At 39.1% G+C, this 144,179-nt stretch overlaps 1 protein-coding gene across 1 annotated transcript; it reads left to right on the top strand.

Moving 5' to 3' along the window:
- Positions 1–24,351: 24,351 nt before the first annotated feature.
- LOC149232385 (uncharacterized) lies at positions 24,352–112,210 on the top strand. Its single transcript, XM_089379398.1, has 5 exons — positions 24,352–25,141; positions 25,313–26,817; positions 26,926–27,122; positions 110,166–110,401; positions 110,532–112,210. The coding sequence occupies exons 1-5, from the start codon at positions 24,971–24,973 to the stop codon at positions 111,543–111,545; spliced, it is 3,123 nt and encodes a 1,040-aa protein (XP_089235524.1). The 5' UTR covers positions 24,352–24,970; the 3' UTR covers positions 111,546–112,210.
- The last annotated feature ends 31,969 nt before the right edge of the window (positions 112,211–144,179 follow it).

Raw genomic sequence — 144,179 nt, 5'->3', positions numbered from 1 at the left:
AACATCTCTATGAACTGTTTGTATGTGTATTCCTTTTGTTCCTTCATCACCAGAGTAGTCCCAAAGATGACTGACTTTTGGTTCCCTTCTACATCTAGCTTTTGTAAAGCAAGCTTGATGCTATCTCCCTGAAAATATAACAACATATATACTAACACAGAAGCATACTTGAACACCTCCTCAGTCTGGATTTTGATAAACTGCTCATGAATTGAATTTGCAAGAAATTGGCTAAAGTTAAATATGATGGAGGGCTTAGAATCAGCAGAGAAAATGGACAAAAATCCTATAATGGCCTCATCCTCCCTATAGAAGAGGGATAAGAGGATTTTTCTTTAGCAATGGGGCATCTTCTGTCAAGAAAAGTTCAAGGGTTTTGGCCCTCTTGGCAAAGTCCAATTTCTGGTACAATTCAACAAGTGCTTCATAGGAAAAGGGGGTGGCATTCTCTACTGTGGGGGCTTGCATCATCTAGTCTATGGCTTGAGGAGTGATAGTAAACAAAATTTCTCCAGTGGGGGCAATGATGGCTCTTTGGCTTGGCAAATAACATGCATGACACTTCCTAACAAATTTTGGGGTGTTGTGGGTACGGGGAAAAATATAGTGGGGTAAATTGGATTCCCATAGTTGAATTTCATCAGATTTGTCTATGTATTTTTCCTCGAGCCAGCAATACATCTCAAAAAGGTCAAATTCGCAGAGAGTTTCATGGATTTTATGGTCTCTGTCAGCCAAAGGGATGTGGTGAAAATAAATGGGAGGATAGATCAAAGGCTTGACAGATTCTTCTGGTCCCTTGTCCTTTGGAGGCATCTTCGGATAAGGCTAAGGACAGTAGTGAAAACTAGATTACAGGCTTTAATACACAGAGAGGACTTAGGATTTGTAGATAAGAACAGAGGTAATAGGCTGAAAACGAGTGAGCGGACAGTGTTGTTGGCGGGTGAAAATGTCGAAGTTTGGTCCAGCAAACCTGTAACAGAGCAATAACAATGGTACTGTATGAATTCAGTAACCGGTTAATGAGTGAAAGGGAGAATTATATAACAGTCTAGTTTTTTCTGTTTAAGGTGGCGCAGGTCCATTGGATTAACGACTAAACCAATTGATTTCTTAACGACTTAATTTTGGAGGGAGCGGATGTGATTGGTGGAATCAATGGGCAAATGACGTGGCAGAAGGTGAGCGGTGAGAGTGCAACGGGTAGAAGAGTGGTATTGGGAGGCGGAGAAATTGCTTTTTGGGGGGAGAGGCGGTTAATGGTTTTGCCCGAGGGGGTCTGAAATGCTATAGTGGCGGGCGCGGTTTCGAATACTGCCCATTTCGGACCCCCCCCCCGAAGGTAAAGTTCAGATGGTGAGGGGGGACTGAAATGCTGTGTGGACCATCAAACCTTGGGAGGTGGGCACAAATGAGGGGAAGGGTGGTGGAGTGTTAATGTGAGGTGACGGGTTGCTCGGTGGGGTCGGGAGAAAATAATTTAATGCATAGTGGGGAATATTTGGAGTATATGGTGGGGTAATAAACTTAGGAATAGGTGGGTGGACCAAAATATGAGCAGAGGGGCGACTTTGGGGTTTTAAAACTTAGGAATAGGGGATTAATACACCAAAATTATTTGATATATTACTCTTTAGAGTACAACTTCAATCCTTTGTCTTTTCTTCTGCACATGAAAATAATACTTGATATTTGACTTTAGGATAAAATCTTCATGTTTTTCCTCTAACCACCATAGTGCTTCTACCTACCCTTTTGCATTCCATTCTTTTTCTAAGCTAACATTTTCTCTTCTTGCTTTGCAGGGTGCACTTAAGCTAGCAGACCCAAATCATTTTTATTTTTATGTACATCTACCTTATCCTATCACTTATTTCGCCATTGACTCAGATTAAACTGTTGAGTCAATTTTATTTCTACCTAGCTACTGATTTACCAAGTTTAAATTATTTGGTAAACCTTCATTCACTAATCTATTTAACATAAATTTAAATGAGTTTAGTCATGATTAAACTGTATGACCTGAATAGACTTTCAATTATTGTGGAACTCAAGAACAATTTGAACACAATCCTTATTTGAAAATGGAATAAAAGATCTAACTTATTAGTAGTGGCACTTGGACTTGCAGCACTGTCAGTCTTATTTTCTATTTTTTCTTTTGTGGGGTTCATATATTTTGTTTTTTCTTATTTATTTTTTAACATACCCTCTTTTCATTTTCTATTTTCTATTTTTTTGGAAATCATTTGAATATTAAAATTTATATACAATGTGAAATCACAAATAAAGAATACTCAATCACCTTGAGATCGTATAATTTATAGGACCCTAACATGGACTACGAGTGCCACCCTAGGGAGGTAAGATTGTGTCAAATTGGTGGGGAGGGTGGAAGAGATCAGAGCTCATCGTACATCCTTTCTCTTAGCCAATGCATACTCCAGGAGGACGGAATAGAGGGTTACACATTGCCTACTTCAGCTATCTTCTGGGTGGTGTTTGCCGGGAGAATTTTTGCATAGAGGCTCCAGGGGAAGGACAAGATAATTGAGGAGTTTTGGGGTAGGAGATTGTTGTTTGGAGGTAGAATAAATTTGCTCATCCAGGTCCTGTGCAGTAGTCATCTTCTGGGCACACGTGGGAGATTGGGGAAAGGTGTTGGAGAGCTGCTTTTTCCGAGAGGATTGAGGAGAACTTTTGGGAGGTGAGACTCAACATTTTTGGAGTGATTGGAGGGTTTTTTAAAGGAAATTGCAGCGAGGTCATATTTTCCAACTAGTTGAGGAGGATGTGGTAATTGGGGAAATTTTTCAGAGGTAAGAATCAAACCAAACCCTTTTTTGGTTTTGGTGGGTTATTTGAGAGGAGCACGAGGCTAATATTGTAGAATTTTATAGCACCGGAGGTGGGCCTTTTAGCCGTTCCTTTCCAGCAGGTAGTGCAGTATTTTTGGGCAGCACAAGGCATCTTTGGAGCAACTCATTCTCTCATTTGGGCATTCTATTCTCTCACCTGGGTCTTGTCAAGCTTTCCTTTAAGGCAAGCCCAGGTGCATTCCTTCCATACCATTGTACTCTTGCTCCATATATTTAATAAAATGGCTTAGCTGGATGGAATTTTCGGAGTTTCCATGGGTGTTCACTGACTTTTTTGAATTTTGTGTTTGCATGTACTATTTTTCTTTTCATATCACTGTTTTTCCTAATTAGGAACATTACATAAACATTGTGTCCATTTTTATCCTATTGTTAAGGAATGGTAAATGAAACACATGCATTGATATATTAATGTGTCATGATGAATGGTAGTGTCATGAGATTTGTGGATTATGATATTTGTTGACATATGAGTATTGTTCTGTGTGTTCGAGCTAAGCATTAGATGTCTTGGTGTGTCTAAGATAATATGGATAACTTGCTTGACATGTCTGAGCCAATCATTAGATGGCTTGGTGTGTTGAAGCTAAGATGGATATATAGTTCACTTGGTGTGTCTGAGTCGACGAAGGATGTCTTGGTCTGTCTAAGATAAGAACCATATAACCCTAGTGAGCTAGTTGTGATGCATCCAAGCTGGGAGGTTTGGTTTATGTGATGAATAGGTAAGTGCAACTCAACTAAAACATTTGGATGTGTATGCTTGTGCTTGGGCACATAAGTCAAATTGGGCATTTTATCTTTCTTGAGCATGAGTGCAACACATACACATCCATATGGCATAGTTGAGAGTCCCTAAAATGACTACATGTTAGATTTCTCTTAAGGGGGAGATTGTTCACTCATACGAGGAATTGTTAACACTTGGAAAAGTGGACCATGTGTTGGCTAAATGCTTTATGGTTGGACCATATGTTAGTTGTGGACTAAGGGTGATGTTATGGAACCATTAAATTATATACATGATATTTTGTGTGTTTGAATAAGGTAAGGCTCAAGGGACAAGCTCGTCAACCAAGAGTGGATGCATTTGTTGCATTGGTTATGATCTAGGTGGCTCCAGGGACACACACAGGACAAAGAGGGCTTACGGAAGCTCAAAAATCAAAGTGATCAGAATTATTTTGAAATAGAACCAGAGCATAGATCTTGTCGTCCTAATCGCAACGGTGTGAACGGTTTGTCAATCCGAGATCGTATGAGGGAGAACGAGACGGTCAAATTTTTGGTCAAAGTTGGATTGTGGGCCAGGTTTAAGTGTCCTACAATTTGACCAACCCCGGGCATGAAACCTAGCTCCCGAAAGCGGGCGAAATTGTTGCCTCTTTAATTTGTCTAATAACCCTTATGTTAGACAAAATTGAAAAAATGATCCTATTTTAAATAAAAAAATATAAAATAAAATATAAATGAGGTAGCAGGCCACCACCCCCACCACCCCAAACTACATTTAAAAACAAAATTTTATTTAAAGGGTCGACAGGCCATGACCCCCGCCCGCCGGCTGCAACTATAAACCAAAAAAAAATCAATGTTAAGTGTGGCTCAGTGGCCATCACCCCGCCGAGCCCTCCAACCAACACCCATATTAAAACTTAATACGGGGTGGGTGCGGGCCACCTTCGGTGGACCCGGCCCACACCCCAACACCATGTGTTGAATTAAAGGAGGGTTCGATGGGAGTTGAACCCATGGCCGGCGGGAGGGCCGGCCCCACCCACGCAGCGGCCTCATATGTCACCACCCCATAATGGTACAACCCAAAACAACGTGCCACATTAATATATGCCCAATCAATGCTGCGGAGGATTATGGGGCAGGCCGCCCAATGTGGACCTGACCCCCCAAAATGAAATGCAGGTTTTGTAAAAACAAAAAAATGTTTTAACATGGAGGGGTCAGGGTTTGACCACCAGACCTCCTCCACCAAATTCAGAGCTTATACCAATCCACCTAAACAATTTCATTGTTTTATCCACCCAAAATTTCATATAAACCCAACATTTGCCTAGTGTGCCCAAGCATGGAGGAACCAGGAGCATGCAGAGAAATTGAGGCATGAATTTTTAATTAATTTTGCAGGTGTAACCATGATCCTGAAAAAGGGCCTGCGGAACCATGATTGAGCAAAATTCTTAGGAGGGTGAAATTTTTGCAGTGTCCAAATTGGACAAATTTTATGTCGTTCCTACACCTCTCAGCGACACAAACCTGATGGCGTAGTCAGTGTCCTGATTTGAGCAACAAATTTGCAGAGGACCCGGAGGAGGGAATCTTTGAGGAATCTAGGGGAATCTAAAAGATTCCTTAAGTCCTAGATTTTCAGTTTCTCAGAATTCAAAAATTTGATAGTCGATTTTGCACTATTCGACGCCACAAATCGGATGGTGCATTTGGATTTCCCATTTGATCATTTTGATTTTTGACCACTTTTCAAAGTGGAGTACAGGTGTCGGCATTCAACATGCGAGCAGTCCTTCCATGAGATTCAACACCACGAGATTGATGGTATGGCCAACTTTAGCAATTTGACATCCTTTTCTTCAGATGGCCTCAGGATGTGAGGTATATGCAGTGTGTTCATGTACTTCTTTTTTCTATGAGATGCATTGTGTTGTACAGATCCCTGTTTGATGTTTGATGTGAGATCTTGTTTTCTTACATGTTCATGATTCTAGCTTGATGTGACACAGACTCATCTATGTGAAGTACTTATTGTCATGATTCATCATGTTTTATTTGAGATCCCTTTGTCGTCATGTTCATGGGATACTCATGTTGTCACCATGTATGTTTGCATTGAGATCCCTTTTATGCCATGTTGGAGGGATGTTCATTATCATCATGCATGAGTTTGTGTCATACTGTTAGGAGTCCTTTTGATTGATAGTTCCTGTAGTGGAACATCTCTTGCAGCCACTCCTGCGTGAGGGCATTTTCCTTGTATGATAGCAACGTCACCTCTTATGTACATCATCACTATTGACAGCACTTAATGTAGCAACCTACACCATCTTGACACCGGGACCCGGAGACGTAGTCCCTCATGGACGAACTTCGTTATCAACGTCTTGTTATTTAATGCGCTGATGATTGTCATGTTCCTCTTATTTACAACATGCAGATGTATTCATTTATGTTATTTTAAAAATGCAATTTAACACACCAGGGATGTAAAAGGTCTTGGAAGGGTCCTTTGTCACACCCAGACCCAGATCAAGTGGTATCAGAGCGGTCTTTGCGTGGATGTGAATTGCAAGCGTGAATAATGGAACATGCAGTGACAGAGGATGAAAAAGCAATGTATGAGACCATGCTCAAAATTCCCAAAAGGGTGTAAATAATGTATGAAGCTCTACAGAAAGAGATAGAGGAAAAGGAGCGATTGTAGCTTTAGTTGCAAGCCACGGAAGAGGCCACAGAAGAACTGAAGCACAGCAACCAAAGTCTTCAAATAGAGAACACTGAATTAAAGATGCTTCTACATGAAGAGAAAGAGGAGAAACATAGTTTGCTATGACAGCTGCAAGCAAAGGACAAGGCCTTGGAAAAGTTGCAGCGTGACCCATGTGAGATAAAATGTAATTCTTTGAATTCATGTATGTGTCCTGATGATGATTTCGTTGTTTTTGAAAATCATACCACAGGAATTAGCTCCAAACTGTTGAAGAAAATGGGGTATGAAGGAAAAGGCTTGGGCATTAATGGCTAAGGCATTGTCAACCCCATCAAATTAGAAGAATTACCCCGTCAGGCAGGACTTGGGTATGTCAGAAAGGAAGTTGGGGAATGCATCACGACAGCTGGTGAACCACCAACAACAGATGATGAGAAGCCCTCATCAGTTCTTTCCAAATTGACAGAGGAGGTAAAATATGTTGATTTGCTTTCAATTTCGTCTTCACATAGTATGATTTCTATTGGAGATTTGGAGATCCCAATTACAGGGACAAACATGAAACTCCTTACCAAGACGAGGCACGACGAGGAAAAAGAACTTGGTGTTAATAACCAAGGCATAACTCAACCATTGGAGGTTGTGCAGAGACCTCAACTTGCAGGCTTGAGATACGCCAAGGGAGAATGCTCGAAGGTGTCAGATGCTTCCGAGACATTGTTGAAATCGCCAAGGAAAGAGAATGATGGGAACACATCCCCATCATCCCATGGCAGTGCCCATTACAGGGAGAGAACTGAGGCAAGCTCTTATCACCATACTTACACCAGAGACAGCAACGAAAGGTATAACCACTATTGACATTCTAATGTTCATTTCGATTATAATCATGTTGTTAATAATGGAGATAAATCAAGGCATCGAAAAACATGTACCTTTTGTGGATTACATAATCATACATTTTCTAAGTGTTGGAAAAGAATATCAACACACAAAAGGAGGAGGCATGAAATACCCTCTCAACATCAGGAAAAGAAACATGTTAAACAGATCTGGAGGAAGAAGACCTATTGTAGTCATTGCGACAGATGTGGCCATCAAAGAGCCACTTGTTGGAGGCTCCATCCAGAGCAACACCTTAAAGACAAAGTGTCGATGCATGAACTAGGTGAAACAATTGTTCGATAAGAAAAACCACCACAGGGGGATGACCCATTCACAAAGATAAGTGAAAAATGGTTTCTAGATATGTTAGCTTGTCATGGTCGTGCTTTCGTAAATCATTTGTTGCATTTTAAAATGTAAAAGTGATGATGTATTTTGCATCACTTGTTCAGCAACAATGATGTCTGGTCTTATTTTGAGTTGCATTTTACACTCTGAAAGTGATGTTGTGTTTCCATCACTTGTCAAAACAAAATAGTGTTTGGACTTATTGTTGTAAATCATGTGTTGCAGTGATGATGTGCTTTCCATCACTCGTTGAAGCAACAATGATATGTTGGCCTTGTCTTCGTAGCTAGGGTATTGTTTCCATCTTGATGTAAACTTGACCACCGAGTATGTGTCATAAACTCGTGGCAAGTATGGGTTGCTTGGGTTATTAGTTGGTCATGAAATTCAAGCATGTAATTTGCAAAACAATGTACTATAGGTTGCAGAGGTTGCAGGTGTCAACTCATCGCTTAAGGCTCCGAAGAACAAAGGTGAAGGAGATGGAAGTGAGACCTTTCAGGATGCTTGTGATGCAACCAAGGTACATAAAAGTTGCATATTGTTTTTCATGCTTTTGGAGGACCAAAAGCTGCTCAGTGGGGAGGATTGATCCAGGTGGCTCTAGGGACACACACATAACAAAGAGGGCTTACGGAAGCTCAAAAATCAAAGTGATCAGAATGGTTTCGAAACAGAACTAGAGCGTAGATCTCGTCGTCCTGATCGCAACAGTGCGAACGATTTGTCAATCCGAGCTCGTATGAGGGAGAGAATGAGCCAATCAAATTTTTGGTCAAAGTTGGACTGTCAGCCAGGTTTAAGTGTCCTACAGTTTGACCGACCCTGGGACATGAAACCTAGCTCCCGAAAGCAGGCGAAATTGTTGCCTCTTTAATTTTTCTAATAACCCTTATGTTAGACAAAATTGAAAAAATGATCCTATTAAATAATAATAATAATAAATTAATTATAAATGAGGTGGCGGGCCACCACCCTTGCCACCTCAAACTACATTACAAAACAAAAGTTTATTTAAAGCGCCGACAGGCCATGACCCCCACCGGCCGACCGCAACTATAAACAAAAAAAAAATCAATGTTAAGTGAGGCTCGGTGGCCATCACCCCGCCAAGCCCTCCAACCAACACCCATATTAAAACTTAATACGAGGTGGGCGCGAGCCACCTCCGATGGACTCGACCCACACCCCAACACCATGTGCCGAATTAAAGGAGGGGCTGGTGGGCTTTGAACCCACTACCGGCGGGAGGGCCAACCCCGCTCACGCATCAACCTCATATGTCACCACCCTATAACGGTACAACCCAAAATAACGCGCCACATTAATATATGCCCAATCAATGCTATGGAGGATTATGAGGCGGGCCGCCCAATGCGGACCCAACCCCCCAAAACAAAATGTGGGTTTTGAAAAAAAAATAAAAAAAATGTTTTAACATGGAGGGGTCGGGGTTTGACCACTCGACCTCCTCCACTAAATTCAAACCTTATACTAATCCACCTAAACGATTTCATTATTTTATCCGCCCAAAATTTCATATAAACCCAGCATTTGCCCAGTGCACCCAAGCATGGAGGAACCAGGAGTGCGCATGGAAATCGAGGCGTGAATTTTTAATTAATTTTGCAAGTGGAACCATGATCCTGAAAAAGGGCAGGTGGAACCATGATTGAGCAAAATTCTTAGGAGAGTGAAATTTTTACAGTGTCCAAATTGTACAAATTTTATGTCGTTCCTACACCTCTCAGCGACACGAAACCGATGGCACAATCAGTTTCCTGATTTGAGCAGCAGATTTGCAGAGGATCCGGAGGAGAGAATCTTTGAGGAATCTAGGGGAATCTAAAAGATTCCTTAAGACCCATATTTTCACTTTCTCGGAATTTAGAAATTTGACAGTCGATTTTGCACTATTCGACACCACAAATTTGATGGTGCATTCAGATTTCCATTTGATCATTTCGTTTTTCAGCCACTTTTCAATGTGGAGTGGAGATGTCAGCATTCAATGTGCGAACAGTCCTTCCATGAGATTCGACGCCACGAGATTGATGGTATGACTAGCTTCAGCAGTTTGACATCCTTTTCTTCAGATGGCCTCAAGATGTGAGGTATATGCATTGTGTTCATGTACTTCTTTTTTCTATGAGATGAATAGTGCTGTACAGATCCCTGTTTGATGTTTGATGTGGGATCTTGTTTTCTTACTTGTTCATGATTCCTGCTTGATGTGACGTAGACTCATCTGTGTGATGTACTTGTTGTCATGATTCGTCATGTTTTATTTGAAATCCCTGTGTCGTCATGTTGATGGGATACTCATGTTGTCGCCATGTATGCTTGCATTGAGATCCTTTTTATGCCATGTTGGCGAGATGTTCATTATCATCATGCATGAGTTTGTGTCACACTGATAGGAGTCCTTTTGACTGAGAGTTCCTGTAGCGGAACATCTCTTGGAGCCACTCCTGCATGAGGGCATTTTCCTTGTATGATAGCGACTTCACCTCTTATGTACATCATCACTATTGACAATGCTTAATGCAGCGGCTTACACCATCTTCACACCAGGGCCCGGAGATGTAGTCCCTCATGGATGAACTCCGTTATCAACGTCTTGTTATTTCATGTGCTGATGATTGTCATGTTCTTCTTCTTTACAACATGCAAATGTATTCATTTATGTTCTTTTAAAAATGCAATTTAACACATCAGGGAAATAAAAGGTATTGTAAGGGTCACTTGTCACACCCAGACCCAGATCAGGTTAGTTCTTGGAGTTGAAGATGGAATTAGTTTCACATTTAGGAGAAGTTCATTAAGAAGTTGAATGAATCATGTACCAGAAGGATGTCATACTAGACCAACAATTACAATAATTAGGTATCCATGTATTCTAGTGGATTTTTGTATCTTTATATGGACTTCTACAAATTGATGATTTATAGAAGATAAAATCCTTAGTTACACCAACAAGCAAACTTTTTTGGTAAGGAGCATCTTCAATTTTTAGGGGAGCACATGTTATATAGTATTAGAGGTCGATGAAGATTTGAATTGATAGAGACTGAGACAAGTACTCGTTAAGGGGGAGTGTTGGAATTAATAACTCGTACTTACCTTATCGGGTAATGCATGATGCTTAGTCATAAGAGAAAGTTATAGTTGCTATGGTATAGGTCATTGTGATGTAGAATTTGTCTCTATGTAAGTTGTTTGCTTCTGAATTTCAGGAGGGTGTAAGATCTAATTGGATATGAGAGATTCTTTTCATTTAGTTAGTTCACATAGTGGTGCATGGTTGGAATATTCTCCCCAATTAGTTGGTTCATATATTGGTGTATGGTTGAAATATTATCTTCATAGGATGCTATTGTGCCAAGATAATGTGACTATCTTAACATAAAGCTTGATTTATCAACATATAACTTTGTTTGATGTTTAATGAAACACCCAATATAGTTTTTTATGTGGAAACAATGTCTTGTCTCCCATTTCTCTACAAACACATTTCAAGCTTGATCTACCAATATGTAACTTTGTTTGATGTTTAATGAAACGCTAAATATAGTTTTTTATGTGTGGAAACAATGTCTTATCTCCCATTTCTCTACAAACACATTTCTTAATCGCAATAACTCAAAAAAATAAGTAATTCAACTAAGTGAAAGTACATACACTATAACATGGTGATTACTTCACCTTAATCACAATAACTCTAAAAGAAAAGCATAACAATTTAGTTGAGAGTGCATACACTATAACAAGGTGCAACTTAACTTTTGGTTTTTTAATTGGAATTTGGCCATACAATTTTTGGTAAGAATATGATTTTTCATTACTTAAAACTTGCTTTTCAATGCATAAATGGATTCAACTCCCTTAAATTGGAACACTAAGATTATGCAAATTACATAGCTCAAATTTGTGATTTCAATGTATTCATCATAAATTTCAAGCAAATTTGATCAAAAATATAACTCGAAAAAAGCCCAAACATAACAAAGATAAACTATTACTTGTAATAATGATATTTGGTAATATAACAAGGGCTACATAGGAGCTAGTACCTGCCACTTAGCTTAAATATAACTTAATTGAAGTAAAAAAACATTAAAAACAAAATATTTCATCTCAAAAATAAAACAATTAATAAAATATTGTATTGTTGAATCACCAAAAATTAAGAAATATGATAACTAATATTATTTCTATTAACATATATACACTTTAATTTTTTTTCCGAAGAAGAGAATTCGTAATTTCCATTAATTTCAGAAAATTACATGCTGTAGATGCTGAAACGCATATGCTGTAGTGTGGATAAACCACTTACAAAACAATACTTCAAGAGAAGTATGCAGAAAAGCCCTCAGGCAGGGAAGCAATAAGAATGGATCTGTTAACCCCAACAGGAGTAAACCCCTACCCATCTCAAGCTATAATAAACAGAAAAAAACAAAAGCTCCTGGGGAAAGTGCAGAAAATTCGGAATGGCCGCCAAGACAAAGAGGAGAGGCACGAAATGGAAAGGAGCAGCCAAGGTAGCCACACCCCTCACCCCCTCAACTCTCCATCTGTCGAACGAAGAAGCCAGAGGAAGATACCGCCCATATATCCAAAGAAGCCATAAAAACCAACCAGGAACAACCATTGAAGAGACGGCACGAATCGGTGCAGAGACAAACTCCACGCCACAGATCCCTCAACGCATCCAATAACTGCCGAGGAAAGCCAGCAAAAAACCAAAAAAAGAAAACCACACCTCAGCAAGGGAACCCATCAGGGCTCAACCAGAGCAGAGGCGTTTCGGGTCCGGGGGCAGAGGCGGCTAGGGCAGCCACCTTGCCCCCATGAGGCCTAATAAAGCCTCGGCCCACTCACCATGGCTCAACACTTAACAAGGAAGGACCGCCAAAACAGAGTATCCGGGAATGAGCCGAAGTCTGCCGAAAACCAGTGGAGAATGGACGCACTCCGCCGCCGCCCAAGACAGAGCACAATGCGACGAAACTCTGTCTATGAAATAAGCAGAGCATGCACACCAACCCGGGGACGACAGACGAAAGATGATGTATCAGAGCCGCGCAGAGGAGAGCACGTTGCAAGGGTAGAGAACCGCCAGAGAGAAGGGAGCAGAGGCCGAAGTCGAAACCGCTCCACCGACTACCGGAACCGAAAACAGCAAAACCCCACCAAAAGCAACAACTCCCGGCACAGAACTATGCCGCACGACGAAGAGATGAGGCACCAAGCGAAGGTGTTAGGAGGGCGGTCCGGAAGCCTCAGCCGCGGCAAGCCCTGCCGCCGCAGGCGTGAAAGCGGCAGACCAGAGCCGAATAAACCCTAGCAGCAGCGGCGGAGCTCAGTAGCGGTCCTTCCAACATATATACACTTTAATATATATGTTTATTTTTATTATATATATTTATGTGTTTTATGTTTTATTAATATATATAACTTTTTATAATTAAATTTATTAAAATCTGATTTAAATTGAAAATATGGAGACATAAGAATGGAAATAAGAGAAAAAGGGAAAAAAAATCCAAATAAAAAGGAAATAAAACAAAAAACAAAAAACTAGTAACTAATAGAAATGGAAGTTACTAAGAAACCCATAAGAAGACCTCAACCAATCACCTTACAAATAATACATAATCAAAGACAAAATTGAATGCATGCCTACGGACAAGTATACTAATGATAAGTAGCAATTGAATTTTTTTCCATGCTTATTTGAAATTAGTTAGCTTATTTGGATTTGAGAACATACAATTAAATAACAATCTTCAATGAAATGGGGTAATCTTTGAATAATATATCTTTTTGCTTTATGATTTTTTATTTTTGATATAATAATTATTTTGGTCTATATTTTTAGATATTTATTATTATTATTCTGATATAATCTTTTTTTTAATTTGTTTTAAAAAATTTAGATTTTTTTTTTTATTAAAAAAATATTATTGTTTTGTTATGTTTTTCCTTAAATCATTAAATATGTTTTTGATTTGTTATTATTGAAATTTTATAATGTAATTCTTGTAGGAATTATAATTTTGTATTAATAAAATTGTTTTTTAATATATATATATATATATATATATATATATATATATATAATAATTATTATTATTGTAGTTTATGGTTTTCGGAGATGGTGATTGTTACGTTCATGAAATATCTGTACCTAAAAGAATCACTTGTTACTTTTGAATTGAATTAATATTGTTTTTTTTTTTTTTACAGAAACGGATAGAGGATATATTAGATACTTGGCTTTAATGCCAAAAAGCAGATTACAAAAGGTGAGTCTAATTCCACAAGTCCCGCACAACCATGCAAGGCCATGGCGTTTATGCTTAGCTCACATCTCTTTTTGCCTGCTACTATGTAATCTATTTCAGAAATTTTCCCAACTTTATGGGTACATACAAACTGATTTAACAAAAGGTAGTAAAACATGAGAACTATCTAAATTAAGGAATTGGTTCCCATGATTCCTGTCCTCCTCTGAGTAAGGCTCCAGCTGTAAGGAGGGCTACTTTGTTGGCTTCGATGTCCGCCTCCTTATTATTAGCTCTCAACACATGATAGAAATTCAACTTCTGGAAAGAGTCTCTAAGATCTGTTACTCTGAAAATCAGCCTTGCCAACCTTAGATCCGTTGGCTTAGAATGAGTCGTCATAATGTTAATTATTACTTGGGAGTTCCCAATTACATTTGCCTCCTTGATGTTCAACATTTTCATAATCTTGAGTCCTTGGAAAAGAGCCAAAGCCTCAGCTTGAATGCTAGAAGCTATGCCCAGGCCCCAGGCGAAACTATGTATCCTTATGCCATCGGGATTCAAAATGACGCCTCCAGCACCAGCTCTTCTAGGATTGGCCTTTGCTGCCCCATCAAAAAAGAGGGAGAATCTCTGCTGATTTGTGGCCCAATCCTTGAAGTCATTTGCTGAAAGTCTTATTTGCCAATCTTTGGGGAGGGAGATACTATTTGCACTATTTTGGAACTGGAGTTCGAGAGAGGAGCCCCAATTTAAATCTTGCTGGCTGAGATTTAAGTCATCTTTAATATCTCTCAGACTCTCTTTAAGCTGGCTTTTAATCTTAACTGCCACAAGCTTGGCCTCCTGTTCGTAGCTTCTAAAAATCCTTTTATTTCTCTCAAGCCAAACCTGCCAACAGATTATTTTAGGGAGAGCAGTCTAAGTAGCTCTGATAATTTTGTTTTTTGGGGGAGACCCAGGATACCTTTGCAGCCATTTAGTAAAAATATCGGGGATGGAGGAAGGCAACACGATGCTGGAACTCAGGGTTCCCAACAATTCTGTCCAAATCTGCAGAGTAAAGGTGCATTCAAGCATCAGATGAATTACACTTTCCTGGTTTACCTTACAAAGGCTGCACCTTGAAGGACCGTGAAAACCACATTTCTGGAGATTCTCATCTGTTAAGATTTTGGAGTGACATAGCAGCCAGTTGAAGAAGTCGATTTTAGGCAAGGTGGGATAATGCCATATCCCTTTCCAAGGCTCAGGGTTTGTGGCCACATGGGGGCGCTCACACAGCTTGGCATAACCTTGAGCAACAGTGTATCCACTAGTCTGCGTGCCCCATCCTCTTGTGTCCCTTTTTCGAGCCAGCAATGGAGACAGGCCGTGGAGCTTGGAAATCAGAATCTCGCGCTCCATAGATAGTTCTGGGGGAGTTTGAAGATTCCAGCCAGCCCAGTGTGAGTTTTGCCAAGCTGAAATGTCCCACAGAGTTCGCATTCCAGCCTCATTCATCCATCTACGCAGCGTTTGGAGTGAACGACAGTCTCCCAGTGGCTCGTTATTCAAAATTTTATCTGTCCAGAGGTTGATCCTTTTTCCATTACCGGGAACCCAGAAGGCATGATCTTTGATGAGAGAGCAGGCTTTGCTGCAAAGCTTCAGAAAGGGCGAATTTGGATGCATCTTAGGGTGATCTAGGCAGCGAGAACGCTGGCCTTTGAAGTATTTTTTCCAAAGAGCTAATTGCACCCAGCCAGGTTTAGGGGCAATAATTCTCTAGATTAATTTAGCTCCCATTGCTACATTATGGTGGCCAAGATTCTCGAAATTCAAGCCTCCTTCCAACAACCGTTTGGATATACATTCCCAGTTGACCAGCAGAATCTTTTTCTCATTCTGCTTGCCCCCCTTCCAAAATAATTTTCGAATGGTCTCCTCCATTTTTCTGAGAATACCAGTGGGAGTGAGAAGGACAGAAAAATGAAACAAGGGAAGGCTGGAGAGAACAAATTTAATAATGATAGACTTACCAGCAATGTTAAGCCAGGAATAACCCCAGGCAAGCAACTTGTTCTTGAATTTCTCCAATTGGGGGAGCCAATCTCTATTGTAAGATTTTTTGAGAAAACTCGAGAGGTCCAAATACTTGAAGGAAGTCCAATTTGAGGATGCTGCAAAACCAAAGGTTCTGGAAATGGAGTTGAGCAAGATGGAAGTGGTGTTCCAGCAATAGATATGGCATCTTCCTTTGTTTACACTGCTTCCCGATACCAAACAAAACTCATCCAAAGGTCTTTTAAATCTGGAGGCAATAAGCCCAAAAGCTGCTCTCAATAGCAGTGAGTCATCCGCAAAAAGGGCATGGTTAATGGTTTTCACACCTCTTGCAATACAGAGCCTAGCAATATCCTGATCTACTCTTTTTTTGTCTAGGTAAAAACTGAGAACAGAGGCTTGAAGAACAAATAAAATAGGTGAGAGAGGGCACCCCTGCCTGAGCCCTCTCGTGGCTTTGAAAAAATCTGCAGCTCTGCCATTTATTAATGGGGCAATCCAAGGCTCCGAGATGCAAGCTCGAATCCAATTTATAAATTTCTCACCAAATCCAAGCTTATGTAAGACTTTCAGCAGAAAACTATGCTTAACCCTATCAAAAGCATTTGTTAAATCAAGTCTGACAACCATACCTTTTTCATTGCAACTCAGGCTTGAATGGATTGCCTCCTGGACCATAATGAAGTTGTCCACAATCTGTCTACCTTGAATGAAACCTCCTTGGCTTTCCGGAATGATTTTGGGGAGGATGGGCTTCAGTCTGTTAGCGATGACTTTGGTGATCAATTTGTAACCTATATTACAAAGTGAAATCGGACGAAACCTGTTGAAGGAGTTGGCTCCCTTCTCTTTGGGGATGAGAGCAAGAAAAGTAGAGTTCGTGCTTCCTCCGATTTTCTGGCAAACTTGGGATTTTAGAACCATTTTGTAAAGATCCTTTTCCACAATGGACCAACAAATTTGGAGGAATCTGGCTGAGAATCCATCCGGCCCAGGGGCTTTGTCTGGGTTCATGGCAAATAAGGCAGCCTTGACTTCATTCTTGGTGACTTTAGCTTCAAGGAGGTGATTCATTTCAGCAGAAATCAGGGAGGGGATCTCGTCCATCATCTCTGAGTTTTGGTCCAGATTTATATCTTCGCTATACAGACTTTTAAAATGAAGAGAAGCTACTTTTTTGATGTTTGCATTATCCTTGTGAATGATGGTACCATCTTTGATTTCGGAAATGGAATTGGTACATTTCCTTGCCTGAGCTTGTTTGTGAAAGAAGGAAGAGTTCCTGTCCCCTGCTTTAAGCCAAAGACTGCGAGACTTAAGTCTCCAGTATTCTTCCTCAGCTAGACATGCCTTATGATAGTTTTGCTGAAACAGGGCTTCTTTATCTAGAATCTCTTTTGTTATGTCAGCTGTTTCGGCTTGGAGCTGATGGACTTCCAGCATGTGTTGGATTTTTTTCCTTTCATTGGCTGGATTTGGCAGAGATTTGGCCCAGCTTTTCAAAGCCCTTTTCACTCTTCTGAGCTTTTCTTCCCAGACGAAAAAGGGGGAGCCTTTGACCGGCTGCAACCAAGTGTCCTTAACTAATTGCATGAAGTCTGATTCCTTAGCCCAGAGCGGGCTAAATCTAAAAGGTATAGGTCCAAGGTCAAGCTGAAACACGAGTTCCAGCTTGATGGGTTTATGATCTGAAGTGCTGCATGGGAGAATATGCACTCTAGCCTCTAATCCAAGCAGAAGAAAAGAGCTTTGAATTAAGAATCTATCCAATCTAGCAGCAATGTGGCCAGGACCAATTCTTTTATTAGTCCAAGTGTACTTACCAGAGATTGGCTTGATGTCCAGCAGGTCCCAGTCCTGCATAAGGTCCTCTGCCCATTCCCTTGCTAGATCTCGAACAATGCTGCCTCCTCTCTTGTCTGCTGATAAGAGAGTGAGATTGAGATCTCCTGCTATGATGATATTCTCAAGATTAACTAGATCTGCTTGGGTTCTTATGGAGTCCCAGCAGGCCTTTTTTTCCACAGCGTTCATGGGGGTGTACACGTTGAAGAGACTGATTATCTCTTTTGAATCTATGTGCTGCAATTTTAAGAGCAGCCAGTGAGTATTGAGGGTTTCAGAGACGAATGTGAATTTGCTAGCATTCCAAAGAGTGCCCAACCCTCCGGAAGCCCCTCGGGCTGAGATTGCTTTCGCCTCACATTTGTTCCAGATTTTCTTACTTGCCTGAAGGAAGACAGAGTCTTCCAGTTTGGTCTCCTGGATGAGAAGTATGTCAGGAGTTTCTGTTCTTGTTAAACTTCTGATGGCTTCTTCTTTGATTCTGCTCCCCATACCTCTACAGTTCCAGGAGACTATCTTCATCATTTGTATTTTTGGTTGGCTCCTTTGGAGCCTTGGGACTGGTTTCTCGCCATCTTTGCTTTTGATGCTAGTAGCTTCTCAAGGCTTGTCTGGCTACCTTGAAGCTTATCCTTGAAAGTCTCCTGCTCTCTTTTTTCCTGATCTGATTTGCGGCCTCTTGTGGATCTCCTTATCGAAGCTTGGGATTCTCTTATTTCCCCTTCTTCCTCCGAGCACTCTGATTCATGCTCATCTTCCTCTACTTCGACAGTGTTTCCTTTGGAGCTCTCAACCATTGCCATATCTATTGCTGGAACACCACTTCCAGCTTGCTCAACTCCATTTCCAGGACCTTTGGGGATACCTTTAGAGGGAGGGGTTGATTTTTGATTTTCTGGTTCCTGAGATTCCTCTATTTGCGAGCTTAGAGGGGCGAATTTATTTTCTTGATCCATTCTGGGAGGGGGTTGCTAAGGGGGGGCCTGAGGACCTCTTCCATTTGGACCAACCTGCTTTTGGATTTTCCTAGTGCGCTTGACCTGGTTCCAACCTTCTTCTTTACCCTTATCTGGTTCCACATTGGTTGGGCATCCTCTGGCAAAGTGGCCGTAGACATGACATTTTCGGCATTTGAAAGGCAACTGCTCGTAATCCAGCTTCTGCAAATGGGTCCAGTTTCCTACTTTGATTTTGATGGCTTCTGGGAGACCCACCTCTAGGTCTACTTCTACGCAGATATGAGCACAGTCATATTGATCTTTGTTGTTTGCCCTATCTATGAATTTCCCAAGGGCATTTCCGATGTGTTTCAGCGAGTCCCAGTTCTAGCAATGGACTGGGAGATTAGGGAGTCTGACCCATACCGGGACAGCCAAGGGGACATCGACTGCAGGGTCGAAATCCGACGTCCATCTGTTGAGGTACAATCCCTGGGGGCCCATGAAATAGGGACCATTCTGAAAGATCAGATCCTTGTCTTCCTTTGAGGTGAATTCGAAGAGAAAAAAACCTTCATCCTAATAAGTAAGAGGTGATGCTGCACTTGATCAGAGGAGCCCAGTTCATGTTTACCAAGGACTCTGTGGTCTTAGGAGAAGGCCAAAGACCTATGAACTAGCCCACGAGAGCTTGCTCAGCTAAGGAAAGGGCGACTTGAATCAGGGTCTCTGGCAGCAAGGAGATTTCAGGAATGTCTTCCAGCCTCTTGTCAAACTTGGCTGCTTCACTCTTCTTCTTCTGCGGCAAGCCGACCAAGAGCCGAGACAAAGCTTCGGCAGATAAAGGCGGGCCTGCCTGGGGCAAGCTTGGAGCCTCCATGAGGGCGAGCCCGGCTTAATCGTCCCTCCCAGCAGAAGATGTGCGCTCTGAATCCGCAGAAAATCAAAAGGAACGCAGAGGAGGAGGGCAGAGGGTCCAAAGCCATGGGCTGCAGAGCAGCAAGGGCGCGAAGGTGCCGAGACGTAGCTAGGGTTCCATGGCTACTCCAGAGATCAATCACGATTTTAGGTAAATTTTAAATTTCCAGAGTTATCCTCGGAGACACAGAATTGGAGTGTTTGTTTGTATAGTGCGATCCTATGTGTCTGTATAGGAAGTCAGCTTTCCCCATGAATTGAATTAATATTGTTATTATCAATAAGGTGGATAATATTATTAGCAAATAAGGTGGATACTATTAATCTACAATATAAACAATTTTGTTGATTTAAAATAATTCTTATAAAATTTTAAGTAAGAAATGTTAGGTTTATTTTTGTGTTGTTTTAAATAATTGAAGATAAATAAAATTTCAAATTTATATTTTATTTTGGAATTTGGTTTTTAGAATTTTAATTTAATTATCAATATTATTAGGTGGATGATAGGTGTTTTAACCTCCACATAATATTCTATAATATTTTTATTAGTAGTCATTGATCAAAGGTTAATATTTATTTCAAATGTAGTTACATCATTTTTGAGCTTTTAATTAAATTGATTAATTAAAAAAATGTCATATGTACATGATATTGTTTTGTGGTCATGTGATATTAGTAAGTCATGGTATTGTAATAATACCCTATTTACAGATCAAAAATATCATTGGTAAAGTGGGAGTGAATCTTCATGGTTAAAAATCTTGTTACATGTTTTCTTAAATGGATATTTGTTTAACTCATATTATATATATCATAAAGAAAATTTTATATTTATATGCAATTCTGCATTTACATTATAGTAAATAAACCAGGTAGTACATAACTATATCTTCAGAAAATAATCTTGATCCATCTTTATCCAACAAAACTACAATTTTTTCCAGAGCGACTCCAAACTAGACAATAAACATGCAGTTTTGTAGGTATATACCTTACAAAACTGACGCACTAAAAAGCAAAATTTGCATATCATACTATAACTGATTAATAATGCAATCCTTCATAATTGTGCAATGTCAATCCATTTAGCTCTAAGGAATAGGAGAAGGCCTGATTTGGCCATTGATTTTTAAATCTCCCAATCTTAATTTACACCCTTCATTAGCACATAAGTCCGCATCTTTATTAAGATCATGGAGAACATGGAAATATGCTATTGAAGAGAACCCTTCCGCTACTTTCCTAATTATTTTCATAAGATTTTCTGATGTTTTTTCTCTGGGAGAGGATCCCTTCACCAAATGCTGAATAAATAGGGAGTCTCCCAAAACAATAAAAGAAAATATCTGACTTTCTTTGGATAACTGAATTCCCTAGTTAAAGGCATAAGCTTCAACTTGATTGTTTTTCATGCATCCTAAGCCCCATGAATACTTTGCAAGTTTAACTTTCTCGGGGCCATAGAGCACTCTTCCCCATCTTGCCACCCTAATAATTGCATGGAGAGACACATTCTACAATCCAATATGAAGGAGATGTATGATCTGTCTGTGCTTAACCTCAAATTGATACATGTCCCTCTTAAAACAAAAATAGAGGGCATAAGCTTCAACTTGGTCGTTTTTCATGCATCCTAAGTCCCATGAATACTTTGCAACTTAACTTTCTTTGGGCCATAGAGCACCCCTCCCCCTCTTGCCACCCCTAATAATTGCATGGAGAGGTGCATTTTATAACCCAATAGGAATGAGATGTATGATTCGGTCCATGTTCAACCCTTAGTTGATAGGTGCCCTCTTAAAATAAAAATAAAATATGCTTTAATTAAAAAACAACCCCCACTATAATAAAAACATAAATAAATATATATATTTTGTTAATTTTAATTAAAAGCATTATAAAACATGAAAATTTCCACATTCATTATGCCCTCTGGGTTGGTTGTTAATATTACACATCAACATGAAAGTGATGTGCTAAAAATATTTCACTCACTCTAAGTGCTATAAATAAAATATTTCTATTCCTACGTTAAGTATTATAATTTTATATGAACTTTAGAAAGATAAAATAATTAAAAGAAGTAATTAGAAATAAAATAATTTAAGAGTGAGATGTGTAATTCGTTCAATTCTTAATATAAAATTGATATGTAACATTTAAAAAATATTAACAATAATAAGAATATTCAATATGGGTCACAAATAAAATATTTCATTATGCAAGGTAAAGTAATATTTATGTGTGTTACTACTACTATCAAAGTAAATGCTATCTGACCAGATCATCATAGAAACAAAAAACATTACTTTTATCTAATCTACTTTCAGTCATCTTATGGTTCAATAGGAGTGGACTCCTTAGCACTCGACCTGGGCCCTTCATTCTGCAACAAGCTTTGAATTTGTTTCTCCATTCGGCCAAAACGAACATTTTGATGATATTGTTGCACCTGCACAACCTGAATGTCCCTTTGAATGTCCTTTAAGATTGACCCCTCTTGTCGTGTTTGCAGTAATTCTTCCAGGTCCCTGTTTGTTGTCATGGCCCTGGAAAGCAGGTTCTTCATCACCTAGTAAAGATGCACTGTCTGTCTAAACATCGTTTGCCGACCTTGAGCGTGTCCTGAGTCTATGAGCAAGGGATCCCATTTCTCCGTTGGAAGTGGTTCTACCACTGCCTTGGCGTTAAGCTTTGCCTCCCATGTTGAAATTATGGTCTTAACCTGTGCTGGTGTTCCTCCATGGTATGCATGCATGAGGTTCTCCATGTTTTCCTCTCTAGTTTTCCTGCCCCTCTTCCATTGGATCTTTTTGGTCGAGGCCACCGACGCTTTCTTTTTCTTGTCTGTCTGTTTGCAAGCATGGCGATCCCCTTTTCTTCCTGGCCCCGCTTCCACCTTCACCATTTTGCTTTCCCTTCTGAATTTCTCCCAGCCACCACCCCTCTCTAATTCTTTCATGCTCTCGGTGTAGGAGTGCCAGAGTTAGAAGGGGAGGAAAATTAAATAAACCTGTAAGAGTAGCATAATCATAAACATTATAACCAAACCATATTTCAATATTGGCCTTTAGCCATTCCATGCGAAGCAGCCTTATAGAATCTCAAATTCGGGTTTGAGGGAGACGACCCAAGTTCCCCCTAGTCCCTTCCCATCTTTTCTTCGTCCTCATTGTTCGCAACGGTAAGTGATACTCTACCCTCAACCACTTAATTCCCCCCTTGGCGCAGCCGACCCATTGGGTTCTAGGCATAGGCCCAACGACACCTAGGTTGACAGACAAGCAGGGTTTGGGGAATTCAAGAAAAGAAACGCGAGAGGTTTACTCTGTTCTAATTAAAATTGTAAGCTGGCCGAGGTTTGGATTCCCTGGTTCCTCCCTCCTACCCCTATGGTCATTGAAGCTACCCTGCGACTTGACTTTAACTGGATTGACAAAGAGAATGGTGAAGAACATACCCAGGACCCCCCTCGGTCAGTCATACAACCCTCTACCCTGCCATATCTCCAGTTCCAAAGGGGTTGCACTCGTAATGGCGGAATTACTAGCTGCACCGGGGTTCAAGTCACCCAATACCCAATTATTGCCCCTCTGCTCCACATGATTACTAGGAAGCCAAGCTCGGGCCGGTTGGTCGAGCTTTTCGAATTTGTGGTGCCCCAACACCCCTTTCCTAACTCCCTAGGTCTGGAGGTCTCCCAAGAACCAAACTAAGCCAAACTAGACAGACATGTATTCATTGCGAATCCCATACCCCCCTCTTACATTGTTGTATATTTAAAAATATATTAATTTATCAATTACAAAGAGGGATTAATTTTCTTGTCTTGCAAACATTTTTTTTAGGTTTTGCATTCTAAAAGAGATTTCCATATTAAGAAATTTGATCCTTCTCGTTTCATATAAAGAGATTTGGTCCTTCTGGTTTCATATAAAGAGATTTGGTCCTTCTCAGAGCTTGATAGATTCATGGTAAAAATAAATTTATACAAGTAATAATAATTAAGAAGATATGTGTGATCTATTTCGAAATTAGACTTCCAAAATTTCCATTTTTTAAAATATAAAAAATTATAAATGACTTAGATATTTTATTTATATATGCAATTCATCCCATGATATCAAGTGTTTTTAAGTTTGGAATCTCCACTTCTTAAAAATTTTTAGAGTTACAAAAGACACTTAAAACACCTTTATTGCTATCCATATTTATTAATAATTTAATTTATTAACATTTTTATTGTTATTTATCTTTATCTACCATTATAATTTTTTAAATAATATAAAATATATCATAAAATGAATATGTTCATACTTATGGTATTACCTGATTATCCCTAAACCTAATGTAAGCCCTTCCATATATTTTTTGGTCAAAGATACAGTAGTACTTACATTTCGCTTCAATCATCAAAATAGTATGATAGATAAAATATAAATTAAATAAATATATTCATACTTATCCATATTATATTTGTGAGTGGAGTTATATAAATTAAATATATGAGTGTAGTCTTATATTATATTATATTATAAAATAAAATAAATTATATATATATATATATATATTTTGAAAATATCAAATTAAAACCCAAATTCCCCAAGTCCATTTTCCATTATGACGATTTGACCGAAGTACTGACATGTATATACAGATTTGGGTCCTCTTCAGGATTTCAACTCTGAAAACCCCGTCCACCAATCATTTGTTCGTCAAGTGCCCATTCCTCCTCTTATTTCTGTCAGCGATGGGAGCATTTGTTCGTCAAGTGCCTATTCCTCCTCTTATTTCCGTCAGCGTTCCCATCGGCCAATGTCCCTAGGCGTTTCCATGCCCCGTTTCGTGATATGCCAGTTACATTTATGCGAAGTAGGTAGTACGTGCAGATTGGGTTTCCACTCGTTCGACACATCTAGCAGAAGTACCGAATTCCTGTCAACAGACAGACTTTTCAACCAAAATTACCCGTCCAAATCGGGAGGTCAAATTCCTATTGGGTCCGGTTGTTTGCTTTCCGGCAATAGATTCCAACGCGAAAGGTACACAACACTACTTCGTTCATGGTTCAACCGCATCATAATTTCATCATGCTTCGCCTCCGAATCGAGTCCGATCATCAAAAATTAAAGATTCACGCTGGATCGATCAAGAGCATGATATATTTTTGCTGGAGTCTGGCAAGGGTGTTCTTTTTTTGTGTTTGCTGGATTCCGGCGAGGTCTGCCAAGAAAGGGTTGTTTTGCAAACAAAGAGTTTCAGTTCTGGATTCGGTGCAGAACCTTTTATTGATTCTCGCAGCATTTCGATTTATTTATGGTGAATTGACATTTCATTAGGGCATCACAGGGAATGGATGTCCACAGGCTTAACGTAGGATTTCTGCGGTTCCTACTGCCTTTTTCTCTTTTGCTAATCTCAGCTTCATCGGACGCTAAAGAATTCATAGGTTCGGTATCCGAAGACAACTCATGGGATGAAAGTAGTGCCCAATTCGGAAATCAGAAGAGAATAATTGATCAGGTGAGTACCCTGCCTTTTGCATATTTGTGTCAATTTCACGTTTTTATTTCGAATTGTAACGAGTAGCTAATTCGGGGATTCGGATTTGGGTTAGTGTTTGGATTGTGTTTTATGATTTATTATTTGCCTAGAAGCTCCTGGTATTGAATATGCGACCATTTGTTGACACAGAGAATTGTCGAGGCTTCCAGCCCATCATCATCATTGACAACAGTTTTGCCTTCAGACCAATGTTCATCCATTGTTTCACATATTTCCGATTCGCCTCCTCTTGAACAATTAGGCAAGAAAAGTGACAAATCTAACGCAGTTGTTACAGCTGTCATTATTACTGCAATATCCACTCTTGCACTCGCTGGAGTGTTTTCTAACTTGTACAAAAAGTTTGCTACTGGTAGGCATAGGTCGAATGAGCAAGACGTTGATAGGCATCTTCTAACTTCAAGCATAGACAGCGCATCAGTTAATCATTCTTGTAGTGAATTGAATGTGCCAAAATACACTGGAAACTCACATAAAGTATCTTCTTCGGAAACAGGGAGAGCAGAAGGTATGCAATTGCCTTCCTTGAATCGGGGGAAGCATCGAACTTTATCGCTTCCTTCAGACCTTAGGAAATGTGTAGAGATTCTTGATATTCAACGTCTTACTTCTTTACCCAAAACGCAGCCTTCTCCTGTTGAGTTGTCTGACAGGATCTCTTTCAACTCACGTAGCTGCAGCCCCACATCTTTACGCACCATTCAAAATCTGTATACATCTGCATCCAAAAGAGACATCTCTTTGACGCAACCAACCCAGGAGATTTTGCAAATACCTTCAACATTTGCAGATTCTCCATTGTCACTTCCTGCATCACAGAATACTTCATCGCAATCGATAATACCGGCTGATTATTCCCATCATTGTTTTCAGTCTATTCCTTCTCAACTCTCTCCATCGTGTGAACCACCACTGTCATCGCCACCGATAAATAAATCCCTACCTCCTCTTACACCACCACCACCACCACCAATAAAAAAATCCCTACCGTCTCCTCCACCATCACTGTCACCTCCACCAATTAATAAAAATGCAACTCCTCCTCCTCCACCACCACCAACACCACCAATAAAAAAATCCCCACCTTCTCCTCCACAATCACCAACACCGCCAATAAAAAAATCCTCACCTCCTCCTCCTCCACCTCCATCACCACCACCACCACCACCAATAAAAAACTCCCTACCTCCTCCACCACCACCACCACCACCACTAAAAGTATCCCCACCTTGTCCTCCACCACGACCACCACCACCACCCATAATAAAATCCCTACCTCCTCCTCCACCACCACCACCAATAAAAAATTCCCCACCTCCTCCACCACCACCAATTAAAAAATCTCCACCTCCTCCACCACCGACATACATATCCTCACCAACTATACCACTCACATCTGCCAATGGCAAGTCTATTGTACCGATGCCACCTCCTACACCATATTCAAAGGCAGGCCAAACAACTCGATCTGTTGCCCAGAGTTCTAATGGGACTGGAGTTTCTGCAGGGCAATTGAATGCAGTAGGGAAAGATGGAAATCTGTGGCCCAAGCTGAAGCCTTTTCACTGGGAGAAAGTTAAGGTGAAAGATGATCATTCTATGGTTTGGGAGAAGTTAAGAGAAGGATCCTTTGAGTAAGATTTTTTTGCTGTATCGTTAAGCGTTTTTTTGCTAAATAAAGTATATTAATTTGCAAAGAGAGCTGATGTTCATTGTTAATTCTAGTAAATTGGCATGGGCAGATTGAATGAAGAAATGATTAGGACTCTCTTTGGTGAAAATTCCACAAATACAGCGAAATCTGGAGTTGCTAAACAGTCAGTTATTCCTCCTAGCCGGAACCTGCACCTTTTGGACCCCAAAAAATCTCAAAACTTGGCCATACTTTTGCGGGCATTGAATGTCACCAAAGAGGAAGCCTTTGACGCACTATTGGAAGGTAAGCTACTTCGCTGCATAATTATGAATTACGTTTTCTTGATTTTAGTGATTGTCGTAATTTCTTTATACTAAATGAATCATACCCTATTAGGAGAGGAGTGAAAGAGTAAATTATGTATTTCTAGTTTTGATCAATGTTTAGTGATTAGCATCTGTCAAGCCAACATATGGTATGTATTTCTAGGATCGCCACTCTTTAACGATTCACATCTACCAACAGATGGTCTAGAACTCAAGCCTCATGGATTCTTCACTTGCATGGAAAGCTTGTCTCGTCAAGTCTTTGTTGCTTGGTTGAAGTAGGGAAACAATAGAAGTACATACTGTAGTCTGTAATCTCAATAGGTTAAGATGGAAATTGAATTTATTTCAGAACATCTACAAAGAGAGATAAGTTTCTATTTGCACTGAGAGAAGTGAGGTGTAGTGGCAGGCCAAGGCAGGAGAGATATTCATGTATTTAGATATGTCGGTAACGGTAACAAAACAAAATGGAATAAGTTTTATGTCTAATGTCTAATGTTGAGTCACTAAGTTACAATTTTGACATTGTCAAGTAAGTCAGAGTCACAGAGACATTGTCTGAGCTATAGTTGATGGGCTGATTGAAGAGGTGGCCAACACATGACATGTGCTGAATGACACTGACTGTTGTCAATGATTATTGACTAATGGCGACTAACATCTATCACAGACTCCAACAAAAGGGAGTGCAAAGATAGACTCCCAAAGTGGATATTCTGGGGTGTAGGTGCTGTACAATTGCCAATGGAGATCATTTATTGTATCTATTTCCATTGTTTGGGCTTATAATGAAATTATTTCAAGGGCACATCATTGCACTCTGAAAATTCTGTCTCTCTATCTTTATGTGCTACTCAATTGCTTATGTTTAACTGTTAACAACACATTGTTAATGTAACTTTAGACTCCTAGAAAAGGGAGCGCAATGATAGATTCCCAGTGCAGATTTTTGTTGGTGCAAATGTTCTACAGTTGCAGTAATGCACGTTGTTGACAATGGAATCATTTACGATTATTACCTCCATTATTTGCAGTGTTCCATAGAGTTGCGCCCCCCAGGGTGGAGGCTGCACCCCCCCACATTTCCCATGCTCCTGGGATGGGGGGAGTGCATGGGGAAATGCAGGGGAAAACATTTCCCTAGTGTGAGGGATGCTCGCTTTTAGGCATTCCCCCTATCAAAAGGGGTGCTTCTAGGAAGCCCGAGAAACTCAGCAAAGTGAGGAGAAATTGGATATTTGGGAATATTGGTGTGGTCCACTGCTTATAGCAAGGAAATGACCTATTGTATTTGTGGGTGGATTTCTGTTGGATATGCTTGCGAAGGTTGCACATTTTGTGGATGTTAATGCTGGCTGTAGAGAACAATGTGGTTGAATGCTTTAAAGGGAGAATTTTGGTATTTGCAATTGGGAATTGTGGTTAGTCATAGCAAAAGGGATTGTACAGCTCTTATTGACTAGAAGCAGAAGGATGAGAAAGCCATATCTATATTAGATCTTGAACATGGATGATGTTGTTTTGCCTCTATAACATCAAGATGGAAAAGGAGGTTTGGGGGCCTCTTATGCTAATAGATGAAAGGAAAAACCTGGCAAGTCAATGATCCTCGTGACACTAACAGATGGAATGCTGGTGATGGCTTAGATGATGATATGAAGGAGGCTGAACCTATAGTTTTAAAAACCGGAACCAGGTTTTGAACCAACCACCTATCTAACCAGGATTTGAATCAGAACTAGATCAAATAGGATCGAACCGGAGTCAATAAACCAAAATTGAAAAAAATACATAAAACAATTAATTTTTAATGAAAAAATATTTTAAAGATTCCAAACCATTAGAGACAAAATATGCAAACTCTGCTCTTCTATGTACCATGTAAGGGTGCATATATAAAAATGGCACCACATATCATCAACAAAATACATAAGCAATGAGGCTCTAAATGGCTTGTAGAGTCCAAAAACAATGCTACAACTCAAGCTACTAGGCCACTAGCCTACTACAAATCACTGATCAACATGATCACTCATCAAACTCAGGCTTTCACTTTAACTTGATTGCTTGATAATAACTCATCAAGTTTCCCTATAATTAGTGAGTGCTACACAACTAGCAAGACTTGGTGAGGATGGTCAATTTAACCAGCACTAGGTTAAGCCAAGTTGACTTGCCAAGTTCTAGCAAGTGTTGGTGAGTTTTCTAACTATGAGACATATTTATTCGAACTTACATAGACACATCAAACATAAATAGTATAGCTGGTAGATTGTAATGGTTCAAGCTGAAAGAATAAGAACTAAATAACAGAATAATTCCTAGAGTTTGGTACAACTTATTCGTCTTGTGGAGTATGAATAATGGGGGTAAAGGTCAAACTATTGCCATAATTAATGTTTCCCCTTCTATAGACACAAGTTACCTATTTGTCTGTAAATAATTCAATAATTGCATCAATATTGTTGGAAATGTAAGTAGTTTTGGTCTTTATAATTGTTGTTGTACTCATTTCAATATGCATATCGTATGTAACAAACAAAATATGAAAGAAAAGTTATTATTTTAAAGCATGGGTTTCATGCTTCTTATTGATGGTCTTCTACGTAAAATCATGTTCTTCATGCTTCTAGGGTTTGCTAGGTCATAAGATTTATTGTCACGAGTCAAGAGAGTCAACATCATGTTTATAAGACCCTTCTGGGCAATATGTAACTTGTAAAATAATTTATTTTGAGTCTAGAAGGTCCTGGAAACCTCCAAAGTACAAGTCGGCCTTGGCAGCTTCAAGTAGGCCTAAAGGAGGGAATTCGATCCCTTGGAAAAGCTATAAATACAGGCAACGTCGACCTCATTTGACACACTCACTCATACTAGTTCGATCTCTCAAGAAGAATGTTATGAATAAAAAATATATAAAATAATACAAATAATAAATAATGATTAATTAACTAGTAATTAAGTAAGAGGTATGCCCCTAAGGACATGACCTTTGGTGAAAAGGTATCTGCCTAGGTATATAAGCATGCCTTCACCCTCATTGTAATCATCTCATCAATTCTTTATATAATATTCAATATACAATTACTTGTCCTACAATGGATGTTCTTGTCTTCAAAGTATTATGAAGATTATTGCTGCAGATACGAACTTTGTTCGTTACAAAGAAGTTTGATATGAAGCTAGAAGAGGCAAGAAAGGAAGAGCGAAGGTCTAGAAGGCAAGGAGAATCCAAGAAGAAGGAAGAAAGTCCATTTTTGGGCTCTTTCTCTCTCACATGTGTGAAATCTAGGGTTTCTGTAGCTTCCAGGAAGGCTAGACAAATAAAGTTTACTAGCAATTTCTTTGGTTAAGGAAAATTTGAATTAATAGCTGCCATACTGCATTTTCCAACATGGTATCAGAGCTAAGGTGAACAAGAGAAGGCAGTTGAGAAGATTATCTTATGGACACAAAGAAGGATTTACCAACGGAAATCTCTTGCAGAAGGATCAAGACTACATCAAATTCTCATAAAAAAAATATTGCAAGAAGATTGTTGGTCTCTCTTAAAGGAGATCTATTTAAAGGCTTATCGGAAGACATCTTTGAAGGAAACATCAAGGAATCTTGGTATCATTCATCACTCTTTGAAGCTATTGCTGAAGGTATCCTAGAAGACATCTTTCTAAGACATCATTGAAGTCTCTTTGAAGATCTTGAAAGCCTCAAGATAGTTGGAGACATCATCAGAGAAGGGAAGACTCTTGATTGACAAGTAACATATTGTTACTCTATGTCTGAATCTCATTGACTCAAAAAATTTCCTAGCATGGAAGAAAAGGATTGCTGTGGCACTTACTGAACATGATTAATGGAATATGTTCTCGGTGAAATTATTGAACCTAGCAAAGACAAGACTCAAGAACTAGCAAAATACAAGAAAGGAGAAGTAAGGGCACAAAGGATAATTGTTGAATCCATTAAGGATCATCTTGTTCCATTTGTTGCTAATTTGAAGACTTTTAAGTCTATGTATGACAAGCTAGTAAATTTGTACTCTATAAGTTCATCAGAACAAAAGATGTCTTTGAGAAATAAACTATATAAAATGAAGAAATCGAAGGATGAGGACATGGCATCCTTTTTGATGAAGATTTCTCAAATAAGAGATCAGTTGCAAGGGCTTGGGGAGATAATTTCTGATTCTGAAATGACCATTTGTGTACTAAGTGAATTGCCACTAGAATGGAGCAGTTTTGCAACTAGCATTTACTCTAAGAAATGTTAATTTGTGGCAGCTAGGGAGAAATTCCCTAGACTCACTTGACTTAGAAATATTATTATTAAAGTGAATTTAAAGTCAACTTAAATCATTTGGAGGGAAAAGTGTTGATCGAAATTTAAATTTTAAATCCTAACTCATGGTTAGCTTCAAACTTATGTCGACTCCTTCCAAGGGTTGGCATTGACTATAAATACCCTGTTGGGTTAATTCAAATGGCAACTTTTTTTCGTGTGGAAAATTATCTGAGAACTTCGCATGGCATTTTAGAACATAACTTCGCATAACACTGAGAGTTATTTTCTCATAACATTGGTATCTCTTTCTCCCATGGCATTCACAAGGCACATTGTGACATTACAATACCTCTATTCTTCGCATGGCTGGGGTATCACGATTATGGTTCATGCTCTCGCTCTTGTGATTACTCTCCTCGACAGCTCTGTATATGGCAATGGCATCATTGTGGCATCACTGTTTTATGTATGGTCTCTTGGTTATATTATGACACCTTTGTATATGGCAATGGCATCGTTGTGGCATCGCTGGTAGTCTCTTAGTTATATGACACCTTTGTATATGGCAATGGCATCGTTGTGGTATGGCATCTCTGTAATGGCTATAGTCTCTTGTAGTATTAGCATCACATCCACTAACATAACTCTGTTGGCATCGCACTTTCTTCACAATCCTGGTATCGCATTCTCTACAGTCCTGCCATCACAGTCTTGGCATTGCATTGCAGTCTTGGCATGGCATTGTAATACAATCTTGGGATCACAGTATATATATATATATATATATATATATATATATATATATATATATGATATGACAATGACATCACACATTGTTTCACGGTACGACACTCTCACGGTATGGCACTCACATCACTCTCACTGTACATGCATCGCATAGCCTCATGGCATCGCACAATCTCATGGTATGGTCTCTCTATACATGGCATCACACTATCTCATGGTATGGTCTCTTTGTACATGGCATCACACAGTCTCATATGTTATGGTTTCTTTGTATATGGCATCGCACAGTCTCATATGATATGGTCACGTTGTCTCATATGGTATGGTCTCTCTATATATGGCACCATAACTAGCATCACATCACCATCACATATATGTCATCCCAATGTTACAACACACATGGAATCACAGTTACAGTAGTTTGGCATTACACATCATTGGTATCACAATTTTATGTATGTGGTAGCGTTGCATTTCATGATGAAGTTATAGATGTATTATCGATACAACTTGTTCACAAACGAAGTTGTGAACAAGCCTTATGATATTTGTACCTTGTACCTCTCTATTGAACTTTCGATGACAATCTAATAGAAGAAGAAGAACTTGGATGGGTTTTCCCCTTTGTGGGGTTTTGCCCTGGTCTCTGACCAAAATCTTGGTGTCCCTTGTGCATGATTTTCTTCTTGTGTTCCTTTATTCTGCTGCAATGTTGAAGTTATTGTTCTTTCTATATAATTGCTAATAATGTTTAATGTTATGGGGTGAATTCAATGGTGAATAATGATGTAAATGCAATTATCAAAGCAAAGAACAATGAAGCCCTTAGAAAATTAACAAGAAAGACAACTCCTTTTGATGAGTTTTGGGCTTAATGCATTTTGGAAGAAACTAGGATCAAGGCAAAAGATGACATCGAATCAAATGAACAATTTCAAGTCTTTATTGCAAGGACCAAGAAGTTGAAGAAGGGAAAGTTTGGAAAGTCCAAGAAGAAGCCTGATATGTAAAGGTTTCAATGCTTTGGATGCAATGAATATGGACACTTTAAGAGGGATTGTCCAAACAAACAGAACAATAAAAGAAAGGAAAGAAGCGAAACTCACATAGCTGAAGAAATGGGAGAACTTGAGAAGAAGTCGAAGAAAGAAGATATCAAATATCTTTACTATTGAAGAAGGCATCCTCTCTGTCAGGTTCTTTGTGAAGTTGATCTTTCCTTTAGGATAGCATGCATTGTTGTTTACTCTAGAAGAGTTTTGATTTTGTATGGCATCATAGATAGAAGCATGTGATAGTAGCATATTTAGAGTCTACTTGATTGAGTTGCTTTGTAGGAATCATCTAGTCTTTAAAATTGGACCATTTTGCATATTATTGTTCATCCAGGCATTCTCTAATATTATGTTAGAGGTAGTCATTTTGCTAAGGTGGATCATCATGATCCTGTAAGAACCATCATTTTGGAAGGTTCTTGGAAAAAGTATTATGACAAGGTTAGTATACATTCCATATAGTATGGAAACAATACTCTTAAAGGATGAAGGAATGCAATTGGTCAAGTTGCAAGCTCATTTTAAGATATATAGCTAGATGATTGAATGAAAGCGTAAAAATGCATATTTGAGGTAACTCTTGGGTGGGATTCATGCGTACAAAATCCTGTAAAAGAAGTTGGTCATAAAATATGCTTCCATAAAGTTATATTCATTTTAAGATATATAGCTAGATGATTGAATGAAAGCATAAAAATGCATATTTGAAGTAACTCTTGGGTAGGATTCATCCGTACAAAATCCTGTAAAAGAAGTTGGTCATAACTATGCTTCCATAAGGTTATATGATGCTTAAAAGAAGAATTTGACTTACTCTAGAATGAATAAAGGATCAAGACTTTCTCTCTAGATTATATAGAATAGTGATCAACATTTAGTATAGCCTCTGGAAGAAAATTGTAACTTGGTAATCAAGTTCGGTCCTTGGGCACTTTGATGCATGAAGGAAGGTTCGTGTGGAGATTGACCATGAGGATGTTGATGTTTTGATGAGAAAGCCATCATGATGAGGCAAGTCTAATATTTTTGCTATTGGTTATCTGGTTAACATATTGTTTTGCTACCTGAAAAGATATTGTAGAAATATATGAAGAATGTTGAGGTAGCTCAATCTATGATACTTGGCAATTATGAATTCAAGGAATGTTCATCTTGAAAGGTAGCAGTAGATAACCTGAAGGTCAAGCTCGTACAAAAGAGATCACTTTCATAAGGAAGCTATGAATAGCTTGAACTTTGGTAAGGATCAATATGATGCCTTCATTGTTGATGACAAGATGAAAGTGATGACTTGGACCCCATCATTGAAGGAAACAGATGGCTCCATGATACTCGGGAAGAAAGAAAGCTCGATATAATGAAATGAGAAGGAAAGAGGGAGCCATGCAACTATACTCTTATGGAAACAAAGATATAGAGCTTGAGGTTATGATTTCCCAATTGAAAGGAATTCATGCATCTCCTCTAGATTTGAGAGGGAGTAAAGGAGTCTTCTTGAATAGGAGCAAGGATCTATAATCTGATCAAAAGGAGAATAGGGATGTTCTCTCTGGTTGAGAGGGAGTGATGATGGAGATCACATGTGCAAACTCTTCTTCATGTGTCATGCACTTGACCAAGAATAACAGTCGTAAGTCGAAGTGAAGGCCATGGATAGAGAATGGTGGAGGATTGGATAAACATTATGGTTTCCTTGAGGATAGATCATCCAAGAAAGGTGTTAATTTTTGGGTTAATATGTTTTTTGCTTAGGTTAGTTGCTTCATTAATCCATTAGCCCATTATTAATTCCATTAATCCATTAGCAATCACATTAAACATTATCATATGATAGTAATTGATGAAAGAACATCAAACATAAATGCAGAAGACAAGCCAAGACAAGAGGACACCATGATTTAGGCTTAAAGCCAGGGCAAAACCCCACAAGGGGGAAAACCCACAGATCTTTTCTTCTTGATAATATCAAATGTTAGAGAGAAATCCGTAAGTACAATGATACATTAGTCAAAGTCAATAGATTGACTTGCCATAGATGATCCCAATCCACTGTCCAAAAGTCAAAGTCACATTTGCAGAAGTCAACAACAGTCAAAGCTGGTCTAACCAGTCAACGGTTAACAACCCAGTCAAATCAACCCAATCTATTTGGTCAAAGGAGAGAAATTTGCTCTCTCTAGGCAGCGAAAATGCAGTCAATGCAACCTTCAAAAGTCTGGTCAAAACTCGGTCAACAGTCTGCAGTTAAACCTGCGGTCAACACAGGTCAAACACCTCTGTTTGCTTCGGTTCCTGTGCCAACAAGTGCAGCCTATCTAGCATAGTAATAATCCATCAAAATTGCAGTCAAACAGTTGGTCAAAGTCCCTGGTCAATGTTGCTCTGTTTATTGGAAAAGTCAACTGTAGAAATTGCAGAAAAATCACAGAAATCACAAGAAATTCGTCTTCCAAAAATTCGCACGTGCAGGAGGGAGGGAGATAGCTGCCCAAAGAAAGTCGAATCCATCATGAGAGGAAAGAGAAAATTGTTAAAATTTGGGTACCAGAGGACAAGTGGTTCCCTAAGACTTTGATCTTTGGCCTAGGGAAAAGTGTCCAAATTTATTTTTTACTTTTCTCTTAAAGTGACTTTATAAGTGGTAAAGTCAATTTAATTTAAAAGTGACTTTATAAGTGGTAAAGTTACATTCTAATTTAGAAGTGATTTTATAAATGGTAAAGTTACATTCTAATTTAAAGGTGACTTTATTAAAGACAATGAAGAATTAGAAAGTGAAAAAGTGACTATGGAAATAAAAGGCTAAGTGGGTTTTTATTTAAGTGGGTGAGTTAAAAAATAGAAAGTGAGAATTAAATGCACATTTATTCTCATCCCTAGATCTAAATGAATCTCAACCATTAGATCTTAGGGTAACCCAAAAGGTCATTTAGAGAATAAAAGGAGAAGAGAAGAGGAAAAGATCAATTCATTCTTTCATGAGCATTTGAGAGAAAGAGAAGAGAGAGCAAGGAGAAAATTTCTTAGCAGTGAGGAAGTGAAGGAGAGCAGCAAGAAGATATTTCAGCAAATTTGGGCAACAACATTTATTGGCACACATCCCAAAGAAAAATCGTACAACAAGAGAAAGACACAAATATCGAGGAAGAGGGTCAGCACAAAAATTGAGGAAGAGGGACAATAGCAAGGGCACGAGTTTTGAGGCAGATTTGGGCATGAATTTTGAAGTAGTCGTACTGCTGAAATCCGTATGGTCTGTACAACAAGTTCTGGGCACATTTTTCGAGGTAGACAATACAACATTTAATGTTGTTTTATTGCTGGAAAAATTTCTGTTTTGGCTGTTTGCTGATTGGCACGATTTTTGAGGCGGAGTTCAAGCATGAAAATCGAGATAAGTTGTACTTTGCGGTTGCTGGAATTTTTACTGTGTATTTCAGTTTCTCTGTAAAAGCATTTTTAGAAATAAAGAAAAGCTCTCAAACTAGTCTTCCCCAAGAGTTGTAGGGGGTTTTTCCAGGGTCACATTGACCAAAAATCATTGTGTTATTTTCTGTGTGTGGCTGTCATAATTTTGTTGTGTTTTATTTCTGCAATTTCAGCAGTTGTGAAAGCTCTAAATTTGTGTTTTTAGAAAAATATTGTCATTTCCAGATTTTAGAATTTTTATCTTGCTTGGATTTAAAACTAAATGCATTGGAGTGATAAGGAAAACTGATAACCAGGGTGGGGGTTGAAGTTTCTTCATGGTATCAGAGCTTGGTTGGCTAAAAAGCGCAGTTTGGGACAACAAAGTGAAAATTAAAGCAAACTGATTTTTACACAGAAAATAGAAACCTTTACCATAGATTTGAAAATTCAGTTTGGTAGGACAGTGAAACATGTCTTTGGATTTGAGAGTTGAAGATAGGTTGGATGGGCAGAACAACTACAATGCATGGAAGGAGAGAATCCAGAGCATTTTTGAGGAAGCAAAAGTCTAGGGCATTATGGTAAATACCACACAGAACCCAGTAGTAGTACTTGCTGACCCTGTACAATTGGCAGAGTTTAACAAAAAGAATGTTAAGGCAAAAAGATTGATTTTGGAAGGAATCAAAGACCATGTCATTCCTCATGTGAGAGGAAAGACTTATGCACATGAGATGTGGACAACCTTGACCAGTGTTTACCAAAGCTCAAATGAAAACAGAAAAATGGTCCTAAAGGAGAAACTGAAGGCCATTAAAATGGCTAAGACTGACAGTGCTACAACATACCTCACAAAGATCACTTCAGTGAGAGATGAGTTGGCAGCCGTAGGTGAGATCATTGCACCCACTGAGTTGGTGAGAATTGCTTTGAATGGTCTTCCCAAGACTTGGGAGAATTTTGTGGATGGCATTGTTGCACGGGAAAACCTTCCTGATTGGGAGAGGTTGTGGGATGATTGCATTCAGAATGAGATCAGAAAGAACCATCTTGGGGCAACCAAATAGGTGGAGGAGGATGACAATGTGGCATTGTTAGCAAGAGGCAAGAAGGGCAGAGCAAAGAAGCAAGCTTCCAACAGTGGAGGCAAAGGCAAAGGTAAAGGCAAGCAACAAAACAAGGAGAAGGACTATTCCAAAGTCAAATGTTGGAATTGTCAAAAGTTGGGACACTATGCTGTTGTGTGTCCGGAGAAGAAGAACAAGAAAGGGAAAGACAAACCCATGGCAGCTTCTGCAGAGATAGAGAGCTTCTCAAAGAACTTTGATCAAGAGTTTGGGTTCATAGCTTGTGAGGCCACTAATGCAGGATCACCTGCCATACAAGTTCAAAGGGAGTGTGCATTCCCCGCTACTAGCAGAGCATCTTCTAGCATTTGGTATGTGGACAGTGGCGCTTTGCGCCACATGACAGGAGTCAGAGAGTACTTCTTAGAGCTTTCAGAGGATGATACTGATATAGAGGTAGTACTTGGTGATGATATCATTGTTAGAGCAGTCGGTGTGGGGACATTGACATTTGATAGGGGAACCAAACCTCCCTTGAAAGTGTCAGATGTTCTATATTTGCCTGGAATGAAGAAGAACCTGATATCCGTCTCAGCACTTGAGGACAGAGGGTATGATGTGTTGTTCAGGAGAAGGCAGGTGGTTATATATCCTAGGGGAACTCCAAATTCTTCAACTAGAGAGATTGGTGTGCGCCATGCCAGGGTGTACAAGTTCTCATTCCAGCCCCTGATGACATTGAGTAGCAACACCCGAGACAGGACTGACAACAGATCTAACAGTTCATTGTTGTGTGAGATTTGGCATTGTAGGATGAGGCACATGTATCATGGGGCCTTGAGTACATTGTGGGAGATCACCATTGGTGTGCCAGATTTCAGTTCTGATCACCTTGATGTCTGCAGAGGATGTGCTATGGGGAAGTTTGCCAGATTCCCTTTTCCCAGCAGTGACAACAGAGCGACCGAGATCTTTGACTTGATTCATACCGATGTGAGTGGTCGGATGTCTCATGTATCCTTGAGTGGCTATGAGTACTATGTTTTATTCATTGATGGCCACTTTAGGAAGACCTGGATTTATTTCTTGAAGACCAAGAGTGAGGTCTTCAAGTTGTTTCAAGAGTTCAAAGCTCTTGTGGAGACCCAGACAGGTAGGAAGATCAAGGTCCTTAGGTCGGAAAATGGAGGGGAGTATACCCTTGGTGAGTTTGTTGATTTTTGTGCTGAGGCAGGTATTAGGAGGGAGTTGACAGTTCCTTACTACCCCCAGTAGAATGGGGTTGCAGAGAGGAAGAACATATCCATTGCAGGGGCTGCCAAAGCCATGCTTCATGATCAGGGGTTACCTTTATTTTTGTGGGCAAAGGCTCGCAACATTGTTGTGTACTTGCAGAACAGGAGTCCACATCATGCCTTGGGGAATGTGACTCTAGAGGAGGATTTTTCTGGGAAGAAGCCTGATGTTGGGCACTTTCGTATCTTTGGGTGCCTTACATATTCCTATGTCAACAAGGAGAACAGGACCAAGCTAGAGCCCACTACAGACAAGGGCATCTTTGTGGGTTATAGCGAGACCTCGAAAGCTTATCGGATTTATATTCCTGCACAGAGGAAAGTGGTTGTCAGGCGGGATGTGAAGTTCGAGGAGGAGAGAGCTTTCAGGAGGTCATGGGAGTTAGAGTATCCAGAGTCACCAGACCCACAGGAGTAGTTGAGTCAGTCACAGGGATCCAGTGGTCAGAGATTAGGAGGTACATCGATTACAGTGTCAGGTCCATCAGTGAATAGTGGCTCTCAGAGTTAGGTGGGTCGTTCTTCGGGCAACATGCAGGGTAGTCCGCAGAGCAGTTCATAGGGTAGTCCACTAATGGACAGTTCGCACGGTACTTCAACATCTACAGGCATAGATTCAGGCACGAGGGCAGTTGGCAGGCCTTCAGGAGTTCATGCTTCTGATGATGATGAGGATTCTTTCACTTCGGTTGGAGAAGTATGCTCAGGGAAGAGGAAGCCCAAGTGGCTTCAAGTTACCTTACGTGAGGCCACATCAGTTGCTGGGCAAAAGAGACAGGTTAGAGAGAGTAAACTACCTAAGCGGTTATGTAGTTACATGGCATTGGTAACAAGCATTGTTGACTCAGAGCTTTCTAGTTATGAGGAGGCAGCCTGCCAGCAGGTCTGGAGAGAGGCTGGAGGAGTATTCTTCTATTATGAAGAACGATGTTTGGAAGGTAGTGCCGAGGCCTGAAGGTAAATCACTTGTTACTTCCAGATGGCTCTAAAAGATAAAGCATGCTGTAGATGGAAGCATCAAGAAGTTCAGGGCTCGATTTGTGGCGAGAGGGTTCTCACAGGTAGAGGGAGTTGACTATGAGGAGACCTTTGCTCCCGTAGCTTGGTATACATCTATTTGCTCCATTATATCGATTGCAGCAAAGATGGGTTGGAAGATCGACCAGATGGATTTGAAGACTGCATTTCTCAATGGCTTCATTCAGGAGGAGGTTTATATTGAGTAGCTGCAGGGCTCTGAGGTGCATGGGAAGGAGTCCCATGTATGCAGATTGAAAAAGGTACTCTGTGGCCTGAAGCAAGCTCCTAGAGCTTGGTACTCGAGGATTGATACATACTTGCAGCAGTTGGGTTTCACAAAGAATGAGGCTAATTCGAACCTATACTTAATTGTGGTGGGTGAGGAGCCTCTCATTCTGGTGTTGTATGTTGATGACTTAATCATCACTGTTGCAGAGAGACTCATTGAGCGTTGTAAGAGAGATCTTGCTTCAGAGTTTGAGATGAACGATATTGGCTTGATGCATTATTTTTTGGGATTGGAGGTGTGTCAGGAGGAGGGGCATTTCTTCCTTGGACAAGGGAAGTACATTGTGGATATTCTTAGCAGATTTCACAGGGAGGAGTACAAACCCATGTCTACACCTATGATCACTAATTGGAAGAAGCTTCACGCTTTTGATTCCGAGTTGGTGGATCCTACTCTATACAGACAACTGATTGGTTGTTTGATGTATTTGGTCAACACTCGACCAGATATATGTTTTGCAGTTAACACTATGAGTCAGTTCATGTGTGAGCCCAGGAGAGTGCACTGTGTGGCTGCAAAACACATTCTTCGTTACTTGCAAGGGAGTATGGATTTTGGTTTGGATTATAGACATGGTGATGGAGTGAGACTGCCAGAGTACACAGATTCAGATTGGGCAGGTTGTGCTTCAGATAGGAAGAGTACTTCCGGGCGCTGTTTTGGGTTGGGTTCGACAGTTGTGTTGTGGATCAGTCGGAAACAACAATCAGTTGCATTGAGCTCAGCTGAGGTAGAGTATATGGCTGCTAGTTTGGCTAGTTGTGAACCCTGTTTTAAGAAACGGCCGTTTCGAAACCGAAACGGCCGGCTTGATCCGAGTCGAAAGGTGGCAGAGTGACCCGGCCTAGGAAACGGTCCGGTTGGCCGAGTCACCCATGACTCGGCCGAGTCATGGGTGACTCGGCCAACCCGGCCGTTTCCGATATGACTCGGCCGAGTCACAAAGGGACGACCCTCCACACGTAAACAACAATAAAAAAATGATTTTTTTGGGATTTTTAAAATGTTTAATGTTTGTTTTGGATGTCAAACTGTTATACCAATATGCTAAATGATTTTTGGGGTCCATTTCCCCCTCCCAAACCCTATTTAACACACCCAAGTGCTCTCATTCACTCACAACAGTCTTATGCATTTGAGTGAGAGTCTTCTTTGAGAGTTAGTGAGCAGTTCTTGAGCTTGTTTTGGAGCAGCAGTGAGGAGTCTTGGAGGAGCATTGTAGCTGGAGTGAGGAGCTTCTTGGGCAGCCATTTGGAGCAGCATTGAGGAGCTGATTCTTGGAGCAAGCTTGAGGAGGCAGTTTGTGCCTGGAGGTATTTTTTTCCACCTCTATAAATCTGTTTTTGCTTAGTAAATTTTAGGTGCATATCTAGAAAGCTTATAGAGTGCTTTTTGTCAAATAAATGAACATTGAATCAATGTTTTTTTTTTTTTTGTCATTTTCAGATTGTTTGCTTTCATTTCCTAGTCAAAAAATGGCACCTAGAGCAAGAGATCCTACTTGGGCATATGTTGAAATGGTTGATAGTCAAATGCAATGCAAATTTTGCCATAGGAAAATTAAGGAAGGTCCTGGGGGCATTAATAGGCTGAAACAACACTTGGCAGGGATTAGAGGCCAAATTACCCCATGTACCTCACCAGAAATTTGTGAGATTAGAAAGAATTTGTTGGCCAGCTTTGAGAAATTTAAAGAAGATAATGCTAGGCAAAAAGACATACAGGCTGAAATTGGGAGGAAGAGGGAGATACAAAAAATGATGGCTACCAACCCCCACTATGATTTTGAGGGTTCTTCCTCTATCCCTCAAACTGAGGCATCCAACCCTTTCCGATATGTTCCTCCCTCTTTTGCTTTTGTTCAAGATAAGGGAAAGGGTAGAATGGATTTGAAAAAGGGTGATGTGACTATCAAAAGTTATTTCACTCCCTCCTCTCCATCAAATGCACATGGTCCTGAAGTTAGTAAAACTCAAATGCAACCCACTTTAGATGACCATTGGAAGAAAGAATTGAGGGAGACTGCTTGTGATTACATAGCTAGATGGTGGTATGATGCTGATATCCCCTTTAATGCTGCTCGTTCACCATATTATGAGCCTATGTTTGATGCCATACATGCTGCTGGAAAAGGCTTCAAAGGCCCTACTATGCATGAGCTAAGGGGGTTTCGTTTGCAGAAAGAAATTCAATCCATTAATGAGTATTTGCAAGAGTTCAGGGACTCATGGGCAAGAACAGGGTGTACCATCATGTCAGATGGATGGACTGATCAAAGAAACCGTACCATCATAAACTTTTTGTCTTCTGCCCACAGGGAACCATGTTTTTAAAATCAGTTGATGCATCTAATAAGATAAAAGATGGCCACTTGTTGTTTCAGCTATTGGATCAGGTTGTTGAGGAGGTGGGGGTGGCTAATGTTGTTCAAATCATCACAGATAATGCCTCTAACTATGTTCTTGCTGGTAAACTGTTAGAGGAAAAACACAAGACCATATTTTGGACCCCATGCGCTGCACATTGCATAGACCTCATGCTTGAGGATATTGGAAAATTAGATTGGGTCAAAAACACTATAGATCATGCCAAAAGCATAACAAAATTTATCTACAATCATACATTGGTTTTGAGCCTCATGAGGAAACACACTGGGGGCAAGGATATTATTAGGCCTGCCATCACTAGATTTGCTACACATTTTTTGACATTGCAATCTATGCTTTCCCAACATAGAAACTTGCAAAAGATGTTTTCCAGTGATGAATGGAATCAAAGCAATTGGTCTAACAAACCAGAAGGCAAAGAATTGAAAAGGAAAGTCCATGAAGAAACTTTTTGGAGAAAGGCAGCAGAGATTGTGAAGCTTGCTGAGCCACTAGTTAAGGTGTTGCGGTTGGTGGATGGGGAAAGGTTGGCTATGGGCTTCATTTATGAGGCTATGGATCAAGCAAAGGAGCAAAGAAAGACGGTATACAAGGATAGAGTGGCAAAGTATGGGCCCATTTGGGCAATCATTGATGAAAGATGGAACAATCAACTCCATTGCCCTATACATGCAGCTGGGTATTTTTTGAACCCACGGTATCATTATAAAGCTAAGGAGTCAGGAGCTTTGACGGGGGAGGTCAGAGATGGACTGGTTGATTGCATTGAACGCATGATCCAATTGGAGTCTGATCAGCTGGAGATACACCGACAGGCCAATATCTTCAGCAATGCAGCAGGTACCTTTGGGAAGAACCTAGCAAAGATTGCAAGAGAAGCAGATGAGCCAGGTAAACAAAAATTTCAATTTTCAAATTCTTAATAGTTTTACTTTTTTTTAAAGTTTGTTAAATCGTTTATAATTTGAAAGTTAGATATAATTTGTAATTTTGTTGAGCTAACTCATTACACTCCTATGTTTTTTGCAGCACAATGGTGGGAGGCCTTTGGTGGCCATTGTCCTGAATTGCAAAGGTTTGCAATTCGTATTTTGAGTCAAACTTGCAGTGCATCTATGGTGTGAGCGCAATTGGGCTGTCTTTGAGAGGATTCACACAAAGAAGAGAAACCGTTTGGATCAAAAACGATCAAATGATCTAGTTTTTGTCCAATACAACCTCCGGCTCAGACGAAACCATTTGCTAAACAAAAGACCGGATTCAGATCCCATTGTGTTGGAAGACATTGATCCAACATCAGATTGGGTAGTGGAGAGTTGTCCAGCAGAGTTTGATCCTGATGAGGATCTTGATTTAGATTTAGATCTGGAGACATCAGTTGAACTTGAACATGCTGTTCAACTTCAACCTATTCAGTTGAATGCAGATCCCAATCCACCAGCCTCAGTCTCACAGCCAACAGGGACTCCAGTTGTAGGTGCTTCCTCTGCTCAGCCACGACAGAAGCGCAGCCGCATATCTACTCTATCTCAGCTTGCATTTGCTCCAGTTGCACAGCCTGCTAGTGGTACCACTTCTACAGTTGCAGTTGGGGATGATGATGATGAGGAGGAGCCATGGGGCCCCCTGTCTGACTCTGATGATGATGATCCAGAGATTGATTGACGTGATCTTGGCTCCTCTGACAGTAGCTACTAGCCAGTGGCCCAGTAGTACTGTAGTACTAGTACTGGAGTCTGGTCACCGTCACAGTTTACTTTTGTTGTAGAGGCCATTTCTAGCCTCCTTGGTTATGTGTTTTTTGTTTTGAGTCTTCGATCATGTATGACAGTTGACTATGTATTGCCATTGGGTACCATTTTGATATAATGGATTGGTTCATGAGCCTACTTTGATCATATGTTGTCTTCCATCTATATTATAATGCTGTGTGTTTGGAAACATGAATTAAAATCTTTAAAATTATGTTTAAAATCTTTAAAATTATGTTTTTTTATAAAAAAAATAAATATTTAATGTATTTTTTACAACGACCGAGTCATTGAAATCGAGTCGGCCGAGTCATTACCGTTTCGGAGTCGGAGTCGGAGTCTTAAAACATTGGTTGTGAAGCCAATGGCTTCGCAAGACGTTGTTTGGTCGATTTGGTCAAGCATTGAGGCCTTCAGTAATTTACTGTGATAATCAGAGTTGCATAAAACTCACGGAGAATCCAGTTTTTCATGACAGGTCAAATCATATTGAGATCAAGTATCACTTCATTAGAGACTATGTCCAAAAGGGAGCTGTCAAGCTTGAGTACATTTCCACAAATGAGCAGGTAGCAGACATTTTCACCAAAGCCTAACCACGGGGCTAGCATGTCTACTTCAGAGACAAGATGGGAGTGGTGAGGAGCACTTTCTTTAGTAAGAGGGAGTGTTAAAATTTGGGTACTAGAGGACAAGTGGTTCTCTAAGGCTTTGATCTTTGGCCTAGGGAAAAGTGTCTAAATTTATTTTTTACTTTTCTCGTAAAGTGAACTTATAAGTGGTAAAGTCAATTTAATTTAAAAGTGACTTTATAAGTGGTAAAGTTACATTTTAATTTAAAAGTGACTTTATAAGTGGTAAAGTTACATTCTAATTTAAAGGTGGCTTTATTAAAGTCAATGAAGAATTAAAAAGTGAAAAAGTGATTATGGAAATAAAAGGCTAAGTGGGTGAGTTAAAAAATAGAAAGTGAGAATTAAATGCACATTTATTCTTATCCCTAGATCTAAATGAATCTCAACCATTAGATCTTAGGGTAACCCAAGAGGTCATTTAGAGAATAAAAGGAGAAGAAAAGAGGAAAAGATCAATTCATTCTTTCATGAGCATTTGAGAGAAAGAGAAGAGAGAGCAAGGAGAAAATTTTTGAGCAGTGAGGAAGTGAAGGAGAGTAGCAAGAAGACATTTCAGCAAATCTGGGCAGCAACGTTTATTGGCACACATCCCAAGGCAAAATTGTACAGCAGGAGAGGCACATATATCGAGGAAGAGGGTTAGCACAGAAATCGAGGAAGAGGGACAATAGTAAGGGCATGAATTTCGAGGCAACTGTACTGCTGAAATTTGTACGGTCCGTACAAGAAGTTTTGGGCACATTTTTCGAGGCAGGCCGTACACCATTTAATGATGTTTTATTATTGGGGGAATTTTTGTTTTGGCTGTTTGCTGATTGGCACGATTTTTGAGGCAGAGTTCAAGCACGAAAATCGAGATAAGTTGTAATTTTTGGTTGTTGGAATTTTCACTGTGTATTTCAGTTTCTCTGTAAAAGTATTTTCAGAAATAAAGAAGAGCTCTCAAACTGGTTTTCCCTAAGAGTTGTAGGGGGTTTTTCTAGAGTCACATTGACTAAAAATCACTGTGTTATTTTTTGTGTGTGGCTGTCATAATTTTGCTGTGTTTTATTTCTGCGATTTCAGCAGTTGTGAAATCTCTAAATTTGTGTTTTCAGAAAAATATTGTCATTTCCAGATCTTAGAATTTTTATCATGCTTGGATTTAAAACTAAATGCATGGAGTGATAAGGAAAACTGATAACCGGAGTGGGGTTTGAAATTTCTTCAAAAATCACTTGTGATGATGCTAAAATGGAGTGAACTCATATTATATTTATACAAGTCAATGTGGGTCAAAGGTCATGTCTCTTGGGCTTCATGAGCCTACATGACTGTGGGGTCGACCTTGACCAAAACCAACATTGTGGGCTTGACTTCAAAAATACATTTCTGCTTGTCAGAATCCATCTTGCCTTAGGTCAAAATTGGTCCTCTTGAGAAGAGGAATCCAATGCCATCATCATCTCATACAAAGGAGTTGTCTATAGTGGAATTTGACCTTAGTTGACCATTTTTAACACTCCCTCTCAACTAAGGGGAATTCCACCTGCCAATACCCATCATGTTGCTGCCATCATAACCATCATGCTGCTATCATATCGTTGACATCATAATCATCATGTACTGTGATTGCATCTCATCTCATCTTTGCTGAAGATTTGATATCATAGATCAAGAAGAAAAGATCCTGGAAGGTGAGTCACAAGACCTTGCCACCTTTGGAAATGATAGAGGCAAATCCTCATGTCTAGGGGTAGAACCCCATCCAAGCTTGATCCTAGATCAAGACCATGTTGAACACCATGCATCCTAGTCATAGGGAGTACTACAGTATACGATGTGTCCATCGGTAGTGCTATGGTCCCTAATCACTTTTCCCAACTCATTGGCCAGATGAGTGGTACTTCCCATGTGTCCCAGACTACATGGGTAGGATGATGCTGGGGCAATAACAGGGAAGGAATAAATCACATCCTGCTCACAAATGTAGGGGAAGGAATCAAGGATAAACCAAATCCTATAGTCATATGTCACAACCATTGTAGGGCAAGGATAAACCACATCCTACGCGCATGCAAACCACTGAGAGTAGGGAAAGGATGAACCATGTCCTACATGCATGCCAACCAACAATCGTAGGATGGATCCTACATGCGGGGAAAGGAAGAGCCATGTTCCACTGACATGTCAATCATCAATTGTAGGGAATGACCATCCTACATGTGGGGAAAGGATGAACCACGTCCCACCGACATGTCCACATGTGACAACCGATACATGCCTATATGCATCTCTCATTGGGGTATTTGCAGGAGAAGGTGAACCACTAATCTTGTTCGTATGCCATAGGAGAAGGTGAACCACTCATCCTATGCATATATCATCAGCTATAGGGGAAGGCAAACTACTCACCCAATGCTCTCTTATATCATCATGGAGTATTAGAGTGGAAGGTGAACCACTCACCCTATACATAATGTACCTATAGGGGAAGGTGAACCACTTACCCTGTGGTCGTACATAGCTCCAAGAAGTACCCCAAGCCCCGAGGAGCTCCCAAAGCTCAATGTTCACCCCAAAGCCTCATAGTAGGGTATATCCATGACTCCCAACCTCTCTCTGAAGGAAGATAATCTAGACCTTACCAAGAGGCTATGCAAGGATGATAATAATTTACACATCCAAACTAGAAATGATAGAGCTTGATTGCTCTCCATTGTACCATATCCAAATAGAGAGGTACCCAATACTTGGAGCTGTCGTGGAACATGGATTCTCTAAAAAAATGAATCCCACTCAAGAATATCGCAATATACAATGGTGGTTACCAGCACGTGCTCAAATGGCTCACTGAAGAACTTCCTCAACCAACTGGATTTATAATAAGCCATACTTGCTGCTATATACATTCAACCTCAATAGTGCTTCCAGAGCAACCGAATCAAAAGATATAGCACTAGATGTGCTCTTTCCATCCATCACACTGCCAACCGAGCCAACATCAAAATATCCATGGAATCTTAGATTCTAGCAGTGTATCTCAGATTATAGATAATAGAATCATAGAGATATCTCAATAAGCAGTTATCCAATATATGAGGCTCATCCATAGATTGACTTTGAGTCTTCATAGCGAGGCATATGATTGATAGGGTGTTTATCAAGAACACCAAGGATCCCACAAGATATACATATGCAGACCAATAACTTCTCCATCTCATCAGACCTTTAAGTGCAGGGAATAGTGCATCAAGGCTAGGTCTTCCATCTTGACTTTAAAAGTCAACTCCCTCTTACATTGATAAACGAGAGGGTCATCAATCAGACATCATCAATAGCTGCATCTTTACAATCCAATCAACATGGCTTGTCCATAACTCCCTTTGAATATAGGGAAAGTGACCTTGGAAAAACATAATCATCGAGCCACCTGTAACCTGCCCCTTTTCCTTCTATATACCCTTAGGTCCATCTGCCAAAGTCATCAATCATAATCATGCAGTTTCCATGCAGCCTCTCAAGTAACAGGGATATATCAAGGCATCATCAAAGTCATCATAATCATAATCAGTTGCCATGACTTGCTTTCGTTAATAAACATCAGGTAAGAAGAGTCATTGGGTCATACCACTAAGGATTCTATAGCTCCCTTTGAAGCCTTGCTTCACGTGATCATCTAGCTTTCAATCATGAGCTTCTCATGCAAGGGATGAGACTTTCCACGAGGCAACTACAACAACAAACTTCTAGGAAGCTTGCTTTAGATTAGAGAGTAAACTCTGAATAATCAACATGGTCCTTCTTCAACGAGAGTGAAGAAATCTTCCCATGAGATTATCCCAAAACCACTGCATTATCCTTCATTGCTAGATGACTACAACAAACACATTAAATTACCTAATCCATGATGAGGAGGGGTCCTTCACATCCAAGCATCCATATTCATAAGACCGTCTTTCATAAGATCCTAGCTCAATGCATCAAAATGCCCAATGACCTAATCAAGATGTCAAAATCAAGGTCCTCACAGTTCCCTCTGCTCATCGTGCTTGCCAAGACATAGGATTTGCCATGCACATCCATCTTCCAATGCTTTCTTCACGAGGCACCTTGAGAAATACCATACCTTTGATTTTATGTTCATACGGGTTGCTATAGGAGTTTGCTCCAAAGTGCCTTGCACTTCTATTTGCCAGAATTTCAAGGGTACTATCACCCTTTATCCAAAAGTGCCAACAGAAAGGAGCTACATAATTTTCTTGGATGAACTTCCTTTGCTTCAGCTGCTAGACAAAAATAGGATCACATAGATGGCTGCCACTAAACCTTCTCAACAAAATCACATCATATGCTAGATAATGACATTATGGAGGGCTTTTACTATTCTTCAAAAATAATTTTCAAATTGATGTCTAAAGGGACCATTTATTAAAATTGGCAACTAGGGCCAAACTCCATGTGGGTCATCTTATTTATGGCAGCTGATATTTTTCTTGGATCCCTCTCACCGAGAGGTGTAGGATTGATCTAAAGATCATCCGATTCCGATAAGTATTCATGGAGTTATGAATTTATTTACGTTATAAGACAATTCGTCAAGGTCGACCAGCAACCAAATAATCCCCACATGTGCTCAACTTTTTAGTATAAATAGAGGTGGCCTTCAAGTCATTTCAACACACTTGGGATCTCTTCCTCTCTCTACTTGTCTTTGGGTTTTAGTAGGAGAAGAGATCCTAAGGAATAACGTTGCCTTGATCTAGAGGGCAAAAAGCCGGAACTGCCAGAAAACTCGGAAAAGTTGGAACTGTTGGAAAAGCTGGAAAAGCCGGAAATGCTGGAAAAGCCGAAACTGCCGGAAAAGCCGGAACTCCCGGGACTGCTGGAACTGCCGGGAACAACTGGAATTGCCAGGAACAGCCGGAACTGCCAGAACTGCCGGGAACTGCTGGAACTACTAGAACTGCTGGGAACTGCCTAAACAGCGAGAGCATCTGTCTCCGAAGGAGAGTAGCATGCAACGGACAACTAACTAACATTGGGACAATTGTATGGTACTTAGCAGCAAATGCACCAAGCATGCAATGTTACAGCTAGCATGCAAGGGACAACTAGCATGCAACAAGAAGCATGCTAAGGACAACAAGCATGCTAGGCACAACAAGCAAGCAAGGGACAACAAGCAAGCAAGGTGCAGCCAACACATAGGTTAGGATGGCAACATGGTGCAACAATGGCACATAATGCAATACAGTGATGGGTACAGTCATGATTAATGAAGCGTGATGAGATGCAGCATAGTGATGATGGGTGCAGCATGGTGCAGCGTGGTGAGGTGCAACATGATGACGAAATGCAGCACAACGATAGGTGAAGGAGTCACCTTGGAGAATTAGTTGAAGCAGCACGTCTTCAACTGATCTCATGTATCCTTTTCTTAGAGATGATCTATGCTCTTATCTAGATAAGTTAAAGTGTTGACTTTCGTTGTAAATGTACTATCTCTCTCTCTCTCTCTCTCTCTCTGTGCTGAACTATTGAAGAACATATAAGAAGAATTGATCAAGGGTTCCCCACATTGGGGTTTGTCCCTGGCTAGCGCCACATCTTGTGTCCTCTTGTCTTGGCTTGTCTTTTGCGATTTATGTTTATGTTCTATCTGCAGTTTACTTTAACGCTGATGTGATTGCTAATTTGGAAAAGATATGGAGCTAACTGTGAAAATTGAAATAAGTTGCTCTAAGCATAGAACATACCTAAAATTAACATGGTATTGGAGCTAAGGTGAAGACAATGCCCAAGCAAGAGTGAAAGAGCAATCACCGAAGATAGTTGGGAAAGGACAAAAGGATCAGTGGATACCTCATCCCTCATCAAATTCACCAAGGGTGAAGTCAAAGCAGAGAATATTATCAGAATGGTGCAGTGGAATATGGCCTACCTAAAGGTCACTTCATTGGAAGACTGGATCTCAGGGTGGAAGGAAAGGCAGATAACTAGTTCGCCCATTATGCGAAGGAGTGTCCGAATGGCAGGGACACATCACTTGATGATGATAACAATCATTCCAGGGACATCTTCAATGATCAAAGGAATGACAGGTAACGCAGGTCATCAAGGAAATGGCTGACTCTTCATAGAAAGCAAGGAACCCCATGTATGAAGAATCAAATGTTGTTTTTGATAAGATAAAGAAGCGTTATCTTGTATTGGCCCTCTCCTTCAGATTCTTTGGGAATCTGGCTTATAGATTGTAGTGCTTCAAGGCACTTCATCGGATAGATGGGTGCACTCTCTAATTTGGTAGAGATGGAAACAATCGTGGGATTATACTTGGAGCCGATGCCACCTATCTCGGAAAGGGTGTAGGGAATGTTAACTCTCAATTGAGTAAGGGTAACTCGATTCATTTACAGAATCTCTTTTATGTACTTGATTGCAAGAAGAACCTGGCGTCCATCTCGAAAATGGAAGTCAAAGGTTTCAGGGTGGCATTCATCGATGGAAAGGTACGTGTTAAAAATATAATTTTCAAAGATGCTTTTTCTCATGGGTTCAGGGTTGGCAATTTGTATCAAGTTGCAGGATGGTCCATTGGGGATCATGTCAATTGACATATCGCATCTATAACACTGGAGGTCTACCTATGGGGCCCTACTTGATGTGAGTCAAATGGTGATAGGGATGTCTGAATTCAAGTAGAGCATGAAGGTACATGTTTGAGATGTACCGAAGGAAAATCTTATAAGGGGACCATTCCCGTCATGCAGCAGGTCCACAGGTTTGGAACAACTCGAGGAGTTTGACATTCATAATTGGGAATCTCATGTATACAGGTGGAAGAAAGCCCTCTATGGCTTGAAGCAAAACACCCCGGGCATAGTATGAGAGGATTGTTAATTGTCTGATGAAGCTGAGATTCACTAGGAGTGAAACCGATCCAAACCATTACTTGAAGGTTGTGGATGAGAGACCTCTCATATCGGCACCTTGTGAGGATGACCTATTTCTGACAGGTGCAGACCCTCTCATTTGCAGAAGTAAGAGGGAGTTGGATTCCGGATGTGGAATGATAAACTTCAAACCTGTGACTACCTCGAGGATCTTAACTTTTAGAAGTTATATGGTGATGATGCCGGACCAGATTTGGGAAATGCCTCAGAGTTTCATAAACTCGTTCGTGTTGATGTTCTTGGTGAACTTCCGTCCGGACATATGTTTTGCAGTTAGCATGGTGAGCTCATATTTGGTTGAGCTTCACTAGATTGGTGCCAAGAATCTTCTGAGATATCTTTGGGGCACAATCTCTCATGGATTGAGATACATTGTTGAAAATATGAAACTGCATGATTATTCGAATGCTGACTGGGCAGGCAGTGTGGAGGATCACTAGAGCACTTCTCAATGCTGATTCTCTTTGGATTCTGCTTCGATATCATGGATGAGCAGGAAGCAGAAGTCAGTTGCTATAAGCATCGCCGAGACCGAATACATAGCTACGAGTATGATCTCGTGTGAAGCTGCATGGTTGTAGAAGCTCTTAAGTGAGCTGTTTGTACACATGATGAATACCATTGTGATTCTCTGTGACAACTAAAGGGGGGATTCGATTATTGAGGAATCCCGTATTTGATGATTGCTCCAGCAGATAGACATCAGATACTACCTTATCTGCGATATTGTAAGTCGATGAGTGAGGAGGCTCCATTGCATTGAGACTGATGTACAGGTCAAACATTTTGTCAAAGCCCCGGGGAAAGGTTAAATTTGTGACTTTCCCCAACGACTTGGAGTCGTTGAGAGACCTTCTTATAAGGGTCCTGCATGTTGCATGCATTGAGCTCTGGGGGGCTTGGGGTACTTACTGGAGCAACATATGACCACAGGGCGACTCACCCTCCCCTGGTGGTGCGCTATGAACAGGATGATTAGTTCTTTTGTGGGCCGGGATGATTAGTTCTCCCGTGGCAACTGTGGAACATGATGATTAGTTCTCCTGTGGGCCAGGATGATTTGTTCTCCGTGGCGACTATGGAACAGGATGATTAGTTCTCCTGTGGGCTAGGATGATTTGTTCTCCGTGGCGACTGTGGAACAAGATGATTAGTTCTCCTGTGGGCCAGGATGATTAGTTCTCCGTGGCATCCACTGACAAGATGATTCGTTCTCCTGTCGAGGCATCCTACCCATGCAGTCTGAGACTCATGGGAAGTACCTCTCATCTGATCAATGAGCAGGGAAATGAGGATAGGGACCATAGTAGTACTATTGATGGACGTATTGCTGTATCTACCGTAGTCCCTATGCTAGGATGACCTCCATTGATCTGGGATCAATGAAACTGGTCTGTGATCAGTATGAGTGGTTTGAGACACTCTCTTGTGACATTGATCTGGGATCAATGAAACTGATCTGGGATCAATGTGAGTGGTTTCAGATACTCTCTTGTGACATTGATCTGGGATCAATATGAGTGGTTTGCGACACTCTCTTGTGACATTGATCTGGGATCGGTATGAGTGGTTTGAGACACTCTCTTGTGATATTGATCTGGGATCAATAAAACTCACTTCGGGTCAGTAAGAGTGATGTGACGCACTCTCTTAAGATGAAACTGACTTCGGGTCAGTAGAGAATGGTATGAGACATTCTCGATCAATTCTTCTTCTTCATGGTTTAGTAGAGCAGAGCAAGGCCGAGCTTAGCAGAACAAAGCTCAGCAAATCAAAGCAGAGCAGAGCTCAGCAGATCAGAGCTCAGCAGAGCAGAGCTCAGCAGATCAGAGCAGAGCAGAGCAGTGCAGGGCATTGATGGCAGAGATAGTACAGTCGAACATATGGATCAACGGATGGAATTCTCCCTAGTTGAGAGGGAGTGTTAAAATTGGCAACTAGGGCCAAACTCCATGTGGGTCATCTTATTTATGGCAACTGATATTTTTCTTGGATCTCTCTCATCGAGAGGTGTAGGATTGATCTAAAGATCATTCGATTCTGAGAAGTATTCATGGAGTTATGAATTTATTTGCGTTATAAGACAATTCGTCAAGGTCGGCCAACAACCAAATAAACCCCACATGTGCTCAACGTTTTAGTATAAATAGAGGTGGCCTTCAACTCAGTTCAACACACTTGGGATCTCTTCCTCTCTCTACTTGTCTTTGGGTTTTAGTAGGAGGAGAGATCCTAAGGAATAACGTTGCCCTGATCCAGAGGGAAAAAGCCGGAAAAACTGGGAAAGGTGGAACTATCAGAAAAGCCGGAAAAGTTGGAACTGCCGGAAAAGCCAGAAACGCCGGAAAAGCCTGAAATGTCGGCAAAGCCGGAACTGCCAGAAAAGCTGGAAAAGCCGGAAAAGCCGGAACTGTCGGAATAGCCGAAAAAGCCGGGACTGCCAAAACTGCCAGGAACAACCGGAACAGCCAGGAACAGCTGGAACTGCCGGGAACTGCCAAAACAGCCGAAGCATCTATCTCCGAAGGAGAGCAACATGCAAGGGACAACTAATTAACATTGGGACAGTTGTATGGTACTTAGCAGCAAAAACACCAAGCATGCAATGTTACTGTTAGCATGCAAGGGACAACTAGCATGCAACAACAAGCATGCTAAGGACAACAAGCATGCTAGGCACAACAAACAAGCAAGGGACAAGAAGCAAGGAAGGTGCAGCCAACACATAGGTCAAGATGGCAACATGGTGCAGCAATGGCACATAATGTAGTACAGTGATGGGTACAGTCATGATTAATGAAGCGTGATGAGATGCAACATAGTGATGATGGGTGTAGCATTGTGTAGCGCGGTGAGGTGCAGCATGATGACGAAATGCAGCACAACGATAGGTGAAGGAGTCACCTTGGAGAATTAGTTGAAGCAACATGTCTTCATCTGATCTCATGTATCATCTTCTTAGAGATGATCTATGCTCTTATCTAGATAAGTCAAAGTGTTGACTTCTTTGTAAACGTACTATCTCTCACTCTCTCTGCTGAACTATTGAAGAACATATAAGAAGAATTGATTAAGGGTTTCTCCACATTGGGGTTTGTCCATGGCTAGCGCCACATCTTGTGTCCTCTTGTCTTGGCTTGTCTTGGCTTGTCTTCTGCGATTTATGTTTATGTTCTATCTGCAATTTACTTTAATGCTGATGTGATTGCTAATCTGGAAAAGATATGGAGCTAACTGTGAAAATTGAAATAAATTGCTCTAAGCATAGAACATACCTAAAATTAACACCATCCCTTCTCATAACTGCATCCTCTATTTTCATTGGCTTCAGGGCACCTTTTATGAAGGCTTCAAAGACATGAATATATATTCCTTATTGGTTTGCAAGTCGGCTTCAATGGAACAGGCTTTTAACACTTGTTTATATATATGCGCTTGTAACAGTGATAAGGACTCAACCTCTTCTTCGATACACAAAATAGGGTTCCTTGATTTTACTGGTATGGATGACATAGGATGCCCATTGATTGTCTTTTCAAGGCTACAATTCATACCTTTCATATATGTGCATACAAGATTTCGTCTTCCTTAAATTATGGAGGGCCTTAGAACTGTCCTTTAAAAGATTCTCAGCTTCCTTACAAACATGTGGAATGAGAAGTCACTGCCTTTCTTCTTTTATAGCCCAAAGATAAAGAAATCATAGCTCCGGTGACCTATACTGGTCGGCCAAATTCACAGAGTGTGATAGTATATAGCAATGCTTTATGTGACATAGGCTTCTCAGCCTTATTACAAGCATAAGGAATAAGTAGGCATCTTCTGAGATAAAACAATCAGCATAACCAAACCATTTTTTCTTGAATAACTCAAAGAACAAAGAGGCATGAATAGGTTGGATTCACTGTCTGAATTGAAGAGCGAGAGAGAGAATATAAGACAGAGTTCACTGAGCCATAGCATTTCGGCCTCCATACCACAAGATCGCAGAATAGAGTAATCCAAGGTTGGCTTCATGAAATGACCTTTGACATATTCTTATGTTCTTGCACTTTTCTTGGCCTCTTAGGAGAATAAAGTTCTTTTCAAAAGACTGAGACTTTTCCAAAAGCATACTTATGCCCAAAATGTAAAAGAGAGATAGCTCCATTGCATAGCAGACCTTTTAGTGCTTCTTGTGCTCAGAACAATAGGAACACTTGGCTCCCTCTTAATGGTTCAAAGAACTAGGCCAACAACTCGGTTCTTAATTGCTCCACAGGACTCTCTTTAATTCATTGATCAAATCCAAATAAATATATGTATCCTTAGAGTCATAATTAACACAACATACCTTGATTGTAGCCCTTCCATCAGACTTTCACTGATTTGATCCTCAACAAACTCTTAAAACAAAACTCTTCATAGGCTTCTTATCATGATAGGTGGCTTAGCTGCTGAAGGAGGACTTTAGCATCTTCAGATTTGATTAATGGCCTTCATGAGCTATTTAGCCCAACTCTTGCATATACCCAGACTTGTATTATTTTTCGAGACCTCTCATGTTTTCTAGGGCTTGCAACAAGATACTTCAAATGCATTAACATTCCACTGCTTCATCTCTTGTGATTGCATTCCTCCTCTTGCTTGGGCTTGACCTCACCTAGCTCTGATACCATGTTAATTTTTGAGTTAACATGTTCTTTGCTTAGGTTAGTTACTTCATTAATCCATTAGCCCATTATTAATTCCATTAATCCATTAGCAATCACATTAACCATTATCATATGACAGTAACCGATGAAAGGATATCAAACATAAATGCAGAAGACAAGCCAAGACAAGAGGACACCTTGATTTAGGCTTAAAGCCAGGGCAAAACCCCACAAGGGGGAATACCCATAGATCTTTTCTTCTTGATAATATCAAATGTTCAGAGAGAGAGAAATCCATGAGTACAATGATAAATTAGTCAAAGTCAATAGATTGAATTGCCATAGATGATCCCAATTCACTGTCCAAAAGTCAAAGTCACATTTGTAGAAGTCAACAATAGTGAATGCAATAGTCAAAGCTGCCTTAATTAGTCAACAGCCAACGGTTAACAACCCAATCAAATCAGCCCAATCTATTCAGTGAAAGGAGAGAGAAATTTGCTCTCTCTAGGTAGCTAAAATGTAGTCAACGCAGTCTTTAAAAGTTTGGTCAAAACTCGGTCAACAGTTTGCGGTTAAACCTACCTCAGACTTGTAGTCAACCCTGCGATCAGCATAGGTCAAACACCTCAGTTTGCCTCGGTTTCTGTGCCCACAAGTGCAACATAGATAGCATAGTAATAATCCATCAAAATCGCAGTCAAATAGTTGGTCAAAGTGCATGCTCAACACTGTTTTGTATACTAGAAAAGTCAATCGTAGAAACTGCAGAAAAATTGCAGGAAATTCGTCCTCCAAAAATTCGCACGTGTGGGAAAGAGATAACGGCCCAAAGAAAGTCGAATCCATCATGAGAGGAAAGAGAAAATCATGTTTGTGATGATTCCAAGATGGAGTGAACTCATATTATATTTATACAAGTCAATGTGGGTCAAAGGTCATGTCTCTTGGGCTTCATGGGCCTACATGACTGTGGAGCCGACCTTGACCAAAACCAACATTGTGGGCTTGACTTCAAAAATACATTTCTGCTTGTCAGAATCCTTCATGCCTTAGGTCAAAATTGCTCCTCTCGAGAAGAGGAATCCAATGCCATCATAATTTCATACAAAGGAGTTGTATATAGTAGAATTTGACCTTAATTGACCATTTTTAACAAAAGGAAAGGTACTGACATTGTTTGAGGATAAGATAGGTATCCAAGATGTGGTCAAAGAGGATTGATATTCTTTGAGGATTAAGCGTTAAAAATCCAAGATAGGAATAGATTTAAAAGGACACACCTTGTGAACATCCGGATGGGTTATGTGCTTTAAAGGTATTGTGGTATCACACGTAAAGCCTCCCAGCATAATGCTCTTGAATAAAGATGAGCTTGTCTAGTTAGGCCTCAAAGATAGTGTTGGTCATAATGTTGATGCTTATAGTTGGCTTATCAATTCGACTCTTCTTGTGAGAACTCTTCAGTTTGAGAATGATGTTGTACTGGTTGTACAATTATGAATACTTGCCTAGTTAAGAGGGAGTGTTGGAAATGTAACTAGTTTCAGTCTTCATAATTGTTGTTGTACTCATTTCAATATGTGTATTTAATGTAACAAACAAAAGAGGAAAGAAAAGTTATTATTTTAAAGCATGGGTTTCATGCTTCTTCTTGATGGTCTTATAGATAAAAGCATGTTCTTCATCTTTCTAGGGTTTGTTAGGTCATAGGATTTATTGTCATGAGCCAAGAGAGTCAACATCAGGTTTATAAGACCCTTCCGGGCAAGATGTAACTTGTAAAATAATCTATTTTGAGTCTAGAAGGTCCTGGAAACCTCCAAATACAAGTTGGCCCTGATAGCTTCAAGTTGGCATAAAGTAAGGAATTTGACCCCATGGAAAGGCTATAAATATAGGTAGCTTCGACCTCATTTGACACACTCACTGACACAAATTTGATCTCTCAAGAAGAAGTTCGATCTAAAGCTAGAAGAGGCAAGAAAGAAGAGCAAAGGTCTAGAAGGCAAGGAGAATCTAAGAAGAAGGAAGAAAGTCTGTTGTTGGGCCCTATCTCTCTCACATGTGAAATCTATGGTTTTTGCAACTTCGAGGATGGATGAAATTGCAGGAGATCAAGTTGCAGTATCAAGTTGTTGGAAGAGCCAATACCTTGTTTTTGAGCTTGTTGACCTTGGGAAGATCTATTTTGCTCAAAGGAGGACCCCTTGAAGAACTGTCTTGTGCAAGAATTAGGGTTTTTGCAGCAGTTGCAAGACAAAGTTTCAGGGTTGAAGTCGAAGTTAGAAACTAGTTCAAGCAGGATTTAGATTTGTTGATCTGATCTTATTGGAAGGATTTTTTGGAGGGTTGAATTGGTACTTGGAGGAGGACTTGGTCTAGGGTTTGGGTCTTGATTGTCTCATTTGGAGCAGATTCTATAAGAAGAGGAGATTTTCTAGGTTTTCCCCTTGGAGGGGTTTTGCCCTGACTTCGAGCCTAATTTTTCTGTCCACTGTCTTTTACTTTTTCCATTCTTGATAATTGTTTGATGAAGAATATCTAATAAAGAAACACAAGAAGATAAATAAAGTTCACAAGCAATTATTATGGTTAAGGAAAATTTGAATTAATAGCTGCCATACTGCATTTTCCAACAAATATGACATGCATAACCCTCATTGTTTCTAATAATCAAGAGTAAGTGTAACATTTTGATGAGGGCTGCACATATTGTTGTTCATTGAGTGGTCTTGGCTTTGCCTATTTATCAATATATACTAAATACATGCACCTCTTTATCAATAAGTAAGCTCATCAGCTGGAACACCGTAACAATGTCTTTCTCATTAGGCTATTTGTTATCAATCAAATTCATCCCTTGGGAATTGACACCAAGGAGTATGAGTGGAAACTTTAGACTTGCTATCTCTTTCAACAAAAACAAGTCTTTTGCTTCAAAAGTTCAAAACTAGCACATGGTGTTGAAGAATCTAGGGCAAAGTAGTGTGGTGTGATTCTTCGTTACTTGATAACACTTTGTGGAGTCTTTTTACTTTTCTTGTTATCTTATTCTTCTTCTTCTTCTTATTAGTGCATATGTGTGTACTTCATCAAACTGCTACCAAAACACAAAAACAAGAACACAAGATGTTGGCTCTCTGCCAAGGCCAAAACCTTTCTACTCTTGAGAGGAAAACCCTTAAGTGAATTTCTCTTATTGAAGCTTCTATTGATCAATGCCAAACCCTAGACCCCTGAGAAAGATATCCTCCAAGCACAAGTCAAGTCTCCACTCCTTTCTGCATCATATGCCACGACAATTCTTCCGACACTTTTTTCGGCACTTTATTTCCCGACACTTTGTCCTCCTACTGTCGGCACTTCGTTCTTCTTTCAACTTGTTAGTAGACCTTGTTGCACTTGCTCTAGAGTACAAGCCTTTGATGAGAACCTTTCCATATGATGATTCCTTCGTTCACCTTCTTAATCAAATGAGCTTCTTCTTCAAAGTGTAGGTGCTGACTGGGTGTGACTGTTTTACTTGTTGTTGCAGCCTCTTCCCTTCTTTGTTTGATTGGGCTTCCCCTTCACTTGATTGGGAGGCCTTATAGGCCTTGTTTACTAACACAAAAGTAGAGAGTTAAGTCAATTGTATTTTCTGTTGTAGTAACCGCAGGCATACCCCTTCCTTTCTCGCACGTGTAGCTATGATAACCCTAGAACACAATCCTTTAACCCTCGCTGTTCTTCCTCCTTTCTTTGCTGCCTTAACAAACCTTCTTTCCATGACTTCTTTTCTTCTTGTCACCTCCTTTTTCTTGCGGATTTCAGAGCTTGTGTTGTGCGTTATAAGTGGAGTGGACAACCTCTATAAATAGAGGACTATCCCTCCATTTAAGCCGACTAGTAGGCCTACTTTGACTGTTGTTTGTAGGCTGATTTGGAGGGCAGATTGGTGGCTGATTTGTTGAGCAGACTTCTCATATTTTCCATGGTGGTGTAGCATGCTTGAAGGAGCTTCTTTGAAGGTGTCATAGGAGTAGACTTGACTTTTCTTGGAGGTTTCTCTTTGACTCTAATATATACATAGTGTAACACGCCCTTAAGGTCTTCAACTTATTCTTTTGACTAGTTGACTCACCTATAACACTTTAAATAGTGCTAGACCTATTTCAATGAGCAAGAAACTCATTGACATATATTATAAAAATAATATTTTTTTTTCTTGAATAAATACAAATATCAAAAGTACATTTATGAAGACCGAACCTAGTTACATTTCCTTCAACACTCCCTCTTAACTAGGGAGGTATTCATACAACATTACAAGGTGTTTGGCTATTATCAATCTTGAAGAATTCACATAAGAGAAACCGGATTTGCAATCCATCTGTTATAGCATCATATTCATCAACATTGTCATAGTGCAAGGCCTTGACTAACAACTCCATCTCTTTACGAGACCATGAGCTACAATGCTGGCGAGACCAATGATTTATAGACACCTTCATCATTGTCTCTCAAGGTACATCCCACTCAGGTGTTCACCGAGTATGACCTTCTAGGACTCTTCTTATCTTGGGTTCCCAACCCTCAAAGAATATCGGTACTCTCGCCTACTCTTGTCTTGGATGCCCTATACATCCTCAAAGAGTATCGGATGCCAGATGATTTACCCAGACCTCCCATTCTTTCTCCCTGAGTGAAGGCAAGAATGTTGTTTCTAACTTGTGTCTACATTTCCATTCATGGCCTTCATCTAGACTTACGGCTGTTAGTCCTGGTCTAGTGCATGACCCATGAAATGGAAAACACAATTGTCACTCCTTTGTAATCAGGGGTGATCCAAAACTCCCTCTTGATCAGGAACTTGTCAGAGATCCCTCTTAACCGGGGACACTTTTCTTCATCAGCAGCTTCTTCTGCGTGGGTCCTTTAGCTACTTGATCTGCTTCCTTTCTTGATGTCATGAAGTCTTTGTTCGAACTTCTTCTAGGTATGGCACCATCCATCGATCACTTTCCTTCTTGGTTTGTCATGTCATTGCTTCGTGGAAACTGACTATTAGGTTTTTCTTGTCATCTTGGCTACTCCTTTGTCATCTTGTCCATGCTTCAGAATACTCTCCTCATGGATGCTTCATAGTACTTGCTAGGTTACATGCTTTGACCTAGTAGCCCATCATGGCTTCATCCTCATATTGTTTCAACATTGCCTTTTCTTTTGTTGGATGGCTTCTTCATCACGACATCTTTGTAGAGTAGAATCAACTATCTGCACCTTTATACATCTCCAAGGCCTTCATAGATGTCAAGGTTCATTTCTTCCTTTATCAGAGTTGTCTTGCCTTCTTTCGAGATATATCTCTCAAGGCATTTTGTCAGATAGTGATTCTTGGTGATCATGGTGTTCTTCACATGCTTGATCTCTTTCTTCATTTGCTTCTTAGTCAACAATCTTATGCTTCTTATGTGAGCATATTCTTTTGTTGACCTTCATCGCATTGTAGTGTTGAAATTTCTAAGTCTAACTTGTTAGAAATTTTCCTGCACTATCCGGTTTATTTCACTTGTTTTATTCTTTAACAAGTTATTTAACCATATAAATACTCAAAATAAACACAAATGTAGTCTCAACCATCTACAGATCAGCAATTGAAAGAAATAGACAAACACAAAGGGACACCGTTATTTTTGGACAATTGTCCATGGAAAAACCCAACTTGGGAAAACCGGTGCAGCAATTCTAAGGGTTGTATTATTAAGCAAATTTCTTGAGTACAATTGGGCGCCAAACTAGCTCACCCTACACAGAAATCAATTTGGTAGTAATACCTCTCTTCGGAAGCAGATATTCGGCAAGTCTGCTCCACGAAAGTCTCTCCAACGCCTCTCTGAGGCTCTGCGCCAGCCTAGAACCCTTTGCATTAGCCTATTGATGCTCTGCGCTGGCTCTTTGGCCCTCTGCGTCACCCACGCAAGCCCTCTGGTGGCTCCTGGCTCCTGTGTAGCTCTGTGTAGCCTTCTACGTGGCTCCTGTTGGCTCTGTGTAGCCTTCTCCGCCTCTACGTGGCTCCTGTTGGCTCTGCGTAGCCTTCTTTGCCTCTGCGTGGCTCCTACTGGCTCTGCGTAGCCTTTTTTGCCTCTACGCTGGTCTTCCAACACTATCTATGCCTCTCTGCTATGCACTCACTGCCCCTCGCTGCAACTGTGATCACTGGTTTGATTTCTCTCAGCAAATCCCGCTCTAGAAAATCGAACTGATTGATCAACTTGGTGTATCTCCAATTGACCCTCAAGCCTCTTCTTATACTTTTTTTGTTGAGTCTTCAACGATTGAGATTAAATCTCTAATCAATGGCTAAGATTAGATTTGGCTTGATCCATGTCATTTAGAACCTTCTCACTCAATTTTATATTAATACCCATTAATATTTTTATTTTCCTTAGTTTAGACTTAGGAACCCATTAAAAATATTAATTATTTTAATATCTCTCTAACCGGGTGGAATTTCCCCAAACGATTTCTGGGTCTTGGAGATCTCATGTGCTTTAGCCTCTCCACCAATTTTCATGGCTAGAGCACATCCGATGCTACCCCAAATCAACATGTAGTGCATCCCTTCGAGCATGTCCTTGGTGAAAGAAATTCTTTCATGCTTGATCATGTTATAGAACTATACCCATGACTTAATAATATACAAATGAAAACATGACTTAAAATTTGATGCATACATACCTCATCTTGATTCTCCTTTTATCATTTCATCTTGATTCTCCTTTGATCATCCTTTGGTGTGGCCCTTCTTGCTTTATCTTAGCTTTCCTGTATATAATTCTTTTATTGAAACCCATGAATGGGATTCCCAATGGGGCATCTGCTTTGGTCCATGAACCTTCTTTTGAAGATTCCATCATAGGATCTTAAAGATCCTTGCCTTGCAAATGTTTCCTTTCTTTTGATGATGTAGGTCTTCTAAGATTCTTATCATGATCAATTTTTCTTTCATCATGTATGAGGTCCTATACTAGGTATGCTTTTTCTACATGAATATCTTGAGCTATATCTGTCATGCTCCTATATTCTAGAAGGTATTTCTACTTATGCATTTCATAAATGCTACATCTACATGAGTATCTAGAACTCTATGTACATCATGTTGCTAGATTCTAGAGGATGCTTCTAGCCATGCAATTTTAATTTATTCCTACATGCTCCTATCCTACTCAAAACTTTGAAAGAAGTTTAGAAGTAAAGATTTTGACCTAGTCATAGTAGAGATCTGGAGGATCTTCCTTCTTTTGCTTCTTTCCTTCTTCTTTCACCTCTTGAGTCAAGTGAGCTTCTTCCCTCTTCCTTTTGTTGTTGTTGTCCTTTTTAAGCTTAGGGCAATTCCTTTTGTAATGTCCATATCCTTGACATCCAAAACATTGGATTTTGGACATGTCTTTGTTGTTTGTTCTTCTTGGACCAAACTTGCCAAATTTACCCTTCTTTTGGCCATGGTAGCAAATGCTTGCTCCTTTGATCCTACATCTTCTTTTGTCTTAAGTCTGGTTTCCTCTGTCCTGCATAGAGACCACATTCACTGAGATGCTTCCTTCTTGGCATAAATGCTAGATGTGAAGTTTCCCCACTCCTCAGGTAGAGCATTGAGTACTACAGTGGTCATCTCTTTGTCAGACATGACTTCCCCAAGCTCTTGAAGTTGATCTCTCATTTCAGAGATTTTCATGAAGTAGGGAGCTATTCCTTCCTTTGTTATCTTCACCTTGTATAATTCATTCCTCAAAGATATTACTTCTCCGGTTGTGGATACCAAGAATAATTCTACTAACTTATCATAAATTTCTTTTGATGTCTCAAACTTGGAGACATAAGGAATGAGAGTCTTGGATTGATTCTATCAGAATCCTTTGAGCTCTTGTCTCATCCTTATTGTACTTAGCTAAGGCTTGAGTCTGTTCCTTAGCAGGGATAGTGATATTCCCTTTGACATGCTCTAGGAGTTCATTCTCCTTGAGTAGTAGATCAGTGCTCTTCTTCCATGCAAGAAAGTTATTCGTACCTACCAATTTATTGCTTCCCTTGCAAAAAGACATTGATGTATATTTAGAAGGGGACATGTACTTACTTGATAGATTTTGAGATGTAATGAAATTGCTTCTTCCTTGAAGGCTTGGTGGTTTGTCTTCCCTGGATCTAGATGCTCTTCAAGTTGCCTTCTTCAAGTGGACTTGCTTGATGTAGGTCCTGCTCCAATCTGCTCTTCTTTGTAGGTGCCTTTATGTAAGGCTCTTCTTCTAGCTTTGTATACCTCCTTGGTGAATGATGGATTGTAGACCCTTCTCGTACTTAAAGTGATTGAGACTTCTAGGCTTGATGCTTCAACTTTGTAGATGCTTCTTTTGACGAGTGTTCTTGATTTTCCCATTCCTTGATGTGTCACCTACGCTCTGATACCATGTTGAAGAATCTAGGGCAAAGTAGTGTAGTGTGATTCTTCGTTACTTGATAACAATTTGTGGAGTCTTTTTACTTTTCTTGTTAGCTTATTCTCCTTCTTCTTCTTATTAGTGCATATGTGTGTACTCATCAAACTGATACCAAAACACAAAACCAAGAACACAAGATGTTGGTTCTCTGCTAGGGCCAAAACCTCTCTACTCTTGAGAGGAAAACCCTTAAGTGAATTTCTCTTATTGAAGCTTCTATTGATCAATGCCAAACCCCAGACCTCTGACAAAGATATCCTCCAAGAACAAGTCAAGTCTTCACTCCTTTTTGCATCATATGCCACGACACTTCTTCTGGCACTTTTTCCAGCTCTTTATTTCTCTGCACTTCGTCCTCCTACTTCTGGGACTTCGTTCTTCTTTCAATTTGTTAGTAGACCTTGTTGCACTTGCTCTAGAGTACAAGCCTTTGATGAGAACCTTTCCATATGATGATTCCTTCACCTTCTTAATCAAATGAGCTTCTTCTTCAAAGTGTAGGTGCTGACTGGATGTGACTGTCCAACAGCCCTAAATTCTTGCACGTGTCATTGTTTTACTTGCTGTTGTAGCCTCTTTCCTTCTTCGTTTGATTGTGCTTTCTCTTTGCTTGATTGAGAGGCCTTATAGGCCTTGTTTACTAACCCAAAAATAGAGAGTTAAGTCACTTGTATTTTCTGCTGTAGTAACCGTAGGCATACCCTTCCTTTCTCACACGTGTAGCTGTGATAACCCTAGAAGACAGTCCCTTAACCCTCGCTGTTCTTCCTCCTTTCTTCGCTGCCTTAACAGACCTTCTTTCCACAGCTTCTTTTCTTCTTGTCACCTCCTTTTTCTTGCAGATTTCAGAGCTTGTTTTGTGCGTTATAATTGGAGTGAACAGCCTCTATAAGAGGACCGTCCCTCCATTTAAGCCGACTAGTAGGCCGACTTGATTGGTTGCTTGTAGGCCGATTTGGAGGGCAGATTGGTGGCTGATTTGTTGAGCAGAATTCTCATATTTTCCATGGTGGTGTAGCATGCTTGAAGGAGTTTCTTTGAAGGTGTCATAGGAGTAGACTTGACTTTGCTTGGAGGTTTCTCTTTGACTCTAATATATACATAGTGTAACATTCCCTTAAGGTCTTCAACTTATTATTTTGACTAGTTGGCTCACCTATAACACTATAAATAGTCCTAGACCTATTTCAATGAGTAAGAAACTCATTGACATATATTATAAAAATAATAATTTTTTTCTTGAATAAATACAAATATCAAAAGTACATTTATGAAGACCAAACCTAGTTACATTTCTTTCAACACTCCCTCTTAACTAGGGAGGTATTCATACAACATTACAAGGTGTTTGGCTATTATCAATTTTGAAGAATTCACATAAGAGAAACTGGGTTTGCAATCCATCTGTTATAGCATTATATTCATTAGCATTGTCATAGTGCAAGGCCTTGACTAACAAATCCATCTCTTTACGAGACCTTGAGCTACAATGCTGGCGAGACCAATGATTTATAGACCCCTTCATCATTGTCTCTCAAGGTACATACCCACCCGAGAGTTCACCGAGTATGACCTTCTAGGACTATTCTTATCTTGGGTTCCTAGCGCTCAAAACATATCGGTCCTCTTGCCTACTCTTGTCTTGGATGCCCTACACATCCTCAAAGAGTATCGGATGCCAGATGATTTACCCAATCCTCCCATTCTTTCTTCTTGAGTGAAGACAAGAATGTTGTGTCTAACTTGTGTCTACATTTCCATTCATGGCCTTCATCTAGACTTACCGCTGTTAGCCTTGGTCTAGTTCATGACCCATGAAATGGAAAACACAATTGTCACTCCTTTGTAATCAGGGGTGATCCAAAACTCCCTCTTGATCAGGGACCTGTCAGAGCTCCCTCTTAACTGGGGACTCTCTTCTTCACCAACAACTTCTTCTTCATGGGTCCTTCAGTTGCTTGATCTCCTTCCTTTTTTGATGTCATGGAGTCTTTGTTCAAACTTCTTCTAGGTAGGGCACCATCCATCGATCACTTTCCTTCTCGATTTGTCATGTCATTGCTTTGTGGAAAGTGACTATCAGGTTTTTCTTGTCATCTTGGCTACTCGTTTGTCATCTTGTCCATGCTTCGGAATACTCTCCTCATGGATGCTTCATGTTGAAATTTGGTACCGGAGGACAGGTGGTTCCCTTAGGCTTTGATCTTTGGCCTAGGGAAAAGTGTCCAAAAGAATTTAATTTTTCTCCTAAAGTGACTTTATAATTTTATAAAGTTAAATCTAATTTAAAAGTGACTTTAAGTGATAAAGTTATTAAGTCTAATTTTAAAGTGACTTTTATAAAGTCAATGAAAAATTAGAAAGGAAAAGTGACTTTGGAAATAAATGACTAAGTGGGTCTTTATTAAAGTGGGGTGAATTAAAAAATAGAAAGTGAGATTTAAATGAGCATTTAATCTCAACCATTGATCTAAATCTATTTCAGCCATTGGATTTAGAGATCACCCAAAAGTCACTTGGAGTTATATTAAAGGAGGAAAAGGAGGAAAAGGTCATTCATTCTTTCATGAGCAGATTGGGAGAAGGAGAGCAAGAGAGCAAGAGAGATTTCTGAGCAGGAAGGAGAAGGAGACAGCAGCTTGGCACACATTCCAAGGCAGCAGTTGAGCAGATTTGTACAGCTGATTCAGCACATAGTGAAAGGCAGATTTTTGCACAAAAATCGAGGAGCAGTTTGCTGATTTTTCTGCACACAAAACGGAGGTCGTACAACATTTATTGCTGTCCTGTTTGCTGTAATTTCCAGATTGCTGTGAGGCACGGGAAAGGAGATAAGTTGTAAATTTGCTTGCTGATTTTTTGCTGAATAATTCTCACTGTAAAAAGACAATTTTCAGAAATAAAGAAGAGCTCTCAAACTGGTTTTCCCCAAGAGTTGTAGGGGGTTTTTCCAGGGTCAAGTTGACCAAAATATCAGTGTTTTAATGGCTATTTTTAATTGCTGATTTTTAATTCTGCAATTTCCAGCATTCTGAAAAATTTCCAGAATTTGTGTTTTCAGCAATATTTATTTTTTTCAGTGTGTTAAATGTATGGTTATGGGAATGGGCATTTAACTACATGGGAGAAATAAGGAGAAACTGAAAACCGGGGTGGGAAAACAGAAATTTTTACACTTCATAGTACTTGCTAGGTTACATGCTTTGACCTAGTAGCGCATCATGACTTCATCCTGATATTGTTTCAAAATTGTCTTTTCTTTTGTTGGATGGCTTCTTCATCACGACATGTTTGTAGATTAGAATCAGTTATCTGCACCTTTATACATCTCCAAGGCCTTCATAGATGTCAAGGGTCCTTTCTTCCTTTATCAGAGTTGTCCTGCCTTCTTTTGGGAGATATCTTTCAAGGCATTTTGTTAGATAGTGATTCTTGGTGATCTTGGTGTTCTTCATCCCTTGGGAATTGATCCAAAGGAGTATGAGTGGAAAATTTAGACTTGCTATCTCTCTCACCAAAAACAAGTCTTTTGTTTCAAAAGTTCAAAACTAGTGCATGCTTGTTTCAAGGGGGGCAATTTTTTACAGACCCGGTTGGTTAGGACCGATTAGGTACCAAATTGTTTGTTTTGGTACCAAAACAAGTCGGTTTGGTACCTAACTGGTCCTAACCAACCATGAATTAGGTTTATTGCTCTGGTTAGCAAGCTTGGGCATTTGGCTGGCCAGTTTGGCCCATTTTTGGCCGGTTTAGTACCAAAACCAGTGAGTTTGGTACCTAATTTGTCCTAGCTAGCCATAAATAAGTTATTGCTCCAGTTAGCAAGCTTGGGCATTTGACTGGGTAGTTTGGTTGATTTTCGGTTCAACTCGGCTAATTTTTAAAACTATGGCTAAACCATTATTGTGTAGTGTTTAAATCTTTGTGAAAGGGCAAGTTGACATAATCTTTGAAAATCTACTTTCATCTCGGGAAATTGTTATTATCACTTGAGAATATTGTAAACTCATTGGACCTAAATATTCTAACTGGTAGATTGCTACAAAGGGAGAGAAAATAATAGACAAAGAATTTCACTGTGGGTTGTTGATGGGTTTGATAACTAGTATTTGAAGGAAGGACATTCTTTGCCACAATTGTTCGCAGAAAGGACAAAAGAAGAGCATAAGTGTCCGGATAGGAATAATAAGACAACTATTAAAAGGTATATATGCAAATGTAGTGGTGGAGCTTGGGTGCAAGATCAATCAAGAGGTGGAATTGTTATGCTTGTTTTGACTTGTGCATTTATAGGGAATATGTAAGATTGTTGTTGGATTGATTTTGGAGCATCCTAGCATATGACACCACATCATGAGTGGTTATATCACTATGATCAACTAGATTTGTTTGTCATAGATGCCTCTCATGTTATAATTAAGCCCTTCACCATGAGTAATGCATTGTAATTTTGGTTAAAGTGAGCAAAGGTACAACACTTAATCTAGTATTGAGTTGACTAGGTTAAGCTAACATCAACTATCAATAGAGGGTTGAGGCAGAAATTAAGGTTAACATGTTTTTCTTTTGAGCAAAACATAAATGAATTCTTGATATATAAACTATTATTGTTGTTCCAAGGCTTGTATATTGTAGCAACTTGATTTGATGGTGATCTAACCTTTTCCTAAGTTTGGATGATGATTTTTGATGTAATAATGCATTAGTGGTGGTGCACTTGAGGTTGGGATTTATGTTTTTTTTTAATCATGGTGGGGTTTTACTAGGGAGAACATCTTTATTTACATGTTACAACACATTATTAAAACCTAGGGCAAGATTCAATCTCGAGGCTAGGTCTTGAGATATCTCAAAATCCCACTGTCGAAATTTCTTCAAAATTGAAGGGCACCTAGGAGACACACCAATGCAGTAGGGGCCAAGAGATTGAATTTTTTTGATGGGTGGTTTGCAAGTTAAAATGATGCCCTAGGGGACCTAATGGGCTAGGCCAAGAAAAGGAGAGGGAAGAGGATGAAAAGGTTTAAGGTGATCACCTTTGGGTGGACCAATGCCTAATCCTTTGGGGAGATTGGAGTCAGGTAGAATTATGACTATGGACCTTTGAGTTTTCTAGGTCAAAGAGACCTCAAAGACAACTTCGCTTGGCACTAGGGCAGAAACAAAAGCAACTTCAAAGACTTTATACTTCGTTTTGCAAGGTAGATGGCTTATCATGATGAATTTCAGTAACGAGACATTCCTAGGAACATTCATTCATTATACATGGCCCATACATGAAGCATTCACTATTTAGAAACAAAAATTCCACAACTTTGCATAAGAGATGCAACAAATAAGCCCTAGTATAGTGAAATCCCAACAACAATGTATATGACAAAATTAGAAAGAAAGAATAGCATTAAAATGTACTTACATGTATAAGAATATATCCAACCATCTAAAATCATGCCATTCAAGAAGCTCCAAGACATATGAAAATGATCCAAACATCAAAATTCATTCCATGCTCCAAAAATGCGTCCTCCAAGAAGGATAGAGAAAATCTCTAAAGAGATACAAGTTCCAAATCCAAGTGATGATGCTAAAATGAATTCTCATCACTTATATTTATACACTTCTAATGAGTTTGATTTAGCTACTTGGGCCTACATTAGCCCCTAGAATAAAATAATGAGCAAAACAACTAACTTTTGGTGACAAGCCCAAAAAACTAGTGCATAAACAAAAGAATAAGCCTCTCAAGAGGTGAATGATCAATAATACATGTCTTGGGCCTTCTAAGAAGCTTGATGAAGTCCATAAGTGCCACAATTGTGAATAGGACTCCCAAACGTAGTGGACAAGGGGTTGGCCTTTTCTCCAAATAATAAACCTGTGGTGCTCCCAGTGGGTGTGAGGGCACACAAGTAACCTCATGGGTCTCCAAGTGGATCGAAGATGTCTGTAGACCATCTATAAGAGCTCAAATGATAGTGTAAGTGATGCAATGTTAGCATACAAGTCATGGGTCATTTGCCAAGTGAATGGTACAATTGTGGGGCTGACTGGACATGGTGAACCAGGGGCATCTTCGTCGTCCAATAGTTGAATCTCGAGCAATTTCTTGACATCTGTGGGGATCCATGGAGCACTGTCTGTTGTTGTGGAGGCCCATGGCTCTCTACACACACCCTACATGTGCCAATGTAGCCCTCTGGAGGGTTAGGACCCCATATAGGGAGACTAAACCCAAAATGGACACCATTTGCAATCCTGCATAAAATCTAGTGCGTCCAAAGCGTTCTAGTACAACAAATAATTTAAGGAAATCGAGTTAAAGAGCTTACAACCATGGAAAACAGGTGGGCACTTCATAATACCATGCCCTTCCATAGTGGGCTTTGGAATGTGCTAATGTCTCCAAGCTCCAAATGGGGTTAACCAAGTTCCCTATTAGGTGGTTTCTACCTTTAAAGGGGATAATACGTCCAAGGTACATCCTTTAAAGGGTGGTGGCATGTGATAAAGAGATGAATGGATTAGGGAATGAAAGGGGTAGCCCTAGGCCACATGTTGGGGTACAAGGGTAGCTAGCAAAAGGGAATCCCACACTTGGGTATATAATGTATAAGAGGGAGCAATCATGGTGCCCCAACCTTGATTTTTTTCCACCCTTTTTTATATGCCCTTGCCTTTTATGATTTTTCTTTGATTAACTACTCGGGACTTAAGGGATAAGAACATGATGTGTAAGGTATAGAAGTGGATACCCCCTTTAAGGTAGGGCAGTTCATTGCCCACCAGGGGTTGGGACAATCATGGGTTCCTGAATGATAAAGGAGGCTCATCTAGGGCCTATAGGAACCAAGGTGATGGCCATGATAATGGGGTAGAGCTCATGTATTGGCTTTTGCCCACGTGCTAAATGTGTTTGTTCTGGCCATCTTTTGCATTTTGTGGTACATTTTCCTGTTGGATGTGGTAAATTATGCTTTTAATTTTCTTTTCAGCTGCATCAACCTCCAGGGCATCATTCTAGGCCTGACCCAAGGTGTGGGCAAGGGGAGGGGGAAGGCTAACCCTATGTGGACCTAGTGGAGGAATGTGGACCTAGGTGGGAGAAATGATGAATGGGGGTATAATGAGCGGAAGGCGAGTGATATATGTGGATGAGGAAGCGGGACCACACAACCAAAATCAAGTTTACCCATGTAATACTATCCCTAAATCCCATAGGTCAGTAAAAGAGATCCCACACAACTAGAATCCAAGGTTAACATCCAAAAGAGTTCTAGGGGACAAGAGCACAGAACTAGCCCACTCTTTCCACCGAATCCCCCCATCAATTCATGCCTAGAAGTATCTGTGATAAGCAAACTAAAATACTCAGTTACCAAATGACAAGGCATACCTTTAGGTTCAGGAGGCCCACCTTCAAACGTACGATCATGACAGATGGGTGAGGGACCACATGGCTGGCTTAGGTGGCGAAGAAATGGCACAACGAGCTAGTTGGTGGCTGCTGGCTGCCAGCTCAGGACCATCTTGGAGAAAAAAATTCTCTTAGGGATATCACCCACAAACATTTGGCTCCAACTGGGACGTGATCTCTCGAAAAAGTGGATGAAGCTACTCGAACGGGAGGTCACAAGAACTCCAACAATCTCTTGGTTACCGTAGACCTGTTACCTGCACATATAATAGATGAAAAACACGGGGCAACATGCTTTCACGATGTCTCATGATCGCACATGCTTGGATTAGACCCATAAAATTGACTCAAAATAAACTTTCAAAATGCTGTCTTTAAATCTAAATGCAACTAATCTATTATGAGGTATCATATGACATTAGTTCTAATGCAAAAATCATCATGCGATGCATCCTACTCTAATATGCATATAGTACAATATCAAGTGCCCTCGAGGAAATACTCCTTTAGGATTGCCCATTCACGGGAAGGGGAACAAATTGTCCTTCAACGGTCTCTAAATGGTATGAATTTATCCCTGCCATGTCAGCTAACCTGAATGGGCCTAACCATAGGTTGTCCCATTTCTTGTGCATACCAGGTTCTCCCTTCTTTTGTCCCGCAAGAGCACAAGGTCACTAGGTTTAAAGGTCCTGCTTTACGTGTGTTTGTCGAGAGTAGTTTTCATTTTACTATGACTGTGGGCAAGTTGGTCAAGGACTTTTCTTCTATTTTCATTGCTTTCAAAGATTTGATCAATACAAGATTGTATAGCATCTTGTTGATCGGGGAAAGCTTTTAGACACTCGAGGGTGGGTAACTGGAGTTGCATGGGTAGCCTAGCCTCAGACCCGTATGCTAGTTGGAATGGGTTGAATCCAGTAGATGATTTTACTGTTGTTTGATTAGCCCAAAGGGCATATTTGATCTTGCTATCCCAATCCCTCTTGTTATAACCAATGGCCCATTTGATAATTTTTATGAGGCTTTTATTGCTTGATTAGACTTGTCACTTGGCCATTCCGTGAGGACAGTAGTTAGATGAATGTGACAATAGTATACCATATTTGTTACACAGGGATGTGAGAGCCATGGAGTCAAAAGCTTTTGCATTGTCGGTCACGATTTTGGTAGGAACACTGAATCTGGTAATAATTTTGTCCTCAAGGAAATCCATAACCACTTGATCAGTTGCTTTCTTGGTTGGTATGGCTTCAACCCATTTAGTGAAATAGTCAGTTGCCTTGAGAATCCACTTATACCCATGGCTTGAGTTATCTTTGAATTCACCAATAAAATCCAAACCCCATTGTCGGAAAGGGGCATCTACCACCACATTTTCTAAGGGCATGGCAACTAGATGTTGTTTTCTAGCGAAGAATTGACATGGTTGGCATTGTTTCACAAAATTCAAGGTATTAGAGAAGATGGTGGGCCAATAGTAACCAGCCCTCAAAATTTTGTGAGCGGTGGTTCGGGCAGCGTAATGTCCCTCAAAAAACCCAGCTTGGAACTCCTTCATCATTTTTTCAGACTCTTCCCTACTAACACATCTGAGGATTACCCCGTCAGGACTCATCCATCCAAGTCCATCTTGGGTAAGGCAGAACTTAGATGCTTTTAATCTCAGGGCTCTTCTCTTGTGGTCAAGTAGGTGAGGAGGGGTAGAGAAGTTGCGCAAGTAATAAACAATATCCTTATACCATTCATCCTCTTCAAGCTCGATAGTAGTGGCACATAACTGCTCTTCCTCTCCTTCCCTAATGGCCTCATTGTTGCTTTTAGTCAACATTTCGGCAAGACCTTGTCCCTTGATGACTTTCTTTCGAGGAATGTTGAGGTCATATTCTTGGATTTTAGATACCCATTTTCCCCTGGATCCAAGGCAGTCTGTTTGTGACAATACGTCTTTCATAGCAGGATACAGGACATATGCATACACTTTGTTATACCCAATATAAGCCCTAAAATATTTGATAGATTTGACAAGAGCATATGCTTGTTTTTCAGTGATTGTGTATCTTGTCTTTGCGTCACGCAGTGGTTTGCTCATGAAGGCTATGGGCCTTTCGTTCCCTTCATCATCCTTTTGCATAAGTATGCCTGCGATAGTATCTTTAGAGGCAAAGGAATAGATGATAAAATCCTTGGTGTAGTTAGGGCTAACTAGGACGGGAGTAGAGGCAATTCTTTCTTTGATTTCTTTGAAGGCTCTATCTATTGTATGATTCCATATGTAGGGAGTATCCTTTTTCAGGAGGTCCTTCATGGGCTTAACAATCTCGACAAAGTTCGATATAAACCTTCTCATAAAATTGATCTTACCGAAGAAGCATCTCATAGTGTTTTGGTCTTTGGGAGGAGGGATATCCTTGATTGCTTGGATCTTTTTGGGGTCAATACTAATCCCGTCCTTGGAGACCACATGCCCAAGCAATTTACCTTTGTCGACGCCAAAGATCGACTTCTTGGCATTGAGGGATATATGCTGTATTGTTTACATTTCTCGAATACCTTCCCTGGGTGTTTGCAATGGTCTCTTCTTTCTTTGATAAATTTCCATGATCTTTCCAATGAGGTCCTTGAAAGCGAAATCCATGGCCCTTTGAAAGGTAGACCCAACATTAAGGAGACCAAAGGGCATTCTAAGGTACATGTATGTTCCCCATGGCATAGTGAAGGATGTTTTCAGGCGATCCTCTTCTTTCACAATGACTTGGTTGTATCCGGAGAAACCATCCAAAAATGACAACATTTGAGACCCAGTTATTCTTTGTAGGAGGTTCTCCATGTTGGGTAAAGGGTAATTATCTTTCAAGCAACCACGATTTAGATCCCTAAAGTCAATACACATCCTAATGTTACCAGTCTTCTTTCGAGTGATCACAGGGTTGGAAATCCAAGATGAGTGTCGTATGGGAGCGATAATTCCTGTGTCAACCATTTTTTGGAGTTCCTCTTTGACCAGGGGAGCAAGTTTGGGATTTATTCGCCTCAACTTTTGTTTGACGGGTTTCACCCCTTCTTTGAGAGGAATGGTGTGTTGAATGACTTCGGGGCTATAGGCTTTTAAATCATCGTAGGACCAAGCAAAGACATCTTTGAATTCTCTTAATAATTTCTCGAGCTCATCTCTTTCTTCTTTGGATAGATTTCTTCCAATTTTGATAATTTGAGGGGAAGTTTTGGATCCTAGGTTGAGGTCCAATGTATTAGGTGGTTCTTTGTCCTCATGCTTGGTTATGTTGATATCATTCCTATCAAAATGTTGTTCATTGATTATATCCTTGTCTCTCCTGAGAGGGCCTTCGTGGTCTTGAAGGAAGTTGTTTATGTCTTGATCATTTTCAAACACGGGCCATTGGTCTTCATAATCAGGGACAGAGGGTTTATGGATTATGTCAATTATACATTTTCCTTTCTTTGAAACATCTCTAGGAATGATTGAGGAAGTAGATGCAACTATAGTTAGGGCATTGGCCATGTCATTTAGGCGTCGATCTAGAGCTCGGAAAGATAGTTCCTCAAAGTCCTTGATCATATGAACGATTCTTTCTCTATAAGGCTTCAACTTTTCGTCTTTTGTATCAAAGGTACCCCTTACTTGCGAGATGACTAGGTCAGAGTCTCCTATTATGAGTAATCGTTGAACTTTTCTTGACTTCGCTGCTTCAAGTCCTAATAATAGGGCCTCATATTCAGCAATATTGTTGGTGCAGGTGAATTGGAGTCTTAGGGCAAATAGTAAATTTTCTTCGGATGGGGAGATGATTACGATGCCTGCCCCTCCCCAGATTTAGAGTGTGCTCCATCGAAATACATCACCCACAGTCCAGGAGGGGGCGGAGTGTTGGTATGCATGCTTTTGAAAATTCTCCACTCCCCAATTTATTGTTTTCTTCCTCTAAATCATTGTCAATGTCTTGGGAGGATGCGATCATGGGGGCAAAAAATACATGTCTAGGAATAGATACATAGGAGTTTTCCTTCCAAGGGAGGTATATAATGGAGCTATCTTCACTAATGGACAAGTTTAGATTTTCAATCAATTGCTTAGACACAATCATCCCCCATGCAGGGCTCATTTTGACTATGACAATGTTGATGGAGAATTCTTTTTTAGGATATGTATGAAAAAGGGCCCTTACTCCTTCCACTAGTCCACATACTTTAAGCTCATCACAGTTTAGGATCATCTTAGTGGAACATTCTTTTGAGAGCTTAAGTCCAAGCTTCCTCATAATGCTTGAGGACATGATGTTAATGGGGCTACCAAAATTTAGAATACAATTTCTCAAGGTGTGACTGTTATTCCAAAAGCAATGTAAAAGGGATCACTCATATTCAAGGCCAACCTTAGAGGGATTCTTATGGCAAGATCAGGGGGCTCCTTTTTGTGGCCCTTCTTTGTTCTTCCTTTATCTTTGGGTAATGGGTCCCTTTTGGTAGGGCAAAAATCTTCATCATCAGATGAGTTGTCTTCTTCAACTTGTAGCATGTTGATGGAAGTTTGCCTTATGGCTTGATCCATATCAAACATAATATTTTGAGCGTGGAGGAGACTAGTGGGCTTCTTGTTCCTAGCATCAAAGGCCAATTTCCCTGTGAAAGCGTTGAAGTAGGCAGCTAAGGCCACCTCTTGTGGAGGAGCTAATTCTTGGGGAATAGAATGCATAATCATGTTAAACCTATGGTTGAATTTGACAACGGATTCATTGTTACCCTTCTCAGTGGATAGGAGACCCTTGTATAGTTGGACAACGGGGGTAGGGAAAGGTACAATACCCGACCTTTCCTATTAAGGTTGTGGCAAAGGTAATCATATGACTGCATTCATTGTAAGATTCATCACATGTTTGGTACTCAAAGTTTAAAAGATGTTGTTGGGGATCTTGCTCTCCAGTGAACTTAGGCCTATCAGGGTCTTCAAGTAAAGAACTAAATAGAGCCACAATCATTTTTGAAAGTTTGAGAGGAGTAAAGAACTAGTGCTTTTGTTTCAATCCGTTAATCCTTTTATCAAAGAATGGAGTGTGAGGTCCTTCATCCTTTCTACAATGATAGGTGATGGTTTGAAGGTCTTCCATTCTAAAGAGGATGTTTGTGGAGTCGCCAGAGGAATATTACAAGAAGTCGTAAATGAATCAATTCCTCAATGATTCAATGGGGAAGGAGACTTGCTTCTTCCCTGACAATGGCGCCAGAAATGTTACTGCTCAAACTAGCAGGGGTCCTAAAAGGGGATCCTTGAAGGGCAACTACTAGGCTAAGGGCAACAATGGAACAATAACCCACTGTCACCTCGGCTAAGGCTCCCTGCTCTTTATAGACTTTCACCAATGGGAGGAGACCCGTTATGATGAGGATCACAAAATGGATAGGCCAATGATAGGGTGAGGGTTGATCCTAGAAGCCTATTCACAAGAGAGGCTCAAATATGTGGCTTGCTTGGTTTAAAGCTCTCAAGGAAGGGCTTAAGGGGAACTTCAAGGTTTAGGTTTAGGGTATATATCTTATGATGGAGGTTCCTAGGCCTTGAAATCCTTGTGAAAGCTTGGATACCTAGTGATCCTTGAAGAATTACCGTCAATAGAGTATGGGACCACACGGGGCCAAGTGGACTCAGGGGTAGGTCAAGGGGGTAGGGTTTAGTAACCAATGATATGCTTGACCTATTCTGGAGGGAGAAAGGGGCCAAAGAAAGAGTTTTTGATGCAAGATAATGAGGGTCCCAATGAGGCTTCTAGCCTAAGGAAACCTAGGGCAAGATTCAATCTCGAGGCTAGGTCTTGAGATATCTCAAAATCCCATCGTCGAAATTTTTTCAAAATTGGAGGGCACCTAGGAGACACACCAATGCAGTAGGGGCCAAGAGATTGAATTTTTTTGGTGGGTGGTTTGCAAGTTAAAATGATGCCCTAGGGGACCTAATGGGCTAGGCCTAGAAAAGGAGAGGGAAGAGGATGAAAAGGTTTAGGGTGATCATCTTTGGGTGGACCAATGCCTAATCCTTTGGGGATATTGGAGTCAGGTAGAATTATGACTATGGACCTTTGAGTTTTCTAGGTCAAGGAGACCTCAAAGACAACTTCGCTTGGCACTAGGGCAGCAACAAAAGCAGCTTCAAAGACTTTATACTTCGTTTTGCAAGATAGATGGCTTATCAAGATGAATTTCAATAATGAAACATTCCTAGGAACATTTATTCATTCATTATGCATTGCCCATACATGATGCATTCACTATCTAGAAACGAAATTTCCACAACTTCGCATAAGAGATGCAACAAATAAGCCCTAGTATAGTGAAATCCCAACAACAATGTATGTGACAAAATTAGAAAGAAAGAATAACATTAAAATGTACTTACATGTATAAGAATATATCCAACCATCCAAAATATTGCCATTCAAGAAGCTCCAAGACATATGAAAATTATCCAAACATCAAAATTCATTCCATGCTCCAAAAATTCGTCCTCCAAGAAGGATAGCGAAAATATCTAAAGAGATACAAGTTCCAAATCCAAGTGATGATGCTAAAATGAATCCTCATCACTTCTATTTATACATCTCTAATGAGTTCGATTTCGCTACTTGGGCCTACATTAGCCCCTAGAATAAAATAATGTGCAAAACAACTAACTTTTGGTGACAAGCCCACCAAACTAGCTCATAAACAAAAGAATAAGCCTCTCAAGAGGTCGAATGATCAATAATACATGTCGTTGGGCCTTCTAAGAAACCCGCTGAAGTCCATAAGTGCCACAATGATGGATAGGAATCCCAAAAGTAGTGGACAAGGGGTTGGCCCCTTGTTCTCCAAATAATAAACTTGTGGTGCTCCCAATGGGTGTGAGGGCACATAAGAAACCTCATGGGTCTCCAGGTAGGTCGAAAATGCTTGTAGACCATCTGTAAGGGCTCAAATGATAGTGTAAGTGATGCCACATCAGCATACAAGACCTGGGTCATCTGCCAAGTGCATGGTACAACTGTGGGGCGGACTAGGCATGGTGAACTAGGTGCATATTCATCGTCCAATAGGTGAATCTCGAGTAATCTATTTACATCTTTGGGGATCCATGGAGTGTTGTCTATTGTTGTGGAGGCCCATGGCTCTTTACACACACCCTACATGTGCCAATGTAGGCCTCTGGAGGTTTAGGACCTAGTATCCAAGGTCAGAGCTGCATGACCAACGCCACCCTCCCTACTTCGGGAACTAGACATCAACACAAAGTGCCGGCTAGATGTCCTCCCAGGCAATGTGTCTTACACACAAAGCCTCAACACACCGATTATTCCAATCGGTAACAAATCCTTCTCGATCAAACAGATCGGTAACAAATCTCTCCTGATCAAACTAATCGACAACCCTAAGCATGTAAAAGATGCTATCGAACCTCCGAGAAATTTACCTGTAAAAACACAACCCCAATCAGGAACAAACTTTCAAATGTGCATAAGTAAACACGAACCTTCGGGGGTTTTCCAGACAACTCATGTTGCTTCTCAATTTGTTATAGTAGGACTTCCAAACGAATCTTTACAGAAGATTCCATACATCTTCCTTTCCTACTTCACATGCAACATAATATTCTACAAATAGATCCGACTTGTCTTATCTCAACAACCCCTCAAAATACATTCTCCAATTTTCTTCTCTCATTCATAGCCTTTACTAAGACTTACGACTATTAGTCTTGGTCTAGTGCATGACACATGAAGTAGAGAACCATATCCATCACTCTCTTAATTAGGGAGGATCTAATCATTCCTATACAAGGAATATACCCAAGCTCCCTTTTAACCTAGGGAGATCAACTTTCATTCAAGCTCCCTCTCAACTTAGGGAGATTTCTTTCATCCAAGTGCCCTCTTAACTTAGGGAGTTCTATTTCTTTTCTATGACATTGGAGAATCCTTCATGGCTTCCATCCTTCTTATCAGAGTTATCATGACCATCATGCTTTTACTTTACGAGCATCTTCACCATCTTGAAGATTATGTACCCGCACTACTTAGATAGAAAGTACAACCAAATCTATAGAAGCATGAAGTTAACCATATCAAAATCATATAATAATGGAAGCATTCAACTTTATACATCAAATACCCAAACTTAGTTACAAACAAGAGACACATACTCTTCAACTTCTTGCTAGGGTTTTTGTCATAAACTTTAGACTATATCATCAAATCTTCAAACATAACAACCTTCATTACATCTACGGTTTCTTCCAAAGGTATGAAATACCCTACTACAACATATTGCAATCCCTAGAAATAATTCGAACAAATATAGATCTACAATGCATCTAATAACTTCAGAATTCATATGTTAGATTTCCTATAGGATTTAGTGCAAAACCCTAGATTTCATACCTGAGCTTTAACAATCAAAACCAATCATAACTCAATTCAAAGTAACAACATGACTTACTTCCACTAGGGTTTGTTGTAAACCCTAGATTTTACTAATTCTCAACACCCACAATGCAATTTCAGATTTTATCAACTTTTCATAAATCCCAGATTGTCACACTAGTGATCACATATATCAGAGATTTTAACTTCTACTAAGGTTTAGTTACAAAACCCTAGAGTTCATAAATACTATCGTCCTAGAGAATCAAACTTCAAATAGGGTTTAGTTCCAAACCCTAGCACACATGACCATCAACAACTAGGTCAACTCATACATCTAGGATTCCATCATCATGCACAAACATATCATAACATGTGTTAGTCAATCCCAAAGACACAAATATCAATGAAAGTTAGACATATAACAAACTTGATCAGACTAGGGTTTCGATCGGACGAACACATATACCAAGGATTTCATTTGTAGGACATTATAAGGGTCTTGCTTATACACCCTACCAAACCCTAATGATCTATGGTTTCAATACAAAACATAGAAAACCCTAAATTACCAATATTTCGGTTTGACATTTCAGACATAACCATTCAACCCTAACAAGTTAAGGTTTCCATACCCATACAAAAACCCCAAACATGACATCATCAAAGAATCAAACATTTTCTTTTGACTTCAACAATAACCCTAAGTAGGCTAGGGTTCCACACATTATCATCGACATACCCTTAAGTTAGGGTTTTTCACAAAGAACCTTTCTAGGGTTCCACAAGAGTAATCAGAGATATGAGGAGGGTAGATTTATCTAATGATGACTCACCCAATCAATTTATGATTCAGGAGAGCTCGACATAATGATGTTAGTAATAGTTTATCAAGAATGAATATCACGAAGAGAGCAAAAGCTTATAGTTTAAGACATACCTTTGTCTCTTAACAAACCTTGTAATTCCAATGCTTTGTATTGTGAAGCCTTCTTTCTTGTTTCTTGAGTATTCAACAAGTCTTTCCTAAACAACGAAAAAATGAATATAAATATGATTAGTATTTAATGCAAACAAACTTAGATAAGTAAGGAAAACTAAAAATGAAAAGGTAATAAGATACTTATCTTTTGGAAGTTGGTAAGGGCTCCTTCCAGGCTTGAAGGATACTTAGAGTAAAAGGGCATGCAAGGGATAGAGTCCCTAAGAGTTCCTAGCAAATAGGTCCTTGACTTCAGGTCCTTCCATCATGTTCTTCTTTGGTGAAACTTCTTTGGCAAAGTTTGCTTGATCCTTGTTCCTTCTTTCTTGGCCCTTTAGACTTCTTGATTTTGTAGACTTCTTCACTTTTCCTTTTACCAGATCCAAGACTTTATTCTTTTCGAGGATAAGATCTATCCTCTTCTTCCAAGCATTGTAATTGGATGCTCCTTCTAATTTGTTCTCTCCCTTTATTGTGTTAGACATTGTCCTTGAAGATAGTAAGCTTCTTTCCTTATAATGTCTCCTTATATGATCCTTTAATCAACTTCTAGAGGTTCCTTAGATTCCTTTCAATAGATCCTTAAACTGTCTTTTTCCTCCTTCTTCACCTTAGCTCCATTCTCCAGCTTCAATGATGTTGATCCCAGGCCTCTAATAGCATAACTTTTGTTGTCTCCCAATTCCATTGTATGAGAAGATGATTCCTTTGATAGAGTGTGAAGTTGTTTACTCTTCCCTGTTATATGCCTAGATTCTTCACTGTCAATAATGCATCTATTATTATCATTAAGTGAACCTGTAAGTGTAGCCAAGAACCCTTGACTTTCGACTTTGTTGAATAAGTAGTAGAAGATCTTCTTGATACAACTTCCTGCAGTATTGAATCCCATTCTTATCATAGAGGGAGTAATAATTTTCCTTCAAGCCAACGAAGTGATCTTCAATCTTCTTTGACCTTAGCTCTGAAACCATGTTGAGAAATCAATGCTAGTAGAATTAGAGTTAGCTTTCTCTTTCTTGATAATTACTTGTGAATTGTGTTGGCTTCTTTTACTTGTTTGTTATATTATATTTCATTAAGCAATTACCAAATTATGTGTGCATGAAGATCACAAAAACACAAGACACAAGATGTAGGCACTCTGCCAAGGCAAAATCCCTATTTAGGGGAAAACCCAGTCAACAATTCTTTCTTCAATAGTTTCTCGAGATAATCCAAGACTCTTGCCCAGAGAAAGACTACCTCCACACCAAGTCAACCCTCAATCCTTATTGCAGATGATAACCCTTCAATAGCAACTTCGACCTAGCAGCATCAACTTGTAGTAGCAGCTTCGACCCAACAACTGGTAGCAGCAACAACAACAAAAACTAGAACTAGACAAAGAAAAACATCGATCTCCCTAGATACTCCTCATGAGTGACAGATAGATGGCCCAAAATTTCGATCTATGACTTCTTCTTGCCTCCAAAATTTCGCACTCTTTTACAACCCTTTCCAGTGTTGAAATTTGGTACCGGAGGACAGGTGGTTCCCTTAGGCTTTGATCTTTGGCCTAGGGAAAAGTGTCCAAAAGAATTTAATTTTTCTCCTAAAGTGACTTTATAATTTTATAAAGTTAAATCTAATTTAAAAGTGACTTTAAGTGATAAAGTTATTAAGTCTAATTTTAAAGTGACTTTTATAAAGTCAATGAAAAATTAGAAAGGAAAAGTGACTTTGGAAATAAATGACTAAGTGGGTCTTTATTAAAGTGGGGTGAATTAAAAAATAGAAAGTGAGATTTAAATGAGCATTTAATCTCAACCATTGATCTAAATCTATTTCAGCCATTGGATTTAGAGATCACCCAAAAGTCACTTGGATCACCCAAAAGTCACTTGGAGTTATATTAAAGGAGGAAAAGGAGGAAAAGGTCATTCATTCTTTCATGAGCAGATTGGGAGAAGGAGAGCAAGAGAGCAAGAGAGATTTCTGAGCAGGAAGGAGAAGGAGACAGCAGCTTGGCACACATTCCAAGGCAGCAGTTGAGCAGATTTGTACAGCTGATTCAGCACATAGTGAAAGGCAGATTTTTGCACAAAAATCGAGGAGCAGTTTGCTGATTTTTCTGCACACAAAACGGAGGTCGTACAGCATTTATTGCTGTCCTGTTTGCTGTAATTTCCAGATTGCTGTGAGGCACGGGAAAGGAGATAAGTTGTAAATTTGCTTGCTGATTTTTTGCTGAATAATTCTCACTGTAAAAAGACAATTTTCAGAAATAAAGAAGAGCTCTCAAACTGGTTTTCCCCAAGAGTTGTAGGGGGTTTTTCCAGGGTCAAGTTGACCAAAATATCAGTGTTTTAATGTGTTTTAATGGCTGTTTTTAATTGCTGATTTTTAATTCTGCAATTTCCAGCATTCTGAAAAATTTCCAGAATTTGTGTTTTCAGCAATATTTATTTTTTTCAGTGTGTTAAATGTATGGTTATGGGAATGGGCATTTAACTACATGGGAGAAATAAGGAGAAACTGAAAACCGGGGTGGGAAAACAGAAATTTTTACATGGTATCGGAGCTTGAGTGCTGAAGGGCAGTTTGGGACAGCAAAAGGAAAAATTACAGTTGCTGATTTTTCACTCAGAAAATTCCAGCAAACTGATTTTTTCATAAACAACAGTTTTATCTTTACTACAACAGTGCTATTTTTCAGTTTTAGGACAGCAGGATGTCATTGGGATTGAGGGTGGAGGATAGGCTGGATGGGCATATAAATTACAGCGTTTGGAAGGAGAGAATGCAGAGTATCTTTGAGGAGGCAGAAGTCTGGGATATCATGGTGCATACCGCACAGAACCCTGTTGTTATGCCCACTGATGTTACTCAGTTGGCTGAGTATAAAAAGAAGAACAATAAGGGTAAGAGGCTGATTCTAGACGGAATCAAAGACCATTGCATTCCTCATGTGAGAGGAAAGAGCAATGCCCATGAGATGTGGACAACATTGTCCAATCTCTACCAGAGTACCAATGAGAACCGGAAGATGGTCCTGAAGGAGAAGCTGAAGAACATTAAGATGGGTAATGATAGTGCAGCTGGATATCTCACAAAGATTACCAATGTGAGAGATGAGTTGGCAGCGATTGGAGAGGCCATTCCATCCACTGAGTTGGTGCGTATTGCAGTGAATGGCCTCCCCCGTTCATGGTTGAACTTTGTTGATGGGGTTTGTGCACGTGAGACCCTTCCCACATGGGAGAGGTTTTGGGATGATTGCATTCAGACAGAGATCAGGAAAGGACAGCTTGAGGCAGCCAAGCCAGTTGAGCAGGATGAGGATGTAGCACTGGTGGCAGGAGGCAAGAAAGGCAAAGGGAAGAAGCAGGCTTCCACAAGCAGTGGTGGGGGCAAAGGCAAAGGTAAAGGTAAACCGGGGAACACACAGAAGGACTATTCCAAGGTGAAGTGTTGGAATTGTCAAAAGATGGGACACTATGCAGTTGTGTGTCCAGAGAAGAAGAAGAAGAAGGGAAAGAACCAGGACGTGGCAGCTTCAGCTGAGATTGAGGACTTTGCAGGTCGTTTTGACCGGGAGTTTGCGTTCACTACATGTGAGTCCTCTAGTGCAGGATCACCTGCCACACAGGTTCAGAGGGAGCATGCTTTTCCCTCGATTAGCGGAGCATCTACAGGTATTTGGTATGTGGACAGTGGGGCTTCACGTCACATGACAGGAGTCCGTGAGTACTTCTCAGAGCTTTCAGAGAGTGGCACTGATATTGAGGTAGTACTCGGTGATGACAGAGTTGTTAGAGCAGTCGGGGTGGGGACAGTGACATTTCAGAGGGAGTCCAAACCTCCCTTGAAGGTGTCAGAGGTTCTTTATGTGCCAGGGATGAGGAAGAACCTCATATCCGTCTCAGCTTTGGAGGACAGAGGATATGACGTACTGTTCAGGGGAGGACAGGTGTTGATGTATCCCAGGGACACTCCAGCTGATTCAGCTAGAGTGATAGGTGTATGCCATGCAAAGGTGTACAAGTTTGCATTTCAGCCCCTTTTGGCATTGAGCAGTAGTACCGACAGCAGAGCTAGCAGTTCTGAGCTGTGTGAGATTTGGCACCGCAGGATGGGACATATGTATCATGGAGCCTTGAGGACATTGCGGGAGATCACTACAGGTGTGCCAGATTTCAGTACTGATCACTTTGATACTTGCAGAGGTTGTGCGATGGGCAAATTTGCCAAATCCCCTTTTCCCAGCAGTGACAGCAGAGCGACGGGGATACTTGATTTGATTCATTCCGATGTGAGCGGTCGGATGTCTCATGTTTCCTTGAGTGGGTATGAGTACTATGTTTTATTCATTGATGATCACTCCAGGAGGACCTGGATTTATTTCTTGAAGACCAAGAGTGAGGTCTTCAAGCGGTTTCAGGAGTTCAGAGCTCTTGTGGAGACACAGACAGGCCGAAAGATCAAGTCCTTGAGGTCGGACAATGGAGGAGAGTACACCCTTGGAGAGTTTGTTGACTATTGTGCGGAGGCAGGCATTAGGAGGGAGTTCACTGTTCCTTACAACCCCCAGCAGAACGGGGTTGCGGAGAGGAAGAACAGATCCATCATAGAGGCTGCCAAAGCTATGTTACATGATCAGGGGTTGCCATTGTTCTTGTGGGCAGAGGCCTGCAACACAGCTGTTTACTTGCAGAACAGGAGTCCGCATCGTGCCTTGGGGCACATGACTCCGGAGGAGGCTTTCTCTGGGAAGAAGCCTGATCTTGGTCATCTTCATATCTTTGGATGCATTACATACTCCTATATACCCAAGGAGAAGAGGACCAAACTAGAGCCCACCGCAGAGAAGGGTATCTTTGTGGGCTACAGTGAGACCTCAAAGGCCTTTCGGATTTACATTCCTGCACAGAGGAGAGTTGTTGTCAGACGGGATGTGAAGTTCGAGGAGGACAGGGCCTTTAGGAGGTCACGGGAGTTAGAGTATCTGGATCAGCCAGACCCTCAGCAGCAGTTGAGTCAGTCGCAGGGATCCAGTGGGCAGGGATCAGGAGGATCCGGAGGTACATCTATGAGGATGTCAGGTCCGTCAGTGAGCAGTGGCTCATCGAGCCAGAGGGGTGGTGCTCCGGGCAGCATGCAGAGCAGTTCACAGAGCAGTTCACTAGGGAGTCCACTGATGGACAGTTCACACGGTACCTCAGCTTCTACAGGTTCAGGTGCAGGCAGGAGGACAGCAGACAGACAGTCAGGAGTTCAGGCTACTGATGATGATGAGGAGGAGGAGTTTCATTCTCCGGTGGAAGAAGTGCGCTCAGGGAAGAGGAAGCCCAAGTGGCTTCAGGACACCTTGAGAGATGCCACATCTGTTGCTGAGTCGAAGAGGCCGGTCAGAGAGAGTAGACCACCTGAGAGGTTTTGTAGTTATATGGCGATGGTTACCAGCATCCTTGACTCTGAGCCTTCTAGCTATGAGGAGGCAGCTAGCCAGCAGGTCTGGAGAGAGGCCATGCAGGAGGAGTATTCTTCTATCATGAAGAATGATGTTTGGGAGGTGGTGCCGAGGCCTGAGGGCAAATCCGTGGTTACTTCCAGATGGCTTTACAAGGTAAAGCATGCTGCAGATGGCAGCATTGAGAAATTCAAAGCGAGGTTTGTGGCTAGAGGGTTCTCCCAGGTAGAGGGAGTTGATTATGAGGAGACCTTCGCTCCCGTGGCTCGATATACTTCGATCCGCTCCATTATATCGATAGCAGCAGAGATGGGTTGGAAGATCCACCAGATGGATGTGAAGACCACATTTCTCAATGGCTTCATACAGGAGGAGGTGTACATTGAGCAGCCACAGGGCTTTGAGGTGCATGGGAAGGAGTCCCATGTGTGCAGATTGAAGAAGGCCCTTTATGGCCTGAAGCAAGCTCCCAGAGCTTGGTACTCCAGGATAGATGCATACTTGCAGGGGATGGGTTTCACAAAGAGTGAGGCAGATCCGAACCTTTACTTTATTGTGATTGGTGAGGAGCCTCTCATTCTGGTGCTGTATGTGGATGACTTGATCATTACAGGTGCAGAGAGACTCATAGAGCACTGCAAGAGAGATCTTGCGGCGGAGTTTGAGATGAAGGACATCGGCTTGATGCATTACTTTTTGGGTTTGGAGGTGTGGCAGGAGGAGGGGCATTTCTTCCTGGGGCAGGGGAAGTATATTGTGGACATCCTTAGCAAATTCCACATGGAGGATTGTAGACCCAAGTCGACACCGATGATCACCAACTGGAAGAAGCTTCATGCTTCGGATTCCGAGTTGGTGGATCCCACATTGTACAGGCAGCTGATTGGTTCCTTGATGTATTTGGTCAACACTAGACCAGATATCTGTTTTGCAGTCAACACGATGAGTCAGTTTATGTGTGAGCCTAGGAAGGTTCACTGGGTGGCTGCAAAACACATTTTGCGGTACTTGCAGGGGACAGTGGATTATGGTCTGGACTACAGGCAGGGAGATGGAGTGAGATTGGCAGGATACACTGATTCTGATTGGGCAGGTTGTGCTTCTGATAGGAAGAGCACTTCAGGGTGTTGTTTTGGGTTGGGTTCAGCAGTAGTGTCATGGTTCAGCCGGAAGCAGCAGTCAGTAGCACTGAGTTCAGCGGAAGCAGAGTATATGGCAGCCAGTCTAGCTAGTTGTGAGGCCATCTGGCTTCGCAAGATGTTGTTTGGCTTATTTGGTCAGCCGTTGAGACCTTCAGTGATTTACTGTGATAATCAGAGTTGCATTAAACTCACGGAGAATCCAGTATTTCATGACAGGTCAAAGCATATCGGGATCAGATATCATTTCATCAGAGACTATGTTCAGAAGGGAGCTGTGAAGCTTGAGTATATTTCCACTGATGAGCAGGTTGCAAATATCCTTACCAAAGCCTTACCACGGGGCAAGCATGTCTACTTCAGAGACAAGATGGGTGTGGTGAGGAACACCTTCCTCGGTAAGAGGGAGTGTTGAAATTTGGTACCGGAGGACAGGTGGTTCCCTTAGGCTTTGATCTTTGGCCTAGGGAAAAGTGTCCAAAAGAATTTAATTTTTCTCCTAAAGTGACTTTATAATTTTATAAAGTTAAATCTAATTTAAAAGTGACTTTAAGTGATAAAGTTATTAAGTCTAATTTTAAAGTGACTTTTATAAAGTCAATGAAAAATTAGAAAGGAAAAGTGACTTTGGAAATAAATGACTAAGTGGGTCTTTATTAAAGTGGGGTGAATTAAAAAATAGAAAGTGAGATTTAAATGAGCATTTAATCTCAACCATTGATCTAAATCTATTTCAGCCATTGGATTTAGAGATCACCCAAAAGTCACTTGGATCACCCAAAAGTCACTTGGAGTTATATTAAAGGAGGAAAATGAGGAAAAGGTCATTCATTCTTTCATGAGCAGATTGGGAGAAGGAGAGCAAGAGAGCAAGAGAGATTTCTGAGCAGGAAGGAGAATGAGACAGCAGCTTGGTACACATTCCAAGGCAGCAGTTGAGCAGATTTGTACAGCTGATTCAGCACATAGTGAAAGACAAATTTTTGCACAAAAATCGAGGAGCAGTTTGCTGATTTTTCTGCACACAAAACGGAGGTCGTACAACATTTATTGCTGTCCTGTTTGCTGTAATTTCCAGATTGCTGTGAGGCACGGGAAATGAGATAAGTTGTAAATTTGCTTGCTGATTTTTTGCTGAATAATTCTCACTGTAAAAAGACAATTTTCAGAAATAAAGAAGAGCTCTCAAACTGGTTTTCCCCAAGAGTTGTAGGGGGTTTTTCCAGGGTCAAGTTGACCAAAATATCAGTGTTTTAATGGCTGTTTTTAATTGCTGATTTTTAATTCTGCAATTTCCAGCATTCTGAAAAATTTCCAGAATTTGTGTTTTCAGCAATATTTTTTTTTTTTCAGTCTGTTAAATGTATGGTTATGGGAATGGGCATTTAACTACATGGGAGAAATAAGGAGAAACTGAAAACCGGGGTGGGAAAACAGAAATTTTTACATCCAGCTCTTCTTTAACTTCGCATTTCCCAACTTCCAGCTTCAGGATATTGAACTGTGAGAGAGAGAGAGAGAGAGTGAATTGCTCCAAATGAATTTGAACTGCCTTTATATATAGCCTTCCAGTGAGGTCGAATTATCCTTCTTGAGGTTGACTTGATCTTCTTGAGGCTGACTTGGTGTGGAGGAGTCAAAATTCATTTTTGGCTAAAAAATAATTCTTTTTAGATAATTCGAAAGCCCAAGAAGAGTCTCTTTTAATGGACAATGACTCTAATGACTTAGAATAAATCCTAGAAGTCCTCAATGGGGACTTTGACCGAAAACATGGTGACCCAAACATGAAACCCATGCTTTAATAAGTCACAATAATAATAATAAAAATCCTTTTCTTTATTCTTTTGACAAGTACATTACACGATGACTCAAATACATTAAATGAAGACTGAACCTAGTTATGTTTTCCAATAGATACGAACCTAGATCCCTGGGTTGATGGTTAGCAAGTAAGCTTGATGGTACCTAGAGAGGCTGAGGACAGAATTCTGCCTCTCTGCTACATTTCAAAGTAGCTTTAGCAGCAGCAAGGAAATGAAATAACAATACTATCCTACTCTATCAGCTGAGCTTCTATTTATGCTTGAAAATAGTCATCACTAACCGATCCAATCAAGTTCCTGATTGGTAGGATCTGTCCTTAATGACCTCATTTCCTGCAAACTGTTTTCAAGGAGATGGTTTCCCTTTTTTGCCAATTCGAACCCCAAAATGAGGAGGTGGAATTGTCTACGGTAATTATTGCTGCCTTCAAGCACTGGAAGTCCTGAATGTTTTGAGGGGGTCAAGATCCCCTAGCTTTCTCAACTGTTTAGCTGATTGATCTATGGTAATGATTGAAGAGAATTAACTGTCTCATGGGTTGAATTTGTTCATCAAGGCTGCACTAATTTCCTGCTTGTAAACCACATTAGCTCAAGGATGCAAATCACATAATAACCATTAAAAACATTTAAGACCAAACATATATTAACTTATATTTGGTTAGATAAGTGAATCGAACTCTCTAAATTGGTCATCGAGAGTACTAATGTTTTTAGGAAGATTTTGAGCTTGGGAGGCAAAATGTATCGAAAGTAAACGCAAGATGGGTCATCAAAGTGACAAATTGAGGTCCCATCCATAGGCATTAAAACAGGTAAATCTGAAATACTAATAGGTATAGAAAATGCCTTTGCCTATAAAAGAATAAAAGGTAAACAAGAAAATTCATAAATTACTTTGTCTAAATGGCCATGAAACTATCTAGTAATACTCAAAAACTTCATTTTTTATATTAAGTTAAAAGTTTTAGCAGTACCCTCATCTAAGCTAAATTGTGTCAAATATAAGCAAATTGATATTATTGCCAAAATTTTGGGCTGAACTCATGCTTAGCTGGATTGGTGTTTGGTTATACATGTCTTAGCAGGGTGATATATAGGATATGAGGGGTTTAATTGAGCACAGTGAAGGCAAAGAAATCAATTTGGATTGGTTGTAGGCATGAGTAGCTGTGGGACTTTCTGGTGAGTGGTATGATGAGTCTTTCTAAAGATTAAAAATTTAAATGTATATTTTTTTGACTTTTTTCCATGTTGGAAGAATAGTGGTATTCCATTAGACCATAGTTGCCACCTATGCTTTTTTATTCACATTTGATTAAAGATACACTGTCAAAAACATAGGCTGATATAATATGCATTCAAGCATGTCAAAAGTGAAATATTAGGAAGTATAAAAATTGCATTTTCCCAATAAAGAAAAAGTAATCAAGAAAACATATTAAATACTTCTGTCTAAGTGGCCATAAAGCTAGCTAGTAATATTACTATATTAGAAAACTTCATTTTTTAATCGAGTCAAAAGTTTAGGCAATAACCTCATCCAGAGCTAAATTATATATCCAGAAATTTTATAAGCAAATCAACATTCTTTTCAATTTTTCTAATGAGTTAGGCAATAACCTCATCCAGAGCTAAATTATATATCCAAAAATTTTATAAGCAAATCAATGTCAAATTTTCTAATGAGTTATATTTCATGTGTATGGTTTTTAGTGCCATTAGAAGTTTTCAAAGATGTGTCTTGTAGGTCTGGTTTTGTTGATTTGGGGTAGCATCGAATGTGCTCTAGCCACGAAAATTGGTGGAGAGGCTAAGGAACATGAGATCTCCAATATCCAGAAAGGGTTTGGGCAGATTCTAAACAGTTTGGGAGATATTAAAGTAATTAATATTTTTAATGGAGTCCCTAAGTCCAAACTTAGGGAAAATAAAATATTAATGTGAATTAATATAAAACTGTGTTAGAATGGTCCAAAAGTCATGGATCAAGCCAGATCTAATCTTAGCCGTTGATTAGGGACTTAATCTCAGCTGTTGATTTGTCAACGAGAAAAGTATAAGAGGAGGCTTGAGGGTCACTTGGAGAACACACCAAGTTGATCAAGATTTCGATTTTCTGGGGCAGGGTTTACTGAGGAAGTCGAAAGAGTGATCAGAGTTGAAACTGAGGGGCAGTGAATACAGAAGTAGAGAGGCAGAGATAGGACAAGGAGGATCAGTGCAGAAGCCGGAAGAGAGGGATGCAGAGGTAGCCAGAGGTTCACACAGAGCCAGCCAGGGCTCACGTAGAGGCAGCCAGGAGCTGCGCAGTGCCTCAAAGAGCCAGCGTGGGTGACGTAGAGGCTCCAAGGGCTGACGCAGTGCCTCCAGAGACTGACGCATGCCAAGCCAGAGTGACGCTGGGCAAACGCTGGGCCATAAAGTGTTGACGCTGTCCCTAGAGGCTGACGTTGGGGTTTCGTGGGGCAAATTGGAGCTGTGGAGCTGTCAGAGTGTTTATCCGGGGTTTCAGCCGGAACATTTGTCTCCGACTGAGAGGTACTACTGTCGAGATTATTCTCTCTTGGGTGAGTCGGTTTTGGCACCCAGATTGTATTATGAAACTGCTTAATAATTAAAACGCTCAGATAGCTGCGCTGGTTTTCCCGCATTGGGTTTTTCCGAGGACATTGGTCCAAAAACAACAGTGTCACTTGTGTGCTTGTTTTGTTTCCTTCAGTTGATGATCTGTAATATGTTGAGCATGTACTTGTATTTATTTTCAGTATTTTCATGGTAAATAACTTGTTAATTAATCAGAACAAGTAGGTAGAAATAAATCAGAAAGTACATGAAGGGTTTCTAACAAGTTAGACTTTGAAATTCCAACATGATATGAGAGCGTGGTTGCAGATCACAGGAGAATTGAGGACATCAGTCGAGCAGAGCAACAATAGTAGGAAACAACTATCCTGAGTGACAGAAGCTGTTCCTAGCAGAGAAGCAGCAAGGAAGGGGTGATGCAGTGCCTACATCATCAAGTTTGATCCGAGAAGAGGATCAACGCAGTGGCAGAGGGGAGTAGACTCGACCTACGCAGTGCTCGGTCATCTTTCTCAGTCAGGAAAGGTTGACGACCATGGCCAAGAGGTGCGGATTTTGCTGATGCCGGGATTGCGCAGAGCCTAGAAGCTCTAACCTTCAGTTTGCTGGGGCTTAGGAGGCTGTGGGTAAGTTGCAGAGTGAAGTTGGTGGGGTACTGTAGTCAAAACAATACCTAACATGGCAAGACCAAGGAGGAGGGAGTTGCTGCCGAGGATTTCTAGCCAAGAAATCTGGATCAGTGGTAGTTGCACTAAGGATCAGAGTAGGGGCATCTCGACATTGGAAGAGGGGTTTCTAGGAAGGAAATCGAGGCTCAGAGGGAGTCACACCAAGAATTTCCAGGAGGGAAGTAGAGGAGCAGCAAGATGGCAGTGAACGAGGTAAGAGACCAGGATAGACTAGACAGAGCCTTAAACTTCATAGCCTGGAAGGCCAGAATCTTGTCCGTTCTAAACAGGAATCGTGTCAAGCACTTTGCCTTGAGGACGATAGTGATCCCAGTTGACCCAGCTGAGAACGACAAGTACGAGGAGGCAATGGCGAGGGCCAAGAGCATCATCCTTGACGGGGTCAAGGACCATGTAGTACCACATATTGCCGAAAAGGACACGACAAATGAGATGTGGGAGGCCCTAAAGAAATTGTACCAGCACACTTTTGTGCAGAGAACCATGCTACTTGAAAATCAGCTGCGGTCATACCAGATGTAGAAAGGGGAATAGATTGACACCTTCCTCGGTCGATTGAAGGAGATCCGAGATCAGCTGACTTCCATAGGGGCCACGCCAGATCAAGAATTGATGGTGAGAACAGCCCTGAACGCAGTCTCTGAAGACTGGGAGGTGTTTGTCCAGAGCATATTGGGTAGGGCGACCCTTCTAGATTGGGAGGAAATGTGGGCGGCTCTTCGCCAAGAAGAGATCAGAAGGCTGAGCAAGGCGGGAAGCAGCGGCAAGGGGATCAGAATCAAGGAGGAAGAGGAGGATGCTGCCCTAGCATCTGAGGGAAAGCAGGAGAAACAGAAGAAGAAGGACCTCTCCAAGGTCAAATGCTTCAACTGTGGGGAACTGGGTCACTATGCGAGCCAGTGTCCGAGGAAGAAGAGCAAAGGAGAGGCTTCCGAGACCAAGGCTGCACCAGCAAGGGTGGAGAAGGAAGTGGAGACAGATGATGACTGTGCCATGAGTGCTCAAACGCCACTTGAGAGGAAGTGGGGAGACAACGAGCTGTAGTTAGACAGACTTTAAGCGATGAGGGGCAAGATCCTCGAGGTACCCTGCCTCTTGTGTTAGACCTTGCTATGGGAGCCCCGAAGAAGAGTAGCAGTACTGGCGGATGTCAATAGAGACAGATGCGGATGGAGCGACAGAGGGAGCTACAGTGCAGGATTCCCATGGCACATCATGGGTGTCTCTAGCTTGACAAGGATGTCAAAAGTTGGGTGGATCAGTTACTTACTTCTCAGTAACTGTGTTGCAGTGCAGTAGTAGTATGCAGTAGCATGATATAGCATGATGAGAGGGTGATGCCATGCAGATGCAATGTTGGGAGGATGGACCAAAGCACGGATGCAGAGGGAGTCGCCGTATGGATGCAGTAGTGGCAGTGGCAAGGCCATGGGTAGCAGTACAGGATGCAGCAGTGCAGAAGATGTTGGGCGGGGAGGCCTAGCATCAACACAGGGACCGGTGCCGGATAATCAGGCTGATGCTTAGTGTGGAGTAGTACTAGAGCACAGTCTTCGCTAAGAGGGAGTGTTGATTTGGGGTAGCATCAGATGTGCTCCAGCCATGAAAATTGGTGGAGAGGCTAAGGCACATGAGATATCCAATACCCAGAAAGGGTTTGGGCAGATTCTAAACAGTTTGGGAGATATTAAATAATTAATATTTTTAATGGAGTCCCTAAGTCTAAACTGTTAAACACACAGATGGCAGCAACAAAATAGGAAAGATAAGCAAGAGAGTGCATCTATTATTTGACAATGATATACATTTATAGTACATGGTGTGACCCTTGGATTCATATTCCAAGTGGTCTCTTGGACTCCTTTTGGCTGTTTAGCTTCCACACCAACCCTTAGAGGTTTAGGTGTCCAACATTCCCCCCTTAATCCGAAGGGTTATGTATGAGTCCAAGAAGAGAGCTGTAATGCAAAATGTGCAAAAAATGCATGGCAACACTAGGCTGAATGTGCTCTTTGAAATGTTGGTATAAGGGCGGTGGTTTAAAGATGACCACCAACACTGGAATGCTTAGTGCAGTTCCCAGAACTCTTCCAAGTCTGGCATGAAGCTCAAGTCTTCTACTAGAGGAAGTGCTCCTGATGTTTGGAAGAGGGAAACCTTCAACCATGAAAGGGAGGTCTCACCCTGCATAAAAGGTAGAGCCTCAACCTGAAAAGGGAGGTCTCAACCTGTGATGGTTTAAGGATGACCAACAACTCTGGAATGCTTAATGCAATTCCTGGAACTCTTCCAAAACTGGCAAGAAGATGAAGTCTTCTACTAGAGGAAGTGTCCCCAATTCTTTGAAGAGGTATCACCGACTGAAGGCATGCTCAGGGGCATCTTTGTCTCTGGCTACAACTCTGAATCTGGTATGGCAGGTTGTGGCTCAGGCTCGCTTGATGTGGCTTTGAAGCTTGTAGATGACCATCATTTCCCCCCTGTCAGATACAAGGTGAGATGATGGAGAAAACTCAACTGCAAGACTTTTCAATATTCGAGAACAAATCCTGTTGTATGAGTGAAATATCTTCTTGGCTATTGAAGCCCATTGCCAAGAAGCGATCCATCCAAGATGAATCTTTGTTCTTGCAGGAGGTTTGTTTCTGAAGCATTTGTTTGAAGAATGACTGGTTTTATGACAGTGCTTACATGGATGAAGATCAAAACAGTGATCTTTCAGATGGCCAACTCGGTCATAGTGTTGGCATTTCACAATCTGTTGTTGTTGCTGTGGAAAAGGAACAAAATCTGGAACAACTGAAGGTGAATTGTCATGAAGGAATCCGACACTCTTAAACTGAATGGGCTTTGAGTAATCTGGAATATGAAGGACACATCCTTGTCATATCCAAGACCTGTTCTGTGCTTGTTATGGACAAGCTTTTTCCAAGGTTTGATGACCGACTTGGAAAGTGTAGATTGAATTTCTGCATCTGCATGTACAATTGCTGCTTCATTGGGTACAGGATCAAAATGATGACTCCACTGTTGTAATTCTTCCTGCTGGAACTGAGATTCAAGCTGTAAAAAATCAATCTTTTCATGTACATCTTGTAAACAACTATGAATATTGGTGAGAAAATCCTTGCTGATTTTGATTGTATTATCCATAGTAGAGAGTATTAGATTGTCCAGTAACTCTAATATTTCACCAATTGGAACCATTTTTCTGCAGCAAAATTTTACTCCCTTTTGCGAAATGACGTTCTTGTCCAACAAATATCTTTGTCTAAATATGCTCCTTGTAGAGCTTTCAAAACCTTTAAAAGAATTCTAGCTCTGCTCTGCGAGGATCTCAAAACAATATCAATAAAGACTCCAAACAATATCACTGGCAATTACTCTTGTTACTCAGCGCTCCAATTGTTTGAGATGCAAGGAAAGTTGATAAGCACAAAAATGATACGACCAAGGAAATGGCTATTGAAAAGGCAATACCCTTGTTGATTATCTTCCTTCCGAATTATAGAAATGCAAGTATCGAAATTAATAAAATAATTATTTGAAGTATGTGGGAATAATTATCAGAAGAATGGCATTTTGAATGCCAAATTGACAGTATGACTAGGCGCTCAGAATAATACGATAACAGGTATTCCGATCGACATAGATTGATTTTCTCTGGATTGTTCTCCGATTTTGTATCCTTTGTGAATTCTTAAGCCCTAATTCGACAACAAGATTGCAATGATGAATAAAGAAGATGATCAGAGGCAACAACTTCTTCAATCTGATTACACAGGCAAAGCCGGAACAGCTGCCGGAGAAACACAGTGGATTGTTTGTCCGAAGCTGGATGTTGAGGGTCCAACCACCCCAGAGGTTGTTATAACACTCCACCTTCCATACATTGTCATAACGCTTCTTGGCAAGTCTTGTTAAGCAATTTGGCAAGTCGGACCTGCGGTTCAAATCACACAGAGGCCTCCACACAAGGAATCACAACCGTCCATTCGATTCTGAGGTGGATAGCTAGAGATTTATTTTTCATCTGTGATTCAAGCTTTCAATCTGTCTCCCCCTCTCTTCAAACTAGACATGCTATATGCCAAGGGACCGGAGCAGTGGGAGAGGAGTGGATGTGGAGGAGTATGTGTGGTATTGGTGCTATTAACGCATATGGGATTGGAGGTGATAGTCAACACTCTAAACGCAGGTGGAAGGGTGTATATGGGGTGATACTATGCCAGACAACGTTATTACGATGGCGAGGCACACACGCTATGGGAGGAGGTCGGTATCATGAACCGAGCGAATTATGACAACAACGTATTATGATACCAAAAGGGAAACACAATTGAAACAATACCAACAATTTGAAGCAACATTGTACTATAATTCAAAGACAATGAAATTTTGAAACAATATAATGTATATCGGTGTTCTATGTATACGAAGACAGACAACGACACCTGAAATCTGGACAGCGTTATACTATTTCTACCGACTGCTTTAACTTGTGGTAATGAAGGACAAAATTGTTCCAAATGCTAGAAGCGTATGGGGAACGGATTCACGTATGTCAAGGGCCGAGGTATGGACTGTGTATGGTAGCCTGATGGGCAAGATATGGTATGTGGATGAAGGGAGGCGATGGGAGCTGACTGTGTATGGAGGAGGTCATGGAATATAACCTGCGTGTCGAGCAGCGTTCAAAACCGGGAGGTATCCACCGATTCCTGCAACTTTACTTGTGAATATATAAGGCGCAGGTTGCTATCTACCATACAGTCGCGACTCCATTTTCTTGTAATGACTCTGCTACCTGGATATCATATCATGTTGTCGCCTTTGGAATGGAATCGCATATTCAAGGTGGTTCAAGCATGGAAATAGTGGTGTTGATGCAACAAAGTTGTCGAGGGAGGTGGAAGCGACAATTGGGATCGTAGCTAATGTTGAGTTGAGGTAAAGAGAGTACACGATAAGGAACGGCGATGGGACAGGGAATCTGTATCGTCCTTATTGAGCGACAACATGGTAACGGCCGAGAATACTCATGACAAGCGAATAGAAAAATAGTAAATGGTCAAGCCAAAGATGCAACAAACGACTGATCACGTTAAACAGGTGGCAAAGCCAAATTCAGTCTAAGACAAATTCAATCCAGAAATAAGAACAATAGTTCTTTACAAGGAAATTTGCAGACTACAGAAGGCAGTTTCTCATCCAGAAAAATAAACGCTCTTGGTAGTTGTTTTGACATGAAAAGATGGCAGAGCACCCAGGTATAGAGCTAGAGAGCGAATAGACTAAGGAAGTGTAAATTAAGACGTGCAGGTTTCAGAATATAAATAAACGCTGAAAATTATTCAGTGTGGCAGAACTACAAGGCTTGAGAAGGACAATTCTGACGAGTTGGAAAATGGCAGACCAATATATATGTAAAATTAGGTTCACAGTAATTATGCAGGGCAGGAATACACCTGCAGCTCTGATACCATGTTAAACACACACATGGTAGCAACAAAATAGGAAAGATAAGCAGGAGAGTGCATCTATTATTTGACAATGATATACATTTATAGTACATGGTGTGACCCTTGGATTCATATTCCAAGTGGTCTCTTGGACTCCTTTTGGTTGTTCAGCTTCCACACCAACCCTTGGAGGATTAGGTGTCCAACATAAACTTAGAGAAAATAAAATATTAATGTGAATTAATATAAAACAGTGTTAGAATGGTCAAAAAGTCATGGATCAAGCCAGATCTAATCTTAGCCGTTGATTAGGGACTTAATCTCGGCCGTTGATTTGTCAACGAGAAAAGTATAAGAGGAGGCTTGAGGGTCGCTTGGAGAACACACCAAGTTGATCAAGATTTCGATTTTCTGGGGCAAGGTTTGCTGAGGAAGTCAAAAGAGTGATCAGAGTTGTAGCTGAGGGCCAGTGAATACAGAAGCAGAGAGGCAGAGATAGTACCAGGAGGATCAACACAGAAGCCGGGAGAGAGGGATGCAGAGCCGGCCAAGGCTCACGCAAAGGCAGCCAGGAGCTGCGCAGTGCCTCAGAGAGCTAGCGTGGGTGACATAGAGGCTCTAAGGGCTGATTCAGTGCCTTCAGAGGCTGATGCATGCCAAGCCAGAGTGATGCTGGGCAAACGTTGGGCCAAAAGGGCTGACACTGTCCCTAGAGGCCGACGCTGGGGTTTCGTGGAGCAAATTGGAGCTGTGGAGCTGTTAGAGTGTTTATCTGGGGTTTCAGCTGGAACATTTGCCTCCGATTGAGAGGTACTACTGTTGAGATTATTCTCTGTTGGGTGAGCTGGCTTTGGCACCCAGATTGTATTCTGAAACTGCTTAATAATTAAAACCCTCAGATAGTTGCACCGGTTTTCCCGCATTGGGTTTTTTCGGGAAGATTGGTCCAAAAACAACGGTGTCACATGTGTGCTTGCTTTGTTTCCTTTAGTTGATGATCTGTAATATGTTGAGCATGTACTTGTATTCATTTTCAGTATTTACATGGTAAATAACTTGTTAATTAATCAAAACAAGTAGGTAGAAATAAATTAGAAAGTACATGAAGGGTTTCTAACGGGTTAGACTTAGAAATTCCAACAGGTTTTTTGCATGAAGTGTAGGATAGTATTTGAAAATTTTCAGAATTTGAAAATTTTCTAACGAGTTATTTTTCATAGGTACGGTTTTCATGTTTTATCTAAGTTAACGTAAACATCCCTCCCAACCACCAGAAACGCTATTCTACGTTCCGGAAATGAAAACTCATACGATTTGACATTGAAATGCCACTGATACATTTCTTCGTCGTTTCGCTTTTTCAGAAACAGCGGATCCTAGTTCTAAAACGTCTCAGGCATTTTTAATGGTTTTGGATCTGTTTCCAAAATTCAAATACGTATAACGAAAATTTGTGATACGTATCTGGATTTCTAGAAAAAGATTTGTGCGTAAAAAAGAAAAACTAGGAACGCATAAGCAAATTGATTGTTTTTTGCTTGGGAAAAAGACAGAGTTGAGGAGCCCACCCCCTCTTGACCTATATCACTTAATGAAAGGGACCCTTTACCTTATTTTCATGCCATTTGAATATTTCGTTGCTTGGAGGAGGCTGTCATTTCCCGACTTGGAGATGAAGGAGGCCGTCGTCGCTTGGAGGAGGAGACCATCTCAGCTTGGAGGAGAGCTTGGAGCCTTGGATATTGGTGCTTGAAGCTTGGTTGCTAGAGCCTAGATATCATGTAGAGCTTGGAGATTGGAGGTATTTACAGTTTACTCCTCCTAACTCTAAGTTCTAATCAAGATTCAAAGCTTGAAAGTTGAAATATTGAAATATAAATTTATATATTATGTAACATGTTTCTTGTTGAAATTTGAAATATAAAATAAATAGATTCAAGATTTTATTTTATTTTATTTTGCAGTTTCCATTTACTTCATCATCATGGCATCTTCAAGTTTATCCATTCGCGATGAGGAACAAGAAATTGAATCGGCCCCTAAAGTTGATCCAAAGTCACCACTATGGAAATATGTAACTATGTAGGGAAGATCTAAGGAAGGGGATCCTTGGTATGGGTTTGCAGTGAGTGTCAAAGGGGTTTAAGGGATCATACACCTAGGTCAAAGCACATTTACTTGTGTTAAGAAACAATGGGATTCAAATATGCACTGACCCGCCTAAAGAGAATGGGACAAAGAGAAAAGGTTTAAGCAAGGAAAAAATTGCAAAATATCATAAAGAACAAGACGAAGCAGATGCTAAAGCAAATGAGGAAAATACTGCCTCTCAATTCAAATAACCAACAAGGCTAGGATCATCTTCATCAAAGCCTCCACTTCCCTCTTATGGAATTGACAACCCTGGTTCAAAGCAGTCTAATTTGGGACCGCTTGAAAAGAGTTTTAATAATGATGCTCAAGAGAAGGAAGATGTAGTTATAGGTCAATGCGTTTATGCAAATGGCCTTCCCTTTAACCTTGTGCGATCTCCTTACTGGGAAAAGATGATCAAAGCAGTGAATGAAGCCCTAAAAGGGTATAAGAGCCTTGGATATGAGAGCGTCTGCACGACATTGTTGATTGCTGAGAAGTTAGATTTGGAGGCTAAATTAAACCCCATTTGTAATTCATAGTGCATTAAGGGGTGTCCATCATGTCTAAAGGATGGAAAGATCAAAGGAATAGGCCTTTGATCAATGTGATTGCTCAGAGCTCAAAGGGGGCAATGTTTTTGAAGGTAGTGGTGTTGAAAAATGTGTAACTAGGTTCGGTCTTCATAAAAATGAAATGTACTTTGATTCATGTATATTGTAATATAAAAGAAAAATTATTATTATTATTTTTGGAGCATGGGTTTCATGCTCATGGTCTTTTATTTTAGAGGTCAAGCACCCATTGAGTTCTTCTAGGATTTGTCCTAGGTCAAGAAGTCAAAAGAGTTATTGTTATAAGTTGAAGACCACGTCAGGCACATTGTAACTTGTAAAGAGAATAATTTTTGTCATTAAAAGTGTCAAAATACCCTTCAAGACCAAGTTTGCCTGGCAGCTGAGAAGTCAACCTAATTTTAGGAGCCAAGTCCACCTTAAGAAGCCTATATAAATGAGGGAACTCGACCTCCTTGGAGGACATTCATCACTCACTCATTCAAGTGAATGGGGAAGAGGAATAAAGCAATAAAGAAGACTTGTTTTTGGGCTATTTCTCTCTCACACGTGTGAAGGAAGGCTAGGGTTTTTATTTTGCAGGTTCGATCTTGAAGAAGCAAGAGAAAGAAGGTCACATTAGGCCATCCTCGAGCACCAGAAGAACGAGAAAGCCAAGCGAAAGTATGAAGAAGTTTTGGGAGACCAAAATAAGCTCACATGTGCGGCAACAACTGTTGCTGGGAGGGTCGAGAATTTCAGCCTGCAGTAGAGGACAAAATTCTAAAGTTGGACGTCGAAGTTGTGTTGCTGGAAGAGATTTGACTGGGTTTGACTTGGACAAAGGAAGCACATCATCCGGAAGGGTTGGACTTAGTCTTGGAGGGTATTGGTCTTGGTCTAGAGGTCTTGGAATTTGTCAATTGAAGAATCTATAAGAAGAGAAGATATTTGCGGGTTTTCCTCTCAAGTGGAGAGGTTTTTGCCCTAGCTTGCAACCTACATTCTGTGTTCCTGTTCTTCTTGTTTTGATATCTGTTTGATGATATACAAACATAATAATAAGTAAAGAAGCTAATAAGTAAGAAAAAGTAAAAAGAGATCACAAGCTCTTATCAAGAAAAGAGAAATCACTCTAATCATTGCCCTATAGATTTCTCAACATCGTATCACTGCTAATGTTGGCTAAGGGAACTATGAAGATCTCTACTACACTAAAGAAGCTTCTAAAGAAGTGTTCAAAGGTAGAAAGTCATCTCAAGAAGGGCTTCAAAGAAATATGGAATCTTCTATTTACTCCAAAGAAGGAAGTGATCAAGAGAAAGGACAGAGGACTCTTCTCAGCACTCACTGACACATTTCAAGATGAGAGGATTTGGGTGATTGATAGTGGAGCATCAAGGCATATGACCGACCATCACAAGCAACTAAAAACACTGTCAAAAGGAAAGTACTCTTACTCTGTAGAGCTTGATGATAATAAGAGCTATCCTGTACGAGGAATTAGATCAACCTCAATAGAGCTGAAGAATGGAGGAAATATTCATCTCAACAACATGCTATTTGTTCCAAGTTTGCATAAGAATTTACTTTCCATTTCAAGTCTAGAAGATAAAGGTGATAGAGGGGCTTTTATTGATGGAAAAGTTGTAGTATGGGGTAAAAATTCAAGCATAGAAAATGCAAGAATGATTGAAATTCATGAAGGAAAACTTAACAGGTTGCTAACTCCCCTTGCTCAAGCTTTAGTTCACATTGAAATCAGCCCATGTGAACTTTGGCATAGAAGATTCGGTCATCTCCACTTCAAAATCCTTCCAACCCTAAATTCAATAGTAGATGGAATCCCTGAACTAAAAGAAGATCACGAAGGAGTATGCAAGGGATGTGCATTGGGTAAGAACACCAAGAGACCATTTGGAAGTAGTGCTTCAAGGTCAAAAGAAATCTTGGATCTTATTCATTCCAATGTTTGTGGTCCTATGACTCCTAAATCACTTGGAGGTCATCTATATTATGTCACATTTATAGATGACCATTCAAGGAAAACTTGGGTTTACTTAATGAAATCCAAAGATGAAGTATTTACCAAATTTCAAGAATTCAAAGTTGAAGTAGAGAACCTTACAGAAAGAAGAATCAAGATATTAAGGTTTGATAATGGAGGAGAATACACATCCAAGGAAATTATAGCCTTCTGTAAGGAGTCTGGGATTAAGAGGGAGTTGATAGTCCCATATAATCTCGAACAAAATGGAGTTGCAGAACGAAAGAATCAGTCCATTGAAGAAAGTGTAAAAGCTATGCTACATGATCAAGATTTACCGAAATTTCTGTGGGGTGAAGCTATGAAGACAACTGTATACATACAAAATTGAAGTCCCCATAGGTCACTAGATAACATGACTCCTAAAGAAGTATTCACTGGGAAGAAACCAAGCATGGATCATCTTCGAATTTTTGGTTGTCCTGTCTATATTCATATACCTAAGGACAAGAGAAAGAAGTTGGATCCATCAGGCATGAAGGGAACATTTTTTGGCTACAGTAACTCTTCTAAGGCCTATAGGATCTACATAAAGGAAGGAAATTGAATAAAAGTCAGTGAAGATGTGATATTTGACAAAAGTATTGCATTCAAGAAATCAAAGGATCTTCCTATAGACTCTAATGATGAAGAACTTCTGGTATTTGAAGAGGAAGTTACTAGGGAGGAAGAAGAATCAAATCATGAAGATGAAGGTCCCAGTGAACCTATACAACCTGTGGTAATCCCCGAAACTAGAAAGAGACCTAACTGGTTGAAGTCTACACTACTTGATGTAGAAGGTCATGGAGCAGTTCAAGGCACATTCAAGGAAAGCAAGAAGCCCAAACGATATTCTGGGTATGCAGCCTATATGACGAAATTGATAGAAGTAGAGCCATCCACCTTTGAAGAAGTTGTCACACACCAAGAATGGAAGGATGCCATGAATGAAGAGTATCAATCGATAATGAAAAATGGAGTTTGGGAGATCGTACCTAGGCCTGAAGACAAATCTGTGGTAACTTCCAAGTGGCTCTACAAGATTAAACATGCAACAGATGGAAGTATTGATAAATATAAGGCAAGATTTGTGGCTAGGGGCTTCTCTCAACAGGAAGGCATCGATTATGAAGAGACATTTGCTCCGACAACAAGGTATACAACTATACATTCGTTAGTCTCTTTGGCAGCATCGATGGGATGGAACATCCACCAAATGGATGTCAAGACTACATTCCTGAATGGCACAATTGATGAGGAAGTCTATATAGAGCAACCCTTGGTATTTCAAGTTAAAGACAGAGAGGCATATGTTTGCAGATTGAAGAAGGAATTAAATGGCCTCAAGCAAGCACCAAGGGCATGGTATGCTAGGATGGGTGCATACCTACAAAGATTAGGCTTCACAAAGAGTTCTACTGATCCAAAACTTTATATTAAAGTTGTGAAGGGAGAGTCGGTAATCATTGTTCTGTATGTGGATGATCTTCTCTTGAAAGGTGTGGAAGGTCGAATTGAAGAATGTAAGAAGCAACTAGTAGCAAAATTTGACATGAAGGATCTAGGGTTGATGCACTACTATTTGGGATTGGAAGTTTGGTAAGGACCTGATGAGATCTATCTAGGTCAAGGGAAGTATGTGATCGAGATGTTAAAGAGGTTTGACATGATGGTTTGCAAACCAATGAGAACCCTAGTGATCACAAACTTGAAAAGACTAAGGAATTATGAATCGATCCTTGTGGATCCTACTAGGTATAGACAATTGATTGACTCACTGATGTACTTGGTGAATACACGACCATACATTTGTTTTGCAGTAAATGTTCTCAGTCAATTCCAAGTGGAGCTGAAGCATGATCATTGCATAGCAACAAAACATATACCGAGATATTTGCAAGGAACAATCCACTACTGCCTAAAATATGATAGGAGGAATGATGTCCATTTGATTGGATATACAGATTTCAACTGGTGAGGCAGTGAGCAGGATGGAAGGAGCACTGTAGGAGGATGTTTTAGTTTGGGATACCCCATGATCTCATGGATGAACCGAAAGCAAGATACGATTGCTTTCAGTAGTGTTGAGGTTGAGTATGTTGCAGCCTGTGAAGTAAGCAGAGAAGTTGCCTGGTTGAGGAAGTCGTTGTCCAACTTGTTTGAAGGACCAATGGACCTTATAGTGATACATTGTGATAACACCAATTGTATAAGATTGTTTGAAGACCCAATGTTTCATGGAAAGACAAAGCATATAAACAACAAGTATCACTACATTCGAAAGCTAGTACAAGATGGTGTATTGTAGCTATGGTATATCTCCACTAATGAACATGTAGTTGATATTTTGACAAAATCTCTTCCTAACAAGAAGCTTGTGTATTTGAGAGACAAGCTTGGTTTGGTTGATATATCCTCCCTGGTTGAGAGGGAGAGATAGGCACATCATTCTTGTCTTCACTTGGGAAGAAAGAATGGAGGATTGGGTAAGCATCTGGCATCTGATACTCTTTGAGGATGTGGTAGGGCATCCAAGATAAGAGTAGTCATAAAGATTGATATTCTTTGAGGACTGGCTATCCAAGATAAGAATAGACCTGGTGGAACATACTCTGAGAGAACTCGGGTGGGGTATGTTCTGAGAGAGACAATGATGATGGTGTTTATAATTTATAAATCATTGGTCTCGCCAACATTGTCTGCTTTGATCTTGTGGAGAGATAGAGTTGTTAGTCAAGGCCTTGCTATATGACAATGCTGGTTGTATGATGCTAAACATATGGGTTAGCAATCTGACTCTTCTTATGAGATCTCTTCAGATTGAGAATGTCCATGTACCATTTATGAATACCTCCCTAGTTAAGAGGGAGTGTTGAAAAATGTGTAACTAGGTCCAGTCTTCATAAAAATGAAATGTACTTTTGATTCTTGTATATTGCAAAATGAAAGAAAAATTATTATTATTATTTTTGGAGCATGGGTTTCATGGTCAAGGTCTTTTATTTTAGAGGTCAAGCACCCATTGAATGCTTCTAGGATTTTTCCTAGGTCAAGAAGTCAAAAGAGTCACTGTCATAAGTTGAAGACCCCATTGGGCACATTGTAACTTGTAAAGAAAATTATTTGTCATTAAAAGTGTCAAAATACCCTTCAAGACCAAGTCAACCTGGCAGCTAGGAAGTCAGTGTAATTTGAGGAGCCACGTCCACCTTAAGAAGCCCATATAAAGGAGGGAACTCGACCTCCTTAGAGGACATTCATCACTCACTCATTCAAGCGAAGGAGGAAGAGGAAGAAGGCAACGAAGAAGGAAGAGGACAAAGAAGACTTGTTTCTAGGCTATTTCTCTTTCACACGTGTGAAGGAAGGCTAGGGTTTTTGCTGTTGGTCTAAGGTTTTTCTTCTGCATGTTCGATCTTGAAGAAGAAAGAGAAAGAAGGTCAGTGAAGGTCACATTAGGCTATCCTCAAGCACCAGAAGAAGGGGGAAGCCAAGTGAAGGTCTAAAGAAGTCCTGGGAGACCATAATAAGCTTACACGTGTGGCAACAACTGCTGCTGGGAGGGCCGAAAATTTCAGACCTGCAGTAGAGGCCAAAATTCTGAAGCTGGGCATCAAAGTTGTGCTATTGGAAGAGATTTGACTGGGTTTGACTTGGACAAAGGAAGCACATCATCTGGAAGGGTTGGACTTGGTCTTGGCCTAGAGGTCTTGGAATTCGTCAATTGAAGAATCTATAAGAAGAGAAGAGATTTGTGGGTTTTCCTCTCAAGTAGAGAGGTTTTTGCGCTGGCTTGCAACCTACATTTTGTGTTCTTGTTCTTCTTGTTTTGATCGTTGTTTGATGGTATACAAACACGATAATAAGTAAAAAAGCTAATAAGTAAGAAAAAGTAAAAAGAGATCACAAGCAGTTATCTCGAAAAGAGAAATCACTCTAATAATTGCCCTATAGATTTCTCAACAAGTGGAGTGTGAGGGGCAGCTAAAAGATTCCCAATTCATTGTTGACATCTTGATTGAAGCAATTGAATTGGTGGGGCCAGAAAATGTTGTCCAGGTAATAACTGACAATGCAACATTGTGTAGAGTAGCAAGCCTAATTATTGAAGGCAAATGTCAACACATCTTTTGGACCCCTTGTGCTATACATTCATTGAACCTCATGTAGAGCAAGATAGGGAAACAAATTGAGTGGATTCGACTTATTTTTGAAGAGGCAAAAGAAATTCAAGCCTTCATCATAAACCACCACATGTCCCAAGGCATCTACAGGGAATTTGCAAAGTTGGAGCTCCTTAAGGTATCGAAACTTTAAAATTTATTTCTCAAATAAGTCAGGATTCGTGAATCATGATAGGTATTCAATCAATTATGATTTTTAATTTATTGAAACATTGGCACTTGCTGGTTGTTGAGATTCGTTTTGCTTCTCACATCATAGTCTCAACAAGGCTTATGCATGTGAAAGAAGCATTACAATCAATGGTATGCAGTTCTCTTTGGAATCAATGGAGGCAATCCCAAACTGAAAGAGCACAAGTAGTGAAAAGGTTGGTTGTTGATGATGAATGGTGGGATAGGGTGGAGTACCTCTTGGCATTTACTAAGCCAATTGTGGATTTGCTACGCATGTTTGACACAGATATGCCTAATTTGGGAGAGGTGTATGAGGGCATTGACTCCATGATAGAGAAGATAAGGGTGGTTATAAATGCCAAGGAGGACCCAGATGAAGTCTTTTACAAAGAAGTAAAAGATATATTGACCAAAAGGTGGAACAAGATGACCACCCCATTGCACCTTTTGGCCTATGCAGTGAATCCAAAATATTATTCTGCAGAGTTGCTAAGTAATCCAGAAAGAACCACACCAAACAAAGACCCAAAAGTCTCACAAGGATTTAAGAAAGCTTTTAGAAAGCTATTTGTAGATCCTGATATTGGGATTCAAAGTTTGCTCATTTTGTGGGATCAGAGGGTTTGGGTGCAGATCTTGATTCTATGCGGGACAAGGCCATATTAAGTCCAATTGATTGGTGGAACTACTATGGTAGGGAACTTCCACATATCTTAAAATTGGTGGCAAGATATTCTTTCAGTGCGCAGGCTAAAGCTAAGAGAGAGGAGGCCAAACTGCAGGTTGGAGAAGCTAATTTTTCCAGGGACCGAAAATTTCCAGGAGGCTGAGATTTCAAGGTTCCATTTTGCTGTATAGGTTCTGTATTTTTCCGTGGGTGATTTTCCCTGTTGAGGGAGCCCTTAATTTTTTTGGAAAAATAAATGAAGGAAATATTTGGAGAGTAAAATTTCTGGCTTGCATGTGATTGATTTTTTTCACTCGTGTTTCTGCTGCAACTTTTAATTATTAAAATATCAGTGTATTTTTTATTCAGCAATTCAGAAAATTAATTTACTATAAATATTACTGGGAGTATTAAATCAAATCAAGTGTTAGACAATTAACATATCCTTCATGAATATCCCCAGTGCATTGTGCGAGGTTGGTGGGAGTGGCCCACTACAACATATATGTCCTTCTAATGAGACACTATAAAGCAGGATCAACATTAATCCAAATGAATTTGTTCCCTTAACAGATGCAATTGTCTGTAGTAGCATGTACTAATATGCTACTCCCTCGACTCGTCCTCCCTTCCCTTGGGATCTTTGTCTGTTATATGCCATAGATCTTCTAGTACATTGGATTGAGTGGGAGATAGTTATTCATATTCTTATGTCTTAAGTATGAAGATTAATTTCTGCCTACAGTCAGATCTTGTACTGCCAATGAAGACAAGGCTGCTAGTAATTTTAATACTCATAATGCTATTAGTGTTTTACATTTATTTATGACGCTGCTTGCTAGTGATATTGGCATCCATGCAGTTGTTTATAACTTTATCTCATCTCAGATTTTTGTTGTTGTATGCTTTTCCTACCAGTTTCCAGAGTTGGTTTTTAAGCGTCTTAGGTTTTTTTCACTTGTGTTTACTAAGTTGTGGGATTATTATTTATTCTTATTGTTTTGCTCTACCTAGAGTAAGTTCTAAATATATAATTGTTATTGTACAACTGACATAATAAGTGTATGCCTGGAATTTTACATTCCAACTACCTTTTTCTGATACTGTTGTCTTATCAGTTATTCTCTTTGTTTGTCTTGTCATATTTCCTTTCATCATTGTATGTTTCTCATTGCATGGTGATTCTAAGTAGTCTGTCCTATCTGAACAAAGAAAATTATTTGGAGTGAAGTTATGTATTAGGTGTAATGCCACTAAGCACGAAGGCTTTGCAGTTATTCTGGTACGGGTTAGTGACCTGTTTTTAATTGTTGACATTGTGTGGAGTACAGGTGAAGGCTTAAGTCCTCAGCTTCTGGAGACACTTGTAAAGATGGCACCAACCGAAGAGGAAGAAACTAAATTGAAAGATTACAACGGTGACATTTCTGAGCTTGGTCCAGCAGAGCAGTTTGTTAAGGCTTTGTTGGATATTCCCCTTGCCTTTAAACGATTTGATGCAATGTGGTACAGGGAAAAATTCAGAGAGGAAGTTAGTTATATCAGAGAATCATACGAGATATTGGAGGTAAATTTGCTTCACTGTTTATTATTTTTAATTAACTGGCCTTGACTGATACATAAAAGGATCTTTCTAGATATAAATTTTAAGAATACAAGAACAAATAAGGAATGATACTGTTCATTTCCTGTTACAGGCAGCATGTAAAGAACTGAGGTGCAGTCGTCTGTTCCTAAAGTTGCTGGAAGCTGTTCTGAAAACAGGTAATCGCATGAATGTTGGTACCTATCGTGGAGGAGCTCGAGCTTTTAAGCTTGACACCCTTCTCAAATTAGCAGATGTCAAAGGTACAGATGGCAAGACAACCTTATTACATTTTGTTGTTCAAGAGATTGTAAGAGCAGAAGGTCGGCGTGCTGCACGTGCTGCTCAGCAATCTGGCTCTAGTACTACTTCCAACGTTGTAGATGGTCAAACGTATCATATAAGCAGTGAAAATGAGAGTTCTGAGGATAGAGAAGAGTATTTTAGAACACATGCTACAAATGCTGGTCCTCAGTCCTTTTCTAGCATTACTTCCAGTGTCGTAGATGGTCAAGCTTATCCTAGAAGTGGCGGTGAAAATGAGAGTTCTGAGGATAGAGAAGACTACTATAGAACACTTGGTTTGCAGGTTCTTGAAAACTTGAGCACTGATTTATGCAATGTAAAAAAGGTAGCTGCAATAGACTCACATGCTTTGGTTAGTTCTGTGTCAAATCTTGCTAAAGGGCTTGCAAAGGTGAAGTCATTTTTGCAAATGGAGTTTACTCGCCAGAAAAGGGATGAAAATGCAAGTAAGGACGTGCCAGAAGGTATCTTTCACCAGTCTATGGGATCATTTCTGCAGCAGGCTGAAGAGGAGATCAGTCAGATACAAGGCAAAGAAGCAAGAGTCTTATCTCATGTGAAGGAAATCACCAAGTATTTTCATGGTGATGCAACAAAGGAGGAAGCGCATCCCTTTCGTATTTTTGTGATTGTAAGGGACTTCACAAACATGTTGGATCAAGTTTGTAAAGAAGTTGGCAGAATGCAGAAGCGGAATCCTCCAGTCTCCTCTCAGAAAGGAACCTCCTCAACTTCAGATCATAACTTATCACGTTCTCTTTTCCCCACTGATTTTGATAGAAATGTTGATAGTCCTGATGACGAATCTTCAAGTCCATAATGGTTGCTATGTTGAGTATATTTGTATCGAGTAAGTACAGGCTTTCTGGTTTTCTCCAGTGTTAACTTTAATGTAGAAGAAAAGGCTAGAAAATATCAACTTCTGAGATCCACTTTATCATGCATTAGGTCACTTGATACATTGGCTTCAATGTGAATGACATGAAGGAATCCCATCATAAAATAACCTTCTTTTGTGCATGATAAGAAAAACCACCCTAAGCATCTCTGTTTGTCAGCCGGGAACTAGTGGAATATCTAGAAATGATGTTGGGTGAGTGATATTCATTTTACACCGCTACGGGAATCGTTTCCTGGGGGTGTTTTCCAGTCGAAGCCTGATGCAGGATAACGTTTGAGATCCATTTTTTGAACTTGTAACATCTCCGATATAGTCATATTCTTGATTTTAGATGTGCATTGTTGTCATTTTTTTGAGATCGTGAGGATAGAACAGAGATATAATTCTACCTTGAAGTTATGATCTTGAGGTATAACGGAGACATGTGCCTTGGGATTTATCAAATATCTGTTTTGAATCTCCTTCAATCCGAGGGCAAACCTAAATGTAGTTGTTTTGTCCTGTGAGCGTTTGGAGTGTTCATCTACCGAATGTTGCGGTTTTCGATACCATCCCATCCTAAAGTAATACTATCCTTTATCTTATCTACTGGGCAACTTGTCTCTATGTTTTCCGACTTCTTAAATCAGCAGATTCATTCATTCCCTGTTTTCCTATACAGTTATAAATATTGTTTGTTCCGACGAATTTAATTTAACATGCTAAATATAATGTCCTCTATGACCACTATTTGCAAGAGGTCCTTTGCATGTCTGTCTAGATATAATATGCGATCAAACTGAAGTAATTATTATTGACCCCTTAACGCTGGTTATATTATCTTGATTACCGACTTCGAATATATTTTGTTGGTGCAGTCCTTTCGGTCTATTCCTTTTGTTTGTATTTACTAGACACTACATTTATCTTGTTTTCATATGATCGTTCTAAGAACTTCCAGCTTTTTCGTGGTTAATTTCAAAATTGATTATGCAGCAACTTTTGTAGGGCATATATTAGATGTACAGTAAAAGTGAACTTTGTACCTGGTATAGACAATATCTTTTAATTGAAAATAGCTTCAATTATTTCACAATTTCTTATTTTGCGTAGGTACATAGCAATTTTACAAGTAAAAATGGGCCACAGAACGTAGGGCATAACTATAGAGATAGACAATAATAAATGCAAATGTCACTACAATCAAAATGACAATAAAGGAAAAATGACATCACCATCCTCAAAATAAAAAATAAATAAAAAATCACCCTGAACACCAAGTATTTACCAGTTAATTGCTTTCTGGATGAACTTGTCAAGGAGTAGGGATGCCAAGTACACACCTCCATATTTGGATAACATGGTGTTATTTCCTTTATTTTCCACCAATCAAAGATGGAACTCCTTTCGATGGACATTTTCATTGAAAAAGACTATAATAGCTCAAAAATAAACAATCAAACAGAGCTATTATTTCAAAAAGAAAATATTTGTTCATACTTGTAATTAACGTGTATATTGATGGGCTATAGGGATTACTTACTCAAAGGATATGTCAAGCCCTGAAACCCAAAACTTTTGAGGAGGCCATCCAATAAGTAAAGAGGATAATTAAAAATTGCTTGATGCTTCTTTACAATAGGGATTGAATCGTCTCTCGAAAAATAAAAGACCATTCTAAGAAAACTAAAATGTCTAGTTCCCATGTTATCAATATTGTTAGATAATAGAAGGCTATAATGGTAGATCTAGTGATCATTGTTGATCCATGCACAATGAATCAATGTTTTAATGGTAAAGAGAAATGGTTTGAGTACCACAATTCCAAGATTCTTGGGAAGGTCCACATGGATTACATTTTGAAAGTAGAACCATTGAACATGGATGAAAATAATTTGGAGTGAATAACAAAAGACAAGGAAGAAAGTGATAATACACATGAAAAAGACGAGATAAAATATTTTTATTGATGTCCAACAAATGACCAAAAGATAGGTCAATGGGACTAAAAGGTACAACCATTGATCATTGATCACTAAGGGATTCCAATAGTTTGCTTGGCTTCCATGATAGGCATAACCTAATGTCAAACCTCAAAGATAAACAATAAGGTCAAGCAGAGAAATGTGTTTGCATATAGATTTTGGTCGGCCTTAAACTTCATAGAGTCCAAATGAGTACAATTGTTGGGGTTAGAAGTTAATTCATTATCAGATTTCGAAGTAGCATTGTTATTGACACTATGATGGAGTGCATGGCGGTTGTTATTCACTAGAGGTCTATGGTTATTCACTAGAGATCCACTAAACAATTATTATTGTTATGTTTTAGCTCTAGTAGGGGTCAATGTGGTCATCGAAGGATAATGGTTGAACACTTTAAGAGAATTTCATATGAATTTGGATGAGTTATATGTGGAATTTGTGGAAAATACAACCACTCACGTTAGAGAGTTGCAACTCTTGAAGAATGTATCTAGTGTTGGTCTTCATAATTGTATTTGTCAATTTTTTTTTTTATTATTAAAGAAAATGACTTATTACAGGATGGGTTTCATGCTTGGGTCAATGTTTTCTAGGTCAAAGTCTCCATTGAAGGCTCCTAGGTTTTGTCTTGAGTCAAAAGAATTATTTTTGAGTAAAAAAGGTTATTTGTCACCTCCACACCAAGTCAGCCCTGTGCCCATGAAGTCGGTCTGCATTAAGGCAATTTGACCCAGTAGAAAGGCTATATGGAGAGAGTCAATTTGACCTATTTGGCACACTCACTCATCAAGTTCGATCTACAAGAAGAAGCAACAGAAAAGAAGAACGAAGTAGTTGGAGAAGGAAGAAAGAAGTTGGGAAGACCTAAAACGAGTTCTTGGGCTATCTATCTCTCACATGTGCGAAGTTTTTGGGTAATTGTTGGGGTCGAATGTTATGAATATAATTCATAACAATTAAATAAATAAAATAAATATAAATATTAAATAATTAAATATTAATTAGGTTATAATAGTCATTAAGTTAGGTGAAATGGCATGTCTAAAAGACATGCCCATTCACGAACGGTCACCTGCTGAGGTATAAAAGCAGGGTCTCATTGTAACATTTAAATCATCTTATATCATCTTATATATATATATATATATATATATATATATATATATATATATATATATATATTATTATTATTATTATTATTATTACAAATACCTGTGTATTTTTTACATTCAAGTTTTTAAGCTATCAGTTTTCTTGCTTTAGCCATAGTTTTTATGCTTTGGTGGTATCAGAGCCATGGCACACGATATAATCATGCGGACCTTTGAACGTTGTTTGCCACACAATGTGCCATTACGTTCATGTCCTGAATGCGTTGAACACTTTAGTAAAATTCAAGAAGCATTTCAACGTTTAGAAAAAACATATGCAAAAGTTAAAGCGTGTCGAAGGGAAATCGATAATAAGGAATATAATAACAACAGTAAAGAAACAAAACAAAGTAACACAGGAAAAGAAGATTTTGATTAGAATGATAATAATGAAAACAAAGATGAAACAGATAATGATGAAAATGACCTTGAAACATTTAAAGTTGTGCAACATGTTCCTTAAATGAATTTGGTAAAATTGATCCATCAATCGATGAGAAAGGAAACCATGATCAAAATGATGAAAATAATGCACAAAACATTATGTTTAATAATGGTGAAGATAAACTTGGTCGTAGTAACAAAGATCCACATGAATATGATGATGATCGCAACCATAAACATAAAAAGAGAGTCACTCGGTTTCAATCTTTTGATTGGGATGGTGAAGATGATGATGAGACAAGACCTATCAAGAAGCGAGGCGGGCTTCCAGATAATGGTGAGTCATTACAGGAAGGTGAGGCACAGTTTTCAGATCAATGCAGGGAATATACCCCATTACAAATAGAAAAAGAAGGATCTATAAAGGTTGACAGGAAGTGTTATGGTTATTCACCCTTTGCTCGGTTGAATGTGAAGGGAGGTTAAAATCAGTGAGGGGAAGTCAGACATATCGTGTTGGACTTGCTCCTCAGTTTGATGTGCAGAATTCCCTTCTTCATGCTCCCTTAGGAAGAGGAAGGGGAAGGAGTATAGGTAGTTGGGCTCTACATGATTCAAGGTTCACCTCCATGGAGATAGTTGATTTTTCGTCAGTAATGCCTCAGGGACCTATGTCTTCAAATATGTATCGTGCAAGGGCTATATCAAATCCTGGAAATTCTGCAAATTCATCATGGGATGCATTTGGGCTGATTCTTGGAACGCCTAATAGTGGTCCGGAGCAGATGCATACACTACACACGTTAAATTACAAGAAAACTGGCAATTAGAAGTCACATCCTTTGTTATGCCACTACCCTATCAAGGCTCAATTCTTGAAGAACGATCCTTTTTATACTTCATGTGCTATTAGTTGCTGCAAGTGGAGAATTGGGCACAATTTCTTAGTCAAAACGTGCATTGGTTCTATAACATTCAATGTTATAAACATCCGCACTGATGTAGGGTTTGTAGTGTTCAGAGATGCCCTTCATACCCCACTGCTCTTGTTTTACACTGCTGGTTTTTGTCAGCCATGCACTGAAGTTGTTGTTATTACTTCTAAGGAAGTATTTGAGTTTGGTCATTGGGAAAGAATGGAAGCAGGTAACAGAAGCAATGCAATTGATGAACTAGTTCTCGGTATTCTGAGAGATGTTGAAGCAACAACAAGTATTATTCCTGGTCCTTCTTTAGAAAGCTCAACAAAGGCAATTACAACCATTGAAAGGCCCCAAAGCGAAGGTGCAAATGTTGAGTATTTGGTATCCAGTGTGACTGTTAATATAATAGAATTGCAGAATCTTAGTACGAGGGAATTGCAAAATTTCATAGAGAATGTTGGTCTACTTGAGTTGGACGAACAATGGTAGGAAGAGAGCATAGATCACATTAGAATGGATGATAGTGAAAATGAGATGAGGAGTATGTATGCTTGGTATGCTAAAGACCTTCAGCAACATCTTGCTACTACACGTGCTGAGCTCGCCGAATGTGGGAGACCAGAAAACTATCATATCCCAAAGCATTGCGGGTACCAATTACGCGGTGCAGGGTTTGACAGAATAAACAGATAGTTTATGTGCATGTTCCGCTGTAGTCTGGCTGTCGAGCAAGGATATCGAGCAGCAGGGATCTGCAGAACTGGTCGCTCATTCACTGTTAATAAATAAAAAAACAAAAAAACGTTGTTGCTGCCATCATTGGTTATGTGCATGGTTAAACGCTGGGTCATGCCTACATGACCCTCAGTGATACGACGGGTCTGTTGAAAATGGTCCATAGCATAGTCCTATGACTCGTTGGTCACACCATTTGAAAATGACCGATCAGTAAATATGGAGGTTTGATAAAATATTTAGGTTTATATATATATATATATATATATATAATTATTTATTTATAAGAAAATAACATTATAAAAAAAATAATATAGAGTATATATATATATATATATATATATATATAATTAATAGAGTTATTAAAAAAATAGAAAATAAAAAAATCCAAGGGAATATTACTGATGAGCTATAAGACGTCAGATTATATATGTCGAGATGACAGACACTAGTGGAAGAAAACCCCCAGCGTTAAAGCTTTGAGGACAAAGCTTCCGAAGGAAGAGGCTATGTTATGAATATAATTCATAACAATTAAATAAATAAAATAAATATAAATATTAAATAATTAAATATTAATTAGGTTAAAATAGTCATTAAGTTAGGTGAAAAGGCATGTCTAAAAGACATGCCCATTCACGAAAAGTCACCTGCTGAGGTATAAAAGCAAGGCCTCATTGTAACATTCAAATCATCTTATACATTATATATATATTAATAAATTATTATTACAAATACCTGTGTGTATTTTTTACATTCAAGTTTTCAAGCTATTAGTTTTCTTGCTTCAGCCCGAGTTTTTATGCTTCATCGAAATTCTGAATCACCTGTAGGTCCTAAATTCTGTTGCTGGGGGTCGAAAATCTATAGTTGGGGGTCGAAATTCTGGATTGTAGCTGCAACTGGGAAGTTGACACTTGGAGATTTTGGCAGGGGTCATCTACAAGGAGGAAGGGCTGACTTGGTGATTGGAGGTATTTGTCTAGGTCTAAAGAGTCTTGGATTGTCTCATCTTGATTTGAATCTACTAGTGGAAGAGTTGGACTTGTTGGACAAGGTTGTCATTGATGTCAATATGGCATTGTTGGAGATGGCAAATATTCTTGTGATACATGTCTTAAACCCTTTCATGATGTTTCCCTAACTACATGACAAAACCCTATGTACATTTATGCCCTAGATTGACGATGCATGATCTAAATGCCCATAATACTCTAGAAGATTCCTTAGCTCTAACACATTGATGCAAGTACTAATACTTATGATGCCCTTAAGATACAAGAATGGAAGCTTATGTGTATGAAGCCCTAATCCTAATGAAGAAGCACTTGCCCTAATGTCCAGGAAAAGCCTTAGATCATTGATGATGAAGCCTTAAATGAAGATGCCCATGAATACATATTGAAAAGGCACCCTAATCTTGTTTATGTCCATGATACCTTTAAAGAAGCCCTAATCCTAATCAGTTTGATGACCTAATTTTATAAAGGAGGAGCCCTAAACATTGGATGCCTAAAACTAAAATCCTAATGGCTGCAATAAATAAAATAATAATGACAGTCTCACAAAAATAATTTTATTGGTGGTAAAATGACCCTATTTAAGGATGGGATTGGCATAGGAGTGTAGAGAATTTTTTCGTCTTTCTAATGAACTATCACAAGCCCCGAATTCCTTACCGTTTAAGAGAAATCAATTTTTGAAATTAAAATATGTCAAAAATTGTCAAACTATCCAAGCCGACTTGAGTAGGCTCATAACCCTTGGCAAAGAGACGTGTTCCTTCAGAATATGGAAAAACCACTATAAATATAAACCTAAATTTGTCGATTCAAGCACAATTTTTTCGGTGAAGACAAGACAAGAGGTAGAGACGCAGTCACGACCTAGAAAAGAAAGGAAGATAAGTTTGTGAATTATTATTGGGTTAAATAGTCTCCCCCATGTTTGATCTAGGAGCAAAGAAGTTTTTGTAGTTGCCGTGGTCGAAGTTGCCGTAGTTTCCATGGTCGAAGCTGTCATAGTTTCCGTGGTCGCAGTTGTCGTAGTTGTTGTGGTTGAAGCTACCATGGTCGAAGTTGTCGTAGTTGTTGTGGTCAAAGTTGTCGCAACTACCGTAGTTGTTGTGGTCGAAGCTGTCGCAACTGCCGTAGTTGAAGTTGTCGTAGTTGCCATGGTTAAAGCTATTGTGGTCGAAGCTATCGTAGTTGTCGTGGTTGAAGTTGTCGTGGTCGAAGTGTTGATTTATTGGGAATGGAAAAATAGAGCTTGTTGAAGTCTTCTTTTGAGAACAAAATAAGGCAGAGTTGGAGAAATTTGTGAAGCATCATATTGAATATTTGTGGAGATCATTGAAGATCATGATGCATTGAAGCCATCATAAGGTGACCTTGAAGAAGTTTTGTTTGGGTAACATGAAGAGTTGTGGAGACACCTCTGAGAAGACAAAGTTGTCATTGATGAGCTAAGTGCTTTGGAGATCAAGGGCATTGTTGAAGGTGAAGATTATTGTTAAGGCTAGTTGCAGATGATATTGGGAGCAATGAAGAACTATTAAACTTATCTTGACGAATTGAAGTCGTGGGTTGGATCCCTAGAGGATCAGAGTCTTCAAGAAACCAGGTCGGAGCCTGAACCAAATATAGGGTTGGAGCCCTTGAGGTTGGTGCCTCAAAATTGACAATGTTGGAGCCTTGGAAGTCCAAGTCAGTGGTTGGAAAATACAGGTCGGAGCTTGGGAGATTGAAGATTGGTGTCTTCATCTAGGGTTGGAGCCCTACATATATTGTACTTGAATTATTGTAAAGAAGAAATTAATAAAAGCATTTATTCTTATTGTTCATTTTGTGTTCTAAATATAAGTGATCTAATTGGTAAAAGTAACAATTGAAAAGAAACACTGATTCACCCTCCGCAATATTTCCAACAATTGGTATCAGAGCCAATAGCTACACTCAAAGCCTAATAGCTTGAAGGTTGATCCTTAGAACACAAATGGAAAAGCCAAGGAAGAAAGCCTCCAATCATCCTAAAGATGTCTCTTCCTCAACCATGAAAACTGAAGACAATGAAATTGAGAAAGTTCCAGTGTTCAATGGAAACTTTGATATATGGAAGGTAAGAATGAGAAATTACTTAATGGCTCAAGGCATTGGAGTATGGGAATTAGTTATTACTGATAGCACGATGGACGATGAATTGAAGGGGTACAATACGAGAGCAATGAAGACAATTTTGAATGGGCTACCAAATTCTGTAAAGGACAATTTGGAAAAATGTTCATCAACAAAAGATATGTGGGACAAACTTCATGACCTTCACTCAAAAGGAGCATTGACCATGACCTCTAGTCAAGAAGATGATGGAAAGCAAGAAGGAAATCCAGAACCCATCAAGGAAGCTGAAAATAAGAATGATGGCATCAAGGCCAAAGAAGACCTAGAAGAAGAAGAAAGCAAAGAAGGCTTTGAAGAAGATCTCCTAACTAAACTTATAGCTGCCATAGGAGAGATTAACAGTTTGAAAAAGGAAAATAAGGAACATAAGAAGAAAACACAAGATGGTGACCAGGACAATACAAGGAAGGAAGTTGACCTTTTCAAGCTTCAAGTATAAGAAAGAGATGAGGAGCTCACCAAACGTAAGCAGGAATTTCATCAAAACAAAAGAAAGCATCATGAAGAAGTCATATCCATGATAAATCAATTGGATAAGGCAAAGAAAGGGAAGAAACTTTTTCAAGCCACCTTGAACAAAGACTCAAGAGCTTGAACAAACTTGAAGCGGAGATTGGTTAATACAAGGAAGAGTTCTCCTCCCTTAGATATCAACTAGAAGAAGCAAGGAAACAAACGCGAGGAGCTAAGAAGGTGATGGAAGCTTTGGCATTCATAGAAGGACAAATTGATGAAGCAAAAAATGAGAGAAACACCATGATATGCCAACTAGAAGAAAAGGATGATGACATCACCAAGTTAAGATCAGGGATCACTTCTCTTAAGGCCCAATCATGTGAAGCATCCAAGATGAAGGAAGAATGAAGATCATTCTATCAAAGAGGGATGAAGAATGCAAGAAAATGAAGGAAGAATTCGTCTTTCTTAAAAAAGAAGTTGACTTGCTGAATAAGAACTTGAAAAGTTCTCAAACCCTAGATGACATCCTAAGTCATCAAAGGTCTCCCCTTGATAAATCAGGTCTTGGCTATGCAGGTGAATCCTCAAGCAAGAATGATAATGCTTCAAACAACAAGGATGTGAGGAAGCCAAAAAGAAATGTTGATGCTCCTAGTTCCAACAAAGGCAAGGAGAAGAGTCAAGATATTAATGGAAGAAATCCTATTCCATGGAGACTTGCAGATGATGTCAAGAATACAAAAGGTAATGAATATCATCAAAAAATCCCAAGCAAAAATACTTAGAAGTACATCAAGGAAATCTTCATCTCATTGGTATCAAAGTATATTTCTTGGTTATTGCTATTCTTGTACAAACTTTGGTCACATGGCAAAAAATTGTACGGCATATCTCAAACACAAATATAATGGTCCCCGTCAATCTCCAAGAACCAATTTTTCAAGAAGAAGTCATGATTACCATCGTAAACAAGATGGAGTGCTTCAATTTCCATAACATTGGACATATGGCACGTGATTGTAACTTGACTTGGGTCCCTACACAAGCTAGAACCATGATAACCAAGCTAGAAAAGAAAGTTACACAAATATGGAGAAAGAAGCAAATTGGATCTGAAAGTCTCTTGGACACTCTAACCAACAACAAATGTTGATTTGATGAAGACATCCTTGAAAGATGTGATATTCCAAGTGTTTGATAATGAGAATCTACCAAAAAGAAGACCATGCATACATTTAGGGGGAGCTTGTGATCATTCTTGCAAAAGCTATCCGTGAAAGGGCCCTATGAAATCCTTGATAAGTCACTCATGGACAATCATCCTTTGATAGATCATCTCTTGGGAGAAAATCCATCGAAGAACATGATCCCTTACTCATCTGATGGACTATTGTTGAATATTTCTTCCATTTGATCACAAAGAAAGCAATCTTTCTTGAGCTAAAGGAGTTTATAAAGGCAGGGGGAGTTGGTTCATCACATGAAGAAATGTAAACACATCTATCATGGACCACATTGCCAGAAGGAAGAGCACCATAACAAGGGGAGAAACATACCTATGCAGAACTATTATTGATGAAGAGCACCATAACAGGGGGAGAAACATACTTACGAAGAACTATTATTGATGAAGAAAATATGATGAAGAGAAGCAACTTAATAGGGGGAGTACTTGAGCACCCCATTTTCCATTGATGTTAAAGGGGGGGGGGGGAAATGTTATAAGGGCAAGAATATTGCCATCAATGACAAAGGGGGATACTGTTGGACAAGGTTGTCATTGATGTCAGTATGGAATTGTTGGAGATGGAAAATATTCTTGTGATACATGCCTTAAACCCTTTCATGATGTTGCCCTCACTACATGACAAAACCCTATGTACATTTATGCCCTAGATTGGTGATGCATGATCTAAATGCCCATAATACTCTCGAAGATGCCTTAGCCTTGACACATTGATGCAAGTCCTAATACTTATGATTCCCTTAAGATACATGAATGGAAGCCTATGTATGAAGCTCTAATCCTAATGAAGAAGCCCTTGCCCTAATGTGCATAAAAAACCTTAGATCATTGATGATGAAGCCTTAAATGAAGATGCCAATGAATACATATTGAAAAGGCACCCTAATCTTGTTTATGTCCATGATACCTTTAAAGAAGCCCTAATCCTAATCAGCGTGATGACCTAATTTTATAAAGGAGAAGCCCTAAACATTGGATTCCTAAAACTAAATTTCTAATGGTTGCCATAAATAAAATAATAATAACAGTCTCACAAAAAATATTTTATTGGTGGTAAAATGACCTTATTTAAGGATGGGATTGGCATAGAAGTGTAGAGAATTTTTTCCTCTTTCTAATGAGCTATTACACGCCCCCAAATTCCTTACCGTTGAAGAGAAATCATTTTTTGAAATCAACATATGTCAAAAATTGTCAAACTGTCCAAGCCGACTTGAGTAGGCTCATAACCCTTGGCAAAGAGACGTGTCCCTTCAGGATATGGAAAAACCGCTATAAATGTAAACCTAAATTCGTCCATTCAAGCTCAAATTTTTCGGTGGAGACAAGACAAGAGGTAGAGAAGCAGTCGCAGCCTAGAAAAGCAAGGAAGACAAGTTTGTGGAATTGTTATTGGGTTAAATAGTCTCTCCCAGGTTCAAGTTAGGAGTAGAGAAGTTGTTGTAGTTGCCGTGGTCGAAGCTGCCGTAGTTGTCGTGGTCGCAGTTGCCGTAGTTGAAGTTGTTGTGGTTGAAGCTACCATGGTCGAAGTTGTCGAAGTTTTTGTGGTCAAAGTTGTTGCAACACCTGTAGTTGTCGTGGTCGAAGTTGTCGCAATTGCTGTAGTTGAGGTTGCTGTAGTTGCCGTGGTTGAAGATACTATGGTTGAAGCTGCCGTAGTTGCCATGGTCAAAGTTGTCGTGGTCAAAGTGTTGATTTGTTGGGATTGGACAAATAGAGCTTGTAGAAGTCTTCTCTTGAGAACAAAATAGGGCAGAGTTGGAGAACTTTGTGACGCAACATATTGAAGATTTGTGGAGATCATTGAAGACCATGATGTGTTGAAGCCGTCATGAGGTGACCTTGAAGAAGTTTTGTTTGGGTAACATGAAGAGTTGTGGAGACACCTTCCGAGAAGACAAAGTTGTCATTGATGAGCTAAGTTCTTTGGAGATCAAGGGCATTATTGAAGGTGAATATTATTGTTAGGGTTGGTTGCATAAGATATTTGGAGCCTTGAAGAACTATTAAACTTATCTTGATGAATTGAAGCCGTGGGTTGGAGCCTTAAAGGATCGAAGTCCTCAAGAAACTAGGTCGGAGCCTGAACCAGATATAGGGTTGGAGCCCTTGAGGTTGGTGTCTCAAAATTGACAAGGTTGGAGCCTTGGAAGTCCAAGTCAGTGCTTGGAAAATATAGGTTGGATCTTGGGAGATTGAAGATTGGTGTCTTCATCTGGGGTTGGAGCCCTACATATATTGTACTTGATTTATTATAAAGAAGAAATTAGTAAAGCATTTATTCTTATTGTTCATGTTGTGTTCTAAATATAAGTGATCTAACTGGTAAAAGTAACAATTGAAAAGAAATATTGATTCACCCTCCCCAGTATTTCCAACAAGACTGGTTTTTCCCTTGGAGGGGTTTTTCCATCGCTGAGTGCCTACATATTGTTTCTCTTGTTCCTATGGTCTTCATATATATTTAATTTGGTAATTGCTTGATGAAAGGTAAACTAATAAAGAAGTAAAAGAAGCCAACATAACTCAGAAGTAATTATCAAGAAAGAGGAATCAAACCCTAATTCCTATAAGCATTGATTTCTCAACAACAACTCAATGTAAACAAGTCAATTGCATAATCAAAATGACAAAACAACTTGCCAAGGGTGAAGTACAATTCCATGAAGGGATTGCATGCAAGGCAAAGGTGCAAAAACCAACAAAAGGGGTAATGCAACAATTGATTGATGAAATTGTAGATGTCTTCTAAGATTTATCTCATGGGTTGTTGCTAGAGAAGGGTTTAGAGCACATCATGAAACTAGAACGGTGGGCCAAACTAGGCATTCTTTCCCACTATGATTACCCAAAGTTATCTTAGGATACGAGACACAAAATAATGTAGCAATTATTGAATGTGATCAATATAATGCCTGATAATAGTCCCTTTGCATCTACATAAGCGTTGATAAGGATGAAATATGGCTACTTTGATATGTTGGGAATCCCACTCCACAATAAAGGTTCTTGTGAAATTGGGCATGTCAAGAATAAGAGTTGTTTCTTAAGTCTAAGAAAATGCTTCATTTTCCAATAGCATTGTTAGAAGTGTTGTTATTTACCATCATTCTTGATAACTTGTAGGAATAACCTATCAATCCTAAGAATCCTCTAGGATTCTTTAGGGTTTTAGGAATTTATCATTCCATCATATCTTTCATTTTGTTAGGGTCTAGTTTGATGCCTCTTAAAATACAATATGACCCAAATATTCCATTTCTTGAACACCCAAAGCACACTTTGAAGGATTTGCATATAGTTGTTGTTTCTCTAATAGTTTTAAGACCATGTCAACATGGTGTACACACTGTTCCCAAGGTATGTTGTAGAACACTCACATCATCAAAAAATACTAATCCAAGTTTTCTGAGGAAGGGTTTGAAAATAGAATTCATCAAGCTTTGAAATTTGAAAGGTGCACTAACAAGGCCAAATCACATCTTCAAAAACTCGTAATGACTTTCATGCAGTTTAAAAATGATCTTGAGGGTGTCTTCTTTCCTCATTTTGATTGGATGATACAGTTACAAGTCATTTTGTCGCTTCTTCTCAAAAGGCCTAAAAACCAGATCAATCAACATCCTTGAACACTTTGTCATAATCCCTTTGCAAAGCCCTAAGCATCATCTCTCTAAAAAGTCTGATTTTTGGGTATATCTACTAAAAAATCATGTTTTTTGCCCCAATGCACCCTATATGCATGCCCACTTACATTAGGTGCAAGTAGCATAACTTAAAGTTTGCGTTGATCAACACAGGTTGCTACATTCTACATGTGTGATGATTCTAGAATTTCGGGAAAATAAAAAAAAAATATTTTTGAAGATTCCTCTTCCAAAAGCTTCTGAGGTGGTTTTAACCATTTACCATGGATAGAGATCTCAAATTCCTATTTGATCCTACTCTAGTGATTTTATCTCTTATCGCTTGAGCTTATCCTCCCTTATAAGTGGATCTCAAGCCTAGATTGGTAAATCCTAAACTACCATGTTTACCCTATAAATTTACTGCCTCCCATGGAGTTTGCGTTGGCTTTTGGAGATTGCTAATTCCCTCCTGTTGTTGCTTTGAGTTTAAAGAATCATCATCCATTTGCATTAAGGTTGAGTGTGAAGGTTTGCTTTGTGACAAGGAAGGACAAGTCACTCAAGGAGACATCTACAAAGTCAACTTCTATATATGGTTGTAACTCTCTGCTTTATTTGTTAATACAAAAAGCATCATGTTTTCCTATATTTGTGTTATGCTTATGCTCTTGTATTTCAATGCCATGTTGAATCGTTAAATATAGATATTGGATTATGCTATGTAGATATTATAGTTCCTTTGCTTGTTTTAGTGATTGTTGCAGGTTCCATTTATAACATGTGGAACTAGGATTGGAGCTTACAAGTGAAGATGATAGAAGGGCTTGCTACAAATTCCAAGTAGGTCTCTTTTCCATAGTCTAATCTCTCTAAGGAAAACATTGATTCTTTTGTCCTATGTTGTTCTAGATTAGACCACTAGATCTAGGGAATTCATTTTTGTTTGCAGAAGTGGAAATTCCATATAACAAATACCTATAATGGATATCCAATTTAGAAAAGAAAATCGGTCCCTACAGTTCATCTAATAATTCATCAATGACATAAATGTGCAACATATCTTTAATGATCATCTTGGCACTTCTTTCTAAAATATTTTAGTGGCCTACATGGGTACATACGAACAACAATGGAATTTTTTGGACATATTCTTACTAAGATCTACTCATGGATATGCTATCAAGATCAAGCAAAAGTTTCAATGGAAGGGTAAAAGAGAATTTGGGTATGCAAATCAACCACAACAAAAGAATGGTAAATGCATCTCTAATCAATAGAACAAAGGATAGGCCAAACTTAACCAATCTTAGGACAATTGGTCCAAGCCACACGCAAAGAAGAATAATGGGATGTTGAAGTAGAACATTGGAAAGTTGTGTTAGATCCACACATTATGTCAAGGAAAAAACCTTCTAATGGATGTTTTTATTGAACCACCAAAAAAATTATCCTTTGTTGATTGATAGTGAAGATTGCTAATGAAGGCATGTGGTTGAAGTTTTCTTAGTTAGTGTGCTTAAATCATATTTAATGCATCAATGTGATCATATTTTTGGCATATTGGTGCATTAGAGATTGCAATAATTAACCCCTAACTGAAAATTCAATTGCTTTGATTTTAAAATACTCTAATTAGTGTGTTTACAACTTAAAAACACACTGGCGGGTTATTATCTACAATTCATTGAATGATATTTAGACATTCTAATATGCAATATTAGTTATTATTTTAAAAATTACCAAAATGTATTGGTGCACTATGATAAAATAAGCTATAGTGCATTCCTTATATAGGTGCATGAAATGATGGTTTATTATTCTACATTTACATATTATGGTGTGTTGTGAGGATATAACCACATTGGTGTATCTATACATAAGTTGCAATGAATTAGTTTTAAATATTTTGTTATAAAATATAATTTGTATTTAAAAAACTTTCAAAAACTAACATAATAGCATGGAGAAACACTGGTGCACCCAAATAAATTGTCACCATATACAATTTTTTTTAAAATTAAATGGTTCACCATTAACATTTAGTCACACTAATGCATTGATAGATACAAAACAATGAATAAGGTTTAGATATTATATTATTTTTATGTTAAAAATTTACAATCAATGCATTTTGTTATATAGGCACACCATTGTGCCATTTTTTTGTCGAAAAATGCATTACTAGGCGTTATTAGACTATAAGTGCATTAACATGTAAGAAGACCAAAGTAGGTTTATATGTTTTGTTATAAACATAGGTTTTAAAAGAGAAACCCTAAACCTAATTGGTATGATGTGGCTGATGTAATAACACAATGTCCTATTTAAAAAAAAATTGAATGGTGCTCCACTAACCTGTGAGTGCATTAGTGTGTATTATTGTTGTGCGCATCACGATAGGATAGAATAAAATAAATTTACCAAATTGTAATTGTGTTTTTACATTTCATTCAATGATTCCAACCACACAAAAGAACTAATGCTTACCATATGTTGGGTGTGGAGCTTGACTATCTTCTATATTCAAAGGTATCGCCACATAGGACCCCAGTTCGAAATGGGAGCGACAACGCTGCCCGTAAAATATTCGCTACAAGGGGGGTCCAAGGGGGGGCGGCTGCGACCTTTGGGAGCCCCCCCCTTGGCGGGGGGTTTCGGGGGCAGCGCCCCCGAAGCTAAAAACAACTGTAAAATTGCCTTGTAAAAGTATAGTAATTTTTAGTCAATCTGGGCCATTCATTAGGCAGATGATCTGACGGTAGAACTTATGTTTAGTTTAGGGTTTTTTGCCCTAGAAGGCAACCCCTCTCTTTGTATGAGGGTATCGTATTTGAGGCTGAGATATAGATGTGTATTCTGTGAGCGAGAAACAGAGAGGTGAGACTGTGAGTGAAAACAGAGGATATTACAGCGGATTTGCTATAGGTTGTGTCTCTTCATTTTGCTGGATAATAGAAAGGAAGGACTGGCTGTTAGGGGTGGACGTAGCCCAAACTGGGTGAACCACGTATATCTGTGTCTCTCTTGTTTTGTGCGTTTTCTGTGTTTATATTTCTACAATATTTTATGTGTTCCATTGCTCCGTAATATATAATTTTCTAACACCATATTCATATGAACACCCTATTTTCAATACTATTATGTTGCTTGATTCATGAAGTCCTTCAATTCACCCATGGATTTGTCATTTTTTAATTTTTCAAAATAGTACCATAGTTTTGTTTTTTAATCAATAGGGAGGAGACTAGTTAAATGTTTGCTACCTCCTCATTTGCATTTTTAGCAAATTAAAATTTAGAAGTCGACTTAAATTTGATTATTTTTTCATTTTTTTCAATTTCACACAATTTTTTTAAAACAATTTAGTTTGCATTGCTCTGCATGGTGCATGTCTTGTTAGCAATTCATCACCTTGCATAGTGTATTGGTATATCACAAAAATGAAAAGAAATCGCTTTTTTTCATAACGTTCTATATAATATGAGGATGCATCATAAATAGTGTCATATTATAATTTCACCATTGAGGGACTGACACACACACACACACACAATATGGGCTTATTAGTGCTTTAGGAAATGTATAAAGGCACTGCTATTAGTGCTTCCATGTATACCAAGTGTATTGAAATTTAATTTAAAACTAAACAGTTTTCCATGTTTGTCGATCCATTTATGAATTTATAGTGGTGGTACATTGGTGATATGGTACATTGCAAGTGCATCATTGAAGCCACCTAAGAAAAATGATTCCCGTGCTTTGTCGATGTGTGACATAAAACTTGGAGGTGCCATTGGAAATACACCAATGTCTTATAATCACACCATTTTCAACACTCTAATATATTGTTAGTGCTCTTGTGGACATATAAAAGCACCATTACTGGTGCTCTTGCGTATCATAAGCATACCATTTATCCAAGGCAGGATATATAAAAGCACCATTACTGGTGCTCTTGGGTATCATAAGCATGCCATTTATCCAGAGCATTTTTGGAATGTATAAACATGCCATTGATGGCACATTAAAAATGCAAGGTGCATCACAATGGTTTTAGTGCCCCTATACATGTGATGCACCAATTACCTATGCTAATAATAACCTTATCTACTTTCCCTATGCATTAGGGTTTAAATAGGAACACCAACTACAATGTGTTGATAGGTACTTTGCACCACTAATAGTGTGTATCTATATTTAAAGTGCATGAATCTATTTTACACAATGTTTTCACGAAAGAAATTCCAATTTTTAATAGATATTAAAACTGACAGTTTATTATATATTATTTATGATGTGTGTGTGTGTGTGAGAGAGAGAGAGATGTGTGTGTGTGTGTGCCCACTTGCCTAATGAAATTTGTATGTAAATAGTAGACAATAATGACAACAATAGCAATAGAAATTCGACACATACAACTTCACACATGAATGGGAGGCGATAGAGAGAGAAAGAGGGATATGTACCCTCATCCTGTTACAACAAAAACTCAACTCCTTTTGAGGCATGTTGGTGTCATCAAGTTTTATGAGGAGGTTACGTCCATCAAGGGAAACTTGTGTTTATTGATGTAGTTGATTTATCATTGGGATAATGTTAGGCACACATTCAATGTTGGTCTTGATCTATGGTACCATCCCATAGATGAGGGTGTTTGTTTTATTATCAAGTTATTTAGTTCTGTGATTTACCACTCGACATTGTGGGAAAGAGCCAATTATCATGTGTGAAGATATGTTAGTGTAGCCATCACTAACCTTAGTTCCTTCTAAGTTTTTGGTGGCTAGTTGCATTTACATGCATTCAGTGCGAATAAGATTAGGTTCCTTTTGCCAATGGTCACCATGATTGCATGTTACATCTATGATGGGAAACATATTATTTTCCTTATAATGCACTTTCTAGATAGCTTAGTTCAAATACCTTGATTAATTTGGTGGTGTTCCATTTTCTTGTGACAGTTTTGTTTTGCTCTAGATCATTGTTGGGATATGTTTGATTGGATGATTGCCTTCCAATTTGCTTCAAAGTTATTTAATTTATTTTTTGAGAGGTTTCCATTGACTTAACCAATATTCGACTACCTATCTCCTAGGCTGATGAGTTGTGCATGTATGCACGTGTAGGGGAAAGCGTTTCACAAGAGGGGCTAGGTAAAGTGTGGCATGTAGGCATGTCAATTTAGAGGTGTTAGATTTATTAGTTGGTGTGGGAGACCATGTCCTCGATATTGTACCTTCTACCCATACATAAGGATGGGCTAGCAAAGATGTCTAAACATCCTATTTACTTAAGTGAAAACACAAGATGTAAGAGGTGATATTATTGCTATATTTTGATTAATATATTCATTAGAGGAAATTTCAGCCTAAAAGTGCCCATGAAATTTTCATGTATTTCCATGTCATAATATGTAAACCAATCAAAATATTTTAAATTTAAAAAGAGGTACATGTAAATATATTGGAGGGAAAAGAAGAAAATCTACTATTTTTAATTGTATTTTTGGGTGATATCCTTATAGTTTTACTCAAATTTCAAGTGTAGACACTTGTTGGATGCATAATTAAATTTCACATCGAACGAGTACCCATTATTCATATTTTTGAGAAGACCCACATTGATAGAAATCACATATACATTAAAAAAACGTGTTCAACACACTTTTTTAATGTATCTGCGATTTTTATCAATGTGGGTTTTCTGAAAAGTATGCATAATGGGCACTCGTTGGATGTGGAATTTAATTCTTCATCCAAAGAGTGTTTACACTTGAAATTTGAGTAAACTTATAAGATGATAAACCAAAAATACAATTAAAAAAGTAGTTTTCTTATTTTCCCTCCAAAATTCATAACTCTTATTTTATTATTTTAACTATTATTTTATTATTTTTCCTTACGAGGCCACTTTTAGGTTGAAATTTCCTCTAATGACATTTCTTTTGTCTTATTTAATGTAAATGTAATTGATTATAGTATTTTTTTATTAAATTGTGTAACCAACCTAGGTCCATCTTAATCCCAGATCTTTCAAGCACCGAGAGGGATCAAATCTCTCGAGGTGAAAACCTCTTTTTTGAGTCCAAAACTTGAGGAAAGGTTTGAACCTTGAACGATTTGATTCCTCTCGACGCTTGATAGATCCGGGGTTAAGATGGATCTAGGTTAGTTTCAGTCGTGCACGGCCATACACAATTTGTTGAACATCTAATTATTTTGATAATTTTAAATACACTAAATATGTCTAGGATTAATTTGGTTAATTTAATTTTGAATTTGCTTAATTACCTCAGTTTGTTGAGATGAGAGAGACTGTTAATAACTTGAATGTTGAAAAACGATGATTTTTTTTTTCAATGCAAAGTGACAATGTAACAATGTTGAATGATAGAAAATGTGAATAATAAGAATGTAGTCAATTACAAACAATTTTCATTGGAACCAATCTCAAACTGTTTTCTTCTATTGTTCTTATTGTCACACCTATTAGTTTTGCTATATTTTCATATCAAACATATAAAAGGGTAGTTGAAATCATAGACCATTCAAATATTTAACTCAAGATACTGTAGTAAACATCATACTTTGTCTCTCTTACTCCCCAATACTAATAATACCTTTCTCCAAAGTCAAACTTGTGACTTATGGAGTGTTAAACCCTAAATAATTTTCAATGGTAGTTGCTTTTTATTACCTCATTTAAATGCAAAGTAATTAACAATGTTGAATGATGGAAAATAGGAATAATAAGAAAGAAGCCAATTACAAATAGTTTACAGTTTCAAGAAGCAAACATTTCGGGTAAGTGAACATTTTATTTAGAATGAAAAATCAAGTATTATATTTATGGTTGAATAAATGTAACATAGAAGTCAATGCACGTCATCAATAATTTTTACATGCTTACACTGAAATCAATGCACACTATTCATCTAATTACTTTGAAATTAATGTACATCATACATCTAGTTGCATCAAATTAGAAATCAATATCTACACTGAAATCAGTGCATCTAGCGCAAACCATCAAATAGGATTAGAAATCAACATCTATACTAAAATCAATGCATCTAGTGCAAGTAATAAAATATGATTAGAAATCAATATATACAGTGAAACCAATGCATCCGGTGCAAGCAATCAAATAGGAGCAGAAATCAACATCCACACTGAAATCAATGTATCTAGTGCAAGCTATCAAATAGGATTAGAAATCAACATCTACACTGAAATCAATGCATCTAGTGCAAACAATCAAATAGGATTAGAAATCAACAACTACACTAATCAATACATCTATTTTAGTGAAAAACCAAAATATTCATGAATTTCTAGATCTAACTTCTATGTCTGTATTTGTCTCTATGTGTCTCTTTTTTCTTCCCTCTCTTTCCACCTTCCATCTTTGTGTCTATCTCCCTCCCTCTCTCCCCCATATCTCTCTCTCCACCTCTCCGTCCCTCTCTCTATCTCTCTATTCTTCCCTCTCTCCCCCTGCCATCCATATCTATACCTCCCTCCCATCTCTCCTTATTTGTTTATCTATCTCACCCCCATAAACACATGCCACTCTCTCTCTCTCTCTCTCTCTCCATATATATTGCTCTTCCTCCCTCCCTCTCTTTGTCTCTCTCTTCTTCCCTCTCACCCCCTCCATCTATATATCTATCTCCCTTTGTCTCTGCTTCTTTACCTTTATATCAGCCCGCAAACATACAAACTCTCTCTCCATATCTGTCTATCTAGTTATCTATCTCTCCATCTTCCTCTCCCTCTCTCTCTCTTCCTCTCTTCCTCTTCTCTCTCCATATCTATCTCTCTTCCTCCCTCCCTCTCTTTGTCACTTTCTTATTCCCTCTCTGCCCCCTCCATCTATATCTCTATCTCCCATTGTCTCTCTATCTCACCCCCCAAACACACACACTCTCTCCATCTCTCTCTCTCTCTTCCCCTTTTCTCCATCTTTCACTTCTCTCTCCATATCTATCTGTCTTCCTCTCTCCCTCTCCCTTCTTCCCTCTCTCCCCCCTCCATCTATATCTCTATCTCCCCTTGTCTTTCCTCCTTTGTCTCTCCTTCTCACCCCCAAAACATACACACTTTCTCTCCATATCTACCTATTTATATCTCCCTTCCTCTTCCTCTCCCTCTTTCTCTTCCCTCCCGCTCTCCTCTCTCCCTCATTTTCTCTCCATCTATCACTTGTCACTCCCTCTCCCTCTCTACCTTTCTCTCTCTGTCTTTTTCTTCCCTCCCTCTCTCACCCCCTCCAACTCCATCTCTCTCTCTCAAGTCCTCTCTCTCTTCCTTCCTCTTTATCCCTTTGTCTCCCATATCCCTATGTCTCTTCCCACATCACACACACTCTCTCCACTCTCCAACTCTATCAATATCTCCCTTCCCCTCTCATTCTCTCTCCCCCCCTCTCTCACCCTTCCATATCTATGTCTCCCTCTCTCCCTCTCTCTCTCCCTCTCTCTCTCTTCCCCTTCTTTCCCTATCTCTATCCTCTCCTTCTCTGTCTCTTCCCTCATCTCCTCTCTCCATCATTCCTTATTCATCTACCCCTTCTCACTTCCTCTCTCTATCCACCTCTATCTCTCAATGTGTTTGTTCTTCCCTCCCTCTCTTGCCCCCTCCAAATCCATCTCTCTCTCCCTCCTTCTCTCTCCCCCATCCTCTCTCTCTTCCTTCCTCTCTCTCCCACCTCTGTCTCTCTCTCCCCCACTCTATTACCCCTCCATCTCACTCTCTCTCTGTCTCTTAAATCTGATCTCATTGTACTATATTTAATAAAGTATCTGAATTTAAAAAACATACTTGGTTTAAAATATAAAACCTATATTTTGGATCAATCATGTAAAAAAAAATACAATAAAAAAAAAAAAAAAGAATTATGCACTATATCTCCTCTATCATTGTTAGTCACTTTTCTTTCTCTCTTTGCTTGGATCCTTGGTTAAGATGCATCTATCCCAGTTCTTTATAATATTATTTATATTATATAAATTTCACATATGTATATATAAAAGTATTCTAATTTTTAATTTTATTAAAACCTCAATTTAATCTCTATGGGAATATTTTTAGTAGTTGTGAGGATGGAGGGATGGAGGGTTTAGATATACTCAAAAGTAATTATAACCTTTTTGCTTTTAGATTTAATTAAAAAATATCATAAAATTAAATTAAAATAAAATATTTATAAAATATTTTGATTGTGAAATAAGTTATGGTTTTTGGGCATGTGGTATTGATAAGCCATGGTATTGTAACAAAATAATTAAAATCTTAGATCCATAACATATAATCAAAAGCCTAGATTTCCCATTGGCCCATGGTATTATGATTTTATTTTATCTAAAAAAATGTTCGTAATTTTATTAATAAAAACAAAATTAAAATATAACAAATTAAATTTTATTATTTCGATTACTTGGCTCAAACGGTTTATTGCACTAAGAGTTACTAAAGAGAACATAGAAGATTGTGTTGTTCTTTTAAGTTATTATTATTATTATTATTAGTTATAATATAGCCAACATTAAAAATATTGTCATACAATCTTTCTTACATTACATTTGATACCTCTAACATCTAACATCTAATGTCTAACGTCTAATATCACATATTACTAAAGAGAACATGGAAGATTGTGTTGTTTTTTAAGTTATTATTATTATTAGTTATAATATAGCCAACATTAAAAATGTTGTCATACAATCTTTCTTACATTACATTTGATACCCACACATCTAACATCTAACATCTAATGTCTAACATCTAATATCACATCTAACGCCCGCACATTTACCCTATACTAGGTTGTAGAGTGCCTCTTAGCGCAATTATTCTTGTTTATTTTTTTTGTTTGTAGATGTTGGGATGTGTTGGAGGGTGTAGTCAACTAATTAGTCTACTAATGTAATATATTAGTCGCTTACTAAGAAAATCCAATTATGTAAGTCATGCCGGTTAATTGACAAGCCAATTCAACCAACTAGGGTTGTTAGAGAAATTGTAACTACCTACCATGGCTATCAACATATAAATAGATGTGATCATATAATTTAATCAAAAGAGAGAAAAGAGTGTTGCTTCATATGTTATATTAAAAGATTCGTGTTGTTGGTTCCACTAGCACTAGTCTCCTCTTTTCCCTTCTATGTATGTATGTTTGTATATTACTTCTAGACTATTTCAATATATTATGCTATGTGATTGCACCATTGGTAACATCTCTATGACATAACCCTTTAGATTACAACATTGGTTCCATTCTTAGTAGTACATTAATTAGGATTGTAGAATAGTTGGATGCATGCATAAATGTTGAGCATGGAGGAGATTTGTGAGTGGTGGTATAGGAAAGTACACAATTATTTGAAAAAATATGCTAGGAGGAATTCACTAACTCTTGCACAAGAAAGGGCACAATTTTCACCAAAATACACAAAAATATCCTTGATACAATCATAGAAGAAATACAAAATGTATATTTTTAAAACTGTACATGACCTATATTATGAAAGATGAACAATTATTGTCAAATATAATCAACACTATCTACTATTTCTTGCGCTAATACTCTTCTCCTCTTCCTCCTATGTATGTATACTTGTATATTACTTGTATACTACTTTTGTATATTATGCTACATGATTACATTGCTAGTAACATCTCTATGTAATCCTCGAAATTACAACAAGATGTATCTTGGGGAGGTTCCTACCAAATAAGATGAAGAGATGAATGAGGTTAATAAACAATCTTATGTGTAGATACCCCAACATTCCATGTAAGGTAGATTGTAGATTTCATTGCAAATGATTGATCAAATATGTGTTCCAATGGCTTGCCACATAGTGGTCCATGCACAAGCAGGGGAGATCATGTGGGACCTTGAGCTTGCACCAATATTAGCAATCCTTCCTTGAAATACGACATTATTGTTGTGTCATGTTCTAAATGATCTCACCCTATTTAAAAAGTTGAGGTTTCATTATCGATATTCTACTTTAGATTAATTTGTCGAACATGATGTTCCTCCACTTTTTCCTTTATCTCCTCCATGAGAAAAATGACTACCATATCTTGCATTATACAGATTATTATCTTCTCCAGCAATAGATTGACTAACATATCCTTCTCTTAGTAGTAGGATGACCACTATCTCCTCCAATAGTAGACCAACCACCATCTCCTCCCCCAGTAGCAGAATACCCACCATCTCCTATAACAATTGATTGACCACCATATCCTCTAATGTTTGACCAACCACCATCTCCTCTACTAGTATCATGTTATGTAACTAGATCACAAAACAAAATAAAATGTAGATCAATGACTTTAAAATAAGCCTTTTCGAGTGGGTAACCTCCTTTTACATCAGATAAATAAATAATTCTTGGATGATTCAAATTAAAATACCTCCTCGGTATGTATAAGAGTCTAAGGGGTAACAATATAACTAGGGCCTACATAACAATAATAATGTAAGGGCACAACAATAACAATACTGGGCTTCTATGGGGCACAAAAAAAACAATATGGGGGCTACACTAGTATTATAGGGACCTAACATGCATCTCTCCTTCAAAAAAATGTTATCATCAATGCTTGCGTAGTTTTAGATGCTTCTGAATAAAATACTCATCCTCCCATGTGGAGTATTCAACAAGTAAGTTCTTCCACTTAATGAGATAATCTGAAATTGATCTGTTTTGTAGTTATCATATTCTTGTTTCTGTGATTGCTTCAGCCTCTAATATGTTTTTTCCTTCCTTGTAAAGTTCTGGCAATATAGTTGGAACTGGGAGCTTGTCACCTATAACCTTATTTAAGCATGAAACATGTAAAAATGGGTGTATTTGCGAAGATGCAAGCAACTCCAATTTGTATGTCATAGTACCAATCTTTTGCAACACCTTGTAAGGGCCATAGTACTTGGGTGATAATTTATTATCCTTCTTAGCTTGCTTGAGGGACATTTGTTTGTATGGTTGTATTCGTAAAAATATCCAATCACTCACATCAAAACTTCTTTCATTGTGATCATGATATTCCCGTTGTTTCATTCGATGATGAATCAGAGTCAGGTTATTATTTAAGAGTTGTAAAACTTGTTGTTGATGCTTGATGTGATCTTCCATTGCTTGAACCTTAGAATTTTCTCTTAAAGATAACATGATTTATGGTGGATGATATCCATAAAGTGCCATAAATGGGGTCTTTTTTATTGCGGTAGGGAAGGAAGTGTTATACCACCATTTTGCCAAGGGTAACCTCTTGATCCATTGTGTTTGTTTATCATATACAAAGCAATGAAGATATCCTTCCAAACATTTGCTCACTATCTCAATTGTCCCATATGATTGAGGATGATAAGGTGAGCTATGAGCTAATTGAGTGCCGAGACAAGAAAATAATTTGTCGAAAAATTTCTAGTGAAAATGGGGTCTTTATCACTTACAATAATCTTTGGGTTTCCATACAACTTTTGAACTGTTTCCACAAATGCAGTAGCAACTGTACCGGCTTTGAAAGGATGAGATAGTGCACAAAAGTTTGTGTACTTGGTAAGTCTGTCAACTACCACCATGATGAAATTATTTCCTTCAGACTTAGGTAAACTTGTGATAAAATCCATTAAGATCTCTTCACAACACTAAATTGGAATTGCTAATGGTTGTAAAAGACCCAAGGTCTTAACTGTCTCAACTTTATTTTGTTGGCAAATCAAAAATTCCGTAACAAACTTCTGAATATTAGATTTAAGGTCATCCTAAAAAAAAAATCCTTCTTGACCCTATGGTAAGCTTTTAAAAATCCTGAGTGCCTTCCTATAGGAGAGGTGTGTATTTCCTAATGAACCTTTTGTTTAAGTTGGGAGTTCTTACATATATATAAGTGATTTTTATACCACAATGAATCATTTTTCCAAATAAATGAATCAAATGCACTGGGATCTTGCTGCAACTTTTGAATGAGTGTCCATACCTCTTCATCATTCTTCCATTCCTCCCTTGCTTCAGTTATCCAATCAGGTTGGATAATAGAACGACGCAAAGAAATGCTTCCACATCCTCATCCCTTCTAGAGAGTGCATCTGCAACAACATTTTTCTTCCCTTTTTCATAGATGATTTCAAAGTCATAACCCAACATCTTTGTGACCCATTTTTGTTGCTCTTTTGAAGATAATATTTGTTCCAAGAAGTATTTAAGACTATCATGATCTATTTTTACCTTGAAGTGTCTTCCCATTAGGTAAGGGTGCCATTTCTTTAGTGCATGTAGGATTTCCAACATTTCCTTCTCATAAATAGCTTTATGTAAATACTTTCCCTTGATTGGATGACTTTCAAAAGAAATGGGTCTTCATTCTTGCATTAAAATAACACCAATCATGTTTCTTGAGGCATTACATTCCACAATAAATATTTTTGTGAAGTCTAGTGTAGCTAATATTAGAGTTCAACACATTGCCTCTTTAAGATGTTCAAAGACCTTAGTTTCTTATGGAGTTCAAGAAAATGCATCTTTCTTCAATAATGTTGTTATAGGTGTTTCTATCTTCCCATAATTCTCAACAAACTTTCTATAATACCCTATTAACCCGAGAAATCCTTGAAAATGCCTTAATTTTATGGGAATTTCCATTCCTTGATGGCTTTAATTTTGTTAGGGTCTGCCTTAACACCCTCACGGGATATAATATGACCCAAATATTCCACTTAATGTACCCCAAAGAAACATTTGGAGAGTTTTGCATACAATTGTTTCTCCTACAATAGTTTGAGCACATTGTTAACATGTTGAACATGGTCTTTCCAAGAGTTGCTATATATTAGTATATTATCAAAAAATACTAACACAAATTTTCTAAGGGTGGGTTTGAAAGTGGAATTCATAAAACCTTGAAATGTGAAAGGTGCATTAGTAAGGCCAAAAGGCATTACCAAAATTCATAATGACCTTCATGAGTTCTAAATGCTATTTTTAGAATGTCTTTTGTCTTCATTCTAATTTGATGATATCTTGAACGAAGCATCCAACTTGGTGAAGTAAATTGATCAATGTAATTCATCCAAAAATTCATGAATGACAGGAATGGGAAACTTATCTTTAATAGTGAGTTTTTTGATATCTTTATAATCCGGACACATACGCCATGATACATCCTTATTGTGCCCCAATACTACTGGAGAAGAAAAGGAAATTTGGCTAGGTTGAATTATACATGCCTCTAACATTTCTGCAACCATACTTTCAATTTCACTCTTCTGGGCATAGGGATATCCGTAAGGTCTAATGTTTAGAGGAACACTTCCTGGAATCACATGAATAGCTTGATCATGATCGTGAATAGGTGGGATACCTTTGGGGGTCTCAAATACCTTGAAATGATTGTCAAGGACACTTTGGAGATATGGAGAAATGGATGACTGAGTGTTTGAACATATAGTGAACATAATTGTGGAATTACCCCTCATTGTTACTTCATCAAAAGATTTGTCATGCCATTAGATCTTATTGTCTTTCCAAGTTTCCCTTCAATACCCCTTAATTCAATTTCCATTCCTTCCAAGAAAAAATTCAAGAAAAGTTCTTAAAAATTAAAAGTTATCGTCCCCAAATATTGTAACCACTGGAATCCTAATAGAAAATCCACACCACCCTTTGGAATACAAGCATTGGAATACTCAATACATATTCCCCCATGGTTAGATTGATATTATGGCACTTCCCTGAGCAATTTGTAGTTCCTCCATTTGCAAGCATTACTTGACACTCGTGTGCTGGATATGGAAAGAAATTCAAAGCCTTGGCCATCTTACAATGAATAAAATTATGAGTACTACATGAATCAATCAACACTATATATCTTTTGATCTATCTTTCTATCTTGAGAGTTTGAGGAGTGGTAATTCTCGCCAATGCATTACATGATATGATCATATTCATTTATTTTTTCAGCCCCTGGAGTTGGTTCCTGGCGCATATCTTCTTCTTTTGATGTTTCTTGTTCCTTTTCTTCCTCCTCTTCACAATATATGTAAAATAAAATATTCTCAGCACACTTATGACCTTTAGTGTATTTTCTATTAAAACTGTAACACAACTCTTTTGCTTTTTTTTCCTCTAGATGTTGTGGTGTCAATCTTGTAGGTTATGGGAAGTTAGGAGTGACAATACTTCCATTTTTATAGTTGTGAGTGGTATACCTCCTTGTTGCCATAATTTTTCTTTCAACTTTACTCGTCACTATGAATGCATTCTCCAATGACTTAGGTTCCCAAAAACGAACCTCATGTTGGATCTTATCCTTTAAAGTCAATAAGCAAACATCAATCAGATGCTCTTCTAGAATACCAGTTACCTTAATATTCAATGTTTGGAAGTCCTCAATGTGCTCCCAACTGAGCCCTTTTTTTTTAGATTTATCATTTTTATTAAGAAGGTATTTCTCTTTGTATCCTCATAATATGTTATTAATTCCTTCACAAAAATTGTCCAAGTGACTAGTGCTTTATGAGAACAAAGTCATCAATACCATACAAATTGATTGGATTCTAAATATAAATATGCAATGTGTACCTTTTGTGTGTGTTTCTCATCGTGTATATCAAATAATTTCTCCATCTATAGTATCCATGTTACTGGATCCTTTCCATCAAACTTCTGTATATCAATCTTTAGAATATGGTTGGTCTTCATCACAAAGTTCGAGTCTCTAAAATCATGATTCCCATTCCATTTTTTCTCTTCACGAGTTTCATGAAATAGATTATCACCACTAGGAAGCCTTTTTTCTAGCAACTTTGCCAAACCTTCCTTCAAACCAACCATGCTTACTTTTAAATTGTTCATGTCACCTTTTAAACTATCCATGTCACCTTTTATTTATGCTTTTAAACCATTCTTCAAACTTTCTATGTCCATTTTTATTTTTGCTTCTAAACCATCCATGTCCCATTTTAAAGCGTCCATCTTAACATTCATCTTTTCTTCTAATTCATTTTTTGTTAGTCTTTGTGAGACCGAAATTTGTTGCACTTGGTCTTGTAATATTGACATATCTTGTTGCATTTCTTTCTCTTCTTCATGTATTATAAAAGATATTTTGTTGGCTTACTGGGTGCATCCAATTTTTTGTTTAGAGGCATATTAGAAATAAATAATTATATCTATGCTTCAATATGCCCTTTGAATCACTTCAAAATGATTTTTCAAACAAAAGTTATGCAATTTTTAAAAAATATACACACATTTTTCTTGCTTTTAAGACCTCAATCTTGAAATTGTTGTATCTCTGTAATTTCAGCCTCCCAAGGTCTGAAAAATTGTCCCAAGGTAGCTTTATGTGTCTTCTTTCCAACCCCACAAGTTAGACCAAAATTAGATTCTTCAAGTTAAAGTTATACCAAAAATCCCATGATGACCTGATTATGAACTGATTCAATATAGTGAACTTGTACAGACTATCACGTGTCATTGTTTATACGTTTGGCCCTGAAATTCCTCGTAAAGAAACTATAGCCTGTGCACTTTCAGGAACATTTTATAGAATTTAAATCCAATTCTTGAAGTGAAAGTTATGACACTGAATTCTGGAGCATGCAAAAACCCTAATTTCTTTGGACCATATCTCATAAAATATAATGAACCAAGATCTAAAATTTTTACACGAAGTTCACCAAGATTTTGGCTCCACACGGTTGAAACTTTAGCTTCTGACAGTGCATAGAAAAAAATTATATTTAAAATTCCAATATGACCTGTTTGAAGCAACAAAACCCTAGGATCCAAATCTCTGTACCAAATGTTATGTAATTAGATCACAAAATAGAAGAAAAATATAGATCAAAGGCTTGAAAATAAGCCTCTTCGAAGGGAAAACCTCCTTTTACATCAGATAAATGAACAATTCTTGGATGATTCAAATGACAAGATCTCCTTGGTATATATAGGAGTACAAGGGGTCACAATATAACTAGGGCCTACATAACAATAATAATGTAAGGGAACAACAATAACGATAGTAGGCTTCTATGGGGCACAACAATAACAATATAGGGGCTACACTAGTATTATAGGGACCTAACACATCACGCTAACCACCATCTATTTCTTAGATGCTACTTTCTGCATTGTTATCAAATAGAGGTATTGATGCCTCTAACTTTGGTGACAAAAGTATGAATGCCTTTGGCTGTAGTGGTGGAGGTAATAATGGCTTTGACTCTAGTGGTGGATTTAGGTTGTATTTGACATGTATGTATGTTGTTGCTATGATATATATTTTATATGCATATATATTTTATATGCATCTTTGACATATATTTGGCTTTGATATTACATGTTTTCATATCATATTGATGTTGATGCTGTTTCATTTATAAAGTCTAATATGTATATGTTGATGATTTCTATATTTTTTTAAATGGAATTTCAGATGCATCCCTCAAGTATGGAATTCCAAATTTAAACGAGGGATACATCTTAAATTTCATTTTGAAATAGAGAAATCATTAATAATATAAATCACTAATATATACATATTACATTTTATAAATAAAACATGAAAAATATCAACATGATATGAAAACGTGTAAGATATAAGAGTGATTGATATTTTGCATGTGTGTGTGAGAGAGAGAGAGAGGGAGAGGGATTGGTCATGTATATTATGTATTTTTAAATCATGCTGATGTTGTTTTGTTTATGAAATATAATGTGTATTAATGACTAACATCCTTAATGATTTCTCTATTTTTAAAATCAAATTTGAGTTGTATCGTTCATTTAAATTTGAGATACCATATAATGTTTAGTTGTAATTACAATAATTTAATATCATTTTTTTGTAGTAAATACTTAAGTTATTACATAATGCTTAACAAATTTTCAAAGTGAATTATTCATTTTGTAAGAAGATAGAATATGTTAATTAAAATGTTTACAAATTGATTAAATAATCCAATAAATGATTGAATTATTTTATTAATATGTTAAACAATTTTTTTGGATTAAATCATATCATTTGAATTCACTTTAAAATATTTCTACGAAACTTGATCTAAAACCCTACCCCTAGATGGCTATTGGGCTATGTTAAATACTAGGACACTAGAAGGAGTTGTTCCAATTTTTTTATTGTAACTTTTTCCATTGTTAAACAAAGCATCAAAGAGTGGTATTTTTTTAACATAATAGAGGAGGAGAAGGATTTTTTTATTAGTTTTTTAGGCCACAACGTCAAATGATAACTCAAAGGGTTCTCATTCTTTTGTATGTGCATTTTTATAACTGAAGTAAACAAAGAAGAGGATATGACTCACCTTCTAACTAGGTTTTCTCTTATATTTGGTTTCCTAGGATAATTTTGGTCTTCATTTGCATGGATGGTGTATTTATGTGCCTGTCCTTTCCATTTCTTATTTTAGTTATTAAATTCAATATAATATCCATAGTAGTTTACAAATCAAGTTGGTATCAAAGTATTTTTATATGGAGTATTTGCAAGAAATTGTAGGATCCCGGAATTGGATGAAGAAAAAATTCACAGAGCCCTAATTATGGCAGATTAGTATATTCAAAACACCCCTTGAGATATAGCATAAGAGAAATTTGTGAGATTGGAAAATAAATTTGTTGACATCTCTTACATATGGCTCTCCTCATGGTGGTTTTGATAAGAAATGTTGAGCCATTCTGGAAGGATATGGGTTGTAATTCATAGATCGAATCATAGGGGAAACTAAGAGAAAATAAAGACCTAGAAAACGAGTCAAGGAAAGAACCCAAGAAATAGTAGCCAAATTCTAGTGCCATTACCTCTTCACGATCATTATTTAAAATAGAAGTGAAAGTGGATATCAT

This window comes from Pinus tabuliformis, chromosome J (genome assembly GCF_031772625.1).
Source record: "Pinus tabuliformis cultivar Carrire ecotype Pingquan chromosome J, CPIR1, whole genome shotgun sequence".
Classification (NCBI taxonomy): Eukaryota; Viridiplantae; Streptophyta; class Pinopsida; order Pinales; family Pinaceae; genus Pinus; species Pinus tabuliformis.
The sequence above is the reverse complement of the archived record's forward strand: the minus strand, read 5'-3'. Positions and strand labels throughout refer to the sequence as shown.

Bases quoted from the DNA above. Each gene is read 5' to 3' on its own strand.
- LOC149232385 (XM_089379398.1), top strand. From the start codon at position 24,971: ATGGATGTCCACAGGCTTAACGTAGGATTTCTGCGGTTCCTACTGCCT. The intron at 25,142-25,312 runs GTGAGTACCCTG...TTGTTGACACAG, and splicing joins AGAAGAGAATAATTGATCAG to AGAATTGTCGAGGCTTCCAG. The intron at 26,818-26,925 runs GTAAGATTTTTT...TGGCATGGGCAG, and splicing joins TTAAGAGAAGGATCCTTTGA to ATTGAATGAAGAAATGATTA.